The sequence below is a fragment of the Coenobita brevimanus genome, chromosome 60, assembly GCF_032717465.1.
Source record: "Coenobita brevimanus isolate Jiangsu-jjx chromosome 60, ASM3271746v2, whole genome shotgun sequence".
In the NCBI taxonomy this organism is placed as follows: Eukaryota; Metazoa; Arthropoda; class Malacostraca; order Decapoda; family Coenobitidae; genus Coenobita; species Coenobita brevimanus.
Window position 1 is genome coordinate 37,183,129 of NC_137013.1, and position 144,179 is coordinate 37,327,307.

At 41.3% G+C, this 144,179-nt stretch overlaps 3 protein-coding genes and 1 non-coding gene across 4 annotated transcripts in view; 2 read left to right on the forward strand and 2 right to left on the reverse strand.

Annotated features, from left to right (window-relative positions):
- Nucleotides 1–7,172: 7,172 nt before the first annotated feature.
- Nucleotides 7,173–75,316, forward strand: LOC145403032 (uncharacterized). Its single transcript, XM_080274870.1, has 6 exons — nt 7,173–7,377; nt 29,173–29,404; nt 64,466–64,702; nt 65,390–65,551; nt 72,228–72,371; nt 73,460–75,316. The coding sequence occupies exons 1-6, from the start codon at nt 7,250–7,252 to the stop codon at nt 74,471–74,473; spliced, it is 1,917 nt and encodes a 638-aa protein (XP_080130996.1). The 5' UTR covers nt 7,173–7,249; the 3' UTR covers nt 74,474–75,316.
- Nucleotides 34,865–61,547, reverse strand: LOC145403072 (hyaluronidase-like). The gene is made up of 8 exons (XM_080274907.1): nt 61,359–61,547; nt 55,860–56,013; nt 47,220–47,392; nt 46,092–46,199; nt 42,529–42,728; nt 39,528–39,669; nt 37,884–38,048; nt 34,865–34,912 (listed from the first exon to the last, which is right to left on the reverse strand). The coding sequence occupies exons 1-8, from the start codon at nt 61,545–61,547 to the stop codon at nt 34,865–34,867; spliced, it is 1,179 nt and encodes a 392-aa protein (XP_080131033.1).
- Nucleotides 75,317–82,936: 7,620 nt separating the features above from the next.
- On the forward strand, nt 82,937–83,055 carry LOC145403513 (5S ribosomal RNA). Its single transcript, XR_013898030.1, has one exon. It is a non-coding gene; the product is annotated as a 5S ribosomal RNA (ribosomal RNA).
- Nucleotides 83,056–95,187: 12,132 nt separating this feature from the next.
- The window catches only part of LOC145403376 (mitogen-activated protein kinase kinase kinase 1-like), a 122,828-nt gene continuing 73,836 nt past the window's right edge, over nt 95,188–144,179 (reverse strand). The window contains exons 6-15 of the mRNA XM_080275161.1: nt 117,883–117,999; nt 114,393–114,613; nt 111,432–111,724; nt 109,837–110,007; nt 107,330–107,523; nt 105,057–106,577; nt 103,133–103,281; nt 99,572–99,846; nt 97,577–97,851; nt 95,188–96,328 (exon numbers count right to left, since the gene is read on the reverse strand). Of these exons, the coding sequence (XP_080131287.1) occupies nt 96,176–96,328; nt 97,577–97,851; nt 99,572–99,846; nt 103,133–103,281; nt 105,057–106,577; nt 107,330–107,523; nt 109,837–110,007; nt 111,432–111,724; nt 114,393–114,613; nt 117,883–117,999 (3,369 nt within the window). The 3' untranslated portion in view covers nt 95,188–96,175. The remainder of the gene's footprint in view (nt 96,329–97,576; nt 97,852–99,571; nt 99,847–103,132; nt 103,282–105,056; nt 106,578–107,329; nt 107,524–109,836; nt 110,008–111,431; nt 111,725–114,392; nt 114,614–117,882; nt 118,000–144,179) is intronic.

Genomic DNA, 144,179 nt, shown 5'->3' on the forward strand with positions numbered 1-144,179 from the left:
CTATAGTGATACTGTATATTATGCTTGTGTGAGATGCAAAAATTATACCAAAATTGTCGTTATATCAGATGAAATATAATACTGAAACTGTGGTTATATCAGACAGAATATAATACTAAAATTGTGGTTATATCAGGGAAATGTATAGGAAAAAGTATACTGGAATTTTGGTTATATTATAGGGAAAATTATTCTCTAACTGTGGTTATATCAGAAGGAAAGTTATACTGAAACTGAGGTTACATCAGAGGGAAAATTATACTGAAATTGTGGTTATATCAGAGGGAAATGTATACTGAAAGTGTGGTTACATTAGTGGGAAAAGTATACTGAAAGTGTGGTTACATCAGGGAAAGTATACTGAAAATGTAATTATATCAGGAAAATTATACTGAAATTGTGGTTATATCAGAGGGAAAAGTATACTGAAACTGTGGTTATATCAGAAACTGTGTACTAAAACTGTGGGTATATCAAAGGGAAAATTGTACTGAAATTGTGGCTGTATCAGGAAAAGTATAGTGAAATTGTGGTTATATCAGACGAAAAGTATACCAAAATTCCATGGTTATGTTAAAATAATGCCAATAAATCCTGCCTAAAATTTTGATGATAATTTTTGCTGTCTGACAGTATAACTAAAACTCAGAATAGCGGTTAAAATGATGAAAAATTTAGAATTAATGACGCCTACTTTAATATGGGTTATAATATACTGTACATATAAATCCTTAATTATTACATACATCATCAAAATTTTCCATTCAGTATATCAATTCTGCATTTTGAGTGACTTTCCATGACTTACATTTTTGAAATAAACAGTCGTCTTGGATGCCCTGGCTTAGCGTCCTCCTTTGGGGTAGTGACACCATGCTGTTTTCTCCTTATCCTGGCCTTATTTACGATCCTCCCGTGACCTTCCGTAATCCCTGTCATTCACCGACTCCGCTGATAGGTTGGAGATGGGTGGATGATAGCTAGGGAGGCCATTATTATGATATTTTGATAAGAATTCACACACAACGTCCACCAACGCCGTTTCCTTCTTCGTATGGCGTTCGAGTTTCAAATATGGTGTAACTTTTTTTTTTTTTTTTTTTTTTTTTTTTTTTTTTTTTGCCTATCGACCATTGAGGCCGAAGCCTCTGGTCATTAAGGCAAATATATATATATGTATATATATTGACACATATATACATATATATACAAACATATATATATACATACATACATACATACACACATCCATGCATATGAACATACACACTTTCATGCACACGTACATATATATATAATAATTTTTATTATTTTTTTTTTTTGTAGTTTTATTTTTATTATTTTTATTTATTTTTTATATTTTTAACCTTATATTACTTATAATCAAAAATACCTAATCTAAATACCCTAAAACTAATCACCTAACAGACAAATCACTAACCTATACTAAATCCTAAGAGACAAATAACTAGGCCTACACTAATATTCAAAAAGCCTCGACCAAGAGAACACCATCGACTGCAGATATGTAATGCTTTTCTACATTACATACCTGCACTCATCACCTGATGACTGTCAGTCGAGGCACAACCTAATATAGGGGACATCAATATATGAAAGGGAACCAGACGAGTCAGGAACATTTCCATATACGTCAGCTGTCGTCCCTAATTAGAATAACTTAAGCAAGATAATATAATGTATTTACATAATTTATACAAAAATTGAAGAACTTTCTTGTAACTCCAATATATACACCAGTAATTTACATAATAAATTAAACCATTATTTCTCTATTATTTAAGAAATCGTAAAGGTGAGAAGCATTCATACAAAATCTAAACCAAACTAAGCTTGAATCTCTATTGTCTGATATTAAGATTGATAGCTACGCTGAATGATGGTAAAACTCAACGCTTGTAAAACTGAAATCATCAGAGGAAACAGAAAGGGGGGAAGACAATGATAATGCCTGGCTTTGAACATTGGTTAGGCTGTGTGTGTTTTCAGAATGGTTATTACAGTACTTGAAACAATCGTAAATTTGGAGAGACTGAAGGAAAAAATAAATATATTTGGTGCAGCGATGCTCTTCAAATTTGAAATCAATCATGACAGACTTCACCAGCAACTATATAAATGATTCGAAATTGATGTTAGGCTCAAATGACATGGATGTGGGTTGTGGTGTTTTGGTAGGTTAATGCTAATAAAGCCGAAAATGACTTTCAATTCATTCACATGTTCATTTTCACCATTATATATATATATATATATATATATATATATATATATATATATATATATATATATATATATATATATATATATATATATATAACTAGGTTGAGGTAACTGTTTACAAAACCATAGCACCACATTAGGCCCCATAATATCTTGCTTGGCCATCTTTTATTTGTGGGAGAAACTTCACAGACGAAAGCGGACTTTGCCGATTCCCATTATTACTTCGTAGTAATCCGGTATAATGGTTTTGTAAACTTTTACCATACTGCCTAACGTGTTAGCCTTTAATTAAAAAAAAAAAAAAATCTGACTTTTTGAGTGAGATGGATAGGAAGAGGGGATGAATTCAAGTGCAAGAAGGAAAGATATAGTATGATGTATGAAAACATTAGTGGTGTGTTTGGGAAGGCTAGTTTACCAAACTGGGGCACTGCCTGCTGTCGGGGCATCCCTTACATGATGCAGTGTCAGACAACAGGCTGGTATATTTACTTTTTATACAGGCTCCAAGAAAAATCTGCCATGCTGTGTCCGTTTTTGAGTACGAAAGTGACCACTCCAAGAGCCGGGTTATTGACGGGGCCCCTAGCGACCTTATTTTCATGCTGCATATTATTACTTTGTAATAACCGAGTTTATGCTCTCAGACACTAGCAGCTTACCTTTCCGGTGATTATAACCTATAGGCTAAACTTCACAAACATCGCACGGAAAAGGGGAGATTGTGGAAGCCATCACTAGTGCAGAATCTTTCTTTTCGAAGTGCGGAAACAGTTCATGAACTGGATAGGATGAAACAACCAAATAACTGATCCGTGAGTTGTCATAAACTATGTAATACGTCTCAATACGTAGAAAATAAACAAATATCAATTTGATATTATATTTTAGGTAATTTGGATCTAAACCATATCAAGCTCTAATCTGTTTTGCATTTCCCAACAGCGTGGGAGCTGTGTGGCTCAGTGGCAGAGCGTCGGACTCGGGACCGGTGGGTCGTGAGTTCGAGCCAAGCCCGGTAGTTGCTATGCCTAGATGGGTAGCGCCCTCCTGTCACCTAGCAGGACTAAATGATATAATAGGGTCTAGCTCGGGGGAACATTTCCCTTCCGTTTCCACAGAGCAATGTTTCCCAATGTTCCAAGTCTAGGTTGACGGTTAATAGAATTCCGCTCCGAAGCGTGGCAAAAATGGCGGCCAAGTCTAGGGTCAGACCCATAAGAGAATTTTTAGGGCAAGGTTGTCCAACGGGGGAGGGGGGGTAGCCTCATCAAGGGCACGACCTTCCGTAGGGCATGCTATACCCTTTTTATCTCAACTTGGCCCGGATCTTCATTCTTTTGCAGCTTATTTCAAGTTGATAACTGACACAAGGACAATGATACAGCTCTCCATCCTTTCCAATGCACTTCTTTGTTACGAACATCATATCGTTAACAACTCTGCATTCAAGATGGAGAAATGTCAATTTCAGGTCGTTAGAGTAATAACAATAAGAAAAAAATGTAGCAACAGGTCATCTGTGATCCTATATTAAAATGGAACATAATATTTCGATTGTCTACTCTTCAGGAGTATACATCAACTGGGTTGCTATCGAATGTTTTCTACTCTAGTAAAGGAAAAGACTACCTGTTGTACATGCCAACTTGGGATGATATGCAGCCTCTCGCATGACGAGCACAAATTTTACATCATTCACCTCATGATTTGGAACTTTTGCCACGAACTATTCTGTGCATATTTCACCCAACCAGTTCAAACCCCCGTGAAATAGCATATCCTATCTTGCTTTCTGACACATTCACTCATCACATCCACCCACCTTCGCCTATCACACCTCCTTCCACCTTCAGACTCACCCACATACCTGTACCCCGTTTATGACCCAATTTACGATCATTTTCTCCATACGACCATATTATTCAAACGTTCTTCATTCCCATCAGCCGATCAACAGACTTCCTTACGCAAACTTTCACAAATTACAATATTTTTTTACCCTATCCACTCTACACTCTTACCTTAATAATCCCACTTCCACTGCAGTGTGTGTGTGTGTGTGTGTGTGTGTGTGTGTGTGTGTCAGGGTGGAGTGTGGGTGTGGCAAGGATACTTTACGGCGCGTCCACACGTGCCCTCGAACCTACTGTATGTTGGCAACACAGTTGGCAACATGTTTGGTTACATGTATGCAGCAGTATTTGGACACATGTATACATACATGTTACAGTGCCGCTTCGTACACTGGCAGCAGAGGCGATGGGATAAGTGCGTCCATATCAAGCGGCTGAGACTTCATAATGTTGCCAACATGATTTGGACGCTGCTGTTCACAACACGTTTAAAGCGTGTTCATTATTATGTTGCTTACATGTTGCCAGCACTTGTTCGAGCATACATGTGGACGCGCAATTACACACAGCATGGATTGCGCTCCTGTATACTGTACCCAAATCCCAAGGCCATATTAATGAAACTACAGAGGCCTAAGTGTCAACGAACTCCCAACATTTGCCGATATCTAAAGCACGAGATGCTTACAGAACGTGTCTGATCTTTCTGTATTACTGAATACTCTCTGGAATGTGGGATGCGTCCTGATCGCTAACAGTTACAAGTGTTCCAAAAAATAACCGTAAAAAATTCAAGGGCTTCCTTACACCCAGGCTTACTCAGTTTTAATAAGAAGTCTGTGTCAATAGATTTAAGACTGCCTGATGAATGAATTGATGTGGCCCAAACTGTTCGCCTCCATGTAGTTTCTCTATTATGTATTTGTCTCTATACAGTATATTTATGGATCCTAGTCATCTATTTATAACTGCCGGAGGTGTGGTGGTGGTGGTGGTGGTTTTATTTATTTATTTATTTTTTGTATCTACCTACACATGGCGTACTGCGACACCTTTCCCCAGTAGCTAGATTTTGACGCAGTACTGAACAGTTAAGAATAAAACCAGAGAAGTATGATGTTTTCTTATGTTTTCTTCACCTACGAGGAACTACGGAACGTAGAAGGGGAAAAGGAATGAGAGAGAGAGAGAGAGAGAGAGAGAGAGAGAGAGAGAGAGAGAGAGAGAGAGAGAGAGAGAGAGAGAGAGAGCGATAGGGAAAGGAGAGAAAGGTCAACTAGAGGGCACTGGGAGGGGAGAGGGGAGGGGGGATGAAGGAGGGGAGGAAGATGGGAAGACAAGTGGGTGGGAGGAGGGGGAGGGAATGAAGGAAGAGGGAGAGGTTAGGAGGGAAAAGAAGTGAAACAGTTTGGAGAGGTGGATGGAAGAAGGGGAAAAGGGGAGAAGAAAATGGAGAATGAGAGAGGCGGGTAAGAGGAAGGGGGGGGGGGAGTGAGGAAGAGATACGTGAGGTATGAGGAAGATGAAAGGAATATGAAAAAGAGAGAAGAGGGAAACGAGAGTAAAAGATAGAGGGGGGGGAAGAGGTATATCTAAGAGGAGAAACAAGGAGACAGAAAAGTGAGGAAGGACACAAATGATATGAAGAGGAAGAGCTGGAATGAAGAAGAGGAGGTCGAGAGGGAGGAAGGGAGAAAGAAAGCGGGATGGGAGAAGGGGAAACTACCGCAAGTTCTAAAAGAAAGAGGAGTAAGGTATGAGGAGGGAGACGCAGAAGGAAGAGGGGAGGATGCGAGGGAAGATAAAAGGGAAGTAGAACGGACAAGAGGAATATGAAGTGTGAAGTCGGAAGTAGTAGGTATAAGGAAAGGGGGAGACGAGGAGAGGGTGAATTGGAGAGGACAGGGGAATGATAGGAGGAGGAGGAGGATATGAGGGGGATGAGGAATGACAGAGGAGTAATCAGATAGAAGGTTAAAGGATAGGAGGGCAAGGAAGAAGAGAAGGGAGAGGACAGCTATGAAAGGACGAGGAGAGGGTAAGGAAGTGAAGAAATGGGGAACAAGAGGGGAGGACACACGGGACTGAATAAAGAAAAAAAAGGGGGGGGGTTGAGAAGAGGGGAGAGGAAAGGAGAGGGGGAGAAATGGAAAACAGGAAGAATGGGACGATAGAAAGGCTGAAAGAGTGAATAAGAACTGGAGGGGAAAGAAAGAATAAGGGAAAGGAGGGTGGAAAAATAAGAAAATGAGGAAAGGGAGAGGAGGAAGACTGTTAACCCACTCAAGATGGGAACTCTAGTATTCAATTTTTGCTAATGTCGGCATACTTTATTCAACCAAGAGCGATTAACTGAAGCATGAAAGTCAACATCGTCACCCTGAATGCTCATGATCCGAACAACTCTACTATTCTGTTCCAACTATCACCGGATAATATTCAGCTCACTCATAGTATCCTGAGAGTTAAATACGTGCCAAATGATAAGGTGAGAAGGGTTAAGACAAGGGTAAAGAGTAAGAAGGAAGAGAGAAAGAGAAGGCGTCATGAAAAGTAAAGAGAGAGAGGGGAAGGCAGATGGGAGGACGACGGAGCGTGTAAAAACGGCAGGGAGGACAGGGTGGTCGAAGAACGAGAGGGGAAATGAGAGATGAGGGGAAGAGGAACACAAGATGGACATGAAGAGTGAGAGGAAGGGGGGAGGGAGGTAGAATGTGTAACAAGAGAGGGGGAGAAGGGATAACGAGAGGGGAAGACAGATGAAGGGTGCATGGAGAGGAGAGATCGGGATGGGGGAAAGAGGAAGTGAGGGTAGTAGGAAAGAAAAAGTGGAGGTAGGAAAGAGAGAAGGTAGGAAACCAGAAAAAGGGGAAAAACGTGTGTGTGTGTGTGTGTGTGTGTGTGTGTGTGTGTGTGTGTGTGTGTGTGTGTGTGTGTGTGTGTGTGTGTGTGTGTGTGTGTGTGTGTGTGTGTGAGAGAGAGAGAGAGAGAGAGAGAGAGAGGGAGGGGGGGGGAGTAAGTAAGCCTCATCCCTTCCCAACCCACAGTCTGGTATAAACCATACCATCACACACACACACATTCACACCATCTCACTCCCATTCCCTCTCACTCTCACCCCGTCTCGTTATCACAACCCCGTGGCCATGTGGGCGTGGGCGTGCGTGTGCCTGGTGTGGGCGGTGGTGGGCGGAGTACCCCTGGAGGAGGAGGGGAGGGAGGCGCAGCAGAAGAAAATCAGGGTGACTCGACAACAGCCCGCCTTTGGCATCACGTGAGTATTTTTGAAAGGATTATTTTTCGTTTTTTGACGAGGAAGGGGGGAATAGGACTTGTGGTGGGCCGGCCATACAGACAGAATGAAGAATGAGATACTGACAAGGAGTACATGAAAATGATGTGACTGGGAGGAAGAGAAGGGGGAGAGCGAGCCAGAATTAAAATTTGAGTGCATGTACTCGTAGAGGAGGGTGGTGTGCCGTGGGGAGAGTTCCTGAGCAGGGGAAGAAACAACTGGAGGTTCTTTTGGCGTAAGGCAACAAACTCAGGCTCGTACTCGGAGTGCCACTAGAGGCTTCGTATCACCTCTTCCCGAAAGATTTATTCGGCACATGACACCTCATTATCTTCTGGTGGAAAGTACCACCTCATCCCATTCGACTTATTCTGCACACGACATTCCTATAACCTCTTGTGTTTCTGATGCAAACTAAAGACACCTCAATAACCTCTTGTGTGTTACTGATGCAAACTATGCCGATATGAAAACATCAGTAACAAGTGAATGTCACTTACAATACAGCCCAGGATAGCTCTGGAGTGGGTTGATGTGAAGGCTTGGAGCTGAGGATTTGTACTGACTGTAATTTATGCGCAGAGGTGATAGGAATTCCATATCTTCAACATCTTCAGCACAACGCCACCTTTCTTAGATTTGTTGTCACTTGGAGAGACCCAATTGCAGTGGCGTTAAAAAAAATCTTCGTTGGTCATTTCGCGAGAGAGAGAGAGAGAGAGAGAGAGAGAGAGAGAGAGAGAGAGAGAGAAATTTAAATTCTTTTGGTACAGTCAGATCGTGCCTTTTTTTTTTTTCTTTAATTCCTGCCTCAAAAACAAAACCCAGATGATATGTACATTGGTGAAAATATCCTGCAGTAAAGGGGAGAGTTAAGGCCAGGTCAACATCTAACCACTCCAGTTCGAAGTCTATCATGAGCTGGATAAAAATCGTGTGATGGCAGCAAGAATTACATGTCATCACAATGCCGGATGAACAATTAAGGATATTCGAGGACGTCCTCTCTCTCTCTCTCTCTCTCTCTCCGTCTTCTTCTTTTGCTGCTTCCATACGATTTTATTTCAAGTTTGATGAGACTCTTCCAAATGGAGGGGTCTGATAGTTACAAAAGTTGGCTAACCCTACCAAGACGATGGCCGCTATTTCTTCCTTGCTGTTATAGGGCCTAATCTAGGAGAGTGAGAAGGAAGGGGAAGACGGTGGCTGAATCGGGAGAGGTGGCCTGCAGACCTAATGGACCCAGGTTCGAATCCAGGCTGAGGCAGGGAACAATTTAAGGATCTGAATTTTACAAAAGCAGACTTTACTGATCTACCAAAAGACCCATTTACATGTCGTAAAAGCACCCCCGCTAATACCAATACACCAGTCCTATATGAAACAGCCCTAGCATGTATTCAATACGGATGGTGGGTGTTAGCGCCGAAGTGGTGAAATGCAGAAGTGTATGGTATGCAGGAGGACTACTGGGCCTTGGAAGCAGGCTGTGAAAACTATGCCATGTGTCGGAAAAATGAAAACCAAAAAAAGGAAGAGTCACCACACACCCCACCCTCACTTATCAATCCAAATCAGTCCGGACATAACCTACAGGACACCACGCACCCCCCTAACCCCATCATTATCTGCATCCGAAAAAGTTATAACTTTCTTGGAAGAAAAGCGTTGCCCAGAATTACCCCTTGGCCCTTGCCCATGCTAACCAAGTACTAATCAGGAAGGGGGGTGTCTATGGTAGAGATAAATGAGAAAAAGAAATTGTTGTACTGGCGATGTTTGTATATTTCATTGGTATTACCCTACATGGTGTGAACATTTGCTATACTCTTTTTACTCTAACATCGCCTAAAATTACCATCTCGTACGATGAGCTGTATCAACAGATTAACACTAGAATATGTTGGTAGACAGAAAATATTATGAAAAAAAGTGTAGAGCTGTAGTATTCTTTAATGCTGTCTTTTCCACGGAGCTAGGTGAAGATACAAAAAGGTGAAAACTGGGCTAAGTTAAGGTGAATTAATGATTAAAAAAGAAAAAAAAAAGGCCCACTTTAAATACTGGCACGGCTAGGGATTCCAACCAGGAATCAGAATGGACACGGATCGGGATGCAACCGTGGTACCCCTGATCCACCGCAGCTCCCTCACTCCACGTCACTTCATCTGTGCATCCCTACTTTGTATACCTTTATTACTCCTATTCCTATATTTCGTCTACGCAACTCCATCCCTACCCCTACCCCAACTCATTCTCTCTCTCTCTCTCTCTCTCTCTCTCTTATTTCATCCATGCACTCCTATTCTTTGTCCGATTTCTTCCAACTGCTCTATTACCATCCACGCACATTCATCCTTTATCCAACCCTAACCTCTCTCTCTCTTTCATTTCATCCATGCACTTAAGTTCTTTTCCATTCTTTATTCCAATCTTTCTTACTCTTAATACCTTCATCCACATTCAACTTTTACCCCAGCCTAACTCATCCACCCTCTCTCTCTCTCTCTCTCCCTCTCTCTCTCCAACTCATGCCTGCCAGAGGGACATAAATCAAGAGTGAGAGCTGTCTAAACACGTCACCTGCAGAAGTGCCTGCGGACTGACAGGGAAACAGGACAGGCAGATGGAAAGTCTCGTGAACAGTGTGGAGTGGAGGCTGATAAGTGGGAGAAAAATAAACTGAAATATATACTGTAGCTTAAACTGAATTTAATACTGTGGCGTTGTCTGGCCAGACGAAGAGAAAGAAGATTGAAAAAAGGAGAATTGGATTAAGAGAAGAAAGTGCAGTATGAGTAAGAAAAGAGTGTGCGAGTGAGAGAAAGAGTAGCTTATGAGAGTGAGAGAAGAAAGAGTATGTGAATGAGTTACCTTGAAGTATAGGGAAGAGGAAGGATCATGAACATGGCGAAAAAATAGGTAGAAGAGTGTGTAGGCCTATGTCTGGCTCGTTACGGGGTAGGGAAAAAAATCATGCAGTGCAGTTGGACAGCATCAACCTTTGCAAGACGCGGCGTCGGGCAAGATATAAAGTGATATATAGTAAATTAGACAAACAAACATGAAAATCGTGCTTATCCCTGAGGAGTAAACAATCATACACAGAATTCGACACACCTAAACAGAAAGACAGAACTCATACCTTTATCCTAACACAGTAAATAAACAAAAGCATAATTATGAACAGAATTGGACAGAAAAACTGACAAATAGAAATATAGATCTGGTGCCTTTATCCGGGGCTCACTCCTGCCTACAGCCCACACATTCCTTCCTTACCCCTCCCTCTCAAACCCTTCACTTCCCATGGCCATTTTAGGATCATCTCAGATTTCACCTCCCTCCTCACACCCACCCGCCTCCGTCACCAACCAATCCCTCACCATGCTCTCAGTTACATTTTGTGTGTGTGTGTGTGTGTGTGTGTGTGTGTGTGTGTGTGTGTGTGTGTGTGTGTGTGTGTGTGTGTGTGTGTGTGTGTGTGTGTGTGTGTGTGTGTGTGTGTGTGTGTGTGTGTGTGTGTGTGTGTGTGTGTGTGTGTGTGTGTGTGTGTGTGTGTGTGTGTGTGTGTGTGTGTGTGTGTGTGTGTGTGTGTGTGTGTGTGTGTGTGTGTGTGTGTGTGTGTGTGTGTGTGTGTGTGTGTGTGTGTGTGTGTGTGTGTGTGTGTGTGTGTGTGTGTGTGTGTGTGTGTGTGTGTGTGTGTGTGTGTGTGTGTGTGTGTGTGTGTGTGTGTGTGTGTGTGTGTGTGTGTGTGTGTGTGTGTGTGTGTGTGTGTGTGTGTGTGTGTGTGTGTGTGTGTGTGTGTGTGTGTGTGTGTGTGTGTGTGTGTGTGTGTGTGTGTGTGTGTGTGTGTGTGTGTGTGTGTGTGTGTGTGTGTGTGTGTGTGTGTGTGTGTGTGTGTGTGTGTGTGTGTGTGTGTGTGTGTGTGTGTGTGTGTGTGTGTGTGTGTGTGTGTGTGTGTGTGTGGTACAGTACGTGGAGGTATAGGGAAAATGTAGGTAACGGGGGAAATGTACACCTTTACAGGCCCAAAAGCGATGAATCTATATCTGGAGAGAGAGAGAGAGAGAGAGAGAGAGAATTAGAGGCTCTCCCCGTCTATCACTTCCTCCGACATGAGTCTGCACAAAAACCAATAAAAGCACATTGGCTGGCTCGCTGTTGTTACGGCGGATGGTGACTGGGCCAACCTGTTGCACGTAATAAACGATGCTCCTCGTTTTGAGCGTGCTTCAAAAGTAGCCTAAACACGGCTGCTAGGCGATGAAACTGAGAGGGTGTGTGGCTATGATATAAAGCAGATAATACTGGCAGTGTTTTGGAAATCGGAACTTTACACACACACACACAGATATACCGTGTGTGTGTGTGTGTGTGTGTGTGTGTGTGTGTGTGTATATATATATATCCCTATGTAGCTTCCATTTCATCAATTTTACGCATTCATCTCTCAAGCTGCCTCTCCACCTACCTATATACATTAATCAATCTATCATTTACTTCCTCAAATCTACCTACCTGATCAGTCTATCCACCCATCTTCCATCCCCTCAAATCTACCCATCTGTCATCAGTCTTAATCCACCCATCTTCCATCCCCTCCATCTATTATCAGTGTTAATCCACCCATCTTCCATCCCTTCCATCTACTATCAGTCTTAATCCACCCATCTTCCATCCCCTTCATCTATCATCAGTCTTAATCCACCCATCTTCCTCTTCCTCCAACCTACCCATCTATCCATCAGTCTTAATCCACCCATCTTCCTCTTCCTCAGATCTTCCAATCTATCCATCAATCTCTATCTACTCACGTTTCACCTCCTCCTTCTTCGGCAATTCTCAGGGCCTCATCCACTTAGAGTCCACCTAAGAGCACACTCCAGGGAAGAGAAGTGGCGTACGTGTCTGTTAAGTGGCATGCCTAAGCCCGGCCTCTCTAACTTAAGCTGTATCTATCTCCGAAGGGCACGTGGGAGAGAGACGGTCGAGGAACTGTTGTTAGGGTAAAAAATAAAGTAAAACAAAAAAAAAGTAAAGACAGCCAACTGATGTTGGAAACGAAGCCAGTGAAGTGGAAGGACTATGGTTATGGTCTGCTTACTTCCGGAAAATAGGTCAGGATGTGTACTAGGTTTAACAACTTCACTACGATGATGTATAGCACATCTCAGTTAATTCATCTTAAATGGTACTTTGGAACTGGGACTAGTGGTTAGATAGCCTATACCGGTATCCTTCAGTAACCCCTTCAATACTATATATATATATATATATATATATATATATATATATTAGTCACCTTGGATACCGGCAGCGCTTAAGGCATACGGTAACTATTTACAATCCAATTCACTATCACCAGACCACTAGCTGTATGCGAATAACGGTACTGTCCTGAAACCGTTTGTCCCGTCGTCAGGTCTGGTAAATATTATCTGATAAATTTTCTGAAAATTGACAGCATATGGACTACAAGACACTGCTAAAGAAGTACTTGTCGGATAAATATTTCCTCTTACAACTCCGATTATACTCGTGATCATTTGCTTTTTTTTTTTTTTTTTTTAAATAACTTCTCCATTTCACGCAGTATCAGCATGATCACAATCTGCCTAATTCAGTCCACTACATGACAAAGGACACACACACCTTTTTCCATTAAGACCTATTGGCTTTAAGGCTGTTCCATCCAATCCCAATGAATCTGTGATTCGCATCTCGCCAATTGGTTCTCTATTTCTTCCACTGATCTATGGGCTGCCACTCAGCTATCCTTATTGTCCATCCGTTATCCGCTCTATGAAGGACGTGTCGTGCTCCCATCCACTTTTATGTTATTATCCTTATTATATCCTCTACTCGCTTCTGCTCGTATCCAGAAAACTCATTTTTCTTTCTTGCTAAGTAACCACCAACGTATTCCTTTCCATTCCTCTCTGCGCACTCCGGTTTACGTTCCCCTATACTCTTTTGTCTTATGATTACCACAGGGATTAAAACTATCATTATATAAAAGAACAAACTGTGCGTAATGCATTCAGATCTTTATGTATTTTTTCAAGCCATTCACTATGGTGGATCTCTCCCATGCTAAATAAAATCGTTTAGTGGCAGCGGGAAAGAAATCGCCATGGAGAAAGTTAAACCCTTGAATACGGGACGTGTTTCTTGATTTTTCTTCCCATCTACCGAAGAGTTTGTTAATCCTTTCCATCCAGTCGAATTTCTTTATTTACTCTTGCTATATCCAGGTGATTTTCTTCTGCTTAAGGGAGACTTTGTTTGAAATGAAGGGCATATTGATACATTCTTACTTAGTTAATCCCTTCACTACCATAGAATAGTAATATAATCCGATAGAAAATGGGTCATGGGAGAGATGGGGTTATGATTAGGAGTGACTCTGAACAGGAGCGGTAATTATTTCACAAACCCCTTCAAGTTCTTCCAAAACTTAAAATAAGAGACTGGAAGAAGCAGGAACAAGACAAAAATGGTGTACCTGGCCTTGTCTTGCTGTACTGAATGCTGTAATAACGACCATTGGCAAATGTTTCAAAAATCAATACAAGTTCTTTCCAAAATTAAATAGAGGATTGGAAGAAACACGTATAAGATATGAATAATGTACTTGACCTTGTGTTGCTATACTGACCACAGACTGCTTAAATAAAAAAAATAAAAAAATGGAAAGTGTTACAGATACCGTAATGTGCGTTGATTTACCGACCATAGTGTACTGCTTTACTGACTCTAGACTACTGTAATATCATCCAATGGAAAATGTTACAAATAATGAGTGTGTTGCTTACTGACCACAAACTGCTGTACTTCCAACCAAAGGAAATGCTAAAATAAGAACTCAAGGACACCTCAAGAAAGCCCTTCCCATTGCGCAAGAGAAAATGGGCCGTATCTAACCGTATCTATAAGTCACTCAAGTTTAAGGACTTCCTGTTTTATACTTATTTTAACCCATGTCGGCAAAGCTACTAATCACCTTGCAGCCAAACCAGTCAATATTAAAGAGAAAAATACGATAACACCAAAATATTTTTCATCATACTTAAGTACCAGCGCGACTTGCTTAGCCTATTCCAGAATGTGTTTAAGACTCTTCATGCATGCAAGCAAAGGATCCTGTTCAGGGCAACGACCCCACCGTACTCTCATCTACTAGAGTTACACAGGTGACTATACTGCACTTTAACTACTATGATAAAGACCCCCAACTCTTTCCACTCGGTTTGTGGCTACTGTTAACTTGAGGGATGACTTGGCTAGTAATCCAGGAGACTCAATCCAATCTCATTCAGCTGGGTTAATGCATAATGCTCTTAGGTTTGAGGGATGGGGTGACTAGTAACCATGGAAACATTGCCACCTCATAACTAAAACTCATCCAGTTGTATGTAACCACGGCTTTAGTATTCACGTTATAGAAGTGGCTCATGTACAATACGTAAAAAAATACAATATACAAGGCCATACAAAGTCAACTTATGAATCCCTTGACTACGATGTTTTATTTATTTCAATTTTGCCATCCCCAGTGTATTCCTTTCTGATCTGCAGTCTTTCCGAACCGAAGGGGTTATTTCGTTAACCCCTTCAAAGAAGCCTTCCCGAGTTTAACGAAATAATGTGGAAGTTGTAAAAAATAAACTACAAAGCGTGTAGTCTCACCTGACAAAGATCCCTGACATCTTTCAGCTCAGCTGCTGGCCAGGTGTAGTCAAACTGGGCGAGCTGATTTGACTGGTAACCAAGGAGACTCATTCCTCCCTCATTATTAAGGCTTACAAAACTTCATGCACAAAAGACTGAGTATTTAGGTCGTAGGAGCGGCCCAGTTCCGTCTGATAAAGCATACAGATTATAATGAAATACGCCAACTACCACATGGGTTTACATTGACTGGTACGCCAGTGTGTGTGTGTGTGTGTGTGTGTGTGTGTGTGTGTGTGTGTGTGTGTGTGTGTGTGTGTGTGTGTGTGTGTGTGTGTGTGTGTGTGTGTGTGTGTGTCACGTCTACAGCAGCGCAAATATTACCCACTGGCATTTTTCTTCAGTACCTTGACTCTTATTTTACTGTACTGGTTATGCTGACACCAGATCATATAAATCTCGTACTGATGGAACTGTAAAAAAAAAAAAAAAAATCCATCTGCCTCTCTCTCACGCTTAATAAAATCGTCTGGGACAGGCGATTAACTAGTAAGAAATAGCTGTCATCATACTGAAGCGGCTAACCCTCTGATTGGGAGGATTTCTGTTACGTAAAATCGTAATAAATGAAAGACCTATTGTGTATTTCACGGCAGCAAACGTTCTATTGAATATATGATAAAAATCTGGCCACATAATATATATATATATATATATATATATATATATATATATATATATATATATATATATATATATATATATATAAATGGCTTACTAATGGAAAGACTGACCCCTTCAATACGGTGACATCATTAATTTACTTTAATTACTGGTACCACTGGACGATTAAATTGACTCCCAGGACTCTTTTCGACTTGGAAGGTCAGGATACTCCTTTAATAACCCCCTTCTCTTCTACAGATCACCCCCCCCCCTCTTAAAAGCTGAATGAAATCCTCTGGTGACAGTAAGAATCAAAACACACGTAATCGTAATGACAGGATTAATAGTTATTGCGCCTCACGTTCCTTGATTTAACACACACACACACACACACACACACAAATAAATAAATAAATAAATAATACCACGAAAACCCTCAACTCAAACCCAGCTATTGAAACTCCCAGCCCAAAACATCATTCGCCAGTTCAATATTAAGAAAGGCCTCCACTCACACACACACACATCACCCACTCCACATTTATCCACATCATCACCCACACAACACTTCACTTCCTGGAATACATAACTCTCCATACACTCAAGACTAAAGTGTGTGTGTGTGTGTGTGTGTGTGTGTGTGTGTGTGTGTGTGTGTGTGTGAGAGAGAGAGAGAGAGAGAGAGAGATAAGGTGAGAGGCAGCCCTCCAGCACTTAGGCCACCAGACACAAGGCAGTTTAAACACAGATAACACACAAAAGCTCTCATATATACACACTTGAACACACACACACACACACACACACACACACACACACACACACACACTCTCTCTCTCTCTCTCTCCTTTTCCAGTGTTCCTTTTTCAGATCTTCCTTTCCATCATTCAGTATACCAATCCACTCTCTCTCTCTCTCTCTCCCTCCATCAACCAGACCTTGCATTAATATAGTGGCAAGCTGATTGACTGCGAGCTGTTGCCACTCAGACCTATCAGACAACAGCCTCTTGTCACGAAAGAAGGATAAGAGAGGGTGGATGGGGTGAAATGGAAAAGAGATTGATAGCTGGAAAGGAAGGGGAGAGGGAAGAGGGGTGAAGAACGCAGAAAGAAAAGATGAGAGAAATGATGAGAATGGATGAAGGATGGTTGAAAATAGTGTAAGGAAAAGGAGTAAACTAAGGAAGGACAGAACCATGGAACCATTAGGGAGCGAATGAAGAGAAACGTGAAGGAATGTACGAAAAGACAAAAACTGTAATAATAATAATAATAATGGAAGATGATACTGTGCTTCTGCCTATATACTTCAAAAATCAGACTACAGTACTTCTGAGGTGAATATAATTGTCCGGCAACAGGAAGAACAGGATTTTGAATGTCATCCTCAAAGGTGTGGTAAAGACTTTTAAAACCTAAAATGATGATACGTCACTTCTGGGCTGAATAAAATCGTCTTGTAGGAGCAAGAATAGAGGTTAACAATACAGAGTTAACATGGATAGTGGATGGACAGATGGAACTAAGGATATGGGTTTTTACGATGTTAAAGATGGACTACTAATAAATGGATAATCAGAAAGCAAGGAAGGAGGGTGACTGGGTAGGAATGAAAGATGGAAAGAAGGGTGGTTGGACAGGAAAGAAAGGAAGGTGGTTGGGCAGGAAGGAAGGAAGGAAGGGTAGAGAACAATGCAAGGATGAAAGGGGGAGGGAGTGAAATATGAAAGGAACAGAGGATAAATGAAAATTAAAATACTCGGCAAGTCGAATGAAAAATGACCAGGGGAGAATGGAATGAATATGAGAGATAGAAGAAGGGGTGTAATACAAGTATTAATGTAAGAAGGTCAAATGGAGTACAACACAGGGTGGATGGGTGGGTGGGCGGATTGGTCGGTAGGTAGGTAAGTAGGTGGACGGATGGATAGGATTAGAATGGGAACGAGTGGAATATGGAAGGAATGGAAAGACGGAATGAAAAATGGATGAAAAGAAGATATGGAATTAGAGATGGACTTGCAGACAGAACGAAATAAACTGCATAGATATGAGAACGTATGGAATGAAAAGGGGAATGCTGGCAAGAAAAATGAGATGGTGATAAATGGATGAACGTGGATAATCCGATGATGGAAGGATCAACACAATGATATGAGAAGAGGAGTACCGGATTACGGTATATATGACTGCAACAACGTGGGATGAATGGATGGATAGAATGAAACAAAATGAAAAGGATATATGAGGGGCGAAAAGATGGAAAGAGTGGTTTCGAATGGAATGACTGACAGGGTAAGAAAAGTAGGAAAGAATGATAAAGTGAGGGTGGGTGAAGTGAACTGAGGAAGGATAGATATATGGATAAAAAAAGGAAGTACTATACAGAAGGGATGGATAGAGGGAAGGAGGGTCGGAGGATGAGTACAAAACAAGTACCGGTACCGGTACACAATGTAGTAGAGATGCTGTTCAGATCATGAGAAGCCTGGCCTATAACGCGGCTATTATCAGTTCAAGTAGGCCAATTTACAGCAAAAATCTAACCAACGTGTGTGAGCAAAGGATATAAATGAAGGAAATACGGAAGGACAGAAAAAAAAAATGAGTGACCGACTGAAATTGTTAAGGCCGATGAAATGCTAGAAAAAAAGAGGAAATGAATGGGGAACTTCAGATAATCGGGAAAATCGTTCTAGAAAATTTGGTGCTTAAAAAGGAAATATCTTCGTATTATTTTTAAACAGGGAGAAAAAGTATTAACACCAACCCCCAGATATATAAAACTTGACTACTTTATGTCACTCACTCGCCCGGCTCTAACAACAAATACTGTACTTACTGCGCAGGAATATATAATTAGTGGTTACAGCATGCAAATCAAGCCAGTAACTCAATAGCACATGTGAGCAGTGTTGACGTCAGGACAGACCGTCAGTAGCAGAGTCGCGACACTGCACAACAGTGGCTTATCTCTCACTTAACCTCCCACTTATACCACCACTGACACTCTGACACTTAAAACACTACTTACCCTATCATAAAGAAAGAGATATATTGTGGGTCCTGGTCTGCTGTCAAGTTCTCACACCCCGAGCTGAGGACAGAGCCAGGAAGACATCCGCCAATGAAAGTGATGTGTCACACGCAGTCACTGCCAACAAAAACTGTATAACTCATGTGATCAAATTTGTATAGCTGGCAACCAGTCCCCCACCACACACACCCCGCCCTCCAAACAAGGTAGCAAAGAGTACAACCGCCTTCTCTTTTATGCACTCCACGAGATGTTGTGTTGGTCTTGCGTGGCACCAGCGTGCTTGTTTACGTCTCACGTGTAACTGGGTTGCTCATGAGACGTAAACAAACCTAGTCACAAAACACCAACATAATATCACCCCCTGTCGTATTAGAAGTGAAGAAAATTGTAAATAACAAGACAGATGAGTGCGCCGTGGTTTATTTCTGTTCTTGTTTTGCTTGGACACTACAATGTTCATCTTCACTGGGTGTTTTATCAGCACTCTGGCCAACCTCATACCACCATCCCAACCCGTTCCTGCTCTCTACTCCTCTCCACCCACCCGCTCCTCTTTCGAACCTAACCTTCCACAGCCAACTATTAATGACATCTTCCCATCGCCAACACCACCCGTCATATTCCCTAAACCTCCTCCAATACTTTTTCTGTTTACTCGGCTCTTCCTCCCTCAACCTAAAAAGTCGGCAAGGGAGACACTGTCGAAATGGAATGTCATAAACATCATTCATTAACTCCTTCACTACAAAGGAGCTTTTCTGCGCTGAACAAAATCGCCTGGAATTAAATGGCTCAAAAAGAGATGTAATTTGTTAAGGGGTAAATCAGCAGGTACACTTACGTAAGAACATTTGCATCTCCACCACACAACACGACCAGACACGACACAAAAGCGTAGAATCACCTTTCAGTAGTCTTAGGTTATTTCATCAACTTCAAATTGCGATTTTGTTTACGCTCGTTAAAGTTTGTTACAAAGTTGAACTTGTCGGATAGCTTGACTGATTTTTTTTTTTTTTTTTTTTTTTTAACTTAGTAAGGGTTTGTCATTCAGTTGTAAGGGGTAAATTCTCTCTCTCTCTCTCTCTCTCTCTCTCTCTCTCTCTCTCTCTCTCTCTCTCTCTCTCTCACACACACACACACACACACGTGTGTGTGTGTGTGTGTGTGTAGCAAGACAGACAGTTCGAGACCAGAAACAGTAACCTGCGTCTCTACCACACAAATTACACAACGCAACCCGACACTACACAGGGACGTAACAGGAGAGTCATCTTGCGGTACAAGGTTGCAGTTAAGCAATCAACTTTGAACTGTGATCCCATATGGGTTTGATACTTTGGTTCGTCTCAGCTGTTACAAACTTTATCCTGTCTGTTGGATTACGACTGTACCTCGTGTGTGTGTGTGTGTGTGTGTGTGTGTGTGTGAAAGTAACTATAGCACTGAATGACTCTTCACATGCAAAACAAACCTATATTATTTACAAGCAAAGGTGAACTGCAATGACACATGGGCCTACCACTGAAATATCCTATCAATGTAGGGCCTACCACTGAAATAACCTACCAATGTGGGCTATTTCAAATAACCACAAGCATATCCTTCACCCCGAGGCCGTAATTTGCGTTTATTTTTGCTACCTCCTGACGATTTCGTTCAGCTCAGGGGCCAACTCTTACAGTGATGAAGTTAGTGAAGACTCAACATCATCTTTCCTGTTCTAAAGCCTCTCCCAAACTGTAAAAGTCGTTTGGGCAAACCAAAAATATAAAAGATGTCATCCGAGCGAGACAAACACAAAACTTTCGGAAGGTGTAGCTGTCTACCTCCCCCTCCCCAACAGGACAAAACTACTTTTTCTGCGCAACTGATGGTTAATGGTAGTTAGATTGGAGGGCTGATCTGGCTAGTTACCCAGGAAATTAATTCCTGCCTCATAACTAAGGCTCATCGATTTTCATGCAACCACGGCCTAACCATTCAAGTTGAGAGTGACCAGTTCCATCAGGGAATGGCAAACTTTACTGCACTATTATCGCCACTCTATTTATGGCACATTTAAAGTTTGAAATACTTTTGTTAAATGTGAAAGCCATGTGTGGTTTTCATACAAATGTCCGATGGTCACATCCGGCTATGGTACAGCGACTACAAAAATCGCGGCGCAAAATAACAATATTATTATTATTATTATTATTCTCATCGCTACTATTATTATAAGAATGAATATGCATGAATTACTGCATCTGGGAAATTAACCACACACACACACATTATATATATATATATATATATATATATATATATATATATATATATATAAGAAGCCTCTGTGGCAGTGGGATATATATATATAATATATATATATATATATATATATATATATATATAAGAAGCCTCTGTGGTAGTGGGATATATATATATATATATATATATATATATATATATATATATATATATATATATAAGAATCCTCAGTGGTAACGCGTGCGTTTTCGTACACTGAAGAACAAGGGTTCGCGCCCCGCCTGGGTAATAAACTTTGGGAGCGTTCTTCAGGCCGCGTACCGTACTGCATTGGCGGATACAAGGGGTGCTGTGATTGAACCAGTGTCGCATACTTAGTATGATTGCACCCAGTCGACTTGCGCGGGCCGATTACACTTGGTTCACAGACTACACACATCCAAAGCCACTCCAACACTACATTACACTTACAAGCACTTCTCACCCTACATACAATCTCTACTAGACAGCCTAAGCCACTTGGTAGTGATACATTGGCTGTATCGTTCCCACTTCGGTCGGGATAGGCCGGTCCTGCAGTGGACACACAAACGGCGGATGAGATGAGATATACTTTCAAAGGCATTTCCATTGACTAGTAACTTCCCGATGAAATGTTTAAAGTATCCTCCCCTTCAAACCCACGAGAACATGATGATTTGCCAAACTTTTTGCACCACAGTTTCATGTGCTTATATCTGCTTTAAAAAATACTCATTAGCGTCCATCAACAAAACCATATTTTTGCAAAACGTTACCATATTTAAGTAAATAATCACACTGCCGGAAAAGGGCGACAAACAACCGAAAATGATACGCGAAGTACCAAACCTACCCTAACAACGTAACCTTACCTATATTAATCAACTTTAACGCAACCTTTAAACAAAGTTCAGCTCCAGTGCCAATGTGACTGACTCAAATATAGTTAAATCAACGACAAGTAGCCCAAAATATTACAAACTGAACAAAAAAGTCATTTTTAATCAGCACCCTTCAATAATATTTGATTCATAAAAATATATTGATAATTTATCACACGGGCGCAGGTCTTTCGAAATTTCCTACTTAAATGGGTCTTTCACAGTTTGAATAGAATACGTTATGGCAAAAGTTTTGGTCTGACAGGAATTGGATGCTTCCAATGTTAGGTGTAGGTGATTTAAACGAATGAAGCCTCCCCCAGTTAGGTTAGGTTGGCGGGATGCAAAAAAAAAAAAAAAAAAAAAAAAAAAAATGGTATAATAGTCATCCCGTCATGGTGGCGCCATCGGATCGAGTGCCTCGTGAAGACACTTGACAACGTCGCACCTTCGTCATAATTATCCCAAACAAAACAAGGTGTTATGGTAAGTTAAAGTTACGTTAAGCAGTTGGTTAGGTATATGTTGGTTTAATGCCAAAACGCGGGTTTTCTAACGTTTTTTTTTTTTTTTTTTTTTTTTTTTTTTTTGCTTAATTAGCCGAACTAACATCTATTCCGGAGCAAAGAAGCGACTCTGCCGCATAAATATATACAATAAGTCTAAAATACGCATGATTACTTTCGATCGCGCGGCCGCTATCTTGGAACGGTCAAGGCAGATGATGCGGCATCTTGACAATGAGCAAAGTTGACCACTGTTTACCTAGAAATGCCGCAACACTGTGCTGCTTTTGGGTGTAATTATCGTCCAAATACATCAATTGTGGCACCGATAGTACGAGAGGCTCAACTGTCTGGCTATGCAAGCGTCCCTCAGGTGCTTCCCTATCCCCTGAAAGGAGGATGGTGGGTTGCAGGAGAAGGGTAAGCCTGCAGTCCACCGAGTTCACGTTTCAGATGACAGCCACCACCATAAAAACCACCACCACCCCCATCAAAACAACCACCACGACCACAACAACCACCACAACCATCACCACCACCACCACCACAAGAACCACAATAGCCTCCAACACCACAACAGCAACAACCAAAGCAAACACCACCACCACAACAACCATCACCATCAAAATCACCACAACATTCATTTTCGGCGTCTAATAAAACAAGCGCCACTATTACCCGTTTGACCGTTCCAAGATTGCGGCCACGCAGACTCATCGCCACTGTACTGAAGACTGGGCGATGCGGCACCTAGGTTTATTTATCTATGCATGCAGCATCTAGGATTATTTATATCTGCGGATGCAGCATGTAGGTTTATTTATACCTACAGTAAGGATGCGGCATTTAGGTTTATTGATACATCTATGTTCTGTCCAACCTTTTCTCGTTGAACTCGCTCCAAGTGTACCTGAAGGAAAACACGCTGGCGGGATCGTCAGTTCAAAAACCTGCCACGGACATCCAGGCTGTTTCCTTAAATACTCTAAGACTGGTGATATTTGTTCTCTATACGTTTTGTAGTAAAAAATCAATTAGTGCTGCATACTGTCCTACCCGGTAACGTTAGCTACCGGTACTTCCCTTAAGAACGGAGGATGTGGGAAGACAAGTGGACTTGCCGCGCCCCTGTGGTAAAGTTCATCCAAATATTTAAACACCAGATGAAATACAAAGAAATAATTGCAGTCCAGGAAACTGAACACGTTTTCCAAAGAGGCAAATCGCCCTCAAATAGCCCAACACGGATAATTCGCAATATGCTGCAAAAACACTACGAAACATTGTTGACTGATTTGTGGTCTCACCATCATCATTGTCAAAGGTGCTTCAAGGAGCTGAAACAGGGGTGAAGGGCTTGATTGGTTGGCCTCATAAAATGACGCCACCACACCAGCGTCCCCATGTAGCCCCCGAGCTTGGCTCATGGTGGCCAAATTTCATCCTACGAGTATCTGTACAGTACTAAACAGCACATTAATATACCACTTTCTACTTACTCAATAGCCTACAGAAAATATCTTGGCCTATTCTCATGCCTAACAAACCCACCACGTGCCAGATAAGCTAATTAATAATATTAACCACGGTCCTAGCTTTCTTTCGCTGACTCGAAGGACGCTCACCTGGTTGAACATGGCTGATGGTTCTTATTTATAGTCTTCGTAAAGTTCTTTCACTGTTATAATGAACTTGTCACTACTAACTTCTATATATCGACAAGGTGTTTATGTTGTTTATATGGTGATGTTGATACGCAAAAGTAGATTATACTGTACATAATTTGAATTACTAGACTACAGTTAATGCTCTCGTCTAGACGGTAAATTTGTTTGTGTTATTTTTCTGCAACAAGAGATATTGGCTCGATATTTTCTTTAACCAGTGCTTCCGATGTTAAAATACCTCTGAACGTAATCGCAAACAAACTACAATAATTTCCATACCGACTCGCAAAGAAGTTAGGATCTGTTTATGCAGGAAGATCACAACATGGAAAGCTTCAGCACCCTTCTTCCGTAGTCCCTTCTCTGAAAACTACTCACAGTTACATTAAAGTTACATGTGTTGTGTTCTTTTTATTGCGGGAAGACATGATATTTGAGGATAACTGCTGCTGCCTGCGAAAATAGGATATATATATTAAAAATAAATAGATTTGGCCTATATATCCCATAGGCTACATTCGGGGACCGCAATTTTCATACTACTGGCGCAATAAACAGATAAGGTTTTTCTCAAATTTAGTCAGATGACGGGATTTTTCTATTTATTAATTTTGCTGCACTTATTCTAATCAGCTTAGGAGAGAATTTTCGAATTGGAGGGGTTAGATAAAGCCTTCATTAACCCCTTCGCTGCCAGAGGCCCTTCTTAAGCTAAACAAAATCACCTGATGGCAGTACTCCTCCTAAGCTGAAAAAAATTGTATGATGGCAGTACCCTTCCTAAGCTGAATAAAATCGTATGATGATGGTACCCTTCCTAAGCTGAATAAAATCGTATGATGATAGTACCCTTCCTAAGCTGAATAAAATCGCCTGATGATAGTACCTTTCCTAAGCTGAATAAAATCGTCCGGTGGTAGTCTGATTACACACACACACACACATTGGGCATGAGTACCAACTCTATATAAACTGACCTGGAATTTTTCATAGGAAGGTATCTAAATATATGTTTACATGCTTGCTTAAGCATTTGTCAGTTTTTTCTTTGTTAGTACAGTACTTAGCCTAGATATCCAGCGGAAAGGTGCCAAAAGGCTATGGGGAGTGGTTATAGCAGGTTATACAGTATAGTCTCTCTCCATCTGCTTACCTCGTCTCCCGTCTCTTTCTTCTCACCTACTTTGTCCACAACTTATTCTTTCTCTGTCTCTCTCTCTCTTAGCAATCAAGATGGTGGGTGTTATTTTAGGGAAAGTTAGAGTGAAAAAGAGTAGATTCCCCCTATTCACACTATTTCATGCTACGGCTGTCCATCCACGACTGGCGTGATTTTTTTTTTTCTCTTTAATGAAGTGCGGTTATTTATCCAACTATCATATTTTTCCTTTGCTTTCTGGACCATACCTCACCCAACTTGCACGTGATCCAGACCCAACCATCACGTGATCCTGACCGTCCCGGTGAATTACACACACACACACACATCAACATCCCCTCCCTCAAACTTCACCGCCACCTCGCGCACAAAGCCCTTTACACACAAACATGAAAACTCCTTCCTTCCTCCAACGCAGCCATCCCCTCCCCCCTCCCCAAAGTGTGGTGTGGGTACATGTGAGAGTGGTATCAGTGAGCTGGTGTAAGGGCTGACAACACCACGCTATAGGCCTACATTGTCTCTCACACTTCACAGATTCAAACACTTTCAGAGGGGAAAGGATACTCCTCTGTTAAATAAAAATATCTAATGATAGCCAAGACAATGAGCACTGTACAATATAATTCAAGTCCTGCCGTCAAGAGGAATAAACCTGTCAATGCTATAGACCCAAACAGGGCTTCTGTTCTGGATATAAAAACGATTTACTTCAGATGAGGAACTGAGTTAAAAGGTGGACTAAAAAATAAGCTGTCAGTTACAATAACATGTTTTGAGAACAATCTTTAATAACTGAGACCATTTTGTTCTACCAAGCTTTATGAAGCTGGTGACTTTATACAAACCCTCGAGTCAGAGAGGTCCTTGAATTGTGAATAATTGTAGACTGTTTGAGGGTGCCCCCCCAATTTTTTTTTAAGTTGTTATCGGACTGAAGGGGTTAAACCACTCTATCCAATGTACAGTATTATCATCCCTGTATATATCTCTTCAGCATACTCATCTGTCCAATCTGTTCTGCTGCTACAGTCAATCTATCCAGTTAATTCATCAACTTACTTCCCACTTAGTCCGTTCAGTAAATCTAGCTCTCTCATCCAGCTATCCAGGCAGTTTATTGAATCATCTAGCTGTTTCGCCTAACTACTTGACCCACTCTTCCATTCTCAAGTTTCTCTCTGGTCAATCTATCCATTAACACTCAGCTAGCTCCTTGGCCTCACTCTCATTTGAATAAAACTGTCTAGCCTTAGCTGGAAGAGAATATTAGACCACAATTGGGTTAATGGTACGTAACAGTGATATCGAGGTTATCTCAGGCTCCTACACTCACTCTGAGCTAAATAAAATAATCAGGTATTAGCTGGATTACGGTACAGTTGTCCTGACCATGGAAGGGTTAATGGTATAACTATATAGGAACACTCTCCGGATCTTATGCTTACTCCCCGCTGCATATGCAGTACTCGCCCGGTATTAGCTGGAACAAAATACAAGTCCATGTGACCAAAGGAGGGTTAACAACCACTCTCTGATGTCAGTTTTTCTATCTAGTTAACCTATCCATCCATCCTAAGTCACTGTTTCACTACTCTTTCTACTGACTTAACCTATCCACAAACAATTACGCTCTATTCATCCACTCAATCACCCTATCAGTCCACCTGTCCTGTCTTTCTGTTCCACTATTCTCTGGCCTATCCATTAACAATCAGTCTCCAATCTTTGTTCATTTATTCAGTCCCTATCAGTCCACCTGTCCTTTCTTTGTTTCACTACTCTCTAGCTTATCCATTAAAAATCAATCTCCAATCTTTGCTCATTTATTCTTTCCCAATCCACCCATCGACCCTAAATCCGTCTATCCGATTATGCTCCCTAATAACCTAACCACTAACAATCTTCAGTCTCTACTCTTTTACCCACCCATCCTAAGACATTCAGTTCTATTGCTTTCTCTAATGACCTACGATGTTCACTAGTAATTAATCTAATCGTCCTACCCATTCATCTATCAAGTTTCATTACTCTCTCTACAGACCAAAGTTATTCACTAACATTCCATCTCTACTCACATATCAAATCACCCTCTCCATTCATTCAAAGTCATTTTATCCTATTATCTAATAACCTAATAATCCACTTAAAATGACATCTAACCTTTTTATCCATCTCTCCAGGTCATCTATCCATTTACTATCTATCTATCTATTGCCACACGCCTTGATCTTGTACGAGGCGACCACAAACAAATCGCCTCCACATCGCCCTGTCCCCCGCCATTTCACTGCCCTGCTCCCAACTCACACCCCCCTCTCTCATGTACCTCTCCACTCCATCCCTCCATCTCATCCTCGGCCTCCCCCTCCCTCTCCCCTCTTCCACCTTACTCACATACTCTCCTCATCAGTCTCTCACCCTCCATCCTCTCCACATGGCCAAACCACCTCAGTGTGTTCCTCCTAACGCTTCCTATCACATCCACATCCACACCAAAACACTCCTTTATATCCTCATTTGTCAGCCTGTCTCTCCATGTGGCTCCACAGTCTCCTCTTAAATAACCCATTTCCACTGCTCTCACTCTTGACTTGTGTCCTTCCAACAACATCCAAGCTTCACTTCCATACGTTAGAGTTGGTATCACAATACTGTCATATAGTAACTTTTTCACTTCCATGCTCACTTCCCTGTTTCTTATCACTGCTTTCACGCAACCAGCAACCTTTCTTCCTTGTTGTACCCTTTCAAGCACTTCACCCTCCAAATTTCCATCCTTATTCATCACACTCCCCAAGTACTTAAACGTACTCACATTTTCCATTTCCTTACCATCCAACCATACTGTACATTCACTGACTTCACCTCTCTCAAAGACTATCACTTTACTCTTTCTTACATTCACCTTTAGATTCCATTTCTTACATGCTCTCCCAAACTGATCCACCAAGCCTTGCAGCTCTCCTTCATCCTCACTTAACAACACAGTATCATCTGCAAACAACAGTACAGGGAGTTTCCAAACACTACCCTCTCTCACTGGGACCACTCCAACATCCACTGCCCTACCTTGTATCTCTTTTAGTACCCCATCCATGTACAGATTGAACAACCATGGAGACATGACACATCCCTGTTTCAACCCAACCTTCAAAGAGAAAAATTCACTCAGTTCACCATCCACACGCACTGCAGCCTTAGCACCATTATACATACCCTTCACAGCATTCAACAACTTCCCATCTACTCCATATATTCTTAATACTTTCCATAATCCTTGTCTATCCACCCTGTCATATGCTTTTTCCAAATCCATGAAGGCTGCATACCACTTCTTTCCCTTCTCTAGAAACTTTTCCACTAAAAATCTAGGAATGAATATCTGATCTACACCTCTTCCCTTCCTAAAGCCTCCCTGTTCTTCTCCAACTAATTCCTCTGTTATTTTCCCTAACTCTGTCAATAAGTATCCTACTATACACTTTTCCTATTACACTAAGAAGACAAATGCCCCTATGATTACCACACACTTCTTTTTCCCGTTTTCCTTTGTACAAGGGAATAATTATACCTGACTTCCAATCCTCCGGAACTCTACCTCTCTGCTAGGCTTTCCCTCCATTTACCTAAACCATCCATTAGTAAACTATCTCCAATCTACCTGATCATCTTTCCATCTATCTACTCATTCTAAGTCATTCTGTTCTAATACTTTCATTCATTCACCTACAGTCTTCAACTTATACATGCATGATATTCCCACACTGCAACCACTCACTAACACTGCAATGACATCCTGGTCCTTATTCCCAACTATTTTTGTCAGTTTAATCAGTTAATTTTCCTAAGAAAACACTATTTATAATCTTACATGAAATCCAAACAACTTATCCATCTCTCAACAGACACTTGGATATCCGCGATGCAATCCTGATCCTGGATAAGAGCATCAAAGATGTGGGCAACAAGCTGAATCGACACGAGGCGCGGGAAGCACAGGTTGCTGACTTTACAACTAGGGCACTTGGCACCCTCACTTCAGGCCAAAGCGAGAGTGAGGGTGGCATGCAGGCCATTGCGAGACAGCTGGCCAGCATGGAGGAGCGCATTTTGTCCATAGAGGCACTCATTCAGACAGTAGGTGATGCTCTGAGTTAGTAACATAGTAGATTCTGCAAAGTGAATAGGCCTAATTTAATTTTTGTGGACTGCTTTGGTGTTCAAAGATATACACTACTGTGCATACATTATAGAGTAGTTTACTTCCTTTCTATAGAAAGTGTGACCCAGTAAGACACGTCATGCGTGATTACTTATCATCATCTCAACACTTTCTTCTTAAGTACCTCCTACAAGAGGGACTAGCTGTGACAGAACCATCTCCAGGCTTTTTAATCTTACAAGCTTCCCACTGCCACTTACTATCCTTCCTCTTTCTTCTCTCTTCCTAACATAGTGCAGTATATACTTCCACTTTTTTTTTCTTCCACAGCACATATGGTCTTCTAATGTTATCCTCGACTGCATTATCAATGATTTTCTGTCATCCTTGTGCACTTGTCAAGTACTGTAGTTACAGTAAGTTTATAACATGTTATTCGTGTCTGTTGTTCCCGATTTTTCTTCCTTCCCAAATTTAGAATAGAACTTTTAATTAATAAACAGTATATTTCAGTCCATAAGGAAAGTACTGTTTTACATGAACAGGTCAGAACATAAATAACAACAGTTACCTATACAGCGAACCCCTGAGATACATTGAATGTTTTGTTTCATTTCTTTTTTAAAGGCTCCAGCATGCTTGCGTGCGTCGGCCTTGGTCACCTAATAGCAGCTTTCCATGCCGCACGATCTATTGCAGCCTCCCTGTTCAGTCCCTTAACCCTGAGGTCACACTTAATGACCTCATCCCACGTCTTTCTCGGTCTAACCCTCATAACCCCACCCCAAATATTAACACTTCTCACCTTCCTCACCCAATTATCATCCCACATTCTCTCCACATGCCCAAACCATCTCAATCTACCTCTCCTCATCACAACACCAATACACTCCAGTCCCATCCTACCTCTCAACTCTTCCATTGTAAACCCAGCCCCCCCAGACCTTGCATGCAGGGATGCACTACACATCCACCTAATCATTGTCATTTCTGTACGTCTGAGCCTGCGAATATCCTCCTCCTTTACTGCCCAGGTCTCACTACCATACAGCATTACACTCCTAACACATGCTGCATACAAAGACCCCTTAGCACGTAGGGAGAGTCCTCTCAATGTCAGGAGAGGCAAGAGCTCCCTGAACTTCTTCCAACCACTTCTCACCCTAGCCACAGACTAGCTCCAGCCCCACCTCCAGCACAGGTCTCCCAAATAACAAAACTCTTCCACACACTCAAGAGATTCACAGTGAACACTGCATATAACAGACCCATCCTTTAACGGACACATCTGGTATTTCAAAAGGTTGCCTAATATTTTTTAAAAATGCTGCTTGGTATCCAACTGCCTCTGCTTACAAGCAGTTCTCCCTTAAGGTCAGACTACTGCACAGTTGGCTGGCCTAGTATGTCTTAAACCACTGAACTTCAATCGCTAAATTAACTTCTCAGTCACCATTCTGTAAATCAGTTCTGATCTGTGTTATTAATTTACTTATTTTTTAATATTACACTACAGAACATACATGTCACCTGCAGGTTCTGCTTTCTCAGCACCAAAGACACAAGTGCATTCAGTATTGCCATGCAATACAAGGTCCCCTACCGAATGATAACCATACATATGTAACTGACCTTGGGGCTAGATGGCTGGTTGTTGCACGCGACACACCGTCATGGTATGGGGAACAATTGTGTGAAGTTATATCAAAATCTATCCATGCATGTGGAAGTTACAGAGAAGACATGAATGTAGGTATGGCTGTTAAGTATGACAGCACACGCCCTTGTTTCAACTCCAAGTGTGACCTTGACCTTGGGAGTAGATGGGTGGTTGTTGCGTGGCACACCGTCATGGTATGGGGAACAACAGTGTGAAGTTATATCAAAATCTGTCCAAGCATGTGGAAGTTACAGACAAGAAATTGCAGACAACCTTGTTTGAGCACCAAGTGTGACCTTGACCTCGGGAGTAGATGGCTGGTTGTTGTGCACGACACACCATCACAGTATGGGGAACAATTGTGTGAAGTTATATCAAACTCTGTCCATGCATGTGGAAGTTGCAGAGCAGACAAGAAATTGCAGATGTACTGACGGAACCGCGCAAACCTATAATACCCAACCAATAAACAGTAGCGGATTAAAAAAGAAAGTTTGGATATTACCTGTAACTGTAAAGTTGGAGGCAACAGGGAAGTACGAGCTTCACAGAACAAATTATGGCTAAAACAGACATTTGGCAGTAACAGACTTGATTTCCAACCAATTAATTTGGTATAGTGTGTTCATTGTACAAGAGTTAAAAAAACATGAAAATAATAAGAAAAACTCATACTCTTTACAAAGATATACAAGAGGAAAACATATTTATGAACTCAGAGAATTGATAGGAGAACCTCACACCACAATTTTAAATCTCTCTCTCTCTCTCTATAATGCAACCATGGCTGAAAGTTGAAACCGAAAAGATTTAACACCAGCATATGTGAAAGCACTTTCACAAACAAGATCTGCTCCACCTGTAACAGACACCCCATTGATGGTGTTAAGAGCATTACAGTTCAGCAATTCAACAGAAACCTCGATAGGCTCTTACACTAGAACGAGAGTGTAGTGCGTATGTATTTCCATGCACTATGAAGTACCGGTATTTCTTCAGTGTGGACCGCAAGGTCTTTGAGATTCTAACTTTTCCTTGTAACTCTCTCTCTCTCTCTCTCTTAACAATGACTGAGTGTAAGACTGTGATCATGTGAGATGAAATGAGGAATGAATGGATAACGTATATTTCTAGCACCTTAACTTGGCCCAGATTTTCATCTTGGAGCTTATTTCATGTAGCTCAGTGGAAAAAAAAAAAAAAAAAAAAAAGGACAATGCTACTGCTCTACATCTTTTCCATGGCATTTCTTCAACACCAGCAGCATATCCTAATGTTAAACTATTGTTACAACTCAGAATTCAAGATGGACAGATGACAATTTTAGGCCAAAGTTAAAATCTCATGGCCATCCAGGGCAGCAGATGAAAAATTTCTAAGCCTCCCAACTGTAGCTCATTAAGACTCCCTCACACCAGCCCAACTCTCCTTTCTTCACGTTTACATTTCTTTCTTTACTTCATTCTGTGACATCTTTCTTCTCTTCCCAACAAGATTTTTTAGCTTATCATTATCATTGTTATCATCCATCCAAGGTAAGGGGAGGTAGGATCCAGAAAACAAAGAGAAAGTATGACAGTGGAAGAACTATCAACAACATGCAGAGAGCGCTTAACCTCGCTTCACTCCGATAGCTAAAAGAGTATGAAAGTAAAATGAGGTGATCCGGCAAGGCAGGCAAAGAGGAAGGGTTATGAGATAATTGGCTTGTAAACAAATTATAACAAATATAACTTCACAATAATTCCTCAATGAACAGTTTAAATAAATTCCGAGAATTTCAAATGGAAACTGCTCTGGGTGAAGACTGCATTCCAACATGATTACCTTTCTAAATTTAAACAGACATCTATTATTGTAACAAGAATTAAATTCAGTCTTAATGTTTTTACCTGCAGTTGACGGATCTGCTCAGCCTGACAGACTGGGGTTGATCAGCAACAACAACCATGTTCTGTAACTACTGTATATTCCCACGTTTTATCCATCCATCCATCATCCAATCCTACGTTGCCCCATGGGGGGTGTAGGAGTCCAGGGCTAAGCAGATTGGTCCTGACATTTAAGATGAGAGTGACCAGCCTCACTCATCCCTGAGTGGCATTACGTGAGCAGTAAACCCCAACCACCCCTCGGAAATAAACCTTCACCGGCTCAATCCAATTGGAGTGCCTTAATTACCCACTAAACCACCAGGTACCATAATTTGGTTACATGGTTACCACGCAGCATAGTATATGGTTTCCTGATGTACAGGAAACCAGTTGGCTTGTCACTCAGTGTAGAGTCACCCACAGGCAGAAGGAAGAGGGAAAAAATGAAGGAAAGAAAGACAGAAGAGGGAGTGTAAAGTCACCCATAGGCAGAAGGATGAGGAAAGAATGAAGGAAAGCCAGAAGAGGATGGAAGGAAAGAAGGATGGAGGAGAGGAAAGGGCAGATACCTGAAAGCAGCACTACATCAAGTGAGTGGATGGTGAGCACCCCCACCTACCACCACAATTAAATGTGAGGAAACGCATGCATTTTGCAGCAATCTGAACTACAGTATTTTGTGCACTGATATACAGTATACTGTACACCAGAGTGAGGAAATGCTGGTGTGATGTGTTGTTGATGTGGATGTGTTGGAATGTGACACAAGTACCTTGAGATGGTTTGGCCATATGGAGAGAATGGAGAATGAGATACTGTACTGACTAGGAAAGTGTATGTGACTGAGGTGGAGAAAGGAAAGGGAATGGGGTGACCAAAGATGACATGGAGGGATGGGGTGGAGTGTTATATGAGTGAGACAGGTGTGAGATGGAGAGACAGTAGCCTGATGGCCGAAGGCAGAAAGACATGGAGGTGATTCATTGGTGGCCATCTTCTCCATGATGAAAGTGTCCGCTACAAACAGAGAGATAAACATTGAGTTGTTCTGACTTTGGCCATCAGGCTACCCTCTCTCCACCTCACACCTGTGAGGAGGAGTTGTTCTAATTAGCTGCAGCCTTTATTTCTAATTACCTATAGCCTTTACATTACACTGTAATCATCACCATCCAAACCCTGTTCCCCTTTATGGATAAAGTGACCAGTAATTATTTTAAAAATCCCAGGCTACATGAAAAATGCTCCTCATCACCATCCCAACCCTTACCCCAACATAGGAGATGGTGCAGGATCCAGAAATAAGGAACGAGGCACAAAAGTAGAATTATCAAATAGCATGTCCATTCAAACAGGCCATGAAATCACTCATACATCATCTAAGCCTTTAAAATCCTGGTTTCACTGGAACACCACACATGGAAAACCATCTGCATGTGGTCTGTATTTTCAGCAACCCTATATATACACCTACTGGACAAAGGCATTGCATTGACTATCAAACTAAAAAGTGTGTACCCCTTGTCATGTGCATCTCCATACATACATCATCCATTCCTTTTTATACACTAACAACTCTTAAGCTTCAGCTTCTACACATCATTTTCTCATACTTAACTACTAAATTACATTAATTACTTAACTGTGAAAACCATGTAAAATGGATGTGTTAAATCTTAACTACAAGATGTCTTCCCTAAAATTTTTAGAATCACTGGGTGGTATCCCCCCAATAAAAGTCATCATATTGAAGGAATAACTGGAGAAAGTTTGTACCCTCTTCAATATAAGAGCTCTCTCCTGTAATAGTTGAGGAATTACTACATAGTGCTCCATTAATACTTGCTGCTGTACTGTACTATAAAGCTACATTGCATGAATGCACTGAGTACCTTACCTAATTATCCACAGTCCACCTTGATCATGTCACTCCCATATGATGGCTGTATCTATAAAGAGGGGCAATAAAAATGGCTTTTAGAGACTGTATATTTAATTCTTAAAAAGCAACATTGCCTATAACATCACTGGTATTGTGCACAGCTCAGTATAAATTCCATCATCGTCGTCACCCTATAACTTACTCCATTATAAATGGGGTGGGTATTATTCAGAAACAGGAGTACTTCAATATTTCACATAAATACAACAAAGTATATAATAGTACTGGCATTTTACACACCTGCATATATGTCGCATCACCATTACCCTAATCCTATACAGTATCCCACTAATAAATAGGCTGAACAGGATCCAGAAACATGTATAGGAAAGAATAAAGCCAAGAGAATACTGCAAAACATAAAAAACAACCAAAATGACAACAGAATAAAGTTCAATAGGTAATACAATAACTACGCTTGTAACCACATAAACCAAATTATGGCGCCTGGTGGTTTAGTGGGCAATTAAGGCTCTCCAATCAGAGTGAGACTGTGCAGGTTTATATCCAAGGGATAGTTGGGGTTTACTGCTCACGTACTGCCACTCAGGGATAGGTGAGAATGGTCACTCTAATCTTAAATGTCAAGACCAAATTGCCTAGCCCCAGGCTACTATGCTCCTCGTGGGGCAACAGGGGAAGGGTTGATAGATGGATTGATGAATACAATAACTTGAATTTAATTATTAGGTGGCATCATGAATTAAATAAGGTGTCGTCATCCTGATGAGTTGAATCAGCTGTGGCTGTGGCAGTTGAAATAAGTCACTTCTTTAAATACAATTATGTCACTTACCCCCCAGTCACTTACCACTGAATGAGATTATGTGAGGAATAAACCCCTATCATACCTTGGACTTAATCCTTATGAGCCACATGAAATTGAAATAATACTGTGTTTGAGCAATAAGACCTATTACATGGTACTCTTCTTTCACACACATTCTGACCATTACAACAGTTAGTTACTTGGCATACCATACTGTACTGACAGACTCTTTTAACCCCTATTTTTAATGCAGTCGTCACCCCACTACAGGAATTTCCCGGAAATTGCTTGTTTTCAAATCCCAGAAAGTATAGCACAGAGGGAAACAAATCAAAGACCATATTATTCAACAACTCTTCCTCTTGCGAATGAAAGTATTTCTAGGTCTGTTGGTTGCTGTGCTGACGAGTAACAACGTGAGGAAGATAACTAATTTTTGGTGCAAGAGCAGGACATGTTCGTGCGTCTAATTGTGGCGCTGGCTATGACTTTGCTCTCAACATGATAACTTCTCCACTACTACATACACTAGACACTGTTGCATCCAAGACATGCCTTATGGCATGATCACTGAGCCCTTTTCTAGGATCCTTGGAAACAGGCTTGGCAGGGGTGGATGATGCAATTGGCTACAGGCGGCACAGACGGAATCAGACAAATTGGAACCTGAGGACATCGCTGTACATCTGGCAAAAGCATGGGACAGACTGACTCACATCTGTGTGCTATGGAGAACTCCCTCCCTACCCTTTGATGCCAAGATGAAATGGCTGCCAGTTAAAATGGTGGCGGGAAGTCGCTTGTGTGTACAGCAACTACCCGGCGGCCATGTAGCATCCCGATTGTGAAGTGTATAGGCAGTACCCAGTGGACAGGGGTTAAGGTAAAATGCTAATATGAAAAACAATATAACCAGCTGTTTTTAACCATGCCAGTCTTTTCTGTTACCTTAGCACTTTTGCATCACAGCACCCAGGGTTGTGTGCTTCACGTACCCAGTCGGCACACAGAAACATTGAAACAAGTGCCAATGACATTGTACTGTACAAACTATAATATTATCTTGACTCCTTCACTTTGTTAATGCAGTTTTTATTTTATCTTTGCAACCCTCAGATGATGATATACTGCCTTGAAGGGATTCTTTAAAACTGAATGATTAGATAATGCCTTTATTACTCCCAACTACACATGAGATCTCTCCCAATAAACTGCATGGGGACAGCACGAACAAATTAAACCCTCTGGTTGATATGGTTAACTTAAGTACATTATCTGATTTCTAGTTACATATCACTCATTAAATACTACTGTAATATGCTGCTTTGAGAATCTTGCAACAGTAGCAGCCAATTCCATTTACCACTTTGGTACTTTTGGAGGCATACTGGTCCAAAGTTAGATTACGGCAGCTCACATCAAACCTTTTCCATCCAATGACAAATTTTCTCTATATTCCTGTTACCGAACTTCCAGGTGATTTTCCGGGTTTGGAGTGATTTTTTGAGCTTGTGGATTAGATTTGTCATAAGCCCTTTCACTACTAGAGATCCTTCTGAAGCTAAATAAAATTGTCTGGGAGAAGAGGAAATTAAAAAGAGAAAGATGGCCTATCATTAAAGGGGTCCAGAGTATGAGAATGACTCTTCACCCCTGGTGGTATTTTATGTAACAGATGGACTTCAAGTCATCTGTAAGACTGGACCCCTGTGCATACAGTACAACCATCACCACCCTCACTGTGGTGCCACCCCTCACATCAAAACACACTTGCCCACCAAATGCACTTTAACCAACACACAGTCCCTGCTGTTGTATTTTTGCTGCTGTTGCTGCTGTACTCCTAGGTTCATCTGAACATTAGCCCAGTGGAATGCAAGCTAAAGCTGCCCTTCTGAGATACACTACCTTTCTTTCATGGGACAGAAATGGAACTGGGGGCACTTGTCCTGTTATAATGAACAGGTGACATGTGTGATGGCATCCCTCTCAAACCTCTGAATCCAGCTAACACCAGACAGTTTTACTCAGCTGGCAGCAAGTCATATCAGCCTGAGTCTTAAAAGCATCTCACTGTACTGCATTTCCATCTGATGTATGTCAAGTCAAAGTATGTTCTCCCACCGACCTATATGAAACAGGCTACACAAGAATCTCAAACAAGTTAAGGTGAATGAACTATGGATGTGCCTCAATGAATTGTATTTACCTCTGAAGTGTGTGGTTGGTTGTGGACTGTGCTGGAAGGCTGCCTGAGTGCGAAATTGACAAACGAGTGGAGACGCATGCGGGAGCGTAAGAGGCGAGGAAGGGAGGAGAGGGGCAGGTCGTTCAGGTACTTGATTAGTGGACCTAACCTTGTTTCAGCATACATCTGTCATGGAGATCATCATACCTTTAATTGTCATCGTCATTAAAGTCAACAGCATTGTCTCATCATCATATGCTACATATGAAATACTGTACAAGCAAACCTCGAATTGCGATACCCTTAAATGTGATACCCCAGAATAGTGAGGGGGAGGGGGGTAGAAATACCACCCTACCCTGCCTATTGTAGGCCTACCCCTGGTTTTGCGATTTTTTTTTTTTTTTTACGGTTTTGATGATATAATAGACTTAAATTTTGTGTTTAGGTTGATTTATAAACTGTTTTTAAACATAGATTAATGTGTTTTGGTCACAGGTGGAGTGAACACTGTCATTTGGGGTACACAGACAAGGTACAAAACAGTGTGGACAACTAGGCGACTCAAAATGGAATATTTCGTGTTTGACCACTGAACTGTTATCTAACCTATCATGGAATACGTAATAATTTTTAAAAAAATATTAATAATTGTGAAAACCTTTGAGAGTAAATTTTTCATGCATTGATGAAATCTGTGACATCAATAAATCAGGTGTTTACATTCGGGCTGTTCATGGAAAAACGCTTTGAAAATGCAAAGGAATTTCTACATGAATGTTGGAAAATAAGAGAGAAGAAAATAAATGGAGCTCAGCAATCAGAACAATAACTAAAATGACATAAAGAGGTGCCTTTGAATAGGCTGTCCTGATTGCATAATCGATCGATAAATCATGTGTTTACATTCGGTTTCAAGGAAAACGCTTTGAAAATACAAAGGAATTTCTAAATTAATGTTGGAAAATAAGAGAGAAAAAAACAAAGGAGCTCAGCAACCAGAAGAGCAACAAAAATGACAAAAAGAGGCTATCTCAATTGCATCATCGATCACATTCCCCGTCAAGTGAATTCCCTGTCAAAACATCAACAATTCTCCATCACAACAATTCACAACTTGGACGATTCTCCATCATTCACACATTATTATTATGCATAATACATGTTTATTTAATTGTCCCAGGACCGTATGATGGTTAGATTGTATACAATCCTGTTGCTTCTTCTCTACCGAGTTTGAATACGGGTTGGAGATCGCATTCTCCAGTGACTCTGACTGGGTACACGCAAGACAGGCACTGGTTTTAGGCTTAGGTTTGCTTCTTTTACTGCTGTTAGGCCATTTAGATTGGCTTTAAACTTTTGAGGGGACTCATTTGGGTGGGTTTAGGACTTGGTTGGGGGGAAAACCAAGGCTCAAAAACACATCCCTAAACTTTACACGTTAAATCTACCCCGTGATACGATACCCCACCTAGCAATGGGTTTTTACTTAACCTAATGCATCATTAAACCGGGGTATGCCTGTATATAACTGAAAACATGTTAATGTGTACAAAGCAACACAGATCATGAATGAATAAGTGTTAGAGACTTTCCTAGCCCTATCAGAATACAGCCGTAGAAGACAAATCAAAATATACTGTACAGATACCAACCACCCACCTTCAAATCCGAACACTGCCCCTTTGACGCCATGTCCATCCCGCCGCCCCAGATCACTGCCCCTTGGAGTCCCATGACCCTCACTAGCCCTAATGTATTGACTAGATCCAGCCCTGAGAGATACTGCACTGTGTCATGGTACCTGTGGGGGAAGAAATGTGCTTACATGCATGAAGAAATACCTTCTATTTTATTCTTCCTACTACCAGATGAGGTTATTCAGCAGAGGGGAAAACCTCATTTGCTGAAGGGGATGACGAGTGTGTTGCTATCCCTTTCCTTCCCAAGTAGATGCTTTATGTTGGGGGGGGGGGTGGGGGGGGGGATCAAAGTGAAGAGGTTTAACTGAATAAAATCACCTCACCGCAGCATAAAGAAACCATAAACCCTGCCTTCCATCCTAAGAGGTAGCACACTGTGTTGTGCTGCCTGTATTTTAGAGGCTGAATAAATCTGTCAGGCGGCAGCAATATGTAACTACAGTAGACCCTTGCAAGAAGGCTGACCCAATTGGCAAGAAGGCTGACCCAATAAGGGCGATAGTCCGTTATATCTGATGGCCCCCAAAGGTGGGACTTCTAGCACATTTGAAAATAAATGAGCACAATGGCATTTCTAGTGCTAGATATGAAAACTATACCCATTTTACACTAACGTGGCCCAAAATTTTGCCCTTTTGCAGCTTGTTTCACATCCTTGTCATTGCATTTCATGACTAGTACTGTATTAATAGAGTATGTTATTGCAACTCAGTAGGCATGAAGGGGAGAGGACAATTTAAGGCCAGATTGGAATAAAGTGGGTAGGAAACACATGTCCTGTGAACCATTGTAACCCATTTAACAGACACTGTTTGTTATAGCTGACGGAAGATTGGTGGCCTTAGCAGTGTTTGTTAAATCCAATACCCAGTATACTAAAGTCTGTTAAAGCAAGGGTCTGCTGCATACCTGAGCGTGCAGCCACGAGAGGTACTCTCACTGGTTGTGTGTAATTCGATGAACCTCAAGTACGAATGAATCTTCCTGAGTTATTAATTGAACTGACCCTTCAATCATCATTGAAAACAAACTGATTATTGTGCAATGTATGGTACTTGACAGGGAAGGAATTGTGTGATGAGGCAGAATAAAATCATTTAATGATAACAATGAGGTCCATCCCTGAAACACGAAGCATATGTTGTGGTGTCTGTGCAGGTACAAGCTGGTTTAACCCCTTCATTACTGCTCTTTCAGCTTTAGTAAGACCTCTGACAATGCATATTTAGTGAGACCTCTGACAATGCATATTTATTCCAGATGAAAAGCAGTGTGTGTGGTGTGTGTGTGTGGGGGGGGGGATGCAACAAAAGCCTTGTGGATGTCTTGATGCCTTTATCATTGTACAGTAACCCCTCCAATATCCGGATCAATAGAGCCATAGGCAGGTCCGGATAGTGGTCCTGTCCGGATATTGGGCCCCAGCTTATGGACTAGTACTTACGGACCCTAACTCTGAAAAACACCTATACAACTCCCTCTGGACATGCATAGCACCTATTTAAGACCCAAATCACACCAATAAGGGACATAAAAGACTGAAATAAATGTAAAAGAACCATAAAATGAGGTTTTAGAGGTGAGTTTATACAATATTAAACATTCTGGGTACTTACAAGTCCCTTGGTCTTGGACTGGTTTGAACCGCCAGTTTGCAGTCCACAGTTAATCCTCTGCACTCTAAATTCCAATTTCTTAACACTGCACAACACTGTAAATTCCTGTGTGTTCTAGTGGCAAGGTATTGCAGTTTATTCACTGTTTATTCACAAAAAACAAGCACCTGTGGCTTACACTGTTAAGAGTATCTGCTCTCCATCGGAGTTAAGCTGTGACTGTTGATGTTGGTGGGGTAACAGAGTTGCCAGATCGCAACAGCCACATTACCAATCTCCTCAACTTTCATTGTCAAATATAACTTTTCATTACCAAATTCGTAAAGCTAGCATATATTCTTCACTAATTATATATACAAGTGGAAATACATGTAATCACTCTCCTTATAACTAACACCATGTTGATTTTTTTCACACTATGTAGGGTAGCAGATTAATCAGAGAGAGCAAACAATCCACCATCTCCATCCTGTGTATCCTCATACATGTGAAAAATCCATTTGGTAATGCATTATTCTAATGCATTACCAAACGAATTTTTCATTACCAAATTGGCCCACACTTGGTAATGAAAAATACCAAATGGCAACCTGACAGGGGAGGGGGGAGGGGGAGGAAGGAAGGGGTGAAGGGACCATGGTGTAACAGCTGTTTGGCGCCAGGCGGGAATTTCAAATTATGGGAGGGAAAAAAGTCAGATTTTTTTCGAATTTTTTGCAGTTTTTGGCCCATTTTGGGAATATTGGATCCCAGGAGGATTATGTCCGGTTAGTGGGGATGTTCGGATATTGGGCGTTCGGATATTAGAGGGATTACTGTATTCTAATTACTGCCATCCATCCATCATCCGATCCCACGCTGCCCCATAAGGAGCGTAGGAGCCCGGGGCTAGGCAGTTGGTCCTGACACTTAAGATGATAGTGACCAACCTCACTCATCCCAGAGTGGCATTACGTGAGCAATAAACCCCAACCACCCCTTGGATATAAACCTTCACCGGCTCAATCCGATTGGAACACATTAATTACCAACTAAACCACCAGGCGCCAAAATTTGGTTATATGGTTACCACCCAGCGTAGTAAATAGTTTCCTGGTGTACAGGAAACCATTTGGCTTATCACTCAGTGTAGAGTCACCCATAGGCAGAAGGAAGGGAAAGAATGAAGGAATGAAAGACAGAAGAGGGAGTGTAAAGTCACCCGTAGGCAGAAGGACAAGGAAAGAATGAAGAAAAGAAAGACAGAAGAAGATGGAGGGAAAGAATGATGGAGAAGAGGTCAGGGCAGACACCCGAGAGCAGCACTACATATCCAGCATTAGGCAAACCTCACGGAACACCAACCTGTACCAGAAGTATGGCAGTATGGGCATGTTAGGGGTGTGGGCTACATAGGCCATCCGAACAGCCTCGGTCAGCCGGCCTCGCACCTGCAGTCGGCGGGCACGAGGGCTCCACCCAATTTTCTCTGTCACGTAGATGCTTGGGTAGAGGGCAGTGCTGCCTTGTATCAGCCACACAGAAGCATTGTTGTGTTCCTGCACCTGAAAGATTTATTGTGTGGTGTTACCGTGCTTCTTTACCTCAACTAGCCTACACTGACTTCAACACTCTAGTATAATAAAAGAATTATAACCATAATTATCATCTGAATTCATTTTCCTACCCAAAGATGGGGTGCAGTAGGTCCCAGAAAAAAGGAATAAGCAAGCATGAAAGACAGAGAACTATTAACAGCAAGCACAGTGGAATTTGTCACTCATTCACACCCCTGGAATCCTGGCTCTATCTCACAAGCCTAAAAATCTATTTTCAAATGAATGTCTTGTGGTCTAATGGGTTACAACACTTTACCTGGAGGTGGAACAAGCTTTTTAAAAAAAAAAAAAAAAAAAAAAAAAAAAAAAAAAAGGTTAACTGAATATTGCTTATACCTCTTCTAGCACAATGGGTTCCCCCTACACAAAATAAAATTACCTGGCATTAATATGAAATAACTACAAATAAGGCATTGTCAAACTGAGAGGATAATTGGTAACTGTTATATTTCTTCCAGTATGAGAAGTTTACCTAAAGCTGCATAAAACTGCTTGGAGGTAGCAAAAATAAAAGACATGACTGTACTGACTTACTTAAATATTGTACAAAAAGTCCTCATTATATACTGCCTTTCTGACACTCTTTTTTCCTATTAAACTAAAGGTCTGGGAGAGAAAAAAAAAAAAAAAGGCCCATTGAAGTTTAACTGTCATCAATAAAGTTGTAATTCCTTGTTATATGTCGTCTGTCTGATGTCCCTTTTTGCTATGAAGACCTGCATAAAGAATGGGAAAATTTCCTAATAGTTTTTCTGTTATGTTTGGAGCTGATTTCCAAGTTTATCCAAGTATATAAAAACAATTATCTATCTATCTATCTATCTATTGCCAGACGCCTCAATCCCGTTTGGGGTGGCCACAAACAAATCGCCTCCAAGTCGCCCTGTCCCCCGCCATTTCACTCCCCTGCTCCCAACTCACACCCCCCTCTCTCATATACCTCTCCACCCCATCTCTCCATCTCATCCTCGGCCTCCCCCTCCCTCTTTCCCCCTCCACCTCACTCACATACACTCTCTTCGTCAGTCTTTGACCCTCCATCCTCTCCACATGGCCAAACCACCTCAGTGTGTTCCTCATAACGCTTCCTATCACATCCACATCAACACCACAACGCTCCTTTATATCCTCATTCGTCAGCCTGTCTCTCCATGTGACTCCACAGGCTCCTCTTAAATAACTCATTTCCACGGCTCTCACTCTTGACTTGTGTCCTTCCAACAACGTCCAAGCTTCACTTCCATACGTTAGAGTTGGTATCACAATACTGTCATGTAGTAACTTTTTCACTTCCATGCTCACTTCCCTGTTTCTTATCACTGCTTTCAAAGAACCAGCAACCTTTCTTCCCTGCTGTACCCTTTCAAGCACTTCACCCTCCAAACCTCCATCCTTACTCATCACACTACCCAAGTACTTAAACGTACTCACATTTTCCAATTCCTCACCATCCAACCTCGCTGTACATTCACTGACTTCACCTCTCTCAAAGACCATCACTTTACTCTTCCCTACATTCACCTTTAGATTCCGTTTCTTACACACTCTCTCAAACTCATCCACCAAGCCTTGCAGCTCCCCTTCGTCTTCACTCAACAACACGGTATCATCTGCAAACAACAGTACAGGGAGTTTCCAAACACTATCCTCTCTCACCAGGGCCACTCCAACAATTATATCATGTGTAAAACTGTGATATTTTCAAAAATATCCAAGAATTCAAGTAAAACAACTTTAAGATTGATACCACAGGGTTCTGTTCTTTCGTTATCGCACAATTTCGTTATCATGCACCATGTTCGGTACCAATTATGCATAATAACCAAGGTATCAGTTTTCTGACTTCAAAATAACTTTATAATGAATCCACAGGCAACTTAAAATAAAGAAAAGGTGGATTCTTAAGCAAATTAATGTTGAAACAACTTTAAGTGAAACAACTTCAACTGAGGACTGACAATATGCAAAATAAGTTACTATGAAAGATGTGTTAGAAACCTAAGTTAACTCCTTCAACCTGATGATATACTTTTATATTTCATTCTTGTTTATCTCCAGAGAATTTCACTTGGCTTAGGGAAGAGTTTTCAAACTGGAGGGGCTATAAATGTATATAGCCTTCAGTAACCTCTTCACTACTAGATGTCCTTCCAAGTTGGAAAAAAAAAAAAAATCATTCATTCATTCATTGATCATCCAATCCTACATTGCCCCATGAGGAGCATAAGAGCCCAGGGCTAGGCAGGTTAGTCCTGACATTTAAGATGAGAGTGACCAGCCTCACTCATCCCTGAGTGAGCAATAAACCCCAACCACCCCCTTGGATAGAAACCTACACCGGCTCAATCCGATTGGAGCGCCTTAATTTCCCACTAAACCACCAGGTGCCATAATTTGGTTATATGGTTACCACCCAGCATAGTACATGGTTTCCTGGTGTACAGGAAGCCATTTGGCTTGTCAGTCAGTGTACTGTAGAGTCATCCACAGGCAGAGGGAAGAGGAAAGAAGGAAGGAAAGAAAGACAGAAAAGGGGGTGTAAAGTCACCCATAGGCAGAAGGACGAGGAATGAATGAAGGAAAGAAAGACGGAAGAGGATGGAAGGAAAGAAGGATGGAGGAGAGGAAAGGGCAGACACCCGAGAGCAGCAAAACATTAAGTGGATAAAATGAGAAATGCATCACTGGACTTGGGTTAATCAACAAGTATACATGCCTTACTGTAAAAGATGCCCAACCAAAATGACCTGAAACTTGCAAATTCCCCAGAGTAACAGCTGTGACAGTGAGGAGTGTGATACAGTGAGTTCTTGCTGTAAATCCCCCTTTTCTTATGCTCACTTCTGCTATTAAGTCCACTATAATTTGCAGAAAAAAAAAATGCCAAGTGAAGCTGCAACCTATAATGCTGATCTGCTAGTGCCCCTCAGTTTACGACATCAGCTGGGCAGAAAAAGTTGTGATACATAGGAACACAACCCTTAAAATGAGGATATGTTTACTCCTTTTATTTTAACTTGACCTAAAACTGCCATCTCTCCATCTAGAATACTGAGCTGTAACAAGAGATTAACTCCAGAATATAGTGTTAGTCACAAAGTGCTATGGAAGGGATACAGAGCTGCATCATTATCTTATTCTGCCACTAACCCATCAGAATTAAGCCACAAAAGAAGGAAAATCAGGGCCAAGTAAATGTGAAAGAACTATAGCAATCGCCGTACACCTGGCTTCATCTCCCATCCCAGCTGAATAAGGTTACTGCAATAGCTACAGCACAATATATCAATGCATATACAACTGGCTGACCTGAGGCTGGCAATGTGCGTCCCCAGGGTGATAGTTGTGGCAATAGGGATAGTGGTAGTAACCCCACAGTGCCCCTGGCCTCAGTTCTCGTCCCATCCATAGTAGTGCCTGTGAGGAATAGTTGGCCAGGATTACTGACTAGTTGAATAATGGTATCCTACAGGCATAGCAGATTTTGAAAGGGATTAAATTATCTGAAACTGGCAATTCAGAAGTAATACAGTGCATCTCATAGATCATGGGAAGAAATTTCTGGGATATAAAATATTCTATTACACAGTACTGTACTTCCATACCAACTTCTACTTTCTTAGGAGTAGCTGTTTTATCCACCTTATGAACAGCTGTTATGAAAGACATAATAATAATAATAATATGTGATAGGCGGGGGCACTCACCATCCACTCACTTGATGTAGTGCTGCTCTCAGATGCCTGCCCTTTCCTGTCTTCCTTCCTTCTATCCTTCCTTCCTCTTCTTTCTTTCCTTCATTATTTTCTCTTCCTTCTGTCTACAGGTGACTCTACACTAAGTGACAAGCCAAATGGTTTCCTGTACACTGAAACCATTTACTAAGCTGGGTGGTAACCATATAAACAAATTATGGCACATAGCGGTTTAGTGGGTAATTAAGGCACTCCACTCGGATTGAGTCAATGCAGGTTTATATCCAAGGGGTGGTTGGGGTTTATTGCTCATGTAATGCCACTCTGGGATGAGTGAGGCTGGTCACTCTCATCTTACATGCCAAGACCAACTTGCCTAGCCCAGGGCTCCTATGCTCCTCAAGGGGCAACACAGGATTGGATGATGAATGGCTTTATTTACTGTCTTCCTGCAACATATCTTGGACAGACCTTTCCACTGACTGCCCATTTAACCCCTTCAGCCAATTAATGTCTTTTATTGTTTTTTATCTCCAAACAATTTTATTCACTTTTAGAACTAGGGGGTTCGATATAACCTTCTTCAACACCTATGCTACTCTTGGTTGCTCTTTTAAGCATATCTAATTATCTGACATCAGAAATTACAAAAAGATATCACTGTCAAAAAGAAATTTAAAAAAGGGGTGGGGTACAACTCTAATCCACATAATATCATATTCCATCTTAAAATCCATCCCACCTCAAAGAATTCCCTGGCCGTGTCATTGAAGCTCCTCTGTGCCTCATCTTCAACCCTCTGAGGTGACCAATCTGGATGTGCCGCAGTGACCCACGATCGGGAAGCCTCCTGGTACTCAGGAGGGTTCATGCGCAGGCTTGGATAGTAGGCCTCAAAATCTAGGACCGCTATGCCTATGATTCAATGAATAAATAATAATAATAATAATAACAATAACTAGAAAGTGCTCAAAGAGCACATACAGCCATCAATGCCAATAAAATTTATGAATTACAGCTCTAATTTCTCTTTCCTACCAAATGAAATGAATATTTCTAAGGACTCACACAGTCAATTAACTCTATAGTCTAGTCTATCCCTACACAATTTCACAGACTGCATACTCCTGCCACATTTATAATGTTATGATTCCTTGCATCCAGACCCAGATCCACCTCAAAATCCAATAAATTCTTCCTTGATCTATTGCCCATAATGCACTAAATTTCAATGAAATCCAATAACAACTTTTTAAGATACCTTGTACACCAACATACAAGCAAACAAACAGACATGGGTGAATACATAACCTCCTCCAACTTTGTCAGTGTTGGTAAAAATCCATCCATCCATCATGGAATCCTTTATTGCACAATAAGGTGCACAGAGATCTGGGGCTAGGTACGGTAACTATACTTAGTTTTTCATCAACGCGAAGATACACTTGACAGGTTGGTGAAGACTGGCTGAATTCAACATTACTTCACAATCTCGTTACTGTTAGCCTTATTAATTGACAACATATATCTGAGGGGGAAATTTGGGTTAGTAAATGTTATTAGGACATGGTGCATTTAGCCAATCATCACCAACCTGTCAAGTGCATTTTCTCCTCATTAAATAAAACCGAATCTAGACTCAGCTGATCACTCGTTAATGGCAAAGTGAGCAATGAACCTCAATGCCCTCCCCCCCTCCACATTTATTCCCATGTGGGTCATTTTGACACACCTTAACCCACAGAACAGACATCTGTTTATCGGTTACATGGTTAATAATAATACTATAATAGCAATAATAAAAATAATAGTAATAATAATGTAATAAAAACATCCAATCACACAATACCCCTTCTAAGGTGAATGGATCCAATATTTGGCTACCACATTCCAGTACCGAGGCCGAGGATGAGATGGAGAGATGGGATGGAGAGGTATATGAGAGAGGGGGGTGTGAGTTGGAAGCAGGGCAGTGAAATGGCGGGGGACAGGGCGACTTGGAGGCGATTTGTTTGTGGCCATCCCAAACGAACGGGATTGAGGCGTCTGGCAATAGATAGATAGATAGACATTCCAGTACATTTACCAGTAGACAACCAGCCTTTTCCTCTTGGTGGCATTATGCAGCTGAAAACCCACCAGTCACCTCCTGGGGATTTAACCAATTTGTGTAGCAAACTTAAAGTCAAACAGCCACCCCTTATTGGATTATGGTGTCTGACTATAGATACATAGGTAGTGTCGTAGGGTTGTCACTTTAACCCATTCATACATGAGGGCTCAGCAAAAAATCCAACTGCCTGCACTTTTTCGTCACAGGTTGCATCCAAGTGAAGTCCAACCACTCGCACTTTTTTGATGCAGGTTACGTCCAACCACTCGCACTTTTTTGATGCAGGTTACGTCCAACCACAAAGGTAACAGTATTTTTTCGCCACAATTTTCAACTGTGTCCTAACCTGCGCTGTGGACGCAACGCGGGTCCGGGCCACATGGAGCGTTGATCAGCTGTCTCCCCACACCCACACACAAGGGTCCCTGCGCCAGTTTGCCCTCACGCGTTACAGCCTGTGGACGCTCCTTTACACTTGCCGACAGCATCATGAATTCTTTTGTTTTTCTCCGTGATTTTGGTAAAAAGACAATCTTTCTCAGTGGAGAACTGAAAGGTTTATATACAGGTATACCTTGATATACAATAACCCTAGATGCGATACCCCGGCATGGCGATAGGGGTAAATATACCATCATACCCCACCTAACGATGGCCAAACCCTGGTTTAACAATAGGATTTGGTTGCTTTTTTGATTACCGATTTTGATGATACTTTAGACTAAAATTATGTGTTTAGGTTGATATATAAACCGTTTTTAGACTTAGATTAATGTGTTTTAGCTATAAGTGGGGCGAACATTGTCATTTTGGGGTACAGTTTTCTAAGCTTGATTTTTTCCAGACATATTTGACAATTTTCAGATTTTAACTGTTGGTTTTAGTGAGTTATTTACAGGTGTTAGGCTTAGGTTAGCTTCTTTTACAACTGTTAGGCCATTCAGATTGGCTTTAAACTTGTTTTTGGACTCATTTGGGTGAGTTTAGGACTTGGCTGGGGGGAAACACAAGGCTCAAAAACACATCCCTATACAGTCACTACTCGTTATACATTGAACCGGTATACGATAATTCGTTATAACGGTAACAAAAAAGTTACACCCCAAATTCCGATTTACGATGATTTTTCCCATTATAACGATATTGACATCGGAAAATTTCGTACGAAACGCCAAGCACACGCAAGGCGACTGTTGCTCGTTTCAGGCAAAACGGCGGCCCTGGTGTGCAAAGCATTGTTTTGGTTCAGTTGCACATGTCCCGCCATCCCTTCAAAGCCCTGTCTTTTCCACTCATTCATGTGTATCCTGTTCCTGTCTGACTCAGAGGCTGACCACTAGTGCCTGTAAGCACTAGCTGTCCCCCCAGCCTCGGGGGTGATGACTTGGAGATGACTTGGACTGACACAGGAAGTGATTAAGGTGGGTTGTCATTTTTGTTTCAATCTTGGGCAGGTGACTTTGGGAAGTTAAGTTGATGTAACCCCCCCTTTTATAATGTATTTCAATCTCCCAATTTACGATAAACTCGTTATATGTTAAGGTATAACCCGACGTAACCCCATAGTATAAAAAGTAGTGACTGTACTTTACATGTTAAATCTACCTCGATACGATACCCCCACCTAACGATGGGTTTTTACTTAACCAATTGCATCGTTAAACTGGGGTATACCTGTATCTCTAAAAAATCGGTGTTGAATAAATGAGTGAACAATCAAAATATGGTAGCTTATTTTTTCCTGTAAACCAGGAAATCAATTACAACGCTGGGTGGTAACCTTATAACCAACCAACACGTGTTCCCTGCATGACAGCAAGTGGGTTGGTGGAGGGCTAGTGCCCCTCCCCGGAAAACAACCAACTAAAAATACGAACAAGAAGCCTCGGACCAGGACTGACCAAAAGATAACAACTAAGGACCGAACAAAGGACATGATATGCATGACGACATGGAATGTAAGAGGTGCAAATGATGAGGTGAAAGAGAGAGAGATTGTCGAGGTGCTTGAGGATGCGAAAGTGGATGTATGTGGATTAACTGAAACTAAATGGGACGGTGAGAGTGTGAGAGAATGGGAGTATGGATAGGGTATATGTGCAGAAGTAGTTGTGAATAAGAGGGCAAAAGAAGGAGTGTGTATTGTTGTAACGGATGGAAGGAGAATATAAAAGAGTATGGATAAGTTGGCTCAAGAATTGTAAGTAAGGGTAAGACTGAAAGTTGGACTACAAATGTGAGCAACTGTGTGCGTGTATGCACCAACGCAAGATCGTGCAAGCAGAGTGAGAGAAGAGTTCTGGACAAATGTGGAAGTGTGCACGGAAAAGTTTGAAAGGAATGAGAGAGTGTTTTTGATTGGTGATATGAATGGTAAACTAAGCAATGTGAAGGTGGATGGAGTAGTTGGTGAGTGGGGTGTGCCTGCTGAGATAGATGAAAATGGCAGTGAATTAGTGGACATCTGTGCAGGAGGGGGCTGGTGATAGCCAATACCCACTTCAAACACAAAATGATCCACAGGTATACATGGCGAGTGATGAGAAGGGTGGATGGTGAACTGAATGAAAGGAAGGTAATGACTGATCATGTGTGTGTGGATGAAAGGATGCGAAGATGTGTAATGGATGCAAGAGCATATACTGTAGAGGCTGGGGGAGTGGACTTTCTGACCACCGCTTGGTGGTGGTCAGAATCAAGGTCCAAGTAAAATGGAGAAATAGGAGAAGGGAAGGACAGAAGAGGGAGTATATGCAAGGAGAGTGGAAAGGTTACAAGAGTATGAGAAAAAGGCAGAATATAAGAGAGAAATGGAGGAACGATTGGGTAAATATGAACTGGAGCAGATGGGGGACGTGGAAGGTGTGTGCAAGATATTCACAGAAGAAATATGTGCAGCAAGTGAGGTGGTGTGTGAGGTGAAGAGAAGACAAAAGGGGGTGCAGGGAACAGCATGGTGGAATATATAGGTGGGACAGGCTGTGGCACAAAAGAAAAAGGCATATAATGAATGGATGAGAAATAGGGGAATGGAAGAAGCTGAGAGACGGACGAGAGAGTTATATGCAGAAAGGAGGAGAGAGGTGTAAAGATTAGTAAGAGAATGTAAGAAGAGAGTGGATGAGAAATTTGGAAGGAATTTGAGTATCAAGTGGACAGAATGTAAGAAAATGTTCTGGAAAGAGGTAAAGAGAGTCAGACAGGGTGGCAATGAAGCTAGTAGGGGAGTGAAAGATAAAAATGGTAGACCACTAGTTCAGAAGGGAGAAAAAGTGAGCAGATGGAGAGAACATTTTAATGAATTGTTGAACATAAAGAATGAAAGTAATGCGAGTATAACTGGCTGCGGAATGGTTGGGAGAATGAGGGAGGTAAGAAGGCAGGAAGAAATTAGTAGGATGGAAGTTGTGGAAGCAATGAAGAATGTCAAAATGGGGAAAGCCCCAGGAATTGATGGAGTGTGTAGTGAAATGCTGAAGCATGGGGGAGAGATAGTACTAGAATGGATGTGGAAGATATGCAGATTGGCCTGGGAGGAAGGAAGCGTCCCGGAGGATTGGAAGTCAGGTATAATTATTCTCTTGTACAAAGGAAAACGGGAAAAAGAAGTGTGTGGTAATCATAGGGGCATTTGTCTTCTTGGTGTAATAGGAAAAGTGTATGGTAGGATACTTATTGACAGAGTTAGGGAAATAACATAGGAATTAGTTGGAGAAGAACAGGGAGGCTTTAGGAAGGGAAGAGGTTGTGTAGATCAGATATTCATTCCTAGATCTTTAGTGGAAAAGTTTCTAGAGAAGGCAAAGAAGTGCCTTCATGGATTTGGAGAAAGCATATGACAGGGTGGATAGACAAGGATTGTGGAAAGTGTTAAGAATATATGGAGTAGATGGGAAGTTGCTGAATGCTGCGAAGAGTATGTATGAGGGTGCTAAGGCTGCAGTGCATGTGGATGGTGAACTGAGTGAATTTTTCTCTTTGAAGGTTGGGTTGACACAGGGATGTGTCATGTCTCCATGGTTGTTCAATCTGTATATTGATGGGGTTATAAAACAGACACAAGGTAGGGCATTGGATGTAGGAGTGGCCCTAATGAGAGAGGGCAGTGTTTGGAAACTCCCTGTACTGTTGTTTGCAGATGATACTGTATTGTTAAGTGAAGACGAAGGGGAGCTGCAAGGCTTCGTGGATGAGTTTGGGAGAGTGTGTAAGAAACAGAATCTAAAGGTGAATGCAGGGAAGAGTAAAGTGATGGTCTTCGAGAGAGGTGAAGTCAGTGAATGTACAGTGAGGCTGGATGAGGAGGAAATGGAAAATGTGAGTACATTTTAAGAACCTAGGTAGTGATGAATAGGGATGGAAGTTTGGACGGTGAAGTGCTTGAAAGGGTACAACAAGGAAGAAAGGCTGCTGGTTCCTTGAGGGGAATGATAAGAAACAGGGAAGTGAGCATGGAAGTGAAAAAGCTACTACATGACAGTACTGTGATACCAACTCTAAAGTACAGAAGTGAAGCTTGGATGTTGTTGGAGGGACACAAGTCAAGAGTGAGTGCAGTGGAAATGAGTTATTTGAGAGGAGTCTGTGGAGTCACATGGAGAGATAGACTGACAAATGAGGAAGTGAAGGAGCGTTGTGGTGTGGATGTGGAAGGAAGTGTTAGGAAAAACACACTGAGGTAGTTTGGCCATGTGGAGAGGATGGAGAGTGAGAGACTGATGAGGAGAGTGTATGTGAGTGAGGTGGAGGTGGAGAGAGGGTGGGGAAGGCCAAGGATGAGATGGAGGGATGGAGTGGAGAGGTATATGAGAGAGGGGTGTGTGAATTGGGAGCAGAGCAGTGAAATGGCGGAGGACAGGGTGATGAGGAGGCGATTTGTTTGTGGCCACCCCAAATAAGGGATTAAGGCATCTGGCAATAGATAGACAGATATTTTTCTTCTCTTTTTTCTTCTTTCATTAGGAAGATCATATATTCATCTATAACATGTAGTACTGCACTGCAATTTCATAGCAATACAGTTACAAATAAGGGCAGGGGAACGAAATGATTGGAAACATTTTATGATACTGAGCCACCCGCTGCTGAAGTGGCTGGGTGTGGTCAAAGGCCATAAGATATTTCTGCTCCGTACACCATAAAATCTTTCTAATAGAGCTAGAAGTGTAATTTTTTTTTGTTTTTTACATAAATCATCACAAATAAATCCCCTACAACTTTCTCTCAACAAGCATTGATGAAATGTTTACATATCTGTGAGAAATCAGCACTGAATAAATAAATGAATGATAAAATATGGTAATTTTTTCCTTTTTTTCGTTCATTAGGAAGTTGTAAATAAGGGCTGGGGAGAAAGTTGAATGGAAACATTTTCCGATGTCACGCACATCACTAAGCGAGGGGTGTGTGGCATGTAAGGTATGGGCCAGCCTGTGGGGGTCATGCAGTACAGGCATACTCCAGTTTAACGATCAATTGGTAAAGTAAAACCCTGTCACAAGGCAGGGTATCGTATCTTGCGGAAAATTTAACATGTAAAGTATAGGGATGCGTTCTTCGAGCCTTGGGTTTCCCCCCCAACCAAATCCTAATCCCACCAAAAATGAGCCCCCCAAAAAGTTTAAGTCAATCTAAATGGCCTAACAGCTGTAAAGGAAGCTAACCTAAGCCTAAAACCAGTGCCCGTCTCACTTGTACCCAGTCAAGGTCACTGAAGAATGCGATGTCCGACTCGTATTCAAACTTGGTAGAGAAGAAGCAGCAGCGTTGTATACAATCCCATCATCAGATGGTCCCAGGACAATTAAATAAACATGTATTATGCATAATAATAATAATGTATGAATGACACAGAATCATCTAAGGTGTGAATTGTTGTGATTGATATTTTGACAGGGAATGCAATCGGCGATGCAATCGGGATAGCTCTTTCAACGGCCCCTCTGTATGTCATTTTTGTTACTGTTCCAGCCGCTGAGCTACTTTACTTTCTTCTCTCTTATTTTCCAACATTTATATAGAAATTCCTCTGTATTTTCAAAATGTTTTCCTTTGAACAGCCCGAACATAAAGACGATTTATCGATTGATGACGCAATTGAGATAGCCTATTCAAGGGCACCTCTTTATGTCATTTTAGTTATTGTTCTGGTTGCTGAGCTCCTTTATTTTCTTCCTCTTATATTCCAACATTTAATTACAAATTCCTTTGTATTTTCAAAGCGTTATCCCTTGAACAACCCGAAAGCAAACACATGATTTCTTGATCGATAATGCTATCAGGATAGCCTTTTCAACGGCCCCTCATTTATGTAATTTTAGTTACTGTACTGGTTGCTGAGCTCCCTTATTTTCTTCTCTCTTATTTTCCAACATGAAATTCTTTTGTGTTTTCAAAGAATTTTTCCTTGAACAGCCCAAATGTAAACACATGATTTATCAATGTCAGTTTTCATCAATGCATGAAATATTTACTCTAAGGTTTTCATAATTATTATTACCAGGATTTAAAATTATTATTATGTGTTCCATGATAGGTTAGATGACAGTTCAATGGTCAAACACGAAATATTCTTTGTTGAGTCACCTAGCTGACTCCACACTGATTTGTACCTCGTCTGATGGGCAAGAATCCATACCCCAAATGACAGTGTTCATTCTGCCTATTACTAAAACACCTTAATCTAAGTCTAAAAACAGTTTATAAATCAACACAAATTTTTAAGTAAAATATCATCAAAATCGGTAAAAAAAATAAATATATAAATAAAAACCCATCGCAAAACCAGGGGTAGGCCTATGATAGGCTGGGTAGGGTGGTATTTCTACCCTCATCACTACTCCAGAGTATTGCATCTAGGGTATCGTAAATCAGGGCTTGCCTGTACTCGGAAGCGGTGGGACGCAAATTGCAGCAAGAGTTCAAGAGGGTTAAATGGAGCGTTCTAATCCCTAGGCATTTTATAGGTATGGTAAGGGTGGGGGCAGATACTATGAGGCACCTAGCTAACCACCTGACCACTACCTCCCCTTCACCTGTGTATCTGTGTGGCAGCTGCTTGTTGATTGTGACAGTGACAGCCATAACATGGGATGTGAGATTTGCTAAATATAACCCCTGACACTCCACTAACCAGCCCTGCCAAAACCTGAAATGGTCTGCCCTAACCTGACCAATCCTGATCTGTTTAACTGCAAGGAAGCTGACCTGGCCTATAGCATCAGTCACACCTCCTTACATCTCTCCCTATCAGTCCTATCCTGCTCTGACCTCCGTAGTTGTGTGGTAGATGCTTGTTGACCTTGGCAGTGAAGGCAGTAACATGGGCTGTGAGGTTACCCCTCTGAGGGATCCCACCGTTCACCCTCACACTGCCATCTGGGGCCAGCGTCGGGAATAGTCCAGGATTGTAGAATATGTTAACCTGTGTGAGTAACTGCTATGTTCTTAACCTTTTCAGAACAAAGACACATCTTTTTTATTCTATCCAGTTATTGCAATACATTTTCATTCACCTACACTTGGGTGCAAAAAGTGAGAAATGTTAACATTAGGGGTAGGGCTGCAAGTAGTAGACTGAACAAGACCTGAGATGAGGTCAATGAGTGACACCTCAGGGATAAGGGACTGAACAGGGAAGCTGCCAGACATCAGGCAGCATGGAGAGCTGCAATTAGGTGACCAAGGCTGATGCATGCAAGCATGTTGGAGAAAAAAAAAAAAAAAACTTAGGAAAGACTTCTTGTACTAAAGTGGCTGAAAATAATCTTCATTAATCCTTTCAATGCACAGTAATACTGTCTTTTCTAAAGACCAGATAAAGTACTGAGGAGGCATGAAGCAGTCACTACATACCCTTTTACTAACAGGACTTTAAAAAAATAAATAAAATGAAAGAAGAAAGCTATAAAATAAGTCATCACAACCATCACCAATCCAATTTTACATTATTTCAGAGGAGCACACAGCATTCAGAAGTGGGAAAAGGAAAATGTCTGTAGCAGAAGCTATCAACACTGTTAAGTGAAATAGACTAAAAAATCAACCAGTTTCTTTTTTTTATCGAGATTTCACCAAGAACTACTTAACAAAAAATAATACAGTACTCCTTCGTTACTCTTCTTCTACAGTACTTCATTTTTTTTTTTTTCTTTTTTTTTTTGTCAACTATAGACGGACTTTTTTATTTCCAGCCAGGAACTGTTTATTATTTCCAAGGCAGGCACTGGTAGCATCTTCTCACCAACCTGCTAGTCATCTGCTTTGGCTCTACCCACTTCCAACCACACACTCACTCTCACTTTTAAGAAATAACAAAATAATCTTAGTGTCTATAGCTCCTTCTGTGGAAAACACTAAAATATTTACATAAATATGCACCAAGCAGTGTCAGCCTGTCGTCTTTGTTACTGTACATTCATAACTAGTCAGCTGCTTTCATATCTACTCATTTCTACCTAACTTACCAATTTCACTTTCATTTCTAATAAATAACAAAATTTCCTTAGTGTCTGTAGCTCCTTTTATGCACCACGCAGTGCTAACCTGTCTTCTTTGCTACCATACGTACGTAGCTAGGTGACTGCTTTCAGTTCTAGCCATTTTCATTTAACTTACACATCTCACTTTCATTTTTAATAAATATTCTTACTGTCTGTAGCTTCTTCAGTGGAAAATAATACAATGTTTACATAATAATGCACCAGGTGGTGCCAGCCTGTCTTCTTTGTTACTGTTTATATGTAGGTAGTCACCTGCTTTCAGCTCTACTCATTTCCATCTACAAATCTCTCTTAGCTTTAATAAATAACAATATTCTTAGTGCCTGTAGCTAAAAAAGTATTCAATACAAATGAGACGGGCCTATGGTGGAATGGTATGTATAAAAGGAATGCATTTTCCATAATTATAAATCATGTTAACATATGAATGGTTGCATAAGAATTATATAATGATATACATTGATGGGATAAGTGTGTCAAAAGCATCTTAGGTATGTGACCCCCACCAATAATGAAAGAATCCTGTATAACCAAACAATTACTATACTCTGTCCACTTTAACTATGTTTAAAATTCCCATCTTCCATCTTGAATGCGAAGCTGAAACACAAGAATAACAAATAAACATAGTGAAAGTCATAAAAAAGTGCTATGCACAGTATGTAGTGACACAGAATGTTCTATTCTCTCAACAAGTTAAAGGAAATAAGGTGTAAAGGAACCAATCTCTACACCAAGTTAATCTCTTCCTTTAGACAACACATTTTTAGCTTATTTCTGCTACCTCTGGGTAATTTTGTTAACTTTAGAGAAAACATTTGTTATTCAAGGGGTTTGAAACAGTCTCCATTAATACTCTCACAACACAATATCTCTCCTAAAGCTGGAAAAAAAATATACAATGGACAAACTATAATTCCATGGTGAAAACTGAACTTGTATAATTCAACTTATACCTAAAGAACTTATATAATTCAACTTATACCCATGGGAGATATCACAGGAGTTCTGTACAATGCCCAACTAAGAGATGTTAGTAAGAATCCCAAACTTTGAGCAAAGATCTGAAGGTACAGTTGCGGACATATCAAACATAAAGATCCTGTCCACCAGCAAGGTGGTGCAATGTTCTCTGCATCTGGTAATACTGACAGGTACGGAACTTCACCAGGCTTCGTTCAGTCGCTAGGCCAAACCAAACGTTGTAATTGCTGCTGCTGTGCGCAGTTATTGGTGGTAATATAATACAGAGTGTAAGCAATGTTCAGCCAGAAAATATACTGTCATGATTAAGGCAAGTTATTTAAAATTATGACACAGATTTCATGAATGGTTTAATTTCGGGTCATGAACCATACAACAGCTAGCAAGTCATCATATAAATCGTAGTTATCAGCTTCCCCACAACTGTCAAGGAACAGTGAATTATTGTGACGCCCATCCTCCCCACTGTGAACCTGACATTGGTAGACCTCTGAAATTGAAGCAAGTTCACTGCATACAGGAGGTGACACCACAGAAAGCTGCAGGGTGAGGGTGGGGAACCTAGGAGACAGTAGGAGAGAGGTTAGTGAGGAAGGGGGCAACAGTGGTCAAACTGGGGGCTAGGGAGAGGAGTGATGGGGTAAGGGGCAGTGAACTTTGGTAGACAACAAGAGCTACAGTGGGTGGGATAGATTACAAGGTGATGACTGGGCCAAGTCATAATTTCATGGAGAATATGGAATAATAGAGTTAGACCATGAAACGTTATGTCGACGTTGCCACATGTTGTAATTGACCGTCATGGTTTGTTACAGTTCATGACACTTTCCACTGGGTGGCTCAGTATCCATGTATTATGAGTATGGTGACTATTTGTTAATGTGCAATTATTTGACACATCCTTACAATTTGTCCGATGTCACAGCTGTTGTCACAGTGACTGGGAATTACTCTTGTAACCTATTACATAGTATCATCATGGATGACGACTGATATCACATACAGAATAAGGGCAGACCTATTCAGATTTTTCCTTTATCACCAATAAATACGAACAGTCTGAGAGTAATTATGGCCCCTATGGTCCTCATTAATAACTGTATAGCACCAATGTAAAATAAAGGTAGATTTACTTAACCCAAGTTTATGTTCCCGTTTTCTGCATGCCGTGTTTGGCTGTTGATTTTACACATTGCCAGTGGTTGTTTGTTATACTTGGGTTCATTTTCAGCACCTGTTGTATGCCCCAAGCATTCCTTCACAAATCCTCAAGCCAATGATGGTGGAACAAGGTTGTAATGTCTGCAGTTATCCAGTCTGTGCACATGCATATATCATCAACTATGCCATTGGTTAAAGAAATTGCTTGTATTAAATGCAAACACACACTTTATCTGCAGTGTGTTTTGTTATGCTTAACAACTGAGTAACATTCACACTGCATGAAACTGACAGGATATTGATAAATATGAGGACTGTTGCCCCATTCACAGAGAGCAACTACTGTGCCATACATCCCAGCAGTGTCCGAACATGGAGCTGCTGCCCTGGTTGAGTAGCAGTGTATACTGCAATCCAATAAAGATGATGGGTGAACCACTGTCACTGATGTATAAACATATGATCCGCTGTTCGTGGTGTTGCAGTCATTATGGCCATCTCCCCTCCTCGTCAGTACCCATGTCTGAGTGCACGCAGTTGTCAGGAAGAGGGAGAGGCAGACAGTGAATCAGATACTAAGGTTGTGAATCAGACTGCTTAACAGTTACACATCCTTCATACCGTGATTTACTCCATCAGTATAGGGTTTACAGCAATCCAACTTAAAGATCATGTAATACAGCTGATAAGGCAATTCTCTACTCACCTATTAGCCCACCCCAGTTTCACCACCTATATTCTGAGACCCAAACCATCCCCCCCCCCCAGTAAATCACATTTTCATTTACATTGGTGCCATACAGATATTAACGAGAACCATGGGCACAAATCACTACTGTTAAATATTACTTACTGTGGCAAGAAATATTATTTACTGTGGTAAAAGAAAATTTCAACCTCTCCCTCCTCTGATTTTGATATCACAGTCATCATCCCTGATATTACTACATAAACACAACAAAAATAGCTCCCAATGGCTATGACAACAGGTGTGACATGAGACAAACATTCTAGGGACATTTCATATATCACCATGTGATGACATAGCTGTCACCATACACTAGTAATGCAGGCTTTGTGCAATGTGTCACCCTGTAGGGAAAATGTCATCCTGTTGACGATATAACAAAACATACTGGTAGACTGCATAACGTGCCAAAGTCTGCATAACGTTTAACAGACTGATTATCAAATTCCATGAGTAACTTTCAACTATAGCTGATTTGGCACCATGTCACCAGAATATTATTTATCCATCCCATCCTAGCTTCCAGCCACAGTCCACTCTCCCCTACCCCATCATTCATCTCCTGTAAAGCCCCCTCCCTCCCATTAGTACCCTCTCCTCATCTACCTCCCTCCCCCTGCCTCCCAGGCATCCCATCCTGCATCCTTCTGTGGTGCCACCTCTTATGAAATTGCATCAATTAAAGAGGTCCACCAGTTTCAGGTTCACGGTCAGGGAGGAGGGGGATCACAATAATTTTGTGATTATTATGACAGGTGTGGGAATGCAGATAATGTTATAATGGCTTATATGCTGGCCATCGGTAAATGTTGTATCGTTCACAAAGTTTGTTGAAAGTCACACTTATGAAACCTGTGTTTCACGTGAATAAAATACGAACATGTGTGGGGTGAAATTATTCCATTACCATATTCACAAAATGCTGTTTTTTTCAGTATACTGTACTGTCAGGCAGGACATTGTTTATATACCATCAATAACTGTGCACAGCAGCAATGATCACCGTGTTCGGTTCATCCACGCAACCAAATGAAGCCTAGTGAAGTTCCATACCTCTCAGTGTTACCAGATGCATTGAGTTTTACACCACCTCGCTGGTGGATGGGGTGTTTCTGTTTAACATGTCCACAACTGTACATCCATGTACTGTAGATGGTGAATGCTAAAGCAGATGACAGCATTAGACTATGGTGCTAGTCACAAAAAAATGCTATGTAAAGATTGTAGAATGATGCTGTCTTATTCAGCCACTGAGCTCCAAGAATTATACTACTAAAAAACAAAAACTAAATAAAAATAAACAAATAAAAATAAAATACAACTTTGCCAAGTTAAGGTGGAAATCTTAATGACAACCAAATCAGCATCCTTCACCTTATCTCCATAGAAGAGATCATCAGTGTTCTGTACAATGCCAAACTTGGAGACGTTAATGTGGATGCCAAACTTTGAACAGAGGTATGAGGGTACATTCCAGTACACAGTGAATGCTGAGGCAGAAGACAGCACAGCCAACAAGACCACAACACACAGCCACGCATGAGCCACCATGAAACATTCCATGATCTGAAATGTGGAAAGCTTAGTTAAACTTCTTAACGTGTGTGTGTGTGTGTGTGTGTGTGTGTGTGTGTGTGTGTGTGTGTGTGTGTGTGTGTGTGTGTGTGTGTGTGTGTGTGTGTGTGTGTGTGTGTGTGTGTGTGTGTGTGTGTGTGTGTGTGTGTGTCTGTGTGTGTGTGTGTGTGTGTGTGTGTGTGTGTGTGTGTGTGTGTGTGTGTGTGTGTGTGTGTGTGTGTGTGTGTGTGTGTGTGTGTGTGTGTGTGTGTGTGTGTGTGTGTGTGTGTGTGTGTGTGTGTGTGTGTGTGTGTGTGTGTGTGTGTGTGTGTGTGTGTGTGTGTGTGTGTGTGTGTGTGTGTGTGTGTGTGTGTGTGTGTGTGTGTGTGTGTGTGTGTGTGTGTGTGTGTGTGTGTGTGTGTGTGTGTGTGTGTGTGTGTGTGTGTGTGTGTGTGTGTGTGTGTGTGTGTGTGTGTGTGTGTGTGTGTGTGTGTGTCTGTGTGTGTGTGTGTGTGTGTGTGTGTGTGTGTGTGTGTGTGTGTGTGTGTGTGTGTGTGTGTGTGTGTGTGTGTGTGTGTGTGTGTGTGTGTGTGTGTGTGTGTGTGTGTCTGTGTGTGTGTGTGTGTGTGCATAGACCTGACAGCCTGCTCTCTGATGCCCAGCTATCTTTATATGTACCACACACCTTCACATATTATCATTTATGTGCTAAACCCACTGTCCATAATGAATACATGCTAGAGCAGTCAATTCAGGAGTGGTGTGATGGTATTAGAGGTGGTGTTTTTATAACATGTCTGTGTATCATGTGAAGCTCAGTCAAGCCTGTTTTAATGATATTCAAATAATTAAACAGGATACTATCCCTGTACTCATTAATATATGAGTAATTTCTCAGAGTAAAATACATGCCTGTGTTAAGTTGGCTTAAACACTGGTACTGAAGAGTAACCTATGTAGTAATGCAAGCAATAACCCACTGTATAATCCAGCAAATTACTCTGGACACCAATGATGGTTTTGTTACATTAGTAAAAACAAACCAAGATACTGCAAGTACCAAGTACTGTACTGAACTATATTAATCCCTGCTGGGTTGATTCTTGGTGCGGTATTTACCTCCTCTGAATCACTGTTTTATTACTAATTTAAATTGTACCTCATAAGAGGCCTGCAGCTTGGCCTATAGTCCTTCATTATGCTTCATATGAGGCCTGCAGCCCACGAAGAGTTAATGCTAAATCTTCCTCACAGACAATTAGTCACTTGGGGTAATGTTATGTGGTAGCTGTGATGAAAATACGGAAAATAAGATAATGTTCCAGAAGGATTATCAGTGTGACAATAGCTGCTGTATATGTATCTGTGCAGATGGTTAGGTCTGCAAGGTGAAGCCAGGATTATGAGGACTTGGATGGTATGTGAATAAGTGTCTAATCCATTCCACTGGGTATACTGTTGATAGTACTTTTTTCATGTTTTTTCTTTTCTGTTTTCTGAACCCTGACTCACCCTATCCTTTGGGTGGGAAAAAAGGTCATGATGACAATGATGATGATGATGATGATGAATTCTGCATAATATACTATACAGTCTTTCAGTACAGTGCTGTACTTTCAACTATAAGATGTTATAATGATACTTTCCTAATCATTATTATTTTTTAAATCAATGTTTTAAACCACGCTCACATAAAACAAAACTAAAATATGAATACTTTCAAAGAACAAATTTTAAAATTTTATTCTTTTGACTCTTACACTTGAGAATCTTTTTTTTGTGACAGGTGGGTGTGCTCACCATCCATGCACACGATGTAGTGATGCTTTAGGTGTCTGCTCTTTCCTCTGTTCCTTCCTTCCTTCCTCTTCTGTCTGTCTTTCCTTCATTCTTTTCTCTTCCTTCTGCCTATGGGTGACTGCACTGAGTGACAAGCCAAATCATTTCCTATATACCAGGAAATCATTTACTGCACTGAGTGGTAACTATATAACCAAATTATGGCATCTGGTGGTTTAGTGGGTAATTATGGCGCTCCAATCGCATTGAGCCAAGGGATGGTTGGGGTTATTGCTCATGTAATGCCACTCAGGGATGAGTGAGGCTGGTCTCTCTCGTCTTCAATGTCAGGACGAACTTGTCTAGCCCCGGACTCCTACACTCCTCATGGGGCAACGTAGGATTGGATGATGGATGGATGAATAATAATAAATAATAATAATAATAATACAGTAATAATAATTATAATCATACAGTACATAATAACAATAATAATAATAATAATAATAATAATAATAAATAAAAATAATAATAATAATAATGTCCTCGGGTAGAAGTGGTTTATGATTTCATTTTCACGACTTCTGTATTCTTCTCTAGCTTAGGTGATCTAAAAAATGATGTATGATTTGTATTTCACTGCATATTGTCAACAGTTTTTCAGTTTCATGTTTTCTTTATTGCATTTCTGAGTCCTATCCATCTTTCACTGAAACACTGGGAACAGGGTTTATGATGGTGATGATGAGGAGGAGGATGACTATGGCAACAACAATGATAGTGATGATGATCATGATGGTAATGATGATGATGATGACAAAAACAGTCGTCATGATGACAATGATGATGTGAGGAGGAGGAGAAGGTTGATGATGATGATGAAAACTGACAGTGAGGAAGATGGTGATGATGACAACAAAGGTGGTGCTGATGATCATGATGATGATGATAAACAAATACAGTACAGTGATGATGATGACGATGATGATGATGATGATAAGAATGGATATGATGATGATTGCAATGATGGTGTCACCAATTTTTATTGAATGGATGATGATGATAGTGATGATCATGATGATGACCTTTTTATTTATTCCTTATTCAGTTATGGTACAGGACTATATTCTCCCTTGTTATTTTCCAAGACAGACGAAAGGCAGAGAATGATGCTACGTCGGATAACGGAAGGTCTGGACCGGACTGTGATGGCTTCCCAGAGTTCTATTGCCCCCCCACCCCTTCCACCCCGCCCTGATCTCGTCCCCCTCTTTGAGGACCCTGAGGAGGAGGGCTCCATCATAAAACAAGTCAAGAAACTCACGCGCAAGGTTAACGCCATGGACACTCTCATCAAGGAAGAGATGCACAAGGTCACCAATGAGGTCAGTGAACAGATGGGTGGACTATGAGGTCAAGCTCAGTTAGGTTAGGTTGGGTTGTTACATTCAGTTAAGTCAGGTAAGAGTAGAAACATGTCATACAGTATGTAGATGGTAACACCATGGATGTCTTCAAGGTGAGATTACAAGGTCACCAAAGAGGTCAGTGGAGGCATGGGTGAAATATGCGGTTAAGTTAGGTTATGAATGGGGTCAGTGGATTGAGATGAATTGATTACAAGATCAGTGGATAGACTGGTGGATTATGTGTCGAGGCAAAATTAGGTTTATGGGTTAGACAGGTGGAAATGTCTGTCATAAAGCACAGAATGAAAAATCATGTGCAAGGTTAATACCATGAACTACCCTTTTATTATATTCTCATCATCCACTCCCATTCCTATTCACTATGACCTCTAGCAACCCCATATACCGTACTCCTTATACATGTGTATGTGGTGGAAGAGTCATTGACTGGAAATACGAGGCTCTTAACATACATAACCATCCACTCTCCTCACTCTCTGCCATCACCAACCCACCCACCTCACTGTTCTTATAAACATTTATTATCATCCACTCTCCAAAATCACTAGTCCATCCTCCTCAATGTCCTTAACATTCATTATCATCCACTCTCATCCGTTCCCACTACTTTATCTCTAACCACTCCATCTATCCCTGGTCAAGGTACGTGTGGTGGGAGAGTCTCTGGATGGACACATGGGTCAACTCCAACATCGACACGACCATCTGTCATCACAGGTGGAGGGCAAGGGTGATTCTGTGTTGGCCTCGCTACAGCAGGCCTCCACAAAACTCGAATCTTCCACTATTGACATTATGGGTGCGGTACGTACTTGGCCGAGATTCACAAAAATAATAATACTCTGTGACTGTTCTCTCACCACTTAAGACTTATACCAGATCACTTATAACTGCCACATTAGACTCTAGGGGTGCTGTGAGTATTAAGACAATATTCACAAAATATAATACAACTGTTTCTATCTTACAGGTATTATTTATTCTTCAACACATGAATCTTCTACAACTGATATTATGGATCCTATGAGTACCTGGATTGATTTTTACACAAAATATTATGATGATAATTCTCTTGTGGCCTGGTGGTAAAACTCGCAGGTTGAGAGGGGCTGTGGATTACCTAAGTGTGGCCAAAGGTTCTTCCATCATGTAAAATGCAACCAATGTACACTTCTGTCTCCAGCTCTTATATGTTTTGGACTACTGCAACCAAGCCTCAGATCCCTACATTCCAATGGGGGTAATGTGGGAATGACTTGTCATTCAATTTTTCTCTTACTGCTATAAATTATTTGAAGGCACTCAAACTGTCTCAATGGGCACTGTGGGTGCTGTGAGTATTAACCCAAGACTTAGGGAGGGAAAAAAAAAAATCAACTAAAAACTGCCAGAACTATATACTAGGGGTACTGTCAGTATCTGGCATAAATTCATAAACTGTTATTTCCTCTAATGGGGAGACTGGAGATGGTTTCACTTTCACTATTATCAAATCTTATTAATTTTACGGCAGCATCACACTAGGCCAAAAGTGGCTAACATCAAATCTTATTAATTTTACAGCAGCATCACACTAGGCCAAAAGTGGCTAACATGTGAGTAGCTTTTGCAAAGTGAAATGGCTAGCAAAGTTGACTTGTCATCACAGGCGTGTGTTTTTGTGAGCCAAAATGCCTATCAGTATAATCTGCCTTGGCGCCTCGTGGTCATTTGTAAACAAACCACCATGAAGTACCCACTCCCTTTTCCTCAATTTCGTCAACCGCCTCACGTACTTCAGCAACTCCAGAGCCACACGGCAGTCTACTAGAGTTTGCCTTGTCACAGGATCCATAACCAAATCTGATTTCTACTTGTTTGGAAACACAACAGACGCCCTCCATGGCTGGTTACCCGAGTGTCCACATATTTATTTCATGCTACAAGAAAAAAATAAATAAAAATGAATAAAAACCACAAGAATTAAATTATATTTACATTAAAATTTTAGTTAAAGTTTCCTTCTGTGAATAATTGAATATTTTCTCACCAATTACAAAATTAATACAGGCTCCTTTGAGTTCTAATCCCACCAACAAGCTGTGAGCAAAAATTGTTATCCATTTCGCCTCGCAAGCAAAAACTTGCTCACCGTGGATCAGTTTAGCTAGTGGATCACAAATTGGCTTGCATGTTAGTCACTTTTGTCCCAGTGTGATGTCACCTTTACTCTTCCTACTACAATATATGATTTTATTCAGCTTTTGAGCATGGCTGTGGAGTTGGTACCCAAGACACCCGACTCTGTCTCCCTGATTTCTTGTGTGTCCAACTCCAACCCCTTAGAGTTTCTATATAATAAATTTGCCATGATGACTTACACAAGATGTCATTCCATCACAACCACATGAATCGTCAAGCTACTTTTAAAACCCATGTCCTTAAATGTTTGACTTTAATGGATGAGGCTACATTATGACAAAATGATAGTTTCTTAAATCTGCTGATCATGGTGTCTATTTACATTCTGTTCTTGTCATTCTGTCAACAGATAGCAGCACCTGTGTGTATGTTCAACATAGATGAAGAACAGAACAAAAAACAACTACATAAAATGTGGAAAAAAAAGAAGAAAAAAAAAAGAACTGTAGCAGCAACAAGAAATAAAACCAATGGAGCTGTTGTTTGAAAGGCAATAGCTCCACATTACATCTACACCATGTTTAAAAATTTTGTTATTGGTGGTCAGAATTGGGACTTTTTACCAACTCCGACTCCAACATTACCATAATTGTTTCCAACTCCAACTCCACAGCCCTGCTTTTGAGACAATTCTCTCAATAAAAGGAAGTCAGTTTCCATATCTTCACAACCAGGCACCTCTTCTAAACTAAATAATACTGTCTGGCAGTAGTAAGAAATAAAATACAGTAAAATCTCGATAGAACGGACTTAATAGACCGGAATTCACTTTTATTGGACTTGGGGAGCTACCGGACTAAATTCCTGTATATCGGAAAAAGTCCGATAAAGCCAGAATCAGTCCGGACTGCCTGATCACTTCATCTATGTTCACCACAATAAGGTAAATAAAAGACCTGTTTATCAGTGTACAGTACAGTATTATTATATATATTATACCATCTGATTAAAGTAGTGAAGATATAAAACAGTACAGTACCACAATAAGGTGGTCAAAACAGTTTAATAACTGCTCATGTGATCTGGACTATGTCTGATGTATCGGAAAATGTCTGGATTAGCAGGGGGAAGTCCGGATGTCATTTTTTTCAGAATTTCGCATTTTTCAGAATGGTTTGGCCCCCAATTAGTCTGTTACAGTGAGGTCTTACTGTACAGTAAATAATAAATAATATGTCTAAGCTGTATAAAAATCTTTTGAATCAGCATGAAGAGAGATGTCATCATCACACAGAAATAGTTAACCACTTCAGTCAAGTGGCATCTTTGAGAAGTTTATTTTTGCTGCCTCCAGATAATTTTTTTCAGTTTAGAGGAGACTTACTGAACTGGAAGATTTAATTAAACCTTTCACAACTAGACATTCTAAGTTGAATGAAATCATCTGGTACCATTTGTGTTCTATACTATCCAAACATTTTGTGCACGACTGGTACAGCAAAACTGGAAGGGGGCATGTGTGTCTGCCAGTCTGCCTGACTTAGGTTTTATCCCACTCAAGGGTACACATTTTAGGGAGTGCAGTAGTACAATATGTTCCTTTTTATTTCACATAATTGTGCTGAGCTGAAGTTCCCTTGATGACATATAGTTCTCTCACTCACAAATACGGCAACTGCAACAGTTTCCACAAGCCATTCTCGCCCTACACTCCAAAAAGCCTTTCACACCAACAGCAGTGCATACGTTTGCATAAAGCATTGGGTGGGACAAGGTCACATCTCTAGTGACAGAAAGTGACCTTGGGGATCAGATGCTCTTCATGTCACATACAACACATCTGAACATGTACAGTATAGGAGAGATGTCTGCCAATGTCACACATATGCAAGCCAAGCCGGCAATTACACTACATACTGTACATACCTGGTACATAAAGTACAGTACTGTACTATAAATGGGGGAAAATTGGTAAATCAGTATCAAAGATACCATATCTCTGCAACTTTCAGCTTCCTTAGGTTCTATTCTATGACTCAGTCTCAGCCATATGAAATAATTAGTTATTAACTGCAACAGCCTCTTACAACTATCGCCTATTAGAAGGTCACATGGCAATATTTCTATAATTTACTTTGCACTTTATAGCAACTAAGAACAGTTTTAAAATTGGGAAAGTAGCTGGTGTTGATGAGGTGTATTTAGAGATGATTAAGTGTAGTGCAGAGAGTGGAATTAAGTGCTTGTTGGAGATATGTAAGAAGGCATGGATGAGTGAAACTGTGCCAGCAGAGTAGAAGAAGGCTGTGATTGTATCCCTGAACAAAAATAAAGGTGAGTGAGGTGAGTACAAGAATTATCATGGCATAAGTCTATTGAGCATTGTAGGGAAGGTATATAGTAGAATTACTGTAGAGAAAGTAAGAGAGATATCAGAAGTCCTAGCGAGTAACAAACTTGGCAGCTTTAGGAGTGTCAGAGGATGTGTGGATCAAATATTTGCAGTGAGACGGATAGTGAAGAAAGCTTGTGAGAGGGACCATAAGGTGTTTATGGCATTTATGGAACTGCAAGGGCATATGACAAAGCTGACAGAGAAGGACTGTGGAAGTTTTTATGCATGTACGGTGTAGAGGGTAAGCTGCTAGGTGCCGTTATGAGTTTTTATGGTACTGAGGCATATGCAAGTGTAAATGGGCATCCAAGTAAATGGTTCACGATCAACATGGGCATGCAACAAGGCTGAGTGATGCCCCAATGGTTATTCAATACATATACAGTATATGGACGGGGAGACGAGAGAGGTAAAAACACGAGTAATGGAGTGAGAGACGGCGTTGGTAATGAATGGTGATGAATGGAATATTTCAAATTTGATGTATGATGATGAAGAAGTAATACTTGCATATACCAGACAAGAGCTTGGTAAACTAGTGGAGAGTTTTGTAGATGTATGTGAGCGTCATGTCTTGAAGGTAAATGTAGAAAAAGAGTAAAGTGATGGTTACTGAGAGAGAAGGTGACTCCCAGTGTGATGTTACAGTGAATGGAGAGATTGGAACTGGTGAGAGTTCAAATACCTGGGCACAGTGATAGAAAAGAGAGGAAAATGTGCAAAAGAAGTGGAAAGTAGAATGACACAAGGAAGGAAAGTAGCTGGTGCTATGAAGGCCTTGATAAGAAACAGAGGCTTGAGTGTTGCAGCTGCGTGATGCTTACATGAAGGAACGTTAGTGCTAACTTTAACATATGGGTGTGACTCTATGGTGTGGCATGAAAATGAAAAGTCAAGGGTAAGAGTGGTGGAGATGGAACTGTTGAGGAATGTACAGTTGTGGTCATAAATAATCACCTATCCTCCGGTACCCTGTGCCTCAGGCTGGCTCATTTATGCATGACAAGTCACAGTGGAGTAAGAGGGACTGAGAGGTAGGGGCCAGAGAGAGAGAGAAGGGAACGTGGGTGGGGGGGACGAGTGATGGTGCGAGAGAGGAGTGAGGGAGGAGAGGAAGGGGAGGTAGAGGAAAGAAAATGAAATGTTCAGTGGTGGTCACACAATTTGTCTATTTTCTTTCATTCAGGGCATGATATAAAGGAGTTAATATTCAGTAGATAATGCTGCATTACATCTTGTATAGCGGCATCGGATAACAAGCTTTAGATAGGTGGTGATATCAAGGGCTGGCTTGTGAGAGAAATATAGTAACATGACAGACCAAACATTAGTATGGAGCCAGACATTTGTGTTTATCGGTGTATTCTGACTTTGGACGCAGAATGGAATCTGGATGGCTTTGACTTCATTAATTTTTATATAAGAAACATCCTCTACCATTACATGTAATTAAATTTTGGAACTAAATATCATATGCATCCTTTGACACAACTGTGTCCACAGTAAATATGATCATCCTTTCACTACATAATCCCTCTATAAATTCACCAGCATGTCAACTATTTTATGGCATCTCTATATGAAAAGGCTACTTAAAACAGTTGTGCATAAAAGTAAATAAATTTGATGTCCGAGCACATGGGTGGATATAATAACGATATCTCTCATCATCTGTTAGAAGGAAAATAAAACTAAATCCCACCCAAACTCCCATAATATATCTCTGTCAATGTTTACAGACATTGATCAAGCCAAAGCAACCAGGGAAGCCTCAGTAAGTAGTCCAGTGGCCTCCTGCCTCAATAACCACTTGCAATCTTCGTGGCAATGAGGACACAATATTGCTCATGGTTTGCTGGTTTCGTCTGAACAGCTCCCACTTGTCCTTGTCGCGCTGGTTGAGGAGGGGCTGTGTCCACTCCTTCTCTGGCTCCCACGCATTGGCAATCTGGGCCCACACAGTCTCGATGGCTCTGCACTAATGTTTGATCTGTCACATCAGTATATTTCTCTAACAAGCCAGCCCTTGATATCACCACCTATCTAAGGCTTGTTATCTGACGCTGCTATACAATGTGTAATGCAGCATTATCTACCGAATATTAACTCCTGTATATCATGCCCTGAATGAGAGAAAACAGACAAATTATGTGACCACAACTTCACATATCCATCTCCCTCCCCTACCTATCCTCCCTCCCCTCCCTCACTCCACTTCTGCCCCATCATTCGTCCGCCAACCCACCTTCCCTTCTCTCTCTGTCCCCCCTCTCTCAACCCCTCTTACTTCAGTGTGACTTGTCACGTGTAAAGGAGCCAGCCTGAGGCATGGGGTACCGGATGATAGGTGATTATTTATGACCACAACTGTACGTAGAGTACAGAGAGTGGATAGGATACAGGATAATGTGATTCATGGAAGATGCAAAGTGAAGAAGTCTGTGGACACCAAAAACACTGAGTGTGTACTGAAATGGCATAGTCATGTCCAGAGAATGCATGACAATAGTGGTGAAAAAGGTATATGTATCAGAGTGAATCTAAATGAAGGAGGAGACGAGGTAGGCCAAGAAGAAGGTGGAGAGATATGGCAGATGAATGCGTGAGGAAGAGAGGTATGGAAGTTGGCAACTGACAAGAAATCAAGCGGGCTGGATGAATTTTGTGTGGAGGAGCACATGATAAGGTATTTGGTGCTCTCTTTTAACATGACGACATTCGGACTAACTCCATCGGATAGGTATATGTTTGTGGTGAAACCTTTTGGCCTAACAGTTGGAGCCAAGATCCCATAGGCTTGAATGATGAGTGAATGGAAGCATGGCCCATTGATTTGGGCAAACTTTGGCTGTCTAGACACTGCTACTCCTCACCCCACCCTAGAATGGGAAAGGAGGTCCGGATGATGATGATTATCCTATAAAAATGACTCTGTATAACTTGTGCTTACCAATGATATTACAGCTCCAACGTGTGCAAGGTGGCAGTGGTGGTGGGTGTGTGGAAGGTGGTGCTGGAGGGGAAGTGGTGGCAAGGCTCGACTCTCTTGACCGATTATACCGGGAGCAAGAGCAAGAGCTGCATGACCTCAGTGAACAGACACACAAGGTAAGGGAATGGAACAGCAGCTGAAATGAAGACAATACTGTACAGTACAGTACTGATTTAACAAATGTATCTGCAGCTCTTCTATCTCACTTTAAATCTTACATTACAAGGACTCAAATATGGATTGTATGCCAACTGATACTATTTATTACTACTCTCAGACTATTATGATTCATTCTCAGCTGGAAAAAAATCGCATGGCATTAACTGCAACAGAGTATCAGTGCCAAAGCTGTTTTGACTATGAAAGGGTTGTGACAATACAGTATTAGCTTTTGCTGAGCTGCAGATCTCACAATGAGGTACAGTGAAAGTCTGCATGGGCCAAAGATGCAGGCCTCATATGAGGGACAATTTACATTGGTTACAGAACACTGACTCAGGGGAGGTAAACTACAAAGAATCAGTCCAGCAGTGATTAACTCTACCAGACTCCTATGATCCGTTCCTGATTGAATAAAAATACTTGGTGTTAACTGGAATATAGTACTGTGTATACTTTTGTTACTTCTCTCTCACCTTAATTCTGACATTACAAGCAAATTGCACCAGGATTCTAATCTGGTTCACATCAGATTCAGAGACTGCCACTGTATATATATATCTTTTTCTGGTAGTTATGTGTATTGCTCCTACACATTTATGATAACTTCATCCCTGGCTAATAAATACAGGTTTCATGTCCCATTTCACAGCTTCTCATTTGTGATCCAACAATATAAAATATATTAATGTACCAAATGTTCCCTGCTTGGTTTGGATAAATGGGGTGCCAAACACTCATTATACATGAAAAGGATATGGGCACCAGCTCAAAAGCATGCCTGGATCTGCTCCTGAAAATACCATTCTCAAGCAGAAAAGGCACCCTCCTCCTCCTCCTCAGCATCATTCTCCTGTTTGATAAAAGTGGCTATCAGCTGCAAGAATATCCTAAAAAAGAACATCACTCATACTGAAGGGGTTAACTAATTGTTATCATAAAACTTCCATCACCATATTGCTATTCATATGCTAATATCCTCCCCCAAACATAAAATCTGTGTACAGCCTTGTCACCACTACTACTTTCTGACATATATTTTCAGAGCCTGGAGGATCACCTGATGACCCTTCAGACACTGCTGTATGAGAGCCATGCTGGCCAGGCCAATATCAATGCATCTGTGGACTACCTCATACACACCCTGGGCCTCCTCAACACCACCACTCAAGACGGGATGGACCGTTTCTCATACCAGGTGAAGCAAGCAGTTGAGGCAAGTGCTGCTGATGTTGAGGCCTCTGTGTCTACCCTAGGTGAAGAGCTAAAAGAGAACAATGTAAACATCATGGATGTTTTGGATGACCGTGCCTCACAGACTGAGAATCTCCAGCACACTGTTTTGGAGAACTATTCAGAGCTTTCAGCAGAGATAAGAAGCTTGAAGCGGGTTGAGCAGGTCATGATAAACACAGCAGACTCAGTTCTGGACACCAAGCGCAGCATTGAGTTTGGCATACAGCAAATCATCTTAGAACTGGGTGAGATTGTTAAGAACAGTGGAAGCACCATCAACTCAACACTCTCTGATCAGATTAGCAATATCTCCTTTGCCATCCTCAAGAATCAGACCTCAGCACTTACTAACATGACAGCCAAGATGGAGAACGAAATTTCACAAGTGTGGAGACAGATTGGAATAATGTACCAGCAGATGTCCCAATCAGTGGACCTCCTGGACCAACTCAAAGACACTACTAGGCAGCACATGAATGTCTCATTGTCTCGTGTTGGCAACATGGATGGAACGGTAGGCGAAATTAGCACTAAGGTGGCTGATGTTGAGGATAACCTTAACTATCTCCTGGGTCGCCTGTCTCTTGTGGTATCAGAATTCAACCTGATGAAGTCTGGAGTTGGGGAGCAGTTGGACAGACTGAGACAGAACCTAGCAGAGGAAAACAGTCAGCACCACAGAGACGACAGAATTCATCCAGTGATCGCAGGGGAGCAATATCCCCCTTCTGACAGCCGCTACAATGTCAATCGCAAACGTCATGCCCCTGAACCATCAAAACCATACCCAGGCCACAATCCAGATCCTCTTAGTGTTTTTTAACTTAAACCCTTCACCACGATGACTTTTTTGTATTTTATTCTTCCTACCACCAGACGATTTCATTCATCCCGAGGAGGAGTTCTAGTAGTACAGGGGGTTGAGGAAGCATATTACATATATAACCCTCTCACTCAAAAAGTTTCTCCTGAGCTGACTAAATCCACCTGGAAGCAGTAAGAATAAACTATAAAGTATGTCACTGGATACAGGGGGCTATAAATATTTTGCTAAGACTAGCCTTTATGTGAAGCCCTTTTCAACTATGTTCATGTACAGTATACAGTAGCTATAAGTAAGCCATCTTTTTACCTGCTTCCAATAATCAGGCACTCTGCTGCTATCTGCCTTCTTGCATCTACATAATCATACTTCATGTTTCAACCTGGCTTTATGTATCGGTAACTTATGTACAAAACTGATCACATTCACTGAAGGAAACACCGAAACAACGATACAATACAGTTTTGCTTTAGTGATGATTTATTCATGTAAGAAGAACAAGAGATACAGGAAGATTCTGCACTACTCTCTCCTTGTTCTATCTGCAAAAATAGTTTACAATTAATATTACTGTACCAACATATGATCTTTGCCATTACAACAAATTTTTATGTATGTTCATTTTCTTTACTGTTTTCTGAAGCTGTAAGCAGTTTTTTACTCTGAAAGAACATACTCTAGATAATGGTATGCCATACAACTGTTACAGTGACAAAATGACAATTATTGTTACCACTTCAGGGTGTAACTTACAACTGCCAATGTCATTTCAAGCGTAAGTGACAAATGACATTTTCAGTTGCAACTGTATTTTCACATTTATAATAAATCCCATTTAGCGAAGCATATCATTTCATTGCGATACTCTGTCCAAACCTACTGAAATAACAATGCAGTATTGGTATACACTTGTTAGACACCTGGTCTGCAGTATTGGTACAGTGTATACCTGGTACCTAAATCATTGGTCTCTCTGTACTCTGACAACTGGCATGGAGGAACCACAACACAGCACTTCATTTTTTTTTTTTTTTTTCCTCCAAATGCTGAGAACGGATTTAACAGTCTGTTCCCTGCGGTGCTGGGCTGAGTTTCACAAATAAAATGATGATCATATCCTTAACATAACAAAGGTTTATTGTTGCAAGAAGAATAAGACATGTGTGCAATTTTTCTCTCCTTTCCCTGTCCTAAGTTTATGAATTTTGGTCCTGCACTCTCAATAAGGAAGTATTACTTAAAAAGGCATTAGCATTCCAGTATACAAAGCCCTCATTATATGCTGCTTTATTTCACATTCCTTCCTGTATTAAGTCCAATGCCATTTAGCCTTCACAAAAATTACCTGTTTAAGTTCCACTATTACCTACAGGTATATAGCTGATCTGAAAGTTTCCTCCAATTTACAGTATCACCCCAGGGAAAAAGCTGTACTGGTACTGTCTTGAAACACACCACCAACGTATATCAAGAGCTCATTAGTACGATACAGCACGCCCTCATTTTACGATAAGGATGTGTTTGCAGATTTTTCATTGTAGTGATTTTTATTGCATATCAACATTTATGGTAAAACATGGGTTCAATGGGGATAAGATTTTGGTCAAGGGTAACCCAGCCAACAAGGTCTAAAAATAAGCTCCCACACCATCTCAAATGGTAGCTCTTCACTGCACTTTATCTGCTGCTTAAAAAATATTCCTAAAAATAAGTTTCCAACTCACCTAAGCTGGAAATTTCACTTCACTGCACTTTACTTGATGCTTGAACTCCAACACCACAACAGCGTTCCATACCGATGCTAACAAACCCGATAGTGACTGAGTTCAAAGGACATCTTAGAACAGACATGACTGTAAGCTTGTGTGTTGACAGTTGTATAGGCAAAAACAACAATCGTACATCAACCAGTGAGGCTTCACACAGGATCATAATGAATGTATATACTAAAATGCTATAACATATTGAAAAAAGGTCCCAGCCTTTTTGTCACGGTATAAATGATTCATCATATACTGGTTCACTGTATAATTAGGGCCTGCTGTACACTGTTCACTTTGCACTGTACTGTCCTATGCAAGGGTAATATATCATTTTTAACTGCTTCACTGTGATTCCACCTTTGTATTTTACTTATTTTACCACCTGACATAACTGTTTAGCTCAGGAGACATATTTCTGACTGGAAGAGTCAAATATAGTCTTCAAACTGCGAGGGGTCTTTCCTGAGCTGGACAGAACCGTAAGGCAGTAGCAAGAATTATATACTGTACCATCTTCTAACTAAAGGGCTTACAGAAGCACATCTTTTAATACTTATGTAGTCTTAACCCTTAATGTCTTCATTACAATGAAATCTTTTGTTAACTCTTGTTAACCCCTGACTACAGTACTTTATTCATCTTAGAAGACACCACATATTGAATGCATGAATGAGGCCTGTATCTAACTTTTTCTTGCTATTTAAGTTTCTCCCAAGCTCAATTAAATCACTCAATTAAATCACCTGGGGATACCATAAATAACAAGAAGCGGTGCCATGGCACAGCAAACTAGTCCCCGGCAGTCATTTTAGTGCTGACGTATAAACACAACAGGATACCTAGTCAAAGATGTCACATATCAAATTTGGAATAAATTGGGTAAAAACTGACGATTTTATGCCCATTTGAAATTTTAGGCCCGACCCACCTGACACTGACCCTCCCTAGTGCAAACTGGGGGGTGACCCCCTGATGTAATGAGGCATGTTACAGGATGCTGATTTGAAAGATGCACCTTTAGGTTTTTGTTTCATGTCAATGGCAAATTTGAATGGAGTTATGGATTTTTTTTTTTTTTTTTTTTTTTTCTACAGCCTTGGCCTTGGCCCAAAATTTAATCAGGTGGCCAGAAGGTCATAGCCCATCATCCCTGTAATTTTAGTCAAACTTGCACCAGAAGTTTTCACGTAAAGTTAACAGACAGACAGACAAACCGAGTGAAAACAATTCCCGTCCCTGAGCCTCTCCAGGGCAGGGACAGGTAATAAACAGAAACTTATCCTCATATAAAAGAGATCATAAGTTCCTCGCTCCTACACACATGCAACTACCTGTATACGGTACCACTTGATAACTTTCAATGCATTATGTCAATACTGTACATTACTCTCCATTTAGCATTTTCCCTGTTGTTGGTGCACTCGGGTATTTTGCACAGACCAACACCAGACATTTTGTTCCTAACAGCTCATAACCCTTTTCCTACTGCTAATACACCTAAGATTTCTACTGTACTTAAGCAAACATATCATTCAGTTAGGCTGAAAAAATCCCAGAAGTCAAAATGTTAAAGGCAAAGAGGCAGCATTAACACCTAACCTCACTTTCCTTTCAACTATTTATAACCAATGTAATGTAGCCTATAAGGATAAATCATCTCGGCAGGCGGTGCAGCTGTGGTTCAAGAATGATAAATGTGTAAAATGAGATATAACAAGGATAGTATGTATACTTTTAGGGCATTAGTAAGCAAACTTTATGGATGGTTTAAATAAATAACTAAACCTGACACAATATAACTTTAACCATTACACCTTCTATTAGCAAGTAAACTAACTTTGCCATGTTACCTACACAGACAATGTGTGGGTAATGGGGACTAATGTGACTGCCTCAGAACTGAAATATGCAATGGACTGAATCCTTGGTTCAAAACTCTGAACAGTAAGAAAATAAGGTTCTGTGCCTTTTAGCTGGTATTTTCAAAAGGATAAAATATTCAGTAATTTTTGCACGTTACACTAGTGACCTATATACTGTAGATCCTATTGCCCGCATCCATTTCCAACTGTTCCATGTGATTATCATATCTGTTCTTAGAAGTGTTGATTGAGGAAGAACTCACATTTTCTGGCAGCTTGTTCCAATTGTTTATGACCCTGTGCGCAAAAGTGTTACCGGTTTGCATTTTGCTGGCTCATCATTTGTATAGCCCCTCACATTACTGATTGTATTCTTTAAAAATTCTAAAGGGTTAATGTTTTCAGTTTCTTCCAGTATCTTGTAAACTTCTACCATGTCTCTGCATCTTCTTATGTCTTCTAGTTTTGGGATGCCATGTATTTTAAGTTTTTCATCGTTGGTGTGGTGCCTGAGAAGTGGGATGACCCTAGTCGCTCTTCGCTGTACTTTTTCAAATTTGTTTATGCTTTCCCTCTGCTGTGAAGCCCACACCTGGATGGCATATTCTAGGAGGAGGTGAACGTATGTTCTGTATATTGTGGTGAAACCTCCTACTGTCCAGTTCTTGAATGTTCTTTTCATTAGTCCAAGGATACTGTTTGCTTTTGATGTTACCTTATCTATGTGTGCATTGAATTTTAGGTTATTACTAAACAGTATCCCTAAATCCCTTTCAGATGTGACTTCTAAGATGTTGTTTCCATTGATGTTATGTGTTTCACACTGCTTCTCCCCACATGCATGACTTTGCACTTTGTAGAACTGAACTTCATTAGCCATGTTTCTGTCCAGTTCATCATTTTGTACACGGTTGTCTTGTATTTGTTGATGAATTTCAGGTGTTGCTGCCAAATTGTAAATCTTCGTATTGTACGCAAATATCTTACATGTGGAGCTCAATGTTTGGGGGAGGTCCTTTAAGTAAATTAGAAACAACAAGGGTCTAGGGGTCCCAGCACCAATCCTTGTGGGACATCACTGGTTACCTTTACTGGGTCAGACTCAATGCCACTGATACAGACTCTATGGACTCTCTCTGTGCGGACATCCTCAATCCACCCTTAGGAGGTTTCTTCCTATTCCTACTTTCCGAAGTTTGTATGTTAGTCTGGTGTGTGGAACGGCATCGAAAGCTTTGGCGATGTCAAAATACACCACATAGGCCTAAAATGGCTCATTTGTGTCATGAACCTTAGACCAGTCATTTGGTGTTTCCAATAAGATGGTCAAACATGACCTACCACTCCTGAATTCATGCTGGTTGAAGCAAAATACGGTATATTTCTGTCTTCAAAGGATTTCACCATACAGTCTCTTATTCCTTCCTCAAGTACTTTTCCAATGACGCTTGTTAGGCTGACTGGGCGATAGTTCTCTGACTTGCCTTTTCTGCAACTCTTGAAAACTGGAGACACTATGGGCATCTTTCCAACTTTGTGGTACTGTTACAGCCTGGATACAGTGGTTGAAGAGAAGGGCTAGGGGCTCACTCAACTCCTCAGCTCTTTCAATACCTTTGGGTGGATTCCATCTCGCCCCGGTGCTTTATATTCATTTAGTGCTGAGGCCTAATAATAATATTTGTTTATTAATGCAAAGTATACTACAGAAACCTGGATGATCTGATTATGTGGTTAGAACAGTAATGGTGGTAAAAATGTCTTTGAAACTGCACTCTACCTTCTACAGTACTTACTGTAGCTGAAAAGGGCCATGATCAAGAAGACACACCTATGGAATGAACAAAGTGATGGGGAGTCCTCGGTCACTGGTGGGCAACTTGCACACTGAAGGCCTCAACAGATATGTGTACTAGGATCATCAAAATGCCACCAAGGAGGGCAGGGGGAAAGGTCAACGATCCCAATTGAAACCTAGTTTTCCTTCCCAAAGGATAGCACAAATGGAATGAAAGAACTGTGGCTAAATGGAATTCATCATCATCATCATCCGGACCTCCTTTCCCACCCAAGGGCAGGGTGAGGAGTATCAATGTCCAGACAGCACAAACTTGCCCAATCCAAATAGGCCACACTTCCATTCACTCATCACTGAAGCCCCTGGAATCCTGGCTCCACTGGATGTGCCAAAAACATTCACCACATCCTGTAGTTTCACACAGCATATCCAACTGAGTCAATCCGGACGCTGCCATGCTCACGAGGGGTGCAAAAATCCTTGATCACGCACTTCTCCTCACAAAATTCATCCAGCCAGCTCAATCTCTTGTCAGTTCCCTAGCCTCACCGACTTCCAAACCTCTCTTCCTCACACACTCGTCCACCACATCTTTCCACCTTCACCTTGGCCTACCTTGCCTCCTCCCTCCTTCAAATTCGCTCAGGTATACCTTTTTAACCACTCTATTGTTATCCATTCTTTCCACATGACCATACCATCTCAGGGCACTCTGAGTCTGGTGTCCACCGACTTCCTCACTCCACACGTTTCACGAATCACATTATTTCATATCCTATCCACCCTCTGTATTCCACATACATTCCTCAGCAGTCCCATCTCCACTGCTCTTACTCTTGACTTTTCATTTTCATGCCACACCATAGTCTCACACCCATATGTTAAAGTTGGCACTAACACTCCCTCACGTAAGCCTCATGCAGCTGCAACACTCAAGCCTCTGTTTCTTATCAAGGCTTTCATTGCACCAGCCACTTTCCTTCCTTGTGTCACTGTACTTTCCACTTGTTTTGCACATTTTCATCTCTTTTTTATCACTGTACCCAAGTATTTGAACTCTCTCACCAATTCCAGTCTCTCTCCATTCACTGTGACATCACACTGGAAGTCACCTTCTCTCTCAATAACCATTACTTTACTCTTCTCTGCATTTACTCTCAAGGCACGACGCTCACAGACATCAGCAAAACTCTGCACTAGCCAACTGAATTTTTGTCCAGTACTTGCAAGCAGTACTGCATCATCAGCATACAACAAATTTGAGATATTCCATCTATCACCATTCATTACCAGCGCCATCCCTCTCTCCATTACTCGTGTTTTTACTTCTCTCATCACCTCATCCATATATATAATGAACAACCAAGGGGACATCACACAACCTTGTCGCACGCCCACACCGATCGTGAACCACTCACTTAGATGCCCATTAACCCTTACACGTGCTTCGCTACCATCATAAAAACTCTTGACAGCACCTAACAGCTTATCATCTACACCATACATGCGCAAAACTTTCCACAATCCCTCTCTGTCTACTTTGTCATATGCTTTTTCCAGATCCATGAATGCCATAAACACCTTATGGTCCATCTCACAATCCTTCTCTGCTACCTGTCTCACTGCAAATACTTGATCAACACATCCTCTGACACTCCTAAAGCCACCCTGTCCATCACTCACTAGGACTACTGATATCTCTCTTACTTTCTCTATAATAATTCTTCCATATACCTTCCCTACCACACTCAATAAACTTATGCCACGATAAGTCTTGCACTCACTTCGCTCACCTTTATTTTTGCACTGGGGTACAATCACAGCCTCTTTCCACGCTGCAGGCAGTTTCACTAATCCATGCCTTCTTACATATCTCCAACAAGCACATCATTCCACTCTCTCCACTACACTTAAGCATCTCTGCATACACCTCATCAACCCCAGCTGCTTTTCCATTTTTCAGCCGTTTCAAAGCGCTCTTCACCTGTGTGAGTGTCACGTCTCCTGGCATTGCATTCCTTCTCTGCACACCCCAAAATCAATCATGTTTACAGCTTATCTGCTCTCCCTATTCCCATTTATCAGGCTTTCAAAATATTCTTTCCATCTGGTCCTTACTACATCTCCATGGGTTAGCAACCTACCACCTGCATCCTTCACACCATCACATTTCTTTCCGCTTTCACTTCTACATTTCCGCACCTCTTTTCAGAAAGACTTCCTATTTTCAGTGTAGTTCGCATTCATTTTTCTTCCCAGATGGGATACAAAGAAAAAAACTGGAGGTTAATATACAAAACAAATTCAGAAAACATGCTAATACTTTATGACTACAGGTAAATGCAAAGAAGTAAAAAGAAAAGATGAGACACGGATCTGTAAAACGAGCAAAACTGACATCCACGGCAATAGATTCATCTAGTAGAATGATAGTGGCAAAGGAAAAAGAATGGAAAACTGGAGAAATGAAACTGAGTCCGCTAATATTTCAGGACGACATTGTGGCTTTGCAACCAAAGAAAACATACAAGAAGTCATAAATACCACAGAAGTATGAAGTCATAAATACCACAGAAGTATTTCTAACATTAAAAAGATTAAAACTGAATGAACAAAATCTAAACAAACATCACTGGTTGGAAACAGAATAGGCCTTGAAATTAATAGAAAAGAAATACAGGAAAAATCATCACATAAATATATAGGAAAAATAATACAAATACAAGGAACACAAGATGTAGAAAACAGAATAAAAAAGATGAGAATAGCCACAAATGAAAGTATGAACATAATAAACAAGAAAGAAATGAATGAAAAGAAGATAAAAACACAAGTGAAACTGTATAATGTGTGGCACCAGTTGCACTAACTGGGGCAGAAGTGTGGAAGAAACTGAAAGAGCAGGAGAACAGGGAATTAAATAACATACAAACACAGTATCTAACCATGCTGCTGAAGGTGCCAAGAATACCACCAAAATGTGCAGTTATACGAAACAAAAGGAATGAAAATTGAGCACAAGATAAACCAGAAGAAATTAGAATACGGCCATACCACGTTGAGTACACCGCTTCCCGTCCGATCAGCGAAGTTAAGCAACGTTGGGTCTGGTTAGTACTTGGATGGGTGACTGCCGGGGAACACCAGATGCTGTTGGCATCCCTACGTGTCAAGTGGGGTTGGTGGAGGATTAGTGCCCCTCCCTGTAAAACAATTAACTCTAAGCCCCTGGCCACCCCGTTTGGGATACATGGCGTCTGGCAATGAATGAATGAATGAAATTAGAATATTATACAGACCTGAAAAATAGAGAACAGAAGGCGATAGAGGTAAAAATGAAAAGTCAGTGTGAGAAAAATGAAAGAGAATATATTACAGAAATCTATCTATTGCCAGACACCTTAATCCCGTACAGGGTGGCCATAAACAAATCGCCTCCATGTCACCCTATCCGCCATTTCACTGTCCTGCTCCCAGCTCACACCCCCCTCTCTCATATACTTCTCCACTCCATCCCTCAATCTCATCCTTGGCCTCCCCCTCCCTCTCCCCCCCCTCAATCACTCACATAGACTCTCCTTGTCAGTCTCTCACTCCATCCTCTCTACATGGCCAAACCACCTCAATGTGTTTCTCCTAATGCTTCCTATCAGATCCACATCCACACCACAATGCTCCTTCACTTCATTTGACAGTCTGTCTCTCCATGTGACTCCACATGCTCCTATCAACACATTTCCACTGCTCTCACTCTTGACTTCTGTCCCTTCAACAAGGTCCAAGCTTCACTTCCATATGTTAGAGTTGGTATCACAATACTGTCATGTAGTAACTTTTTCACTTCCAAGCTCACTTCCCTGTTTCTTATCACTGCTTTCAAGGAACCAGCAATCTTTCTCCCTTGTTGTACCCTTTCAAGCACTTCACCCACTAGACCTCCATCCCTACTCATCACACTACCCAAGTACAGTACCGTACTTAAACATATTCACATTTTCCATTTCCTCCTCTTTGAACCTCATTGAACATTCACTGACTTCACTTCTCCTAAAGAACATCACTTTACTCTTCCCTACATTCACCTTTAGGTTCCTTTTCTTACACACTCTCCCAAACTCATCCATCAGGCCTTGCAGCTCCCCTTCATCTTCACTTAACACAGTATCATCTGCAAACAACAGTACAGGGAGTTTCCAAACACTGTCCTCTCTCATTAGGGCCGCTCCAAAATCCAATGCCCTATCTCGTATATATCTCTTTTATAACCCCATCCATATACAGATTGAATAACCATGGAAACATGACACATCCTTGTTTCAATCCAACCTTCAAACAGAAAAATTCACTCAGTTCAGTATCCACACACACTGCAGCCTTAGCACCCTCACACATACTCTTCACAGCATTCAACAACTTCCCATCTACTCCATACATTCTTAACACTTTCCACAATCCTTGTCTATCCACCCTGTCAAAATCCATGATGGCCACATACAACTTCTTTGCCTTCTCTAGAAACTTTTCCACTGAAGATCTAAGAATGAATATCTGATCTACACAACCTCTTCCCTTCATAATACCTCCTTGTTCTTCTCTAATTCCTCTATTATTTCCCTCACTCTGTCAAAAAGTATCCTACCATATACTTCTCCTTTTACACTAAGAGGACAAATCCCCCTACGATTACCACACACTTCTTTTTCCCCTTTTCCTTTGTCTATCTATCAATCTATTGCCAGATGCCATAATCCTGTAAGAGATGGCCATTTGACTTTTGAGTTATTTATTTTATGGGGAGGGGCACTAACCCTCCACCAATCCATTTGTTGACACACAGGGAGCACATATGGCTCGGTTATATGGTTACCACCCAGCAAAATAATTATACCTGACTTTCAATCCTCTGGGACGACTCTAGCTTCCCCCCAGGCCAAAATCTGCATATCTTCCACATCCATTCTACTCCTATCTCTCCCCCCATGCTTCGGCATTTCATAACCATAAGTGCTCAAACCATAAGTGCTCCCTACGTGTCAGCAAGTGGGTTGGTGGAGGGTTAGTGCCCCTCACCGTAAAACAAATAACTCAAAGTCAAATGGCCACCCCTTATGGGATTATGGCATCTGGCAAAAGATAGATAGATAGATTTTTTCCAGACTTACGATGATCTTCAGATTTTATTTGTTAGTTTTAGTGAGTTATTTACGGTGTTAGGCTTAGGTTAAGCTTAGTAAACTGTACCCCAAAATGACAATGTTCACACCACCTACGGCTAAAAAACATTAAGCTAAGTCTAAAAACAGTTTATAAATCAACCTAAACACAAAATCTTAGTCTAAAATATCTGCAAAATTGGTTTTAAAAAATCAAAACCCATCGTCAAACTGGGGTTTGGCCACCATTAGGTGGGTATGGTGGTATTTCTACCCCCATCATCAAGCCGGGGTATTGCATCTAGGAGAATCCTATATCAAGGTATAATATATTTGTGTTAAGGACCAGAACAATAGATGTAAAAGAAAATTTTAAGAAAAAGTATGAAAATTTATATGCAACGTGCCAAAATGAAAATGAAAATAAGATTCATATATATAACTGTGCAGCATATCAAGATATAACAAGAGAATTAAAGGGAAAAGAAAATATGGTAAATTTTTAGAAGTAACCAACGTTTTCTTTTATTATCATTTTTATGGTTTCCAATGCAAAGTACTGTGCTTTAATTAGTTTTGACCCCCATTTTGGGGGGAAAATCCCCCTTTTGGAATTTTGAGTAAGATTTCCAAAAGCAGGTTTATCCCCCAAAATCAAGATCAAGATTAATTAAAAACACACTATTTTGTATTAAACTAACCCAAACTAACCTAGGCCTAATCTAGAGCCTGACATAGACCGAATGCACACGCAAGCACCAGCCAACATGGCGCAACATTCATCTGTTACTGAGCAACAGCCTAACCTAAGCCACTATATGACTACCCCTACAAAATTTGCTCCCCCAGCTCAAACTTGGCTTAAAAGGTAAGTCTTAGTTAGAATAGTTCAGGGACGTAATATAATGAAAATTGGTAACGTTGGTTACTTCTACAGTTATACCGAAAATATGAATGAATACTTAAACAGAATAAACTAGAACCAGTAGCAAAAAAAGTAAGACAAATTGTTAAAGAGAAACAATTGTACAAATACGGTATGAATTTAAGAAATAAAAACCAGTATGAGGAACAAAAAAAAAAAAAAAAAAAAAAAAAAAAAAAGGGATAGGAAAAAAAAAAATGAATAGAACACACTCAAGCAAGCAGCAGTCAGTCAGATGATGAGCTCCTGGATGGGAGAAGGTGCCAACAATTACTACTGTCTCCTCAGTACAATGCAGCCTAGGTGGATGTTAAGTGTACTCTGTAACTGAATTTTTGTTCCTGATTTGCTCAAAATATATCAAGCCTTCTTTCAAGTTCCCCCACTGTTTTTTTACGTTATTACAATTACAATTATGCCCTAGTATCACAGCTTGGGCAACTGCAAAGTTGCTCCCGCAAGTCATGAATGATCCAGATCCCTGCGCCATAGTCATGGTGAAAATGGAACATCCTAAATATGTATTTCCGACAGAATAGGCATAAAAAAGACCTCCCTATTCTAACGTAATGGACAAAAACGCCGGGCATATCTACTGTAATGTAAGAGAATACTAAAAATAAAGACTGAAATCTATATTTCCTTGAAAGAGTAACTTAAAAGGTAAAGTAATTTATGTTATTTCATTACATACCAATAGCCAGACCCTCACCTGCAACCCTGTGCTGAACCACTGCCCCAGTGGATGAACGCCTCACACGATCTATTTAGGAACTTCTAGTCTTCTACCGTAGGACTCTACTGGTCCACAATTCAGAGTTCCGTTGGCCTTCTGCAGGTGCTGCCTATTCCTTCAACGCTTCTTGTTCTTGTTCTTGCCGGTTTCGGGTGTTAGCCAGCAGCTCACCAACCAAAAATTTTGTCCCCGCGCCACAGCCGGCCCGGGACGGCTTCAAATTCGCGAATTTCTCTCGAACGCACACGTGACAGTGACACTGACATCGTATTTACATCTGCTTGGCAGGAGACTTCGGTACAATCATACGAGCCATCCTCTTAATTCAGACAACAGACGTGGCAAACAGAGAGCAGTTAGTATTGCAGTATAGTTTTCGTACATTTCTGAGTATTCCTCGGCTTAAACATTCAAATGATGGGGCGAAAACAACTAAGAAGAGTTCGGCTCTAAATCTGCTTTAAGAACTGTAGTAGTAGAAATTTGGCTCTGTCCAACTAACCCTCATTTTTTGAATTAATGGTAAATGTACGCTTTACTTTAAGCAGCAGAAGGACCTCCTCCAGTTTGTTTTCTGTATTTTTCTGACTTTTCATAGTGGTTAACAACTGTTTTGAATTGAACTGAATTGAAATATTGTTGTAAAAGGTACAGAGTGCTAATACAACAAAAGAAGGTGGTGGGTCTTGCCACACCCTTCTTCAGCCAATACATGTACATACAGTTAGTAAATGGATTTGAACTGAAATACTTATTGTTGTAAAAGGCACAGAGTGCTGATACAACAGAAGGTGGTGGGTCTTGCCACATATCTTCAGCCAATAGTTATATACAGTTAGTAATTGGACATTCGTGGGTGTGGCCACACCATTTTTTGGTGTAACTACATACCCTTTGATAAAAAATAAGTTACATTCTATGTGATGAAATAAAGAGGCATTCGTATGCTGTATTACATACAGGAGTATAGGGTAGAATTATCGAGTTTTAACTTTTTTTCTTTTCCCTTGTTATCATCATGTTCCTTATGCCTCACAGACGTACGTAAAGGCGGATCTGCTAAGATTTACCCGAATGATCGAACTTGGTTGTTAGGTTGGGTTAGGTTAACATGCAAGGTTTGGAAAGGGTAGTAAAAGGCGACCGGGATGTATGGTGGAAGTGTCCGCCATCACACTCGAGAAGGAACATGACAAAATACTTCCCCCACACATCACCTCACATGCTACACGGATTTCTTCTGTGAATATCTTCCACACACCTTCCACGTCCCCAGTCCCAATCGCTCCTTCACTTCCCCCCTATATTCTGCCTTTTTTTTTTTTTTTTTTTTTTTTTTTTTTTTTCCTCGTAACTTTTCCACCCTCCTTGTAAGAACTACTTCCTCCTGTCCTTCCCTTCTTCAATTTCTCCATTTCGTCTGGACTTTGATTCTGACCACCACCAAGTGGTGGTCCGAAAGTCCACTCCCCCAACTTCTATATACTCTTGCATCCATTACACACCTCATCCTTTCATCCACACACACACATAATCAATCATTGCCTTCCGTTCATTCAGTTCACCATCCACCCTTCTCATCACTCGCCACGTATACCTATGGATCATTTTGTGCCTGACTAACCCCCTCCCGGCACAAATGTCCACTAAAGCACTGCCATTCTCATCCATCTCAGCAGGCACACCCCACTCACCAACCACTCCATCCACCTTCACATTACCTACTTTTCCATTTATATCTCCAAAGACACTTTCTCACTCCTTCCAAACTTTTCCATGCACGCTTCCATATTTGTCCAGAACTCTTCTCACTCTGGTTGCACGATCTTGCGCTGGCGCATACACGCACACAGTCGCCCACATTTGTAGTCCAACTTACAATCTTACCCACACAATCCTTGAGCCAACTGATCCATACTGTCTAATATTCTCCTTCCATCTGTTGCTCACAACAATACACACTCCTTTTGCCCTCTCATTCTCACGTATTCCCGCGCATATACCCCATCCATACTCCCATTCTCTCACACTCTCACCTCACCATTTAGTTTCAGTTAATCCACATACATCCACTTTCACACCCTCAAGCACCTGGACAATCTCTCTTTCACCTCATCATTTGCACCCTTTACATTCCATGTAGCTATCCGTACGAAGCCCTTTGTTCGGTCCTTAGTCGTCACCTTTTGGTCAGTCCTGGTCCGAGGCTTCTTGCTCGTATTTTTAGATACCGGTAGTTGTTTTCTGGGGAGGGGCACTTACCCTCCGCCAACCCATACATCCACTTTCACACCCTCAAGCACCTGGACAATCTCTCTTTCACCTCATCATTTGCACCCTTTACATTCCATGTAGCTATCCGTACGAAGCCCTTTGTTCGGTCCTTAGTCGTCACCTTTTGGTCAGTCCTGGTCCGAGGCTTCTTGCTCGTATTTTTAGATACCGGTAGTTGTTTTCTGGGGAGGGGCACTTACCCTCCGCCAACCCATTTGTCACATAGGGAACACGTGTTGGTTGGTGATAAGGTTACCACCCAGCGTTGTAAGTGCTTTCCTGGATTACAGGAAATCATTTGGCTTGCCACTCAATGTAAAGCTACCCCCAAAACAAGGTATCACTACACTGAGTGGGTGGATAATGGGTGATCCCACCTACCACAAAGAAGTTCATATTCGAATTATCTTTAAAAAAAAAAAACTGTATTAGTGACGAAAATTACATAAATATGGGAGAACATGCACCAAACACAAAAGATCCCAATACTGCATATTGGAAAGTAGCTACAGTATCATTTTGTTCTTCTTTCAGAGGATTATAAATGATAATTTTATAGTTTCTCCAGCACTAAGAGAGCTTCATGCTATTAAGATACTCTTGATAGAATAAACAGTATGCAGCAATCATAATTTTTGACAATTATAAAATATGCCAAATTTATGTGACAATGGTTGGCTGGGATCACAATGCCAAATCTACCTCTGTCATCATTACTCCAATCTGTAAAATGGTGTATTGTTTATCTTATTCTAAGTATCATCATCTCAACTTCTTTTCCACACCCTTCCCCAAGATGGAGTGAAGGAGGGTCCAGACAATATAAATGGGGAAAATACAGTATTTAAGTACGACAGGAGGACGTGAATAATGGTACAGCCAATCCCATTTTGCCTGTACAGTATTTTAGCATAAGGGGCCCCCAGGCAAAGTTACAATAGTCCAGATAATAAAGGTGACCTATTTATTCCCCTACCAGCACATTACATGACAAGAAGACCCTCCAGCCACCTCATCATGGTTCAAGTCACAGCACAAAATGCACTTCCTCATCCTTGGTTTGCGTGTTTAAAACCACCTGGAACTTTCCTCGTCAAAAAGGTGGCCAGTCACTTGACACAAATGGTATGTGAAAAACCCGCAATTACCCCTTGGACTCTGACCTGTAAGGGGCACAAGTAGTTGAAATATCTTAACCAAACAGACTACAGTACCAGGTGTCCAACTTGATGTCCCCCCCCCCCCATAAAGGAAACTAAGTACATTCATTCATTCATTCATCATCCAATCCTGTGTTGCCCCATGAGGTGCGTAGGAGGCTGGGGCTTGGCAAGTTGGTGCTGACATTTAAGATGAGAATGACCAGCCTCACTCATCCCTGAGTGGCATTACATGAGCAATAAACCCCAATAACTGCAAATGTAGGGTAACAGGTAGCATCTTCATCACCATCATCTAAATCTAATTTCCCACTCTAAGATGGGGTTAGGTACATGCAGAAAGCCAGGAAAAAAAACATAAAATTAAATTAACCAGCTGAATAAGCCACACTTCCATTCATTCACTACTCAACCACTTGGAGTCCTGGCTCCACCTGATAGAACTTATGCACATGCAGAATATGTAGATATCATACATAGCGAAATGGGCCAGACAATCATTTATAACACCTCAGTGAATTTCACGACTGATGCTACATGGGTAATCGGTCATCAGCTACTCTCACAAACTTGGTAGAACTGTGTTACAATAAGTAGTAGAAAAAACCCAGCCTGTCTGGCCATGCAGACTCATGAACTGCAGGCAATTAATCCCATACAGAGAACCAATGTTGCCTTGAGGTGGACAAGGCCTTGCCACAGTGAGGAATGGGGAAGAGTGTGGACATTTGTTTCCTGGAACACCACATCTGAGTCTCCACTTGGTTAACATGGACACCATAGTATGCTCCACATCACTCCACTATTTGATTATGTGGTTAACACCCAGTGAATGGTTTCCTGGGTTAAAGGAAACCATTAGATTTGTCACTCAGTGTGGAATCATCTGAAGTATAGTAAACAGCACTATATCAAGTGAGTGGATGATAGCTGCCACCACCTACCACGTTATAACATGTAATTACAGGGTACAGTATATAATACAGAACAAAGATTGCTACCTGTATCTTAATGTCACCATCAAACATTGGTGTTTGTGCTCTAAAGTACAGGAATTAAAAGGATGTGGTTCTTTCAATTTTATTATATCTACCAAAGAATCAACTACAAAAAAAAAAAAAAAAAAAAAAAAAAAAAAAAAGTTAAAACGCTCTCCTTAAACTTGGTCCCAGACGTTCACAATTATTATTTAAAAAAAAGAAAAGAAAAAAAAAAAATAGTATTTTCACATACAGTATAAGAAATGCACAAAAAAAGTACTGTAGAAAAATACCTTACATTATGGTTGTGCTCTGTACATTTTGGCACCTTGGAGATAGTAGGGTGTACGAGGATGGTTTGGCAAGTGTAGTGAGAGGGGTTAGAGACTGTAATAAACACTGTAAAAGGAGAAATAGGCAGATACATTAAGGTATGGAGGAGGGCAAGGGACTGTGCTAAACCCAGATAAATTAAGACTTGGGGGGGATAATGTATGGAGGAGGGCAAGTCGGTATGATAAATATGCAAAAATGAAACAGATTCTGTAGGGAGGAGGGCAATAAAACATGATAAATATGAGAAAATGATATACACAAGAAGATTGGGTAGGGAGGGCTGCAAGAAAGAATGATAAATAGATTAAAATGACACAAGAAGATTAAGAATGACGGCAAGAACACATGATAAATATGACAAATGGAATGATTTTGTAGGAAGGAGGGCGAGATGCCACGAAAACACAACAGAATCTGTGTATGGAACTTGTGGTGGGAAGATTACAAAGTGGCAATAAATATTATAATACAAAGAAATAAAAATTAGTCAGGGATGCAGGAGAGGTGATGATCTTGTACTTTGACAGGAAGTACGGGCAGTCCTTCTCTATGATTAATCTGGTTTTATTATTACTAATACCGATTACTTCGTTTAAGGGAACCTCTTACAATGAAACAAAAAGAACAAACTTCTTTTGCCTCTTTGAACTTCTTTTTGCTACCACAGAACAATTTTGCTTGGGATAAGAGAGATCTCTCACAATGAATGATTAAGGATATGTGAAAGTAAACATACTACTATTGATTAAAACAATTCACAGTACAGTAGTGCAAATTCCTCTGAGTTATATATATATATAACTTCAAACCAGTTCTACATTGAATCATGAGCAACATTGTATAAATACTGTACCTGTACCTGAATTACTTCAAGAACATGCTGCTGATGTAAGTATGGTATGCCTGAACATAAAGGAAAAGAAATGGCCAATAGTAAACAGCAGAACTGATCAAGAGGAAGGTAAGATCAACTGATATACTTAGTGGGGAAACTGAACATGAATTGGAGGAAACAGACTAACATCAAATGAGAATCTTATGTACCAGTGTTACAATGTTTTTCTTCAGAGATTACTGTACAGTGAACAGTATGGAAACAATACCGGTATGAAGATGCAGTCCCTAATAAATATGAATATATGAGTAGAAAGTCAATACAAGACATACCCCCTCCTTACTTTCCTTGCCAAACCACCCTAGGTACTTATTTTGTTTATATTCAAATTGGCCACTTGAAGCAGGAAGAATATTTTTTTTTTCCTTTGGAGAAACCTGATTACTTGTTCCCCGCCAAGATCTCATACGTTTTGCTAGGCCGGGAATAATGCATGACTTCTGCATTAGTTCGGCCCTAAAAGAGGACCCATTCCTGTTGAAGATTTAGTGATAAGGCACTTCAGGCAGTGTGTGTTCAGGTCCTACTGAGAACTGGACAACAATAATGTGTTGTGTAAGCCCCTCGAGTCCAGGTAACACCTTCTTTAGTTTATTCTTCCCACTATCAGATTCTATTACACTGGGGAGAGCTCTGCTGTACTGAAGGGGTGTGTTAAGTCTACATCTAACCCCTCCAGTTCCAAAAGCCTATCCTACACTTAATAAATCTGTCAGAAGGATAATAATCTAATGAAAAAAAGACATTCCTGGACTCGGTGGGTTAACATGTGGTGAGATGATCAGGTAGAGTTGGCATGGGATAGGGGAAAGTAGTATTTTTGTTCACTTCTTATTTTTACACATACTCCAAGTTCACACACTAAGTACGTTATAAACTTTATATGTATAATTTTTTTTTGCATTTTTCATTCCTCGTCTTAACCTCTTCAACGCGGTGACACATATTTTTTTAACTTTGCTATCTCTAGATGGTTATATTTACCTTAAGGGAGACAAAACAACTCCTCTAGTGGTAGTCAATTATACTCATCTGGTCGTAGCAATTAAAATTAATGTCATTGTAGTGAAGGGGTTAAAATCGCCGGTGCCAATACAGACAAACACCCGCCACTGGAACAGACCGGGAGCTAAACGCTACAAGAAAAAGGGGTTTTGTACTCTCAGTTCTATGTGAATTGAATTTGGCCCGGTTGTCCCATTCAGCATGGTCCCCAGGTGCTCGTCCACTTTTGACTCTTAATAACTAGCAAAAGATGCAACTTTCCAGAGTCATGCAACAATCATCAAGTCCTTCTGTTTTGCAATGAATCTTCTAGTTCATCACTGGGAAAAAATAAAATGTTCTTAAAATTAATTAAAATAAATAAAAGTAACATTTTGCTCAAACTAAATCAACTTCTGCATGATTTAGAGTTCATGAACTCATATCACAAATTTGAAATTTAATTGCAGGACTCTGGCTTGAACAAGTGGCTGGAACACTCAAGAGAAAAAGATAGGAAAAATTTACCAGTTTCCCTCAAATTTGTTTTTTTGTCCTAATACATTTTAAGCTCTTACTCATGTTACTAAAGTTGCCTTTCCCTCAGTGATGCCATCAGTACTAGGCACTTTGTAAGGAAGTCCCAGCAGATGTTAGCCAGTGAGTGGCAAGTGAAAGCATTACACACGAAACATTGGTTTGAGAAACTGGGGACAATATACATAAATAATGAAAAAGCAACTCGCGCAGATAACAATAAAATAGAAACAAGACACTACAAATAATTTAAATAAAATACATTAAATAGTCCATAAAAAAAGGCTATGACAGGTTGGTCCCCTAAATTACACTGAGATCTGTAGTGGTCACTTTGTAGAGCGCTTAAAAATGCAATGGAGTTTCACAGTGCGGGTGAGGAAGACAAGAGGGAAGAAGATTGGGAAGGCGAAGAGGTGGGGAAGGGGCTAGGGGAGGAGGGGAGGATGTAGTGATGAGTAACAAAATGGAAGGGAGGGGAGGAGGTAAGGAGGGACAGAAATGTGGGGTGACAGATCTTCAGCTCAATTGGCAGACTGATGAGAAAGATATGGAGGGAGGAATGTGGGGAGAGGAAAAAAAAAAAAAAAATGGAAAGAATGAATATGGGCCATGTAAGAACCATGATAAGATGTCCGGCCAGCTCATTCTCCTTAGATCAGTATCAACAAAATAAATATCCTGCTCTTAAAAGAACAATCACTGGAAGAATAAGAATACACTGTAAATAGAGTCAACAAGGGTTAAGCCGGACAACATCTGTTCCTAAAATGGCCATACTTGCCTTATAACTCAGCCACACTCCACCCAAGGCCCTCCTCAATCCCTCTACACTCAACAATGCTCTCTGCAACTCTAATTCACACCACTACACCTAGACCAAGATTCAGAAAAAAATTTATGGTGCAAAAACACATCTTAGCCACAAGATAATTTTACTCTTGTATTTAAGATCTGTTTTAGTAGGAAGAACAAGAGACAATGGAAGGTTCCACACTCGTTTCCCTGTCATACCTGATATTTGTCTTCACGGTAAGGACAAGGAAAGGAAGGTGTACCACATTTCCACATCTCATTCTTCCTACTAAAACAAATTCTAGTAACAACAGGTGATTGGTAAGTTTTGCAGGAGTATCTTAGTCCTAGAGGAGCAATGTTATGATATCTGCAGTGTAGGAGTCACAGTAGATGTACTGCACACTACTTCTCTTCACCAGCACCAAACTGAACTCAATGAATGAGCAACAGGTGATCTGCATTAGGTATGGGGGTGGGGGGGAATGCATGGCTGCTGGTAAGTACCAACACACCCATACCACAGCAGCTTTTAAGTGACACTTGTCTATAGTGCAAAATTCAGTAATGGTGCTTAGTAAAGAAATGGCATTGTTTTGTGCTGAGTAGAGTAAGGGGCTCACAATCTACACTACACTACATGTATACACTCATTATGTACACCAAGGAACCTTCTTTCCCTAGGCTCCATGTTCTTTGCTGTCCGTTTTAACCGATTAGCAAGACGAGCTCACAATTCTACTTTTAAACAATTCGGAGATAAAATGGGAGAGGAAGCTATTACAAAAATTTGTACTATTGGATTTTCAACACTATAGATTTACGAAATTTTACATGTGAATTATTTTTTCACATAAAAGAAGCATCCTGGTGGAAAATTTACTGAACATGACTAACCCAGAAGTATAAAATATGGCAGTGCTCACAACTTTTTTCTGAGATGTGAATACAATTATAAGGCACTGGTGCTTGTGCACAATAGGCACTTGGGTTTATCTTACAATGTTCAATCAGTGATCTTGTAATATGAACACCGGGCTGTGGTATTAAATATGAGATCATGAAGAGGAAGGGAAACTGCCAATTTTTTATATCATTATTGAAACACACAAATGAATAAAAGGGAAATCTGACCTTTCTACTTCACTGCTGACTGCACTATGTGAAGTGGAATACAGTCAAGTCCTTTCCTACCCTCACAGGTGTTTTAATAACAACAGTCCAAAATTAGGAACTTGCCTACACCTTCACACACTCAATTTCAATAATCTGACCCTTTGATTTTTCCTATCTAAACAGGGGGCTGGGTCCAGAAGCATGGGTGGTGGTCTGAGTGCAGATGGGGATCACAGGGTTGGGGATGCAAAGGAGATAAAGGGACAGGAAAATGGAAAGTGGGCAGGGAGACCTAAGAATCGAGATGAGCAGAGGTTGAGTCAAAGGATATTCAAAGTGGGACATGGAGGAGAACAGGAGGGCAAAGAAATACAAGCAGAGTCACTGTTCAAGGCGGCTTGGTTTTGAAACAAGGGTGTTGGACAAGGTCCCTGGCAGGAGGTCTGTCTTCACTGCGGATTTCAAGGCAGCGCAGAGCTAAGTCCCGAGTCTCTGCAGAGAGATTTGATGGCACCGGTGGTGGACCATTGCTGGTGGCAATCTGCAAAGGAAACAAATTTATATAATCCACAAAAAAAAAAGGGGGAGGGAATCATGTTATTCTATCTATCTAATGCCAGACGCCTTAATCCCATACAGGATGGTCACAAACAAATCACCTCCACACTGCCCTTTCCCCTGCCATTTCATGTTACTCTGAAACTATTAACATCACTTTCTTTATGTGAAGGCAGTGTAATAACATCAGTTTCTCTATGTCAATGTAATGTACTTTCTGACCCTGGAGATGAATTCTGAGAAAAATCTGCATCAACAGCAGCAGAATCAGACAACAACTACACTAAGTTTCTCTGAATTTAGTTGGTGTGATACAGCAGCAGACAGGTCTATCACCTGATAGACATATGGTCACTTTCTGGAAACCAGGTAGAGAGAATTGAGAATGAGAAATTAACAACGAGTGAGGTGGAGGCAGGGAAGATGAAGTGGATGACTAAGGATGAGCTGGGGGGACGGCGTGGAAAGGTATCGGTATACGAGTGGGGAGGGGGGAGGTGAGTAGGAAGAGGCTAGCCTAATGATGCATGGAATGATAGGGAGGTAATTCACTTGTAGCCAATTCTTCCAGGACTATGGCATCTAACTATAAATAAATAAACAGAAAGATGTCATGAGATATTCTTGCACACAAAATTGTGAGTTCTCAGAGATCTTGAGAAAAGTTAAAGCAAGCTGTGAGGTGAGGGAGCACAAAAGTAAGGAGCATAAATCAGATTTGTAAAAAACAATAATAATAATAATAATGATAAAAACACTCCATGTAGAGTTGCTCTCAGGTGACTGACCGTTCCTCTCTTCCTTCTTTCCTTTTCTATCTTTCCTCTTCCTTCTGTCTAAGGGTGACTCTACACAGAGTGACAATCCAAATGGTTTCCTGTACACCAGGAAACCATTTACTGCACTGGATGGTAACCATATAACCAGATAATGGCACCTGGTGATTTAGTGGGTAATAAAGGCACTCCACCCAGATTGAGCCTGTGCAGCTTTATATCCAAGAGGTGACTGGGGTTTACTGCCCACATAATGCCACTCAGGGATGAGTGAGGCTGGTCACTCTTGTCTTAAATGTCAGGACCGACTTGCCTGGTCCCGGGCTCCTACGCTCCTCATGAGGCAAAACTGGACGATGATGATGATGATCATAATAAACACACATGTGCAGACATATAGCATAGGTACTGAGCAAAAATAACAAAGTTCTTGATATCTGGTTCTATTCACTGACCTTGTACATGAGTTTGAGCTGATTTGAAACATAATCTGCACCCCAAGGAGGCTTGGTGGTGGCCATCTCAATAACACAACAGCCGACACTCCACACATCACATGAGCGGCCATAGTCTTCCCCCCGCAGGACCTCTGGGGCCATAAATGCAATGGTCCCCAGCAGCTGGCCTTGGAACTCCCCAGTGACTGTGGACTTGCTGGCCATGCGTGCAGCAGTTCCAAAGTCAGCGATGCGGAGCCACTGGCCGGTACTGTCCACGAGCAGATTGGCACCTGTTGGGGAGAGCAATATAGTTAGCTGTGACTAAGCGTGGGTGTTGGTTTCAGTGCTGTAAATAGTAGAACTTCTACCACTTGACACCTTTAGCAAAGTCACATCAATCAATACCAGAGTAATATATAAATTATGTTCTATAGACAGCACTATAAAGTACATCCCAACCAAAGTAACTGGTGGAGATTCTTTAAAAGGAACAAACTTAATATGATACACCTTTCTTATGTTTGACTATAAATTAAATCCACTGTAGCTGAAGTCCCAAGAGCAAAGGTGTTTTTTAAACCACTGTACGTTGAAAGAATTATATCTTTCATATTTTGTTTTTGCTACCATCAGACTTGTAATAAAGGGCTGAGAAAAAAATCCACATTAACATCTTTTCTGTCTTATTCCAGCTCCTGCCAATTATTTCATGCAACCTAGAAAGGACCTTTACGACAGAAGGGTTGCAGGATGTAATTTTCATTTTATTCTTCATTTTGCCACATTACTTTACTCAGCAATGGAGAGTCATCTGGCAATGAAGAGATGACTGAATAATGAAAGTCTCTCCTGAGCTGAATACAATAATCTGGATATAGCATGAATAAAATCACTTGGAGATATAGCGTGAATAAAATCATGTGAAGAGAATGGATAACAACAGAGTGGTGAAAACGTATATCTGAGCAAATCTGATGAAGGGAGAAGGCAAGGTAGGCCAAGGAAAAGGTAGAGGGATATGGTGGATAAGGGTGTGAGGAAGAGAGGTATGGAAGTCAGTGAGGCTATGGGCCTGACAAGAGATTGAGCTGGCTGGATGAATGTTGTGAGAAGTGCACACTCAGGGATTTGTGACCCATTTTTAATGTGAGAGCATATGGATTGATTCTATTGGATGCGTTTATGTGACATTACAGAACGTGGTGAATGTTTCTGGAGTATCCAATACAGCCAGGATTCCGGGGGCTTGAGCGATGAGTGAATGGAAGTGTGGCCCGTTGGACTGGGCAAACCTGGGCTATCTGGATGTTGCTACTCCTCATCCTGCCCTAGGGTGGGAAAGGAGGTCCGGATGATGATGATGATGATGACAATGAATTTCCTCTCTCCAGGCCATCACCCTTCCCCTAGTACACATTTACAATTACACTCTTTAGCCAACCCTCTGGGACAACACACTCATATATCATATTTATCAAATCAGTGACTAACCCCACTCCTGTATCTCCTGAGGCTTTCAACATTTCAGCAGTCAACCCAGACACACCTGCTGCCTCTCCTGCCTGCATCTTGCCTATTGCCTTGCTCACAGCAGCAGCATCAATCAAAGGCCGACGGCCAGACACTGGATGTGCTGGCTCCAAACCTTCCCTGTCCCAGTCAAAATCCTCATTCAGCAACTGGTAGTAGTGCTCTCTCCAGGTGTATTTAATATCTCCACTGTTCATCACTATCTTTCCTTCATCATTCTTCACACACTGCTCATCTATGACATTGCTATTCTCCCTCTTAATATGATTTGCCACCTTAAATATCATATTCTTCTTTTCCCCACTATTTAGATTATCAAGTAAAAGTCTCTGAGATTCAGATGTCCTATAAACCTCTCTTCTAGCCCTAAGCTTGGCTGACAAGTATTCCCCTCTGCTACCAGCACGTAATCTCACTCGCTTACCGTACTCAATTACACATACATGCCATGGCTCATGGGGTTAATGGATGGTCACCCACCTTTAAGGTCGCGGTGCAGGATCTTGTTATCGTGGAGGTATGCCAGGCCAGCCAGAACTTGTCGAGTGTACTTCAGTATGACCTGCTCCGAGAATATCCCATATTTATCCAACATGTTCGCCACTGACCCACCCGCCATCCACTCAGTGAACACAGAAAATGAGGTGGATCTCCTTGATGCCCCCAGGAGTCGGACAATGTTGCAGTGTTGTAGACGGGACATTATTAAAATTTCTTCTTCCACTGAGTTTTCAACCCGTTCTTGCTCCTCCTCACTGTAAGGGTGGATTAGACTATTAGTCTGTCTAGCCATCTATTACTGAGGTTGTGTTCTTCTCACCTTACGAGGCTCTCTACCACTTCCCCCTAACCAGTTTTATGTCCGTAATAAAGCACATGAATAGCTTCCTGTAGTACCCCCTCTTGTTCCTGCTCACTGTAAGGTAAGGATGGATTGCTTTGTTAATCTATCTAGCCATCTACAGTTCGTCATCATTTAAAGTGGCTTTATCGTTAAGCTGCTGATAATTATCACTACTTAAAGTTGCTCATGAGTCATTATACCTTTTTTTTTTTCTAAGTGTTTTTTTGTGCTTTTATGCCTCAATCATGAATCTTGAGCATGTCCCATAATCAGCTGTTTCACTTAAAGCAGCATTCTGCCGACATATATCCTAAACATTTAGGTGAGGACTGACTGCATTATACGAAGCTGTGTTCTCATCAGCTAAGGAGGTTCTCCAACACCTCATTCTAACCAGTTTGTTTAAGAATATAACAAACGAACGGTCTCCCTTATATCTACATAACCAGTGAGCACATTTAACAGAAAAATATAGTCGGCTGCTTTGGCATATGGAAAATGAATAGTCTATTCTGTGATATTTACACAGCCAGTGTCCATATCTAACAGAAAGATAGCCAGTCTACCACTGTCTAAAGTCTACATTGCATACAGGAAAAAATGCTAGTTAAAAAAAAAAAAAAAAAAAAAAAAAAAAAGCTTCATGCAAGACACGCTTTTGGTTTGTGACTCAGGTTCAAAGCACACACAACACCTATGTCTGACTAAAAAATACTGACTCTATCTGGTGAGTAATATAAATAACAATTATGTGTGAATGGTTATGCATGTGACAATGGAATCAGGATTCCACGGCCTTGAATGGTGACTGAATCAGTGTATGGTCCATTTCATCTGGGCATACTGTTGATTTGCTTTTCCTCCCCTCCCTCCTTTTTTTTTTTTTTTTTTTTTTTTTTAAATACTGAACTCCTACTTCAACCCACCTTTAGATGGGAAAACAGGGGGATAACTGATGATGATGATGTATCATCTATCTGTCTATTGCCAGACGCCTTACTCCCAAGGGGTGGCCACAAACAAATCACCTCCATGATGCCCTGTCCCTTGCCATTTCAGTGCCCTCCCCTCAGCTCACACCCCCATCTCTAATATATCGTACCTCTCCACTCCATCCCTCCATCACATCCTCGGTCTCCCCCCCCCTTCCACTTCACTCACATACACTTTTATCTTCTTCACATGTCCAAACCGCCTAAGTGTATTCCTCCTAACCCTTTCCATCACATTCACATCCACACCACAATGTTCCTTCACTTCCTCATTTGTCAGTCTCGCTCTCCATGTAACTCCACATCTATATATCTATCTATTGCCAGACACCTCAATCCCGTAATGGGTGGCCACAAACAAATCGCCTTCATGTCACCCTGGCACCCGCCATTTCACTGCCTTGCTCCCAGCTCACACACTCCTTTCTCCCATAGCTCTCCACTCCATCCCTCCGTCTCATCCTTGGCCTCCCCCTCCCTCTCCCCCCTCCACCTCACTCACATACACTCTCCTCATTAGTCTCTCACTCTCCATCCTTTCCACATGGCCAAACCCCCTTAATGTGTTTCTCCCAACTTTCTATCACATCCACATCCACACCATGGCGCTCCTTCACTTCCTCTTTGTTAATCTGTCTCTCCATGTAACTCCACATGCTCCTCTCAGATAACTCATTTCCACTGCTCTCACTCTTGACTTCTGTCCTCCAAACAAGGTCCAAACTTCACTCCATACATTGGAATTGGTATCACAATACTGTCATGCAGTGACTTTTTTTACTTCCATGCTCACTTCCCTATTCCTTATCACTGCTTTCAAAGAACCAACAACCTTTCTTCCCTGTTGTACCCTTTCAAGCACTTCACCCTCTAACCTTCCATCCTTACTCATCACACTACCTAAGTACTTAAACACACTCACATTTTCCATTTTCTCCTCATCCAGCCTCACTGTACATTCACTGACTTCACTTCTCTCAAAGACCATAACTTTACTCTTTCCTACAGTCACTTTTAGATTCTGTTTCTTACACATACTCCCAAACTCATTCACCAAGCCTTGCAGTTCTCCTTTGTCTTCACTTAACAATACAATATGATATGCAAACAACAGTACAGGAAGTTTCCAAACACTGCCCTCTCTCATTTGGGTCGCTCCAAAATCCACTGCCCTGGCTTGTATCTCTTTTATAACCCCATCCATATACAGATTGAACAACCATGGGGACATGACACATCCCTGTTTCAATCCAACATTCATATAGAAAAATGCACTTAGTTCATTCTCCACACTCATTGCAGTCTTAGCTCCCTCATACATACTCTTCAAGGCATTCAAGAACGTCCCATTTACTCCAAATATCCTTAATACTTTCCAAAATCCTTGTCTATCCACCCTGTCATATGCTTTCTCCTAAGCCATGGAGGCTGCATACATCTTGTTTCCCTTCTCTAAAAACATTTCCACCAAATACCTAAGAATGAATATCTGATCTATACAACCTCTTCCCTTCCTAAAACCTCCCTGTTCTTCTCCAACTAATTCCTCAATTATTTCCCTAACTCAGTCAATAAGTATCCTACCATACACTTTTCCTATTAGGCTACACTAAGAAGACAAATGCCCATATGATGATGATACAATTAATTACAAGGGATATTGCGTGAAGAAAAGGTGTTAATTCATCAGTAATTTGATAGTGAAGCAACTTTACGTGAAACAGCTTTTAGCAAGGTAAAAATGTATATCCTGTCACACACTTTGCAATTATGCCAAAACAAAAACTGAGGGGGAGGGGGAAGAAGGTATCCTGACCTGTGGCAAACTGAAAACAACCAGTCATCGATTTAGTATTTATACCAAAATTTAAATTTAGTACAGTAAATTCATGCTGTTAGGTCAAGTATGTGTTCCTGAATATCACAACTTTTTTCCATATTAGAGTGTAATGGTAGTTGTATATCTATTGGAAATTGGTAAATCATCTTCATAGGCAGCTATGAAACTTTAATTCCCAGTAACATTTTTATTTACTATATTTTAAATTGGAAAACAAAAGGGAGGGGGCACAAGGAACTCTTGAAAAAAGAAAGAAAGAAAGAAAAAAGCATTAAACTACAACAGAAATCCAGGAATAAAAGCCAGAAGCATATTACTGAAATAAATATTCAGCAACGAGAAAAAATCTAAGCAATTATCCAGACCTGTTGCGGCAGATTGAGACCTGCTTGACTGCCATGAGTGTCCCCGTGCGGACATCCCGGGCTTGGTAGCAGGATGAGAAGGCTCCCGTCCCAAGCAGTGGACCTCGCACCCAATCCACGCCTTCCTCGTACTGCCCACCCTCCACATTCTGAAAGTTGAGATAGTGTTAGGATATCAGCATCCAGTATAAGGTGATTGTAGTGATAGGTTGGAGGGCTGGAGAAAACAGAAAGTTATGCAGGGCATAATTATGGGTGAGAATGAATAAGGTCCCAAGATTAGAGAAGGAAGGATGTGATAATGGGTACCAGAATAGGAGTGAGGGAGAAATGTAAACTAGTAAAAGTGAGTCAGGGGCTTGAATGATGTGTGAATGATTGTATTGGCCATTTCACTGAATATATTCTTGCTGTTCACAATTCCCTCACTTTTGCACTTTCTCTCTTCTTGTTTCTACATTCCACCTCATCCCATCTTACATGAGAAAAAGGTCATCATCATCACTGATGACAATGATGATAAAATGTTGACAATGACGATGACAACAAATGATGATGATGTACCATTCACAAGATGGAAGAAATTAATCGGGGATGAGAAGTGAAAGTGAGTGAGGAAGAAATGAGGAGGAATGAAGATGAGTCAACAGGAGGTATAGCACTAAACAATACATTCCATCCACTTGAACTGCACCTAAAACTACCACCATTCCACCTTGATTGCTGTGCTATGACAAGAAATTACCACTAGAATACAGTGGTAGTAACAACGAAATGCTGTGGACAGAGTGCACAGCTGTAGTAAAGCCTTATTCTGCCAAGGACCTATGAAAAATAGGCTGAAAAGAGAAAAAAAATCTGCTAAATTAAGGTGGATGAACTACACAAGTGAAAATGTAGAGGTTGATGACACTTCTGAGATGGGGAGAAAAAAACACATAGGAAGAGCTAGTGAAGGTGAGTGGGGAAGAAATATGAAGGGGTAAAGGTGAGTGGGCAGGAAGCACTGGCAGTTTGGCAAATGGATGTTGCAGCATTCTCTTTCTTTGTTTTGAGATCTAACTCTCATATTTAGTCTCTTTTTTCTGAATACTAACCCATCCCATCCCATCCCATCCTCAAGTGGGAAAGAAAGTCAGGATGATGATGATGATAAGAATATGATAGTTAAAGAGAGTGAAGACACAGTCATAAGTTGAAGACAACACACATACTGGTGTAACTGCAATGTAATAATGAAGTTTTACATTAACTAGCCTATTACAGCCTGACAATACAAATGGATCTTACAACCTTTTGAACTGATATGAAAAATACATGGATGTAAACAAAGATTCTGTAAATACCTGGTTTAAATTCTAGGTAAATAATTAGACACCCTAATCATCTGGCCTATTGACTATGATGACATTAGCTATGCTCATCCTTGCTATTACCCAACTGTTTTAATCCATTTCAGAAAAAATCTATTCTTGCCAACTCCACATAGACATCATTCAACTTTGGGAAGACCTCATGTCATGTAGGTGTAAAAGACAACTATATCTATTCCCTCCAGGCTGAAAAGTATCTCCAAGGCTAAATAATACTGTCTGGAGGCCAAGAATAAAATGAAAAACGTATTGTCTAGTGCATTAATATGTAGGTTGATAAGAGGCTGACAAGGAGATACGTAAGTTCTTCTTTTAAAGTTCTTTTACTTTAAGTGCTAATTAACTCGTATTCTTCCACTGAAGTTCTATGTGATTCATTATGAAGTTGCTTATGAGTCAGATATGAGCTTTAGTTGTGTGTTTAACTCCACTAAGCCTGGCGGACATGGGTGTAATAACAAGTGACACCCAAATATATGCAGGTTACTAGAAGAGCTGACATAGACATCCATGAATTAAGTCAATAGAAAGCATGAGAAGTAAGAACTCACCTGTTCATAAGGGTGTAAAGAATCACCGAGGTGGGCTGGGAGTAGGTCCAGTCCTGGGATAACTGGGAGTGGTGCCTCATGTGGTGGCCAAGGCTGCTCTTCACCCCCCAAATTCCCGACCCCATCCAGCCCTGGGCCTGTCTCCCTGACTGGAGTGCAATGTGGTGCGGTGGGGGTGGCAGGGGTGCTCACCACATCCTTGAAGGAGAACCGTGGGGGAGCTACAGCAGCCACTGGAGTCTGTGGTGACACATCCAGTGCATCACCCTGGCTCTGGCTCAATCCACCTTTGTACAGAGTCCCCCCACCCCCTCCCCAACGATGTGAGCGTGGCTGGGGGGTGCCTGGAGACATGGCTCCGTGTGGCACTACGAATGGTGTGTCTTGCCGGGCACGGGTTTTATGGTATAGCCTTAACTTTGCCTGCTTCTCTTTGAATTTGGCTTCAAAGCAGTCCAGAGGCAAGTGTGTAGGGCGAGGTGGGGAGGATGTGGGGCCAGGGGTTGGGTCAGGGCTTGCCATGTTGGCTTTTTCTCCATCTTTCACGGTCTGTGCCGGAGCTGGGGTTGGGGCAGGGGCAGGATGACGGGCAGGTGACTGTGAGGAGGACCTGAGGGCAGCCAGCATCCTGGAGGGCGAGTGTGATACAGAGCGCACGAGGCGGGGACCTGCAGTGTCTCCCAAGTCCCAGGTGGCTAGACTCAGCTTACCCTCCAAACGAGCCAGGGCGGCCCGCCGGTCACCATGGCTGCTCTGCATGGAACGCAGTCGTCGCTTGAGACGCATCTGTAAAGACACATCTAGCTTGGCCAGCATATCACACACTTGGTGGAAGACGGCTGGCTCAGCTGCTGCAAACCTTGCTCCACATATATACACCCGGCGTGCCAGTTTGGCTACAGTGGCATGGCTGCTGCCCAATGCACGGAAGGCAAACTCAACCACAGTCATGAGGCGGTCATAGTTCTGCAGTTTGTACCCTGACTCTGCCGGCTGTAGTGCCACATATTGCAACTGAAATTCTGCTGGGTATGTGTCCACCAAACGCTCCAGCACACACAGTCGCCCTAGCAACCATTGCCACGGAGCCTCCTGGGGTGCCGCATCATCCAAAATGCACGATAATACAAATGATATACCTCCGAGGCCAGGGCCTGGGGCTGGGGTTGGAGTGGTAGCGGGGGTTGCCAGTTGGGTTGCCAGAGCCAGCTCCCCCTCCTGGCCCCGGCACAACTCCAAGATGGAATCAACGCTGATCTGTGAGGTACGACGGTTGCCATCGGCACATTTGAGCAGTAAAGTGTGGACCAGTGGCCGGAAGAGCTCTCTCAGTGCCCCCACCTGGGCCGGTGTTGGAGACAAGTGGGCAAGCAGCACCCGCAAGCATCTCAGGCATGCCAGGTACACCTTATACACTGGGTCGTTGGCCACCTGGGCCAGGATGTGTGCACAACAGTTGACAACATCACTACGCTGCTCCTCACATGTCACTAGACGGTCCCAGTGCAACACCTTCACCACCTGTCACACAATAACACATTATACTTATGATGACACACAACACAATACATTAACCATACAACACCATATATTACTCATACAACACAACAGCTATAGTAATCAAACAATAACACAATATCTTTATCATACAAGAACAGGATTAAGGCATGCCAAACAATCACTACAATATCTGCTCTCTTAAATGTCTTCCTCAGCTGACTCTTGGAAATGCTGAGTAGCACATTTAGTCCTCATTTAAAGTTATCTTACTTAGAGTTGCTGATGAAGAAATTTCTGATCTTCATTTAGAGATGCGAGGACTTATTATATGGTAATACTGTTTGGTAGAACTGAGTGTTTTGGGTACACCTTACCCCAATCATGAAATAAATGCATATCCCACTTAAAGCTGTCTCACATGAAGTAGCATTTTGACTGCACACATTTTAGATTTTAAGTAAGCATTGTACTGGACTGTACTACAAAAAAATATCATAATGACTCCATACTAATATTTGAATACCACATTTGCAAAATGAAGCTAAAATTTTTCTAAACTGAGAACAGGAATGTCAACAGTCAATCCTATTTTGCAGTCTTTGAGGTGTATGGGCCTGAAGTTAGGCTACCATAATCCACTACATTTACAGTATGGAGGCTCTATATGACTGACAAACTTCTAGTCACCTCTGGGGATCAAACTTACATAAGACTGTCACTCTGACTGGGGCACTCTAACCACTAGACAACCACATCTAACAAACTGAACCCACCTCATGAGCGAGTCTCCTTAGGCCTGTCTCACGCACTGCCCAGTCTCGTGAGAAGAGACACCCGACCAGCTCCGGCCCAAACACCCGCACCCACCCAGCTGCTGCCTTCTCATGCTCGGCTGGAATGGGTTCACTCCTTGGCAAGGGGACAGCAGACTCAGAGGCACTGGCTACAATGGCTGCTGATACCTCCCCTGCAAATGCAAAAAGTAATCATTATCATTATCATCCAAATGTTACTTTCTCAAGGGAAAAGTACTGAAGTGGGAAGGATCCAGAAATTATTTATCATAAAACTCTATTTCCTCTAAATAAAATAATAAATACACAGATGGGCGACAAGGATCTAAGAGTAGATATCATCATTATGACTATCCTAATTTTATTATTCATTAAAGATCTGTGTGGTATGATTTAGAAACCGGAAAAGAAATGCACAAAAGCAGAAGTGCCATTAGTGTGCCCAGTATAACTGTAACTAATTAACTATAACATTTCAGAAGTGAAATTTTGCTGGACTTCTAAAATGAACCCCTTCTATATGATGGTGTTTTTTTGTAATTTGATTCCTGTTACCATCAGACAGTTATTATTCACCCTTAAGGTGACTTCTCATAGTGAAAGGATTAGTAATGATCTCTATCGGCACCTCTACTGCAAATGGTCTATGCAGCGTTAAACAACACTGTCTAGGAAAACAATTCCCGGAAAAATGAAAAGTACAGTACATCATAACTACTGGTATAACAATTCTGAAGGCAAATATGACAGTCAAACTGTTTCTAATAGATTCCAAACTAATATCCCACTCTGTAACCGCTCTGTTAACCCCATTACAAGTACAGTACAAACACTCAAATTCGAAATACTTGGCTCCAATAGCTAAGAGCACTGTGAGCGATACATTCTGTACAATGATGTACAGTCCTTGAATAAGAAACTTATCATCTAGCTTATACATGTCTACAAAAATGTTGTCTTCAAATATGCACTGATTGTGTACTGACAAATGATAGAACACTATTTTAGAGGATTAATAAATATTGTATTTTGGATAGTGGAGGTTAGTGGTGCTGCTGCAGTCAATAATACTTTAATGTATATGAGGTTTTGTCTTCATTCCAACCCACTTATGGAGTAATGGTTAGTTAAGCACAATCTCAACAGGTTCTAACAAAGCATAGGAAAATAACTGACCGAAGTGTGCAGAACACTTTACAGCTCACTCATCACCACCATTTCCCTATACAGTAAGTCCTAAATTACTACAGTTCTTTCACCTTAACTTGGCCCTGATTTTTTTTCTTTTGAACAACTTCACGCAGTTCAGTGGCAGAGGTAGACAATGCCATCCTTTCCATTGTCCCTCTTTGTGACTAGCACCATAACCTAGTATTAATCTGTTGTTGCAACTCAGTATTCACGATGGGGAGACGAAAATTTTGTTAAATTAGGGCAAAAAGACTATAGTCATCTATATTAAAATAAATTTTTTTCCTGTTAACCACAGTATATTACAGAAAAGTTGCCTCTTAGAATTCCATTGCTGCCTGTAAGGCTGAATGGAAATTTTCTTCAATTTATATGTACAGTAATATGAAAAAAGGACTGGCAAAAACAGGTAGAGTTAATACAAACCAAAATATCACATTTTCCATATACAGCTGATACTAAAAATCTGGGAAATTTGACATAATAGAACTACTGGTATCAGTAGCAATGGAATGTGAGTATGCAATTTTTCTATAATTAATGTGGACTAACTGGTGGGAAAAAAAAAAAAAAAAAAAAAAAAAAAAAAAAAACTAATAACATGGGTTTGATCAGTACAGCACAAATTACCACATCTCACCTCTACATCTATACCATCTCACCTGTATATTTATGCCATTAAAACTTCCACTACCATTATCACTCCACTGTAACTTCCACCATAACTCCCACTCCCTTTCCTGTTATAATTCCCATTATCTTTCTGGCTATAGTTCCCACCATCTCTCCTGTTATAACATACACTATCTCTGAACTATAACTTCCACATTCTCTCCTGCTACGATTTCCAACATCTCTAGTTATAATTCCCACTATCTCTCTTGCTACAACTCCAACTATTTCTCTTGCTGTAACTCCCACTATCTCTCCTGCTATAACTTCCAATATCTCTTGCTGTAACTCCCACTCTCTCTCTCCTGATATAACTCTCACTATCTCTCCTGCTGTAATTCTCACTATCTCTCCTGCTGTAACTCTCACTATTTATCCTGCTGTAACTCTCACTATTTATCCTGCTGTAACTCTCACTATCTCTCCTGCTGTAACTCTCACTATCTCTCCTGCTATAACACACACTATTTTCATCACCATCATCTAATCCTCTGTTGCCCCACAAGGAGTGTAGGAGCCCAGGGCTAAGCAAGTTGGTCCTTACATTTTTGCCTGTTATAATTTTCACAATCTCTCTGCTACAACTCTCACTATAATTCCTCTTAATTTTCAGTTGACCTCACCTCTGACCGTTGGAGGGTACGCAGATCCCCCAGCTGGTGAGGAGTAGGCGGAGTCGGCATAGGGTGAATGTGAGGTGGGTGGGGGAAAGGGGCTGGAGCTGGAGGGGTATGCAGAGGAGAGGGACCGAGTCATTGGCTCCGTGGGGCTCTGACGTTCTGTGCTGCACACTCCTGAAGATGTTAAAATGTTTTCAAGTCAAGTTTTTACTGGTTTTTCATCTTTACCAGCTAGTCTCTTTAGCTCTTTTTCTACCCTATCTGGCTCTTCTCTATCATCTTCCTTCCCTTCATTCTCACACCAAGTATTCCTAAATATACTTTTTCTTTCTCCTTTCAGCTATTATTTGTCTCATCTTCCCTTTCCCTTTACTTTCTAACCGTGTAATCCCCTACATTTTTTTCTCTTTTCAACTATTATATATATGTCTTGCCCTCTTCCTTTTCCCTTCATTTTCAAACAAAGTATTCCCCTATATCCTTTTTTTTTTTTTTTTTACCCTTTCAGCTACTAATTGTCTTACCCTCTTCTCTTCCTTTTTTTATGTACCAATCTGTTCCTCTACTTCCTTTTCCCTCTCCAATTCAGCTATTGTCACTCTCAACCTCTGCTTCCATCACTTTATAGTGAACCAATTCTTTTACTTCTCTCCCATCCACCACACTGACATTACACTGTCAGGATCAGATACAGTAGTAAAATTAATCAATTACTGACCTCTTCACTCAGATACATACTTTTATTAGCCTTGCTACCAACAGACAATTTTATTCAGCTCTGGGCAGATGTATTATACAAAAAGGGTTAACAAAGATTATATCAAACCACCGCAGTTAACCTCTATCCGCCAGGTGTCAGTATAGACCAACACAAAAGAGGTGGATGAGGCCGCAGGGTGTCGGTAGGAACTGAGCTTGTTTTCCCGGCACAGTTTGAAGTGGCCACCACTTTATCGCGTCACCAAAAGTTAGGGAGGGACTCCCGCTAGCTGAGCCAACCATACCTCAGCCGTCTCTGTGACTCTGCCAGATGTAAGACAATGCTTTCTTAACCCTTCTCGTCTGATTCTGTTCCTGCTTCACGCGGACTTTTGTCTCATGCACCCCTACCAAGCCTCTTTCCAAAGATACTAGGAAGGGACTCAGTGATAGTGCCATAGGGCGTGCCTTGGACACCGGTGTGTCAAGTTTATCTGGAGAAGTTATCGTGTTGAGAGTGGAGCCAAAATCGGGGCCGCGCACTGACACACGAATACAGCTTACCTCACACCAAAAATTACTCCTATTCATCACATTATTACTCACTGACATGACAACCTACAGAACTGGGCATACTTCACTCGCAAGAAGAAGAGTCAGTGAGTAATATGGTCTTTAATTTGTTTTCCTAACTGTTACAGCTTCCAAGATATTAAGATTGGAAAACAGGCTACTTTCGGAAATATTCCCATAATGAGAGAACAACGGAGCTATAAATAGCCTGGCGAGGAGGGATTAAAAAGTCTCTCCTAAGAGCTATATAAATAAAACTGTTGGTATGAATAAAATATAAAATACATCACTGGATTCGAGGCATTAACCTTGCCCACCTAACTCACCTGAGAAGCTTGCACTCATCACAGGAAGTGGGTAGTCCATGGCTGTCCTGGGGGACTCTGCATGCATGGGTCGTTGTTGAGGCAGCGTTGGAGTGAGTCGCGGGTGGTGCTTGAGGGGCCATGGGGTGCGGCACAGGGGGCAGAGGAGTGGCTGACCCTGTGCATGTCGGTCAGCTGCCCAGACAGACATGCAATGGTGGTGTAGCAGATTTCGGCACCCACCCTCGCATGTCACCAGGCTCTCACCCTCCACCATGCACATCAGGCAGATTGGGCACTGTGGCTCATCCTCACTGTAGGGTAGTACAGGCAACAGTAACATGAATAGCTGGGTACGTGTTACAGTGGTTAGTCTGGTCATTAGCCATCATCATCCTGGCCCTAATCTCTATCACTATCATCATCCTAGCCCCAATCTCTGTCACCATCATCCTTGCCCTAATCTCTATCACCATCATCCTTGCCCTAATCTCTATCACCATCATCATCCTAGACCTAATCTCTATTACCATTATCATCCTAGCCCTAATCCCTATCATTATCATCATACAAACCCTAATATCTATCACCATCATCATCATCCACTTATTCCCATCTAAAAATGAAAAAAAAAGCATTCAGAAGCCGAATGCCAATCGCCCGCCAGAATATGCTGTTGACCAAGTCCAAGATTTTGGCCATATCTTGATACCCTGAAGGTTTCAAGTTGCTAGCTCAAGCCTTCATGAGATATAATGGTTCTTGAAGGTGGGCGATAAAAACTAGTTGACCTTTGGGAGCAATTCTGGTGACTCTTACCTTGACCCCAATAGCCCATTTTTGAACTAAGACAAGATTTTGGCCATATCTTGATACCCTGAAGGTTTCATGTTGATAGCTCAAGCAGTTTATGAGATATAATGTTGCTAAAGGGAGGAAATAAAAAGCTAGTTGGCCTTTGGCAACAATTGTGGTGACCTTGACCTTGACTCTGAATGCCTATTTTCAAACCTGGCCAAGATTTTGGCCATATCTTTATACCCAGAAGGTTTCACGTTGATAGCTCAAGTCATTCATGAGATATAATGGGAACGGATACACACACACACACACACACACACACACACACACACACACACACAGAGGCAGGCAAAAACATTATAGCTCCACCTTGTAAAGGAAGGTGATAACAAATAAGAATATGTACAACAGTGACAGGAACATCTATCATTCATTCATTCATCATCCAATCCTACGTTGCCCCATGAGGAGCGTAGAAGCCAGGGGCTAAGCAAGTTGGTCCTGACATTTAAGGTGAGAGTGACCAGCCTCACTCATCCCTGAGCGGCACTACATGAGCAATAAACCCCAACCACCCCTTGGATATAAACCTTCACCAGCTCAATCCGATTGGAGCGCCATAATTAATAAACCACCAGGCGCCAAAATTTGGTAATATGGTTACCACCCAGCAAAGTAAATGGTTTCCTGGTATACAGGAAACCATTTGGCTTGTCACTCAGTGCAGAGTCAACCACAGGCAGAAGGAAGAGGAAAGAATGAAGGAAAGAAAGACAGAAGAGAGAGTGTAAAGTCACCTGTCGGAAGAAGGACGAGGAAAGAAAGAAGGAAAGAAAGACAGAAGAGGATGGAAGGAAAGGACGGAGGAGAGGAAAGGGCAGACAACCAAGAGCACCACTACATCAAGTGAGTGGATGGTGAGCGCCCCCACGTACCACATATCTTTATCAATGATTACCATCCTTACTCCCATCATGTTCTCTTTCTTGTTGTGGCTTGATGTTCATTTGGATGTGAATCCAGTGGACTGCAGACTGAAGTTTCCTTCTCCTGCAGTCCACCGTTGTCCCTTTAAGGGATAGGAAGGGAGTGGAAAGATATCTGTGCTACTTGGCAGCAGCACTGCCCAGCTATATTAGTGCTACCATGTGAAGGTGTTCCTCTCCAGTACCAACACCCCTTATCAACATCATTCTATTACCACTTTAAAATAAATTAGGTTACCACTAAGTACTATGGTAGGTAACTTTCCATAATCATCGCCCTAATTTCCATGAACATCACTGCCAACATCTCAAATAATTTTTTTTTTAATTAAAAAAAAAATCACCAAAGCAGTAATCATTATGCTGTCTATAACCATACACTTTAAAGCTGGAAAAGATGGCCACAAAAGTTTCTCCTCCATTCCACATTCTGCTCTGCCATCAGGCTGTCCTCTCTTCAACTCACATCCTCCTCTTCCTCTCCTATATGCCTCTCTTTCCCATCTCTCCATCTAATAATGCTGCTCTTGTTTACATCACAACAATAACAGTACCAAACAACTTCCAAGATACTAAGGCCAATCTTGGTCTTTGGTTTTCATACATTTATTCACACAGCAATTTTGTGTGTCCTGTCTACCTCTCTGATCTTCTCAGTTTTTGCATTATATTTTTCCCACCACCAGACAATTTTATTCAATCAACAAAGGATTTAAAGCAGTGAAGGTGTTAATGAACGCTATATCTAACCCCAACGATTAAAAGAATCAATGTGAATAAAACTGTCTGGAGATACCAAGAAAAAAATGATACATATATCATCAAACTGATAAGGTTAAACTAACTGCAACTCTCTACAAACAAATACTGTCCATTACAGACAACAGAACAAAAAAACAAAAGCAATGTATCAGAATACTCATGCAGGGTAACACCAGATAAATGGACAGAAAAACTAAAGGACGAGAATTTGTTTACATGAACAGATAAGTACCCCTGTACTTATAAAACATAACACATTGTACTTGAGTGATTCTGTAAGCTTTACAATGAAGCCTAAACAAATAACTGGTTGGTGGTTCTATAATTGGTGCATCACGATCAATCTCTTCTCTCTCTCTCTCTCTCTCCTTTGCAATGAGACCTGAGTAATTCACTGGTTCATGCAACACACTGAATGTCTCTCTCTACTCACCCACTCGTCGATTCATGGTGTTGCGATGAGGAGGGGCCAGAGGAAGGGGTGGAGGAGGATGCGGAGGGGGTAAGGCAACCCCCCATAACCCCTACCCCTCCTCCCTTCCCCCCAGACAGCTGCCCTCCTGTCCCACCTCCTCCTCCGACCCCTCCGCTCGCTCGTCTCTTTCTCGCAGCTTTGGTTAGGCGTTCTTGGTATGCGTTCATCAGCTGTTCAACCTGGAAAAGGATTGAGCATATCAGGTTAGCTCAACTGTTCAACCTGTCAAAAAGGATTAAGTTGATGTTAGAAACCCTGGTCTGTCTGGCCATGCCTGAGTGAGGCACTGGAAACTATACAGGGTAATTCTTTCGTAATTTACAGGGACAGAAACAGAAGCGGAGGGGGGGGGGGAGACAGCTTTATGATTCTACTAGAATATCCCCCCTGCACACAATATCCCCCAAGAACAAAATCCCCTGAGGCTAAAAATACATTTACAATTTTAAGGTGCAAAGGTTATTCATCAAGTTCTGTTAGACTTAAAAAGAATATTCAACCGAGTACAATATGGACCAACAGTGCCTCTAAAATCCTAAGTTATGAACCTAGCCTAGCCTAACCTAACCTAACCTAACCTAACCTTCCCTAACCTAATCCTTGGGGGATATTGTCCTTAGGGGATATTGTGCATGGGGGGATATTATCCTCCGGGGGATAATGTCCTGACACCTGGCTTTATACAGTATACAGCAGTGGAACTATGGAGGGCAATCCTCTAATTAACTGTATTAAAAAAGCATGTGTTGGGGGGGGGGAGGTACTTACATTTTGGATATATTGTGCTAAAGTTGCAAGAAGATTGATCACTTGAAGCCTGTCAGTCTCAACCAGCAGGGAAGACAGAATAATCTATCTATCTACAGCCCAATGCCCTAATCCCGCAAAGGGTGGCCGCAGACAAAACGCCTTCAAGTCGCTCTGTCACCTACCATTTGACTCCCCTCCCCCCAATTAACCCCCCCCCTCCCTCATATACCTCTCAACTCCATCCCTCCACCTCATCCTCGGTCTACCCCTCCCTCTCCCTCCCTCCACCTCACCTGCATACACCCTCTTAGTCAGTCTTTCTTTCTCCATTCTCTTCACTCCAAACCATCTCAGTGTATTTCTCCTAATCTTCTCAACCACATCCACCCCACAACGTTCCTTCACTTCTTCATTCGTCAACCTGTCCCTCCACGTCACTCCACGTGCTCCTCTCAAGTAACTCATTGTCACTGCTCTCACTCTTGACTTGTTTCCCTTTTGCAAGGTACACGCCTCGCTTCCATACGTCAGGGTAGGGATCACAATACTATCATGCAGTGACTTCTTAACTTCCATACTCACCTCCCTCTATCTCATCACTGCTTTCAGTGTACCAACAACCTTCCTTCCCTGCTGCACCCTTTCACGCACTTCATCCCCCAAAGTTCCATCCTTACTCATCACGCTACCCAAGTACTTGAATGCACTCACATTCTCCTTATCCTCACCATCCAACCTCACTGCACACTCTGTGACTTCATTCCTCTCAAACACCATAACTTTACTTTTGTTTACATTAACTTTCAGATTCCTCCTCCTACACACTGTCCCAAATTCATTCACCAAACCTTGCAACTCCCATTCATCTTCACTCAACAATACTGTATCATCAGCAAACAGCAACACCGGAATCTTCCAAATCTCACCCTCATTCATTAGAGCCACCCCCACATCCACTGCCCTACCTTGCACCTTTACAACCCCATCCATGTATATATTAAACAGCCATGGAGACATCACACAACCCTGTTTCAGTCCCACACTGAGATCAAAGAACTCATTCAGCTCACCATCCACTTGCACCGTAGCCCTAGCTCCCTCGTACATACTCTTCACAGCACTCAACAATTTCCCCTCCACTCCATATATTCTTAATACCCTCCACATACCTTGCCTATCTATTCTGTCATAAGTTTTTTCCAAGTCCATGAAGGCAGCATACACTTTCCTTCCCTTCTCTAGATACTTCTCCACTAAACATCTTAGAACAAATATCTGATCTACACATCCTTTTCCCTTCCTAAATCAGACAGAATAAGCTAAGTTATATTATTTATATTATTTTGTACTTTCACGGAATATACTGCACCACCTTTCATTCTTCACCCACCTGCCTCAGCCTTCTTCCCACACTGCTACCCTCATGCTCACTTCCGTCCCTCTGTAGCACTCAGTTCTCCAATTCTCTCTATTATTCAATGCCTCTTGTCCTTTCTTGAATTTTCAACTTCCTCTCTCCCTTTCTACTCCATTTATTGCTCCCTTCCCTTCCATCCCTACTGTTTCCACTACTTCTGTCCCTGTTCTCCTTTCCTGCTTCCCACCCTACTGACCTACCAATACCCCCTCTATTACTTCCTCACTCCCTACCCCTCCTTCTCCCTCCCTACTTTCTTTTTTTCTCCCACTCCCACAAAGCTCTGAGAGAGGAAGAGAGGGTTAGGGGTAAGGAAAGAGAGAGGGGTAGTATGTACACAGGGCAGGAGGGAGGGAAGTGATGTTGATGAATTTCCCCTTCCATCAAAATAATGAAATAATTATGGGGCTTTAGCCTCTAAACCATTCCTTTCTCACCCTTTAATATCCTCTCTCTCTCTCTGTTTAACATATCTTTATCTTCCTATATACACTTTCTGTTCTCATAAATTGCTACACCACTATTTTTGTTCCTCTCATGTGTTATTTTTTTTATACACCCCTTACTTACAATAAAGACCGCCTTAAATAAGGTCACACTTAAATAATACTGTATCTACATTAGTTTCCTTTCCTTGTCATTTTTGCCACTAAACATTCTCCTTTCCTTGTCATTCTTGCCACCAAACATTCTTCTTTCCTTGCCACTGCCACTAAATATTCTTCTTGTCATTCTTGCCACTAAACATTCTTCTTTCCTTGTCATGCTTGCCACTAAACATTCTTCTTTCCTTGTCATTCTTGCCACTAAACATTCTCCTTTCCTTGTTACTCTTGGATCTAAACACTCTCCCCTGCTTGTAACTCTTGACACTAAACATTCTCCTCCCCTTGTCATTTGTCACTAAACACTCTCCTTTCCTTAACACTCTTGCCACTGAACTTTCCCCTTTCCTAGTCGGTCTTGCCATTACACATTCTTCTTTTCTTGTCATTCTTGCCACTAAACATTCTCCTTTTAACTCCTGTCACTAAATAGTCATTGTATCCTTGTAACTGCTTTCTCGTGCTTTAGACCTACCACACATTTTTAGTGTCCTGGTGTTACTGGGTGGTGAATATAAAAGCAAGTAGCCTACATTTCCAGTTCCAACTAAAGAAAAATTACAACTGGCAAAGTACAACGAAAACTGTATCCCTCCTGGTACGTGTTTCAGATGGTTTGATTTTTCTACTATAAACTCATCAAATTTTGGAAAGATACTGGTGTGTCTGTACATACCTCATAGTCCTTAAGCGCCCCTGTGATGAGAACAGGGTCGGCCTCAGGCACCTGCAGCACACGCACCATCACAAACAGCACGTGCACACAGTAGGGACCATGGCCGCATGAACACGTCTGAAACAATAATAATATAGAGTAACGTGCTCCCTACGTGTCAACAAGTGGGTTGGTGGAGGGTTAGTGCCCCTCCCCGTAAAACATATAACTTAAAGTCAAATGGTCACCCCTTACGGGATTGTGGCATTTGGCAATAGATAGATAGATTGAAGTATAGGATGCTACTATGATTTGTCTTGGTTGTGGGATACCAGGGATAGCTATAATAATAATAATAATAATAATAATAATGTAATAATAATAACAATGCAACAATAATACAATATTCACAGCTGCTACAATTCCACCTGCCAATAATAATAATTATAATAAAAAAGCAGTAATAATACATTAACAGCTGCTACAATTCCAACTGCCAATAATAATAGTGATAATAATAATAATAATGCAGTAATAACACTGTACAAGATTCACAGCTGCTACAATTCTTATTGCCAATCATAATAACATCACTGCAAACACAACAAGAAGGCACATACAAATAACAGATCCATTTTTAGTTTATCACCATCAGTGCAATTAACAGCCTTTGATCCCTCTGAGCAAAACCCCTACACATACACACCTCTGAAATACCTTGACAGGTGATACAGGGTGGATATATCTAGACTATACTGTGGACATGACCCACTCAGTCCTTCCCCCTTAACACTTCACATGACATGTGTACACTATAGTATATGTCACTTCCATGACTGATTTGTTTGCCTCAGTGAAAAGTATCCCCAAAATGATACACCTGATTAGAGAGGCATGGAGCTCACTAGGAATCTGATGGTTAACAATCTAATACTGTTCATGTTAATGATTTATGCTCATGCTGAAATCACACCACAGGGTAAAGAGTAAGGATTTTGTTGGCTACCACAGAAATTATAAAGACTATGGAAGTCACCTTAAGCTGACACTAACCATCCCTACCGTCACATCAAGACTAGCAATTTAACACAACAGAAGGCAAATGTACACTGTGTAAACTTGCACCCATGCCACATAAGGTCATATAGTTTGATATCCACACAACTAAGATAACAGTATATCTCCACAACAACCACCTACAGCAACACTATCTACACTCACATCCTACCTCACCCACAATATTAACCTATTACAACTCTCCTTACAGTCTTGACCTTATCCAGTCCATACAATGCCAACATCCACATATTACAACTCACAATTGCTATGATCACATCACACTTTATTCATTTAATAAAACCCTTCCTCCAGTCTAAATGCCACCCACTTCTTATACATTCTACAACCTCCTCAACAACCCACAACCACATCGTTCACCTCAACAACTATCCTTACAGTTTTACTTCTTATTTTAAAATCTACAACCACAACCAGCACATGCACATACCACCAAACCTACCACCTTTAACAACCACAGCTGCCACCACCACCACAACCTACAACCACCACCACCACACCAGCAGCATGTGTAACCCCAATCACAAATAGCACCTGAATAGGGATGGACAAGGAGAAGACGCCACCTGCCTCAAGTGACTCAGATTGGTGAAGATTGTAAAGGTATCAGTTGTGTGCCACTATCCACCACCACCACCACCACCACACTGCACCATCTCCATCACCAACACACTACACCATCATCACCACCAACACACTACACCATCACCACCACACTAAACCATCACCACCACCATCACACTACACCATACCATCATCAACCACCAATATCATCACATTAAACCAACACCATTAGCACCATCACCACTACACCACTACAATCATCATCATCACCAACACCGTCATTACCAACACCATCAAGCCAAATCACCACCACCACCACTACCTTCATCACCACACTATATTATCACCACCCACCACCACCACCACACTACACAATTGCTACAACTACCACACATCACCATCACCACCACCTCACTACACAATTGCTACAACTACCACACATCACCATCACCACCACCTCACTACTGTACATCACCATCACCCCACCCCACTACTGTACACCACCACCACACTACTGTACACCACCATCACACTACTGTACACCACCATCACACTACTGTACACCACCATCACCACCACCACGCTACTGTACGCCACCATCACACTACACCACCATCACAACCACCACACTTCAGTATCACATTACAGTACACCACCATCACACAAAACCACCATTACCATCAAGCTTCACTACCAGCATCAAACTACACCATTACCACCATTACAATAAGCAATTAACAAAACTCTCCACTGCTACACCAACACCACACTTATCATTCCATAACCACCACCATCACTACCACATCCACTTCACCATCATGCACATCACCACACTCTACACCATCACCAGACCACTCCTGCCATCACAACCACCCTCACTTCACCACCACTCCACAACCACACACCACCACCACTACTACCATCACCCATACAACATTACCATCACCAATATCACTCACCTGTCACCAAATCACAATATCCCACCACCACTTACAAACACTACCACCACCACCATCACCACCCTCTACAACACTAATACCACCACTACAGTAGATCTATTTTCACCTGACATAACTGGCCCACTTCCACAACTTCTATGAGATGCTGTGGAATGACAACGAGCTTTAGTTATGAAGTAGGATTGGACCTCCTTGGTTACTTGTTAAATCAACCTTTCAATCTGACCACAAGGCCATCAATTGGGCCAAAGGTCTTCGTCAAGAGTAAATAGATCAACTGTACTTACCGACCACCACCACCAAAAACAAGAACATTGACAACTATCTACCTATCACTACCAAAAAAATCACAACTACCACCACCATTACCACAACTCCTACAAATAACACCGTCACTACAAATATTACCATTACTACCACAACCAGACCACCAACATTATTCCCACTACTACTATTACCACCACTACCAACAGAACTATCATTACCACTGATACAGGTATCACCAACCACTACCAATTACAACAAAAACACAACCACTACCATTATTACCACTACTGTACTACCACACCGACCACCACTGCCACCTATCTACCACTCCATTACTATCTACAACAACTTACCACTACTGTACAGCTGAACACTTGGGGATAAAACTAGTGTCAATCAGTTCATGTAGCTGAAGAATTGCACGTCAGGTAAACATGCGTTTGGGAGAAGTCACACACACACACACACACAAAATCTCTTTCTCCTTAACTACCCTCTTATTCTGCTCTACACACACACACACACACTCTCTCTCTCTCTCCACCCCTAACTACCTTCTACTCTCGCTCTCCTCCTCCTCCTCCTACTATATTCTATGATTACTACTACACCTCTCCTCACCTAAGTCTTCTACCCTACCCTACTCTCTGTCTCCCCACTACTGCTACAACTCTCCTCAACTACCCTTCTAACCTACTCTCTCATACTACTTCTATTACTACAACACCTCCCCTCAACTACCCTCCAGCCCTACCCTACCCCCCCCCTCTCTCTCTCGTTGTACTCCCTCACCCATCCCTCACTTCCATCATTTCTTACTCCCCTCTCTCCCTCCCTCCCTACTGCACTAAGGAGCATAACAAGGAAGAGCACACACACACACACACACACACACACACACACACACACACACAAGGTTGCTCAGTCCCTCATATCACTCTCACTACATTTTGGCTGCCCCCCCCCCTCTCTTTCTCTCTCACTCACCAGATTATATCAAAGACCACAAGTACTTACGGTTTAGCGGAGGGCTTCATTCTTAGGTATTTATAATGATGATGAGAGAGACAGAGAGAGAAAGTACATCACATACCCCCTAATTCAGTTGAATTTGGAGAAATCTTACGTCTAAAAGTCTACAGGATAATCTAAATGCCTCACACTAATTAATATATACTAAATGCCTCACACTAATTAATATATACTGACTACATATTACATCTTATCTATTTGGCCGCCTAATTAACCTTAGGATAATCGGCAGCAACTCTAACGTTTATTTCAATTGATATTATTTGTCTGCTTGTTTGTTTATGCGCTAATTGGATGCAGACCGCAACGTGGCGCAAAGATTATTTTTAAGCGATAATGATCAACGTAACTCATGATTTTTATCATTATTATTGTTGTTTTTCACTACTACTGTTACTGCTACTAACACACGAATACCCTACTTAGCATCTTATTCCAGCTAATCTGAGACGGTTTTATTGGAAAAAAAAAAAAAAAAAAAAAAACTACGGCATCAAATGATCATTTATGTTTTGGTTAGGAGTACAGGACTTCGCAATACATATTTTTATCCTTAAGACCGACAATTTTATTCACCTGAAGTTAACCCCAAGTCATTTAAGAATTTTATTCCAGCTTACGGCGGACGATTTTATTGAGGTCATGGAAACTCGTGGCATCTCCCAAAATTATGTTACCAAAAAAAAAAAAAAAAAAAAAAAAATGCTATTAGTGGCTGCCGCTCCCAAGTACTGACGTTTGCAGCCGACTCGAATTTTAAAGTATACCCGACCTGGTGAAAGTGTAGATGAGAACAGATGGCCCTAGAGAGTGTGTATCCAGTCCAATATATAAGGTTCCAGGTTTTATTCATGATAAGATGTTACTAATGTGGCAAAATACAATAAACAAGCCAGATGGACAACGTGCAAAACCTTGCCAAAATTTTAAATCCCAGGAGGTGCAAAAACAGCTTTTTTTCATATCTGACAAGAGAAGCTTGGGCAGTCTATTAGTATCCCTCATTTTTATTCCTTCCCCACATGAATACTTCCTAATGATTTGCATACACATCCCAATCTTATATCAGAATTTTTAATACGTCGAACCGTCCTTGACCGCTTGCCTTCCCTTCCAACAATGGCGGGAACCAAGACAACCAGCATCCTCCATTATTCCTTATAATGTCCTCCTTTTCGCCAAAAAAATATCTGTAAAGATAAATGCCCAGTACTATTACTGTGGCGCCAAATTGCCTAGGCAGGTGGGTTAAAGCCTTGGCAGTCTAAATATGAGACGGAGGGGGATTGCAAATATGGCGGGTCGTGACGTCACATACGGCTTCTCTAAACTTTTCCTATAACTATAAGCATGTTGAAGATAATTGTGATGCTGAGCATGATTTGGAAACACACACATACACACAAAGACGAAAATATTGAAGAAACCCGCAACACGATGGAGATGATGACCAGTAAATATAATATAAAAAAAAATAAAAATAAACATACGAAGACAAAAACTACCTTCAAACCTTCACGAATAGTAAGTGATAAAGATGACACTTTATACATCAATAAACAGCAGGATTAATTATGATTATATTATGAACAAAATCAAACCTAAATGCAGCAAAATGATAACATGGATGAAAATAAAGACTGAATATACGATGGCAATATGTAAATAAACAAATAATGACAGTATTATAGTAGTAGTAGTAGCAGTAGTAGTAGTGGTAATAATAATAATAATAATAATAATAATAATAATAATAATGGCACTTAGAGAAGCAACAAACGTGTCCTAGAGTGGTTTCAACCTTCAGTGCTTCGTTTGACTTGCCTTGTGACCGTGATTCGACGGACTGGTCTCAAAATCGACTTTACTTCATCCCTGCTTGACCTGAAGTAGTGTGGGGAGTAAATAATAATAATAATAATAATAATAATTAATAATAATACGAACATCAGAAGCAGTTTGTCATAAGGATTAAACTCACGATGTTTTATGGATCAATTACATCATCGGTAATACGGGACGAAGGTTACAGCGATGATGGAAAGGCGTGGAGGCTAAAGGTCCTCACTGATGATTATGATGTTGATGCAGCCGGGGCGATTAAAAAAAAAAAAATGGGGGGGGGGGAGGACACGAACAAGAATAAACTTTAAAATGGCGGGAAGTACAGTAGTAGTAGTAGTAGTAGTAGTAGTAGTAGTAGTAGTAGTAGTAGTAGTAGTAGTAGTAGCAGCAGCAGCAGCAACAGTGGTGGTAGTAGTAGTAGTAGTAGTAGTAGTAGTAGTAGTAGTAGTAGTAGCAGCAGCAGCAGCAGCAGCAGCAGCAGCAGCAGCAGCAGTAGTAGTAGTAGTAGTAGTAGTAGTAGTAGTAGTTGTTGTTATATCCCCAAGTTCATCTGAACGTGAACCCAGTATACTTTCCCGTTGAAGTTAACCCTCTGTTGTAATTCACCATCCTCCTTACGGGGGATAGGAATGAAGTTGTGGGAAGTTTATATAAATGAAAACCTTTGGGGACCGTTACACCGCCCGATCTTTTCAGTACCGTCTCGTGATGGTGTCCCTCATAATTTGCAGAAAAAAAAAATAACATGACACCTTTCAAGTCCACTCCGATAATTTTTTATACGTAGCCTATACGTTCACATAACCGCACATACAGATAAGGTTACCATCTGTCAATTTTACTATGCCTACGACAGAGGTTGGCAACCTGCGGCTGAGCCGCATGCGGCTCTTTTAGGACTTTCTTGCGGCTCCAGGAGCTTCATAAATAATCATTTACTTTTTTCAGGACGAATAGACTTCCTCTTAAAGTTATGATCTTATAATTTTCACGAATGCAAAGTAGCTTATGTTTTGTAATATTTGAGTGTCATAATTATCATTCATACTACAGTACTAACAATTAATATTACTCTGACATGAGTCTTCTCATATATATATATATATATATATATATATATATATATATATATATATATATATATATATATATATTAAAGCATACTGAATACATTACAGAACACATTATTACATTTTGATTCGCTTTGTGAATATAAGTCGATCGCACAGTATCACCGTAATGTTTTGTTTAGATTTAGGAGTACTGTAGATTTCGGTTTATGAGAATTTTTTTGTACTGCGGCTCCGACAGGACTACATTTTTATGAAACTTTAAAATAAATGGCTCTTCTAGCTTTAAGGGTTGCTGACCTCTGGCCTTGGAGGACCTCAATCAGTGAAGGGATATATGAAGTAACTCTAACCTCCTGTTTGTCTCCCGTAAGCTTGGCAGTGTCTGAACGGTGCGAATAAATAAAAAGACGTCCTCTGGGTTAAAGGTCAAAGGAGAGAGAGAGAGAGAGAGAGAGAGAGAGAGAGAATGGTGGACGAGGGGGAAAAAAAAAAAAAGACTGGGAGATTACAAGATAACAAGGCAACTTTTGTTTACAAAAAAAGGGGGGGGGAATATAATCACAAAAGTTGTGATAAATGACGGGAAATTTAACACACTACGATTTTTGCAATATCCCATTGCTGTGGTTCTTTCGCATAGGCCGGATTTTCGTCCTTTTTCAATTTGTTTCCAGTGGCTCAGAGGCAAAAAGACAATACTGCGGTTTTGCTTCCTTCCCATAGCACGTCTTTGTGACCAGTATCATATTCTAGTGTTATTCTATCGTTACAACTTACTATTCAATACTGAGACAAGGCAATTTTGGGCCAAGTAAAAAGAGTGAAGTCGGTTTCCTTCGTCTTTGGAAATGCCTCTATCAGTTAGGGTTAATAAAGATTAGTTTACATACATACACAAATATACTGTATATATTAAAATATATATATATTAATATATATATCCTCAAGTTTGAAACTTACATAAAAAAAATACAATAAAATATAAAACCTACGCATAATAAACTCTCCTGACGGAAGCTAAGCCAAAACAATACTATAGTCATTATCGTATTACTGATACTTGGTAATCTAATAATACTGAACTGGTCTGGAATATTGTTTCGTTATGAACGGACCATACTGTAGATGTGTAAAAATAATTAATGACAGCGACTGCAATATAATTATATTTTAAAAAATGGAACATAAGAATGAATATTATAATTGAATAAACAGGATGTCAGGCAAGACGGCAAGCATGGAGGAGGAATACAAACAAACGACAAATCGAAAAGGCCGTCAAAACTAAGCAAAGCCAAAGACATTAAAGTGTAAAAGCAGAAAAATATGTAAAGAAAACGAGTACCAGTCAAGCAGGATGCAGCAGTAAAAAACAAGAACAAAGGAGCATCGGGAAAGGGGTCGTATTCCAAGTGTCTGGAGATTTCCTAACAACTTTTCCTTAGCGACGTATCTTGCATATTACACTTCTGAATCCTCTTGTTATTAATGCAAGTGCTATCAATATCAATGAGATGTAAATAACATGCAAGAGGATGTTAATGTGCAATATAAAAAAATATCAACGACGAGGCCCTACCAAGCTCATTATGCGAATCAGAATACGGGCCAATGGCGGGAAAATGCAAGATTCGAATATTAACGAAAGCAGCCGTGCGGGAAAATAAACTGGCACCAGAGGATTATCAGCATGCAGGATGTTAGGAAGGTAAGAAGAGGCAGCAGGCTGATTTACGAAAAGAACATCGGAAAAGAGTGGGAAATGTGAACTGAGACGATTATTAACCCAGACAACTGGAAAATTGAGTAAAAAAGGGAACGATTGTCAGTCACGAGGGCACACAAATGAACATCGGGAAAATACAAGACAAATAATACACAAGGAAAATACGAAACGAATAATAACGGATGCAGACACGCGGAATAATAAGCAATCCTGGGAAAATTACGACTCAGACAGCCAAGAAGGTATAATGGTGAGGAATGCAAGAGAACACAAGAGGAAAGGCAGAACACACCAGTAGAAACGAAGTCAATAAACAAGAGGACAATTTTACGACCATGTATCATTTCCAGTCTAGAATGGAAGCAGGAAGGCACATGCAGGAAGCAGGGAAAACTTGGAACAAAGAACACTGGAAAAATGCGAAAACTGCTAGATGGATATTTTTCAGTACAGCAGTTAAGCAGAAAATTACACAAGCTGGGAATGATCAAAGCAAACAGGCTATCAGGCAAGGAAAAGAGGAATGTGAAAGTAATAAAAATGCAAAAAGGTGGGAGAAATGAAAAATGAAATGATTTTATCCAAACTAGAAAAAAAAATAAATAAAACTACAGTATCCTACTCGTTATCAACCCAGCAGGACGGCAGACAACCATAGGCCGGATGGATAGCAAGCAAAAGCTGGAACATATGAACAAAAAAAAAAAAGGGGGGGATCCAAGACGTGAATATTACCGACAGCAGACAAGCGAAAACACAAAGTTAAGCAGGTTCTGCCGTTTTGTTTTCATCTGATCGAAATGGGTCCCTCTCACAACTTGATTACTATGTTGTGGTTGCATGAAATATGATGAACCTTGCTTAGGAAGTAGGAATGAATCTCCTTAGCTACTAGTCAAAGCCACCCTCCATTATAACTACTGTATACCTGACAATAAACTGAGCTGGAAAAGGTTAGGCAACTCTGATGAAAAACGGGCTACAAACAGTTACAAGGCACGCACGAGCAGCCTGGGAGAATACTGTAAACACTAAAACGAAAACTGAAGAAAAGGTGAGAAAGATCAGAAACAACGACAGCAGAGAGAGAGAGAGAGAGAGAAACAATTATCAGCCAAATAGGACGTAAGGTAAACTGGTAAAGGCAAGACGTGAAGAGTGAGGTAGTAAAAATGGGAACAACCGGTCGGACAAGACGGGAACCAATAAGGCAAATGAACGTTACCTAAGGCTGACAAAAAGAGAAATACGCAAATATGGAACGATTATCAGTCAAACAGGCAGACAGAACGAAAACGAACACAAACGAAAACTGGAGAAACAAAAGCGCGGGAAATTTCGATTAGCAAAAATATACATAAAGGCTTAATACCTATCAGGCGGGGTGGGGGGAGGGGGGAATCAGGCGGAAAAACAGACGAGAAGGGAAAAATTAACAGTCAAATAGGATGTTAAGTAGGCAAGCAAGCAAGCAGGAGGGCACACACAGGCAGCACGCAGGCAAGCAGAGAGGCAGCAAGCAGGGTAGAAGTCAAGGTCTTATGTCCAAGTTGCCACACGCCTCTAGCACATCAAAAAAACATACTTGATTTTCTCTTCCAGCGTTCTAATCTCCTCTTCAGCATCCACACATACACTTATACATTTGCTGCCACATGAATACAAATTTATAAATATGAACTGGTTTGGGTTTTAGTGGCTTGAAGGGCGACTTTCATCTGGAAATGTTTCAAATGTGCCACCGATTACACTGAGCTACTATGAATGGCAACAATGACCCTTCCCTCCCCCCCTCCCAACAACGCTACCACCCTCACTTTCCTCCCTCACTCTCCTCCCTGACCCTTCTCTCTCTCTCTCTCTCTCTCTCTCTCTCTCTCTCTCTCTCTCTCAATATAACCATTTCCCCTTTTTCGGCACTTGAGAGAGAGACAGAGACAGAGAGTTCTGACAGACGATAATGATACCGGTCCTGAGATCATAGATGATAATTATAACTAAGATGATTGTGCTGACTACGAGAACGAAGATAATGAAACTTTAAGCAGGTGTAAAACTGTCATTTAAGTTTTTAATACTAAGCCGCAACAATGGATTTACAAGAGAATGATGCTAAACATGAAGTGGTATGGAAAGGATTAGGGCTGTAGTACTGCCTTACTCTGCAACAAGAGCTTAACACTAGAATGATGCTAATAACGAAGAAGTGCTATGGAAAGGACGCAGAATCGAAGTATAGTGAGTTGTTCTGCCACTGGGCTGAAAAAAAGGCAAAAACCTCCGCCACTGTTAATAAAATACTGAGAGATGTGCATAAAATATTAAGAGGTGTGTGTGTGTGTGTGTGTGTGTGTGTGTGTGTGTAGATAGATAGATGTGTAGCAAGTTAAAAATCGAGATCAATGAGATGTGTACGACGGATGTAAATTTAATAAACCGACATGCCTACAAAAACATCAAAGAGAGGTGTATCAAGGAAGCAAAATTAACATATAGCCTACGCAGGCTACTAAAAATCGAAATCTACGAGCCGCGTGCGAAAGGTGAAACTTAAATAGATCTATAAAAATCGAGATTATGAGTTGTGTATGAAGTTAAAACATACAGGGAGGCTAATAATAAGGTTCTCTACAAGAGATTTGTACAAAGTAGTAGTAGTAGTAGCAGCAGCAGCCTCATCTGAATGAGAACCAGTGGACTGCAGTTTGAAGCTGTCCCCTCTCCTGCAAACCACCACCTTTTGGGGGATATGGAAGTAGCTGAGGGACGTTTCTATGTCCTAGCAGTTGAGCCACCTGGTTATATCGGTGCCACCAGAAGAAGGCATCCCGCTCCATCTTTAATGCACAGACACACTAATAAAAATGTAGATGATGGAAGTTCAATGGATGATCTGTCGTGTGGGGTGGAGCCGACAAACATAAAAAGCTTCAGTGCTGAATGAACGGATACACGCCTCATTTACCAACTTATACTCGGCATTTCACTGGCTACTCTCATCATACGTCTGTTATACGCCTGTGTTTTTAAAGTGGCGGTGGTGGTAATCATAATAATGATGATGATGATGGTTTCTTTTAATCCTTTGTATAATGACGTGTATAAATAAGTGGTCCATATAATGAATGAGAGGATATAGGGTTCACTTCACATGTTTATTCAGTCAATTTAGATGCGACTTTCCCATACGATGGGGTTCCATGTGGGGTTTTAGGTTCAGCTGGAGATTTCGTAACGCTTTTCCCTAGCGACTTATCCTGCACATGACATCCTAATATTTTCTTGTATGTTATGGATGCAAATCGTGTCGACATAAATAGCACGCAATAGAATGTTTAGATGAAATCTCCGAAATAAATCGCTTAGGTAGAGGTGCTACAGAGCCTCCGATGCATAGAATAGTACTCAGTCTTCATTATGCCGTTCGATGGGGTCATTAAATTTTAAATGATACAGAATGAGAGAGAGAGAGAGAGAGAGAGAGAGAGAGAGAGAGAGAGAGAGAGAGAGAGGGAGACAGAGACAGAGAGAGAAATTCCGGATGCATTATACCACGCTACTGATTTTATGGTACTCCAAGAACTAAAAAGGAAAAGATAAAAAACTGAGGATAAGATAAGGAAGATAGGGAGGTAAAAAGATAGAGAGAAGACAGTGAAAAGAACAGAGAAGATAAAGAACTGAATATAGAAAAATAATAGAAAAAGCGCTGAAAGAGCTAATAATAAAAAAAAGATAACGAACAAAGGACACCTAAAAGGAACAGAATTAAATGTAATGAAAAAGATAAAGAAGAAAAGGCACAGAACAAGATTATATGAAGAACAGAACAGCCTGGAGGAGGAGGGGAGGAGGAGACTGAGAACGGGAGGAGATAATGAAAGGGAGGAGGATGCAAAGAACAGAAGTCAGAGGACGAGAGGAGGAGGACGAGGAGATACAGATGACAATAAGATAAAGAGGAGCAGCAAGAGGAGATGGAGATCTGAAGAGACATGATGAGATACAGAAGAACGGGAGGAGGAAGAGACCAAGATAATAAGAAAATACAGACCATGAGGAAGAGAATGATAGACACATTAACCATAACCTCAAAATTTAAATCCCTTTAACTCAATAAAGTTACGTTAAAATATTTCCTGCTTTAAGATTTTGAAATGCCATACCACACAATCCAACCGTCGCGCCACCACCATTACCACAACTGCCACAACCACCACAACAGCCACCACAATGCAGCAGCCTCACTCACTCGTGAATACTTCAAAATCTCTCAAAATCAAGGTCGAAAGAGTTGCGGTTAGATCTGAATGTTTGAGTTTATGAAGATGGCGACCGTTGCATCACACGAGAGACGGTTAGCGGAAGGTATGGATAGAAAGGAGGGTTGGAATGGGATGGGATGGGATGGGACAGAAGGAATGGGGATGGGAGAAGAGGGGGAGAGAGGAGAGGCCGAAGACGAGAACAGACGTGAAGAGAATTGAGAAGAGGAAAAACAGGTACTGAATTGGAGGGAGGGAGGGTGAATGGAGGAAAAGATAACACCAGAGAGAGAGAGAGAGAGGAAGCGTGGGTAGTGACTGGGTGGAGTACCTCACGAGTTATAACCACCACAGGGGTAAGTAGGCGGTAGGTAGGCGAACAGGTAGATAGGCTGGCTGGAAGGTACGTGGGTGGGGCAGGATGGAAGGCACACAGATAGGTAGGCAGGCCATTACGTAGGTAGGTAGGTAGGTAAGTACGTAGGTAGGTAGGAAGGAAGGTACGTAGATACGACTGGAAAATTGGCAGGTAGGTAGACACAGGTATGCTGATAGGTAGGTAGGTAGACAGGTTGGTAGGTAGTGGTAACACGAGTAATCAAATGTAAAATTATAGATTAGTTAAGTAGGCAAGCTTGTAGATATGAAAGGTTGGCCTAGTAGGTAATGTACACAAGGAAATACGTTGGTATGACTGGAAAATAGGAAGGTAAGCTGGTAAAAAAGTCAAAGGACATGAAAGTTGGTGGGTAAGTAAATAGTTACAGGTAGGTAAACAGGTTCACATTTGAGGGTATGGAGGTACGTGGGTAGTAAGGTAGATAAACAGACCGATGTCCGAACAAGTAGTACGGTAGATAAAACGGCAGGTATATAAGTCGATGGTTGAAGGTAGGTAGACAGTTAAACAGGTAGATAAATAGACAGCTACTGGTAGATTGGTAGATAGGCAAACGGGTTGGCAGGTGCATCGGAAACGCAGGGAAGTACCAGTAAGTAGGTAATTTCCTAGGTATTGGGGACTAAGGAAGGCAGGTAGGTAGACAGGCAGGTATGAGGCAATCTCAAAGGATCAAGCCAAGTTGTTCAGTAGGCAAGTATTAGGGTTGATAATCGGTACATATTCAAGTAAGCACCCTCAAAACAAATGCTCTCGCGCGCTCGCGAGAGAGAGAGAGAGAGAGAGAGAGAGAGAGAGAGAGAGAGAGAGAGAGAGAGAGAGAGAGAGAGAGAGAGAGAGAGAGAGAGAGAGAGAGAACGAGAAAGCGCTCATACAGGGCATACACCACCAATGCCAAAAGGATCCGGATCCGTGGAGATATTGTGGAATATATAGGGTCCGGATCCGTGGAGATATTGTGGAATACACAAGGTCCGGATCCACCCCCAAATTTAACCGTGTTCCTTGATCCATGGCCTACTCTTGCACAAAATTTTACTGAAATGCATTGAGAACTTTTGGAGATATTATACATAGGATCCGGAACCGCACCCAAATTTAATTCTTTCTTGGCCCACGGCCCACTCTTCCACCAAATTTCATTGAAATTCATCAAGAACTTTAGGAGATATTGTCTGGACAGACAGACATAGGTTAATACATAACCATGTCTAACTTCGTTGGCGGAGGTAAAAACACACCATGACCATAACTGGTCACCTTTGGGATAATTTTCTTACTGCCTACGGCCTCCGGTACTTCGAATTCATTGTGTGAGGGGAAAGAAGCACATCCACAAACTGACACTACTTGAGAAAGTACAATGGTCTGGATGCGACTTGGGGGGGGGGGGTGTCAAAGCATGGCGAAACGGGTGTATCTTGACAACACTTCATGGCGCTGTGAAACAAGACTCGCGTGTATGCGTCCACAAAGAACCTTACTTTATGGTTTCCCTTTGACTGATATTCAAAAATCTTTGTGAGGGAGAATTACACCAAACGTCCAACCTGTATCATGGATATAAAATCTACATACTGGAGACAAAAATAGAACAAACGAAATATGCTGAAAGGACGAGTGAACATTTATCTTATTCAGAGGTGGTTCTTGAACCCGTCAGTCAGAATATCCTTCTAATGCCAGCAAATCGTCTCGTGTTTGCCAAAACTGAAAATTTAAACTATGCTATGAGCTTATCGAGAATGGACGAAAAGTTGCAGCAAGTGGATTCTGAAGTACAAAATGTAAAATTAACCAAAATACGTCTAAACCTATCAGAACTATAGATATGACGCAAACATGCACATACACAGCCACAACGAGTAAAAATATTGCATGTTTCACTGCTGAGGTATGTGGGAAGCACACAAACAAGCAAATAATAGTAGTTACATAACCCCTCCCTCCACTGAGCAACATCAGTGGTAAAAATGTGGCTGGCGAACATGTTGGTATACGCAAAATGGCCGTTATTATGGCCGTTTGCGTACACCACCGGAAATGCGAGGCGGTTACGGCACAGAGGTGGTGGAGGGTGGAGGGGAAGAGGAGGAGGAGGGGGAAAATGAAGGAGGATGGAGATTTGAGGGGAAGGGGGTAGATGGAGGGAGAGGAGAGTGGGGTGGGTGGAGGGGATGGAGAGGGAGAAGATCGAAAGGTGGAGGGGGCGCGGGAGGAAGAGGGAGTGAGAGGGCCAGGGGGCGAAAGGGGCGCGGGAGAGAGAGAGAGAGAGAGAGAGAGACGAAGGTGGAGGGGGAGGGGGTGCAGGGAGAAGAGGGAGTGAGGGATGATGGTGGAGGAAAAGGGAGAAATGGTAGTGGAGGTAGAAAAGAAGAGGTAAAGGAGGGAAATGGAGAATGACGATGGATGAAATGGAGGCCGGTGGAGGGGAAAAAGCGAAGATGATGGATGTGGCGGGGGAAAGAAGGAAGAAAATGAGGAAGTGGACGAAGGGGAAGAAAATGAGGAAGTGGACGAAGGGGAAGAAAGGATGGGGATAAAGGAGGGGAAGGAGGGAATGGAGGGAGGAAAAAAAGTAGAGAAGACGGAACAACTGGAGGAGAGGAGGAAAGAAGGAAGTGGGACATGGAAAACCAAAGAGGAGAGAGAGAGAGAGAGAGAATTAACTTTGCATACTGGTACAAAAAATAATGCAGCCGTTTTATAATTACCTGCCATTTTTTACCAATACCAATATTTATAAAGTGACCGGGATACTACTCCATGTCTCTCTCACCCCTCTCTCTTCCTTTTTCTCGTCCCCTCCCCCTCCCCTCCTCCTCTTCAACCCCTTTCCCTCTCTCTTCCTCCCATCGTTTCACCCCTCCTCCTCTCCTTAACCTTTCTCATCACCTTTCCCCCTTCTTTTCTCTCTCTCCCTCCCTTCTCTCCCATTCCACTTCCCCTTCTCAGTCTACTTTTTCTCCTTCCCACCTCCGTACACCTCTTCCCCTTCCCTTCTCTATCCCTTCTCCCGTTACCCCCCCCCCTTCTCTCCAGGTTGTACTTGGAGGTGACGTAATGGTGGTCTTCATACCTCTCTCTCTCTCTCTCTCTCTCTCTCTCCACATTAATTCATGCTTTCATTCTCTCTCCCTTTCCCCCTCTCTCCATATTATCTTCACATCATACTCCCTCATTTTTCCAACTAGTCCCTCGTAACTTTCCCTTTCAGCTTCCTTTCTTCTTTTTTCCCCTCTTCATTCACTCAACCCACCTTTCACACTTCCGAATAACTACTTCCAGTTTGTTCTGAACGTGGACGAAACGTTTTGAAACATTTTCCAGAAACTGCCCACGTATGTCTGCTATTTATATTAGTATAGGATTAAAACGGACTTACAAATGAAAATAAACTAATCGGAATTATCTGTCTTAAAGGAAAAAAAAATGACACCAACAGACAAAACATTCATTATTTTTCCCACTTACTGCACACCTTAATTTTCTGTGTCTTCGATTTAGCCTTCAATTTTCTTATTTCGGTTCAATCTTTAATTCTTTGTTATTCTTTTATCCACATGCTTTAATTCTTCATTGCTTTATTCTCCCTCTCCCATCATTCATCTCCTTCATTTAAAGTTATTTCTCCTCCATCCCCCTCCCCCGTACTTACTCTCCTTTACCTTCTATTCCAATATTTTATCCTTCCTTCAACTTCCCCTAGTCTATCCCTGACAGATTTCAACAATCCTCCCATTTCTATCATTCCATTCATTCAGTTATTTCCCCACTACCCTCTACTTTCCTTCACCTAATATTTATCTTCTCTTTCCTCCAATCCTGCTTCATCCCTCACATATTTCAACACCTACACGCCCTTCCTCTGGCACCTCCTTCCTCATTCAAATGACCTTCACAAACGTGTTTCACCATTTATAGGCTATAATTCTGCCTAGACCATAACCAAACAAAAGACAGCAGAAAAATATTACTCACACCAGAAATACTAATGTACAGTACCACATCATTAGAAGTGAAATACAAAGATTCTTCTGTTTCCCTATGATTATCTTCCTGTTTCAAACGGCCTTCAGCTATTTGCTACCACCAATATATCTCTACATACCTTTAAAACTTACCAAAGTACAGCTGAAATTTATTACCTGAAACAGAAATATTAGATATATACAAATAATTCCTATAGGACAAATCAAGAAGTGTCTCCATTTTCCCGCGCGCGCCTTTTTGCCCTCTTTGTTTACCTGCGCTGTGACTGGCTGCGAGGAGCCCCACCCCGTCATTCTAGACCAATCACAATGCACGAAAACTACTCCAGTTCATTATCAATAATTTAGGCTATCTAAACTTCTTTCCTTCTTCGAGCGATAAGGATATCGATATGATTATGATGCAATGGATGTGTTGAAAAAATTATGAAAACCACTTGATGCTGATAAAATAGCCGTCAAATCTCACACTGCGAGAAGCAAATTCCTTCCCCAAAATATAAATAATAGTAGCAGTAGTAATCGTTACAATCCTAATTCCCACCTAAGCGACAAAGATATCTCTGCTCGATAGCGGTTGTGGTTATAAAAATAATATACAGTATATGGCTACCAAGCAAGCATCTTAGACCAACACTGAAAAGTAAAAACTCCGCTTCCAACCTATCAAACAACCCAAAATTCCAAATGACTATCATTAAGAATAATTAAAAAACATACGAATATCTAGACCAAAATTTAATCGTAAATCAAAAGTCCCGTGTGTATGTGAGAGTGAATAGTTGGAGTGAAAGTATACACATGAGCCTCGAAGGTGAGGTAAGGATTTAAGGCAACTTTCACGGTACTCCAACCAACCATTACTGTGTGTGTGTGTGTGTGTGTGTGTGTGTGTGTGTGTGTGTGTGTGCTCAAAATGCCACAAAAAGTAAACAAAAACTGAACCCGTTTAACCGAACCAACGGCATTCCTCAGAGTTCAATTTTTTCCCGCCATTTTTCATACGCGGGACAAATGCGAACGGGCTGGACTTCCCGCCATGATTGGAAACCTGTACTCTATTACTGATGATGTTGATGAATGAAAATGCTCATGACGGCGATGACAATTTAAGAAAATGACATTTTCTTCTGCTTACCATTCATCATTTTAAAAAGTCACCTGTTAACTCCTTCAGCCCGAGGTCATTAGAATTTTTACTTCTACCATGCGAATTTACATGGACTGGGAGAGCTGTCCGACAATAAAGGGGGGAAAAAATTCATGCAATTTTCGCTACGAGAAGCCTCATCAAGACTGCAAGAATTGTCTGTTTGAAATAAGACTAAAAGGCGTCCTTTGGGTTGACGATGATGGGTAAAATACTGATGGAGATCCAATCGAAAATGGGATATGTGAGATGTTAAGGGGGATTCAATCTCCATTAGACTCTGTGTGATGCTGAGGTGGGAATAACAAAAATTGCTAACATAAAGCAAATCAAAACTAAAGATACAACATACTACCATTACTGACTTTTTTTTTTTTTAAACATACTAGCTATCGAAAATGAAAGAACAAAACTTACGCAATATATAATATATTGCCAAAAAATATTCTCGCCATTACGAAAAGAAAGAAGAAAACTTTTACCTGCTGATAAAAGGTAAAGTATTCGAGCTAATGACAAAATGCTCCCCCCTCACCCAAAAACTTAATACAAATAAGATTGTAGAATCTGGTAATTCTTCAATTTTTGAATCTGTGACTCCGAATCAACATTACCACAATGGTTGCACAATTCCCTCGATCCTTCCCTCCGTCTCTATCCCCTCTCTCTTCGTCCTTGTCCTTAACAAACAATAACTTCCACTATTCCTCCATTCACTTGATCTCACCCTTCTCTTCTCTCTGGTTTCTACTTTCCTCTCCCCCGCCTTCGCGTCCCGCATCATCCCTTCCTCTCTCTCCTCTCTCCCTTCCCCTCCCCTTACCGCACGTCCTTTCCTCCCTTCCCCCTCCCTCCCATCCTCCCCTCTCCCTCCTTCTCTCCTCCGTCCTTGTCCCTCACCCACAATAATTTCCACTTTCATTCACGCATCTCCCAATTGTCACAATCTATTTTACGTCTCTCGATCATCAGTTATTTCCAACTTTTTTTTTTTTTTTTTCAAATGTTCTTCATATTTTCACGTATTCAGCTTAGTCTCCTATTTCCAAATTATTCTTTTATACATTCCTGTTCTCTAATTCTTTCACCCATTTGATCGTTTCTAGTCTGAGAACTTACAAGGGTGTCACACCCGACGCTACCATCGATCTCGTGACCCAAGCCCGGGCATCGTACCCCCAAGCCGCCACGCGCTCCTCCAGCACCCTCGTTCCGAGGACATTTTTTCACAAAGATCCTCACAAGGCCCTACCATCATACGAACAGGAACGTAACCACAGATAACTGGAGGTGTATGATATGTAGGAGGACTACTGGGCCTTGGGAGCAGGCTGTGAAGCCTATGCCCAGAGTCGAGCACATAAAGAAAAAAAAAAAGGTTCACGTCTGTGCCCTGGGTGACCGATCTGCTGAATAACTGTGGGATGACCTTTGTTGGCACACTCAAAGCTAACAAAATGGAAGTCCCACACCAAATAAGAAACAAAGAGGATCGTTAGCCTGGGTCTAGTGCGTTCCTGTTCACGAAAGAAATGACTGGTGTCATACGTGCCTACCACGTCCATGAGAACCAATAGGAATGTGCTGCTGTTATCGTCTATGCACACTCAGCCAACCCTGGGACACAGAGGCAAGCCGGAAATCACTGAGTTTTACAACCACAATAAGGCAGACACATTCGACCAGATATGTTCCACCTACTCATGTGGTCGAAAGACAAGATGGCCACTGTGTATTTTCTATGGGATGAAGAATGCCTGCCTCATCAACTCATGGATAATACACAGTTCAATTGTGAGCAGGACAGGTGGCAGGCCGTTGATCCGTCGATCCGTCGACGATTCAAGCAACACTTGGCACTGGGGCTCATCAGGCCATGGGCAGAGCAGAGGCTACCGTAAACTCTCTTCACCTCTCCCGACCTCTCAAAACTCTAATCACCACCACCTGTGACCTCCCTTCACCAGGCAGTATGGCGACCCCTGGAGGACCAGTGGCTGCTGAGAGTCGGAGCGCACCTGCGCGCTGGATGGAGTGCCCCGCGCGGTCTGACGGGAAGACCCGCTTCCGGTGCAACAGGTGCCAGAAACCTGTCTACCAGGGGCAATACCACCCCGTCTGTAATTGGTAAGTTATGATGATTTGGAAGGTTGCCAAAAAAAAATAATTATTTCCCTCCCACCCCAAAAAGAAAAAGAAAAGAAAAAAGGGGGGTTATAAACCAATGTATAGCCTTAAGGAGGTAGTAGTAGTAGTATACTAACAATATATACACATCAAGTAATGTCCACATATAGGTGTAAGGTTTTTGTCCCCCCCCCAAAAAAAAAAAGGGTTATAAATCAATGGGTTTATTCCCAGGGAGGTCTAAATATCATGTAGTGTGCAATTTCAGGGGTAAATAATTGCATGAAAAATCGATATTGCATGTATGTCCATTTTTTACACACACACACACACACACAAATCTATCCAACACAGACCGATGTGATTCACTGTGGGTTTTGGCGCCACGAGCTGCAGCGTCCATGACCTAGGTGTGTGTTCCAGTGGAGTCCTCAGCAGCTGTGATAAGGCTACCTCTGATTGTTTTTAAAAGTTGTATTGTAGAATTTTTCATTTTGGTGTTAATTTCCAAGTTACCCTTTCACTCTTAAGTTTTCTAAGTTATTGGAGGGAAAAATGTAAGCAGGAAGCTTATATTTTGTATATATAGGTTTAGATTCAATATATTTTAACTGATTTTTTTATTGTCCGAGAAAAGGGTTGGTCACACCCACCGTATGTTATAATAGTAAAAACTCCACGTCATTTCTCGGTGCTGGTGAGGGAGGCCTGCGAAATGTGGCATCAATATAACTTGGTAATGGAGCTGCCCGCTACAAACGACCCTCAACTCCCTCCCTATCCCACAAAAGGAGAATGGTGGACTGCAGGATAATTGGAACTTGTCAGCAGTTCACAGGGTTCACGTACAGATGAGCCCATTTTTTTGCAAATACTACTACCCTAATTTCTCAGAGCTTTACTTTATTTCCCATAATCTCTTATCATTTCTCTTCTCTCAACCCAATCCAGCAGACGCTATTTATTCAATCAGAGGGCTTACTGGAGGGGCAACATAACACTATTTATTCAGAGGACTTACTGGAGGGGCAACATAGCACTATTCAATCAGTGGACTTACTGGAGGGGCAACATAACGCCTCCATTAAGCCAGTATTATTCAGGCTAAAATACAAATACCTTATTCAGCTCAATCACTTCACAATATTCCGGGTAATTTACCGTACATCCTCGGACTGCAGCGTTAAGGTCGAGCGTGTCTAACCTCAGCACCAGAGGGGTTTCTACTGGGCTGAAAATCGTTCAGCGTTGGCCATTTCTCAAACACTTCTAATATCCGTTATATTCTTATTCCTCTTGTTTCTTTCATCCCTTTAGTGAGAGGACTCCGTACCATATGTTTTTCATCTTGCTCCCGGCAGATCATTTCTATATTGGGAGACCACTCAGTAGTAGTAGGAGGTGAACCCCAGGCTCATCTGAATGTGAACCCCGTGGACCTAAGACTTCGATGCCCTTCTGCAGTCACCCATCCCCCTTTAGGGTGAGAGTAGCCGAGAGACGTTTGCATAACAAGGCAAAGGCGCCGCCTGTTTGTTATATTGGCACCACCATACGAAGGCGTCCCTCTCTAGCAACCGCCACTCATAAGGAAGGGGCTAAGTGCAAACTCCTGCACTTCCAGACAGACCCCTTAAACTATGATATTTTCTAATGTACCAGAAAAATAATAATATATTAGTAAAACCGAAGTGAAGAAGTTAATTTGCCAGAATTCATTGCTCATATCTCTCTCCCTGTTCCTCTACTTTTTATTTCACCCTTACACCTATTATCATTGCTGATTTCACCCTACTTCTTCTCCCTCCACCCTACCGCTCTTTCACCCCACCCCCCCTCACCCTTCCCAGGTTCCCACCTCCTTACCTCCAATCCCCTCACCCCTCCGCCCCGCCATGACACAGCGGAACTGGCCACGGACACCGAAGGTTGAGGTCTTTCTACTCACACCCAAACATTCACTCTTTGGGAGATAATCACCAAACTTTATATATATATATATATATATATATATATATATATATATCACCCACGATGGCCGGTTTTTCTACTCACGCCCAAAAATTCACTCCGGGAAATAAGCATCAAAATTACAAAGTGTATATATATATATATATATATATATATATATATATATATATGCCTGCCTTAACGTTATGTAACACCTAAATTTACATGTAGCATGTTTGCAGTTTATTTCTCTGGATAATGATATATATTTTTAAATATTTACTCCCAATGGTAATACTATGGCTGCCTTATGGTTATGAAACTCCTAAACTTACTTGTAACTATTTTCGTACTTCTGTTCACTGACATACCTTTCTGGGGATAAAGATAATAAACTTATAAAGGAAAATAGCATATTCTCATACAGTACCACTATTATGGCTGAGCTCCCGTTATGTAACCTAACTTTACACAACTATTTCGGTTCTTATTTTCATTATACCTGTTTGTGGAAACAGATACGTTAATAAGGTGAATTGATAAGAAAGTAACAAATCCTCAGACGGCAACAGCACCACGACCACCCATGCGTTGCCACATTTTCCCGCTTACCCTGAATTTTGAATAACACGGTCTTCTTTACTCCTTTTTTCTCTCGTATCCTGTGTGGAGGCAGATAAACATCAGAAAAAAAATGATAAGCGCTGATAAGGAGGCCGGCACCTGCACAAGGGAGCACCTACGTGAGCTGAAGCACAACAAAGGAAAGTAGTGGGGGGGGTTGGGTGACATTGCGCGCGCGGGAAGCTTGAATTTGTTGAGTGGGTGGGGGGGGGTATTTACTTTTAGCTTCTTGGATTACGATTTTTTACTACTACTTGTTTCTGGTCTGCGTTTTGAATATTTTTTTTATATTTCATACACGAAGGTACTGCATATCACTTACAAAATACAACGCTGATCGGACGACTGTTGGTAGCCTACGTGGGAGGTGAGGTGGTTATATTTTCTGCCGGTTAGGTAACGATTTTTTTTTTTTTTTTTTTTTTTATAGCGTTTCGGACCTTATGTAGTTGAACAGGCAATCTAAGTAGCTTGAAAATTACAGTGCCTCGTTACGAAGTTTGAAACTGCGAGTAGGTGGGAGATAGTGTTATCTATTTTTAGCCGCTTATGTAACGATTCACTGTCACTGCATTTCACACAGTGCGTTTAGGATACATGATGGGAGAGGGGCAAGTAATTTATTTTTTGTTCCTTACCAATCAACCCATGGATTTTTTTTTACATCATACTCCTGATGTGTGTGTGTGTGTGTGTTTCAAAACTGGTTAAGTTCAATGCAGCATTTATCAACCCCTTCAATAAGAGGCCTTTGCTGAATGGAAGAAAATCGTCTTGTGAAAGCGAAAACAAACAAAACTTACGCATCATCGTAGTGACGCTGAGAAATCACCTTGCTTTTCGACATTCGAATCTGCAAGTGGGTGTGAGGTGACTTTTTAACCGTAAGTAACCGTTCCATAATTATTAACTTACTCGTATTTACTTACCCTATCACTTTTATCTATATCTTGATTGAAAGGCTCAAGGGGTGCACTCAAGATTTTTATATTTATACAATTTATGGGATATATACGCCGAAACTAAAGCTACAAGTGAGTAAAGATGCAAGTTATATAAATGAATGTAGAACGACTGGGAGCTTTTTACATAACAACGCCAAGACCCGTAAAAGCTGAGAGAGAGAGAGAGAGAGAGAGAGAGAGAGAGAGAGAGAGAGAGAGAGAGAATTTTCGTTAAGTGAACAAAATCTAATGCATGGTCACATCACAGGCGTTGCTTTTAATTCACATCACATCTGCAGTTCGTGACGTCAGCAAAATTTGAATTCGAATCAGGCGCGTCAGTTAATTAAACTTACACACCATTAGACCCAGCGAGTAGATCAATAGACAGATAAACAGACGGAAGAACGACGATGCTGACTTGTATACTAAAACAGTAACAAATGAGAGAGAGAGAGAGAGAGAGAGAGAGAGGAAACCCTGTCACACCTGGTAGTCCCCTAACTGGTTCACGTACTGGTTACTGGTATTTGTGGTGGTGGTGGTAGTTGTGGTAGACGGTGGTGGTTGCGGAAACTAGTAAATGGGTGGTAGTGATAGGTGTGTGGATGGTGGCTGTGATAGCGAGTGGTGTGCCTGTGGTAATGGGGATGGTGGTTGTGGTAAACTGTGGTAGTCGTAAGGGCAGCATATCAGTTACAGCAGAACAGGTGGTAGTTGTAAAAATAAAGGGTCATAGGAAATGGTGGAAGTTGGTGGTGGCTGTGGTAGGCGATGGTGGTAGTTGTGGTGAATAAAGGTGGCAGTGGATGGTGGCAGATGTGGTTGTACTGGCGGTGGATGATGGTAATAGTAGGCCTAGACTTGCTATCAACCTATCTACCTACTCACCTTGCTTTAACCCTACCATTTACCTACCAACTGCATTTACATTTGTCGTATCTACGCACAAGTATTCCACAACACGACTTTAGACATCACAATTCTACCACCTTCTTACCTACTTCCATAACCCTCCACCTACCAACTTACGTCTATATCCTTCCACTAAAGCACACCCCACCTAACTACTTACCTACCAACTTACTTCCATCTCTCCACCTATCTACCAAGCTACCTACCTCCATCCCTCCACCCACCTACCTAGCTGGAGCACAAGCCAGCACCCAGCTTGCTGTAACCCAACCCTTTCCGTGTGGAGTAGTGGATAGCATTACACCAGGCCAGTTACGTCAGCTTTGGCTGGGTTGGCTTGGCTGGGTTTTGATTAGCTTGTCAGCTTATGGTGTGTGTGTGTTTTTTTTTTTTAATGCATGGAAGAAGGAACCAAAGGCCAGATGCCCGTAAGATTGTTCCCTTCAAGAAAAAGAAAAAAGTCAGATTTGGTTAGGTTAGGATGGGTTGGGTTTAGGTTAGGTCTGGCTAGGTTGGGTTGGGATGGGTCGGGCTAGGTTTGGTTAAATTAGGCTGGGTTATAATGTATCTGATGGTCGTATTAGCATGGCCGGTAAGAAGGGTGGAAATAAAGTTTGTTTCCCCATCTTTCCCTGTTAAATGAACCCGACGATACAACTGAGGACCTGGATGCAACTCTGACTGCTCCGGGTCTCTCTCTCTCTCCCTCTCTGCTCTTGACCCACTCAGCCCTCACCCAGACAACACCTGACATCCCTATTAATTAGTGCACCTGTTGCCTTTACAATAAAAAAAAAAAAACTGCCAATACTACTACTACCATTACTATTTAGCAGCAGCTGCAACGGTGGCAGTAGTAGTAGTAATAGTAGCATAGTAGTAGTAATCACAACTATTACAGGGTGGTGTGAAAATAGCGCTTCACTAGAAACTCGCCTGATTATCTTAAGTGTTGTGGTTGTGGCGACAGTTTAGTCTGCTGGTGTGGGCGTGGTGTACCAATGACAGAAATAAATGTACGACGGACATTGATAACAACCAGAGCCGTCCCCGCAACACGAGAATTCACTGTATGCATCTCTCGGTTTATCCTTGCTACGACCAGACGATTTGTTTTTTTAATGACATTTTTCCAAACGGTGGAAGGGGTTGGATACAGACTTGATAATACGTACGACACATGGGCAGGCTGACGTAAATAAATATATATATATACACAGATAAACCGAAAAACCATAATGGACATACAGACAGACAGGTAAAGGCGAGATCGAAACAGATAGACAGACAAACAGACATACCACGGGACAGATGATGGATTGGTGGATATACAAACAGGGTACCAAAACCAGAAATGTTGACGCATACTCGTATGAACAATACATTAATACAGACAGATATACACAGA

Bases quoted from the DNA above. Each gene is read 5' to 3' on its own strand.
- LOC145403032 (XM_080274870.1), top strand. From the start codon at position 7,250: ATGTGGGCGTGGGCGTGCGTGTGCCTGGTGTGGGCGGTGGTGGGCGGA. The intron at 29,405-64,465 runs GTAGGTGATGCT...TTATTTTCCAAG, and splicing joins TAGAGGCACTCATTCAGACA to ACAGACGAAAGGCAGAGAAT. The intron at 72,372-73,459 runs GTAAGGGAATGG...ATATATTTTCAG, and splicing joins TCAGTGAACAGACACACAAG to AGCCTGGAGGATCACCTGAT.
- LOC145403072 (XM_080274907.1), bottom strand. From the start codon at position 61,547: ATGGAATGTTTCATGGTGGCTCATGCGTGGCTGTGTGTTGTGGTCTTG. The intron at 47,393-55,859 runs GTCAGAGCAGGA...ATTGAATCATAG, and splicing joins TCTACCACACAACTACGGAG to GCATAGCGGTCCTAGATTTT. The intron at 39,670-42,528 runs GTTGGTGTTCCG...CTTCCCCCACAG, and splicing joins CTGCCATACTTCTGGTACAG to GTACCATGACACAGTGCAGT.